The 144,179-nt window shown below is 47.8% G+C and overlaps 1 protein-coding gene and 1 non-coding gene across 5 annotated transcripts; both read left to right on the plus strand.

Moving 5' to 3' along the window:
- The first annotated feature begins 7,700 nt into the window (after positions 1-7,700).
- LOC143817536 (piwi-like protein 1) lies at positions 7,701-110,675 on the plus strand. Of its 4 annotated transcripts, none has more exons than XM_077299029.1 (22): positions 7,701-7,933; positions 15,462-15,626; positions 16,278-16,364; positions 16,559-16,973; positions 29,011-29,136; positions 41,225-41,436; positions 41,655-41,776; positions 45,644-45,724; positions 46,230-46,427; positions 52,984-53,095; positions 69,655-69,775; positions 70,656-70,773; positions 71,461-71,575; positions 72,307-72,494; positions 72,578-72,650; positions 72,731-72,931; positions 99,133-99,236; positions 99,538-99,608; positions 99,816-99,972; positions 108,053-108,178; positions 110,123-110,270; positions 110,349-110,675. In XM_077299029.1, the coding sequence occupies exons 3-22, from the start codon at positions 16,287-16,289 to the stop codon at positions 110,463-110,465; spliced, it is 2,883 nt and encodes a 960-aa protein (XP_077155144.1). In that variant the 5' UTR covers positions 7,701-7,933; positions 15,462-15,626; positions 16,278-16,286; the 3' UTR covers positions 110,466-110,675. The 4 variants fall into 4 exon arrangements, with proteins under 4 accessions (XP_077155144.1, XP_077155143.1, XP_077155145.1 ...); XM_077299031.1 differs by lacking the exon at positions 7,701-7,933 and adding an exon at positions 8,129-8,239; XM_077299028.1 differs by lacking the exon at positions 15,462-15,626.
- LOC143764018 (U6 spliceosomal RNA) lies at positions 8,951-9,057 on the plus strand. Its single transcript, XR_013213006.1, has one exon. It is a non-coding gene; the product is annotated as a U6 spliceosomal RNA (small nuclear RNA).
- Positions 110,676-144,179: the final 33,504 nt, after the last annotated feature.

The raw sequence follows: 144,179 nt of genomic DNA on the forward strand, positions 1-144,179 counted from the left end.
CACAGCGCAGGCGTCACTGATCGGACCCCCACCTATTGTTCCCTGGCCCAAAATCGGGGTCCGGAGGAGCGGCTGAAGTCAAAGTCTACTGCGCTCACTTGTGGTCTCAGCTGCGTCCTTAGCGCCAAAATAAAAAACTGGGGTCACAGATTCCGGCATGGACCAACCAGTGATCAGGGGTCCGGAAGACCCCAGTAAGTTTCCTTTTATAAAGAGTAGAAAGATAAAAAAGAAAGAGCCAAGACCGAAACCCCTGAAGCCCCCGGAGCCGCTGCAGCCGCCGCCCGTTACCTGGTCCTGCTGCTCCAGGAGCTTCTGCGGGAAGAGCAGCTGCAGGATCTCGTGTCTCCGGCCCCCCGAGGACCCCGCGATACAGAGACCTGCAGGACAGAGCATCAGTAAGGCAGAGACCGACGGACCCCCGCACTGTGCGGCATAAAGGGGGCTCCGAACTGCAACCAAGGCGGACGGAAATCTACAGAACAGGACGGAGCTACTGACTGCGGTAGACAAGGCACTACAAGTCTCAGCAGGCCCAGGGGCAGTGTTGTGCTAGCAGCATGGGAGTTGTGGTTTACCAGTCATGTATATACAGCTCTGGCAAAAATTAAGAGACCACTGCACAATGTTCAGTTTGTCTGATTGTTCTCTTTATATTTTTCAGTAAAATGTAAATTGTTCTTTTATTCTATAAACTTCTGACAACATGTCTCCGAAATTCCCAGCAATAAATTTTGTATTTTCTTCCTGAAAAGGAGAAATGGTCAAAATGTAAAACCCCAGTGATTTCAGACCTCAAATAATGCAAAGAAAACAAGTTCCTAATCATTTAGAAACAACAATACTAATGTTTTACCTCCGGAAGAGATCAGAAATCAATATTTGGTGGAATAACCATGATTTGTAATCCCAGCTTTCCTGCGTCTCGGCAGCTTTCCTCCAGTCTATCACTCTGCTCCTGGTAGAATAATGTCAGCCGTTCTTCTGTGTTTGATGGCTGTGACCATCCATCATCCTCCTGATTACATTCCAGAGGTTTTCAGTGGGGTTCAGGTCTGGAGATTGGGCGGCCATGACAGGTGACAGGGATTTGATGTGGTGGTCTCTTAATTTTTTCCAGAGCTGTACACAGCCCACAGGTAACAGGCGAGACCCCCGGTACAGGAGGTGACAGGATGTACCCACCGGTGTCCCCCGACCAATCCACGACTCTCGTCACCTCCTGCAGCTCAAATATCCCGATATCTGAGGACAACAGAGAACAATCACTGCGGCCTGATAATGTACGGACCCCCATAATAGCTTCACCCACAAACCCCCCATAACAGTGCGTCCTCCACAGACCCTCATAACAGTGCATAACCCACAGACCCCCCATAACAGTGCATCCTCCACAGATCCCCATAACAGTGCATCCTCCACAGACCCCCATAACAGTGTCCTCCGCAGACCCCCCATAACAGTGTCCTCCACAGACCCCCATAACAGTGCGTCCTCCACAGACCCCCATAACAGTGTCCTCCGCAGACCCCCCATAAGAGTGTCCTCCACAGATCCCCCCCATAACAGTGCGTCCTCCGCAGACCCCCCATAACAGTGTCCTCCACAGACCCCCCATGACAGTGCGCCCTCCACAGACCCCCATAACAGCGTCCTCCGCAGATCCCCCATAACAGTGTCCTCTGCAGACCCCCCATAACAGTGTCCTCCGCAGATCCCCTATAACAGTGCATACTCCGCAGACCTCCATAACAGTGTCCTCCACAGATCCCCCATAACAGTGCGTCCTCCGCAGATCCCCCATAAGTGTCCTCCGCAGACCCCCCATAACAGTGCGTCCTCCGCAGATCCCCCATAAGTGTCCTCCGCAGACCCCCCATAACAGTGCGTCATCCACAGACCCCCATAACAGTGCGTCCTCTGCAGACCCCCATAACAGCGTCCTCCGCAGATCCCCCATAACAGTGTCCTCCACAGACCCCCATAACAATGTCCTCCACAGATCCCCCATAACAGTGTCCTCCACAGATCCCCCATAACAGTGCGTCCTCCGCAGATCCCCCATAACAGTGTCCTCCGCAGATCCCCCATAACAGTGTCCTCCGCAGATCCCCCATAACAGTGTCCTCCGCAGATCCCCCATAACAGTGTCCTCCGCAGACCCCCCATAACAGTGTCCTCCACAGACCCCCATAACAATGTCCTCCACAGATCCCCCATAACAGTGTCCTCCACAGATCCCCCATAACAGTGCGTCCTCCGCAGACCCCCCATAACAGTGCGTCCTCCGCAGATCCCCCATAAGTGTCCTCCGCAGACCCCCCATAACAGTGCGTCATCCACAGACCCCCATAACAGTGCGTCCTCTGCAGACCCCCATAACAGCGTCCTCCGCAGATCCCCCATAACAGTGTCCTCCACAGACCCCCATAACAATGTCCTCCACAGATCCCCCATAACAGTGTCCTCCACAGATCCCCCATAACAGTGCGTCCTCCGCAGATCCCCCATAACAGTGTCCTCCGCAGATCCCCCATAACAGTGTCCTCCGCAGACCCCCCATAACAGCGTCCTCCGCAGATCCCCCATAACAGTGCATACTCCGCAGACCTCCATAACAGTGTCCTCCACAGATCCCCCATAACAGTGCGTCCTCCGCAGATCCCCCATAACAGTGCGTCGTCCACAGACCCCCATAACAGTGCGTCCTCTGCAGACCCCCATAACAGCGTCCTCCGCAGATCCCCCATAACAGTGTCCTCCACAGACCCCCATAACAGTGTCCTCCACAGACCCCCATAACAGTGTCCTCCACAGATCCCCCATAACAGTGTCCTCCACAGATCCCCCATAACAGTGTCCTCCACAGATCCCCCATAACAGTGTCCTCCGCAGACTAGAATCTGCCAGCGCCTCACTGCTCAGTGTCCATGTTGTTTATGGGCAGATAACCTGTAAAAGTAACAAAATGAACGTTCTTTCCCTTCTGTGAATCGGTCCCATGATTAGATATTTGGAGAGAAGATCGATATATTTTATTGCGATGACATTTTCAGTCCCAAATGTCCCGACTCAAACATGGCCGCTCTGCAGCCTCCGTCACGTTCAGCGCATGTGCGTTAAGCGAAAAGCCAATTTAGTGTTGCGTCACGGTGGTTCGGCGCGGACTCTGCGGAGCGGTTGGCGCATGCGCACACAGTAGTTTGTGTGGTTTGTGGACGCTGAGGAGCTCATGGTGGCGTCTGTGGTTATCCCTCGTGGTCTATGTCGGCAGCGCTGTAGAACTACAAGTCTCAGGATCTCATAGTACTACTGTTCAGTATTTAGTGCCTGTAAAGTGTTTATGTCAGGCTGAGCTCCGTTTGGTGTCACGTGGTGCTGGCGGCTGCCGGTGCTGGTAACCGTCTAGACCGGACTCTTCCTCCGCACTGTTAACCGTTTAGTGACCCTGCCGGTGTTGTTTCATCTGGTTTTTCCTGTGTTTCATCTCTGTGGCGCCGTGTTTCGTCTCTGTGGCGCCGTGTTTCGTCTCTGTGGCGCTGTGTTTCGTCTCTGTGGCGCCGTGTTTCTTCTTTGCGCCATGTTTCGTCTCTGTGGCGCCGTGTTTCGTCTCTGTGGCGCCGTGTTTCGTCTCTGTGGCGCCGTGTTTCGTCTCTGTGGCGCCGTGTTTCGTCTCTGTGGCGCCGTGTTTCGTCTCTGTGGCGCCGTGTTTCGTCTCTGTGGCGCCGTGTTTCGTCTCTGTGGCGCTGTGTTTCGTCTCTGTGGCGCCGTGTTTCTTCTTTGCGCCATGTTTCGTCTCTGTGGCGCCGTGTTTCGTCTCTGTGGCGCCGTGTTTCGTCTCTGTGGCGCCGTGTTTCGTCTCTGTGGCGCCGTGTTTCGTCTCTGTGGCGCCGTGTTTCGTCTCTGTGGCGCCGTGTTTCGTCCCTGTAATAATGTAAAGAGATAAAAGGTAGGCCTCATAACCGGGAATCACCACATAAATAAGAATAGCATGATAGAACACAGCTTTATTTCACAAAATACACAGAAGGCAAAGCACACACATTAAAACCATATAAAAAAAGGGGAGATACAAAGAAACCCCGTACACACAACGGCCCCTAATAAGGCAGAAAAGCCCGCACATAACTGAGGGGTACAAAGTGAACATGCCCACCGATGACAATAGCTATATAGACAGCATGACCATCAAGTCTGTAACATGAGCGCGGCTCGCCCGAGTGCCTGCGCAAATGACAAACCAATAAGCAGATGCCAAGTGACATAACAGCACACATCAGCTAAGATGAAGCCAGGAGGAAATAACGGAGGGTTAAATGACGAAAAATACACTATAAAAGGAACATCCAGATGTAACTCCTAAGCAGATAGGGCCAGTACTGCCACCAAGAAGGACATGTAATACTGTCCACTACACACCCAACAGTGAACCTGGCGACTGGAGAGAATGAGGTGCATAAGCGGCAAACCTGCCTTAAATAATAACCCTTCCGTGGCCAGCCATGGGCAGAATCATGTGAGCATGAGGACCCTAATAAGTGAAAGTGCGGGCTGCGGAGACCCAACGCGTGTCGCCAGACTTGTGGCTTCGTCCGGGGTAGTAACCGCATTGCCAGCCTAATGTTTAAATAGGAAATAATCAGTTTACATTACCATGAACAGCTGTGCCTGAGCCAGATTCCCCCATGGAGTATGTGCAATCCTCATTGTACACGCCGAGCCCGGCGTGCGTCCTACTGCGCATGCGCCGGCGTCTCAGAGCGGACATACGTCATCCGCTCAGGGCTGCCTGACAGCGTGCACGCTGTGCATAGTGCGCACGCGCTGGAGTACAATGAAATGGTCACAGGAGTAAGTAAATAAGTGCTGAGTTATACCGCTCTGTGCTACTGACTATGGCCGGCGTCACACTAGCGAGTTTTACGGACGTATGAGCATAAACTACGTCCGTAAAATACGCATTGCACACGGCCCAATGAATCTCTATGGCCCAGCTCCTATCTGCCGTATATTACGCATCCGTAATATACGGTATGTTACGGGCGTAGAAAATCACAGCATGCTGCGTTTGTCACCGTATTGCGCCAATGAAAGTCTATGGGGGCGAGAAAAATACGGATTCCACACGGACCAGCAGTGTGACCTGTGAGAAATACGCAGCGGTGTTAGGGTGCGTGTCCACGTTCAGGAAACGCTGCGTGTTTGATGCTGCGTGGGGCCGCAGCGTCAAACACGCAGCGTCCAGATGTTCCAGCATAGTGGAGGGGATTTTTTAAAATCCCGTGTCCACTATGCGTGAAAACACGCACACGGCGGCCCTGCGACTCCAGACATGCTGCGCGTCTTTTAAGATCGCAGCATGTCCGTGTTCCTTGCGGCGACGCTGCGCCACCGCAAGGAATAACACAGGGCGCTATGCGAGGGGTGCGATGATCCCGGATGTGTGCAATGAACACATCCGGCATCATCGCGTCCCAGAAGGGGGCGGGGCTTAGCGCCGAGCGGGTTTGCTGCTCCGACGATACCGCCGGCCATCCTGATCGTGGACACGTACCCTTAGAGGAAAGCCCGTAATTCAATTGCCGGCTTTTCATTTCTCCTTCCCAAACCCGACAGGATATGAGACATGATTACATACAGTAAACCATCTCATGTCTTTTTTTTGCATATTCCACACTACTAATGTTACTAGTGTGTATGTGCAAAATTTGGGTGCTGTAGCTTGTAAAATAAAGGGTTAAATGGCGGAAAAAATTGGCGTGGGCTACCGCGCAATTTTCACCGCCAGAGTGGTAAAGTGACACCATTCTAAAAACTGCACCCCTCAAGATGCTTAAAACCACATTCAAGACGTTTATTAACCCTTCAGGTGTCTCACAGCAGCAGAAGCAACATGGAAGGAAAAAATGAACATTTAACTTTTTAGTCACAAAAATGATCTTTTAGCAACAATTTTTTTTATTTTCCCAAGGGTAAAAGGAGAAACTGGACCACGAAAGTTATTGTACAATTTCTCCTGAGTACGCTGATACCTCACATGTGGGGGTAAACCACTGTTTGGGCGCACGGCAGGGCTCGGAAGGGAAGGAGCGCCATTTGACTTTTTGAATGTAAAATTAGCTCCAATCATTAGCGGACACCATGTCGCGTTTGGAGAGCCCCTGTGTGCCTAAACATTGGAGCTCCCGCACAAGTGACCCCATTTTGGAAACTAGACCTCCCAAGGAACTAATCTAGATGCATAGTGAGCACTTTAAACCCCCAAGTGCTTCACAGAAGTTTATAACGCAGAGCCAGGAAAATAAAAAATAATTTTTATTTTCTCAAAAATGATTATTTAGCCAGCATTTTTTTATTTTCCCAAGGGTAACAGGAGAAATTTGACCCCAAGAGTTGTTGTCCAGTTTCTCCTGAGTACGCTGATACCCTATATGTGGGGGGAACCACTGTTTGGGCACATGTCGGGGCTCGGAAGGGAGAGAGCACCATTTGACTTTTTCAATGCAAGATTGGCTGGAATTAATGGTGGCGCCATGTCGCATTTGGAGACCCCCTGATGTGCCTATACAGTGGAAACCCCTCAATTCTAACTCAAACACTAACCCCAACACGCCCCTAACCACAACCCTAACCCCAACACACCCCTAACCCTAGTCTTAACCCTTACTCCAACCCTAAGGCTATGTGCCCACGTTGCGGATTTGTGTGCGGATTTTTCGCACCGTTTTTGAAAAATCGGCAGGTAAAAGGCACTGCGTTTTACATGCGGATTTACCGCGGATTTCCAGTGTTTTTTGTGCGGATTTCACCTGCGGATTCCTATTATGGAGCAGGTGTAAAACGCTGCGGAATCCGCACAAAGAATTGACATGCTGTGGAAAATACAACGCAGTGTTTCTGCGCTGTATTTTCCGCACCATGGGCACAGCGGATTTGGTTTTCCATAGGTTTACGTGGTACTGTAAACCTGATGGAAAACTGATACGAATCCGCAGCCAAATCCGCACCGTGTGCACATAGCCTAATTCTAACCCTAATTCCAACCCTAGCCCTAATTCTAACCCTAATTGTAACCCTAGCCCTAAGTGCAACCCTAACCCTAAGTGCAACCCTAGCCCTAAGTGCAAACCTAACCCTAATTCCAACCCTAGCCCTAATTCTAGCCCTAAGTGCAACCCTAGCCCTAATTCCAACCCTAGCCCTAATTCTAACCCTAATTGTAACCCTAGCCCTAAGTGCAACCCTAACCCTAAGTGCAACCCTAGCCCTAAGTGCAAACCTAACCCTAATTCCAACCCTAGCCCTAATTCTAGCCCTAATTCCAACCCTAGCCCTAATTCTAGCCCTAAGTGCAACCCTAGCCCTAATTCCAACCCTAGCCCTAATTCTAACCCTAATTGTAACCCTAGCCCTAAGTGCAACCCTAGCCCTAAGTGCAACCCTAAGTGCTGAGGACAGGACGGAGGGGTAGGGAACACTGACGGCGGCTGCAGATCGCCGCCGTCAGTCGGTGGGGGGCAGATCGGGGTCTCCAGCTATTGCAGTATCGGCCATGGCTGGATTGTAATATTTCACCAATTTTCATAGGTGAAATATTACAGATTGCTGATTGGCTGTTGCACTTTCAACAGCCAATCAGAGCGATCGTAGCCACGAAGGGGGGGGGGGGGCCTGTAGCACCCCTCCCCCTCCCCCTGTCGTTAACCCTTTCCCCGGCCTGCAGGGACGCGATCATTCTGTGACACAGCACAGGCGTCACAGGGCGGATTGACTTTCATGACGCCTACGCTGTGTCACAGGTCGGGAAGGGGTTAAAGGGGTGGTGGACCGAGGCTGATCCCTTTATCCGTGCACGTCCAAGAGCAGCAGCGGCATCAGGAGGACACGTACCCGCCGCATATCGCTGGCACCTGCCCCCCGGCAGCTTCTCCGGGTAAGTTCCGGGGCTGGAGGGCTCTGGGCAGGCGGTCTGGGGCGGCGCTGGATAGAGGGGGCTTTTCCTGATGGTGGTGGCGCTGCCTGGCCATTCTGGTACCGGCGCCGATAAATTTAGTCCCCAGCTTCGGTTCTCTGCTAGGCCGCATTCTGTAACTCCGCCCCCGCTGTGACGTGTCCCAGCGGCTCCGCCCACCTTTCTGGCGCTTCTCGTACAGGACGAGAAGCGCCTCTTGTAATCTCGGCGGCCATCTTCCCTTCTCCCGCGGCCCCTCTGGGCACACACTGGCAGTTGGTCTCTGAGGTAATTTGTCTGGTCTCTGAGTGAGGTAATTTGTCTGGTCTCTGAGGTAATTTGTCGGGAGCAGCTCCCGCAGGCGTCGGCACTGTCTGGGGAGGCTCACAGCTACAGTGGGGACACAGGGTCTGGGTGAGGGGGCTTCTCTGGACCACCCTCCTCCTCCTGCTGTAACCCTCTCACTGCAGAAGTGTCCTACAGGGGACACACAGAAGGGTACAATGTCCCGACCTAAAGCATCTATACAGGCTCACTAGGCTATTGCAGCCCTTCACTTCATGTACCTCCTTGCCAGTCTGTGTTTCCTTAGGCTCAGACTTCTGCAAGGCCTGTGACCCCCCAAATTACCTCAGGAGCCTCCGCCACCACCAAGCCCAGTGTACCGAGCCCCCCTGAGTGGGCTACGACACTGTCACAATCCATGGCTTCTCTGGCCAAAGTGATTGAGTCCCTCCACGATCCCTCCAGGGGTCGGAGTATGCGCAGGTCTGACATAAATGGATCCTCTCCCTATGGGAGCAGTCGATCAGTAGGTGTCAGCCCTCTAGAAACCTACCGGTGTCTAGGAAAAGGATCAGCAGCACGTCCCCAGAGCGTTCACGTGCATTCTTGTTGGCGAGTTACGCTTCTCGCTCTCCCTCCCCAGGGGTCAGTAACTACCGCGATTCTGAGTACGAATCGGACGGCCCCTTGGACTTGGATTCACAAGACTTCCAGGTGCTCGCATAGGCAGCACATATACTAAAATTGGAACGATACAGAGAAGATTATCATGGCCCCTGCGCAAGGTTGACACGCAAATTCGTGAAGCGTTCCATAAAAATGGTGGATTCGCTGATGGAGGAGGTCAATCTGACACATTGAAGAGAAATCTGATTCCGTTCCGGATCAAGCTGCATCCTTTAAGAGGACTAAACACCCCCATAAGACTTTTGCAGTCCACCCTGAGTTTACGGCCATACGCAATCGTTACAGGGAGCGACCGGACAAACGCTTCACAGGACAAAAGTCTCTCGAAGCGAAATATCCTTTTTCGGCTGTGCCGGGGAAGGATTGAGCTGAATCCCCTGTTGTAGACCCTCCAGTTTCTCGCCTGGCATCCAAGACCCTTTTATCCGTAACGGATGGGTCATCCTTTAAAAATCCCACAGACCATCAGATGGAACACCAGGCTCGCTCTGTTTTTTGAGGCCTCAGGCTCGGCCCTCTGCCCTTCAGTCGCTGCAGAATGGGTTTCTAAGGCGATAGTCTTCTGGGCAGATACCCTGGCCAAATCCATTCAGAGCGGTAATTATCTCCTCTGAAGCAGTCAAATTTTGTGGCCTGGACATTACCTGGTACACGCATTTTGGTTGCAGCTGGCTGTTCTGCTCTATTGGCAGCGAACGCAGTCACGATCAGCAGAGCATTATGCTCAGAGAGTGGAAAGTGGACTCTGCATAAAAAAAAAAAGTCCTTGATATCTCTGCCTTTCCAGAGTGGTCGCCTATTTGGTAAGAACATGGATCAGCTTATTTCTGATGCCACGGGAGGAAAGAGTAAATTTCTTCCCCAGCAGAGGCTTAGGTGTCTTTTTCGGAGACATCAACAATTTCGTTTCCGATCCCTTTGCTCCAACCCGGGCTGGTCCACCGTCGCTACCTTCCCCGGGTCAGGGCACTCCCCCACACAGGGACATAGGTTCTCAAGTCTCCTACAGACCTAGTCGACACTGGTCTTGCCCTAAACAGTTGAGATCTAAGGGATCTAGGTCTCAGAGATTTTCCGCCGCTGACTCCTGGCATCGTCTGGTCGACACCGGCAGGGTGGGCGGCCGCCTACTTCTATTCAGTCAGGCCTGGCTGTCCGTATTTTACAAGACCTCAAACTTCTAAACAAGTTTGTCAAGGTTTGTCATTTTCGCATGGAATCTCTGCATTCAGTCTTCGCTTCTATGGAAGAGGGAATGTTTTTTTGGCATCCATCGACATCCAAGATGCTTACCTACATATCCCGATCTTTCATCCGCCACTAGAGATTCCTGCGCTTCGCCATTCACGACCAGCATTTCCCATTTTGAGTCACTCCGCAAGACTGGGTCATTACCCCGGTTCCGGGAAATGAGAAGTTCAAGGGTTTCTAGTCGAATCTATTTGTGGTCCCAAAAGAGGATGGTACAGCCAGGGCCATCCTGGACCTAAAGCTTCTGAACAATTCTGTCAGAGTACGGCATTTGAGGATGGAGTCTCCCTCTCTCCAAGGGTTCCTGCACTTCGCCATCCGCGAAGAACATTTTCAGTTTAGCCTTGCCCTTCGGCCTTGCTACCGCCCCCAGGGTATGCTCAAAGGTCATGGCGGCAGTCATGTCCAGTCTACATTCTCAGGGCCTGGTCGTCTTGCTAGCCCTTCAGCAAGTGGCCTGAGCACTTTGTCAACCATCTGTTCGTTCCATCCGCCTTGGCATGAGGGACAACATGCGCTTTGGACGCATGTGACAGGAGCCTCTTCTCCCTCGTCAACATACTGCCCAGGGTAAATGGTCTCCTCAGAGGAGTGTTCTCTTCCCATCTACTGTATGTGCTGGAGATCCGAGCGATCTGGCTGTTCCTGCGGCGGTTCCATCGTCTCCTGACAGGCTGTCCCATCCGAATTCAATCAGACAATGCCATGGCCATGGCTTACAGAGGGGTCATCTGCAGCAAAGCGCGAGGTGGAACACATCCTTCACTAGGCCAATAGAAACCACTCCGTTATCTCGGCTGTTAACTCCTGAGCATGGAAAACTGGGCTGCGGACTTCCTCAGCTGTCAAGGCCTGCCCTCGGGAGAGTGGTCTCTTAATCCGGAAATTTTCCAGCAGACCTATCTTCACTAGAGGACACCAGACGTGGATCTGAATGCCAAGATGCTTGAGTTTGTAGCTCGATTACGGGACCTGAGAGCCATCGGGTGGACGCGCTCGTCCTTCCGTGGAGTCAGTTTAGTCTTCCCTACATGTTTTCCCCCATTGCTTTTGATTCCGAAGGCCTTCAGGAAGATCAAAGCAGAGGGAGTACCGGTGATCCCAGTTGCTCCTGACTGGCCACGCCGAGCGTGGTACGCAGAATTAGTGCAGCTTGTCAGACATCCCTTTGCAATCACCAGATCGACCAGACCTGCCTTTCCAGGGCCCGTTTGACACCAGAACTCAGGGCCCTGAGTTTGTGGGCTTGGCCGTTGACTCCTGGGTCCTAACCGTAGCTGGTTTCTCCCATGAGGTAGTTTCCACCATGATTAATGCTCTGAAGCCGGTGTCAGTACGCATCAGAAGCTGGTGTTAGTACGCATCTATCATCGGACCTGGAAAGCCTTTTTTGAATTCCTTCAGTCCGGTCTGTACTCGGGCCTAGCGCCGAGCTCCCTCAAAGGGTGGGTCTGCCTTGTCCTTATTGTTTCAGAATAAAGTCTCTTCCAAACCGCAGGTGAGAACTTTCTTTCTGGGAGTCTCTTGTGTGGTACCTCTACATAGCGCCCTTAGACGCCTGGGACCTTAACTTGGTCCTAGGTGTCCTATAGGAATCTCCCTTCGAACCGTTACAGGTTGTCTCTCCTACCTCTCATGGAAGGTCGCCTTCCTAGTCACGGTAACATCAATCAGAAGGATCTCGGAGCTAGTTGCTCTCTCCTGCCAAGCGCCTTTTCTGACTTCAGACACAAGGTAGTCCTCAGGTTGTCCCTGCCCTTCCTTCCAAAAGTGGTGTAGCTGTTTCACCTTATCAAGGATATTGTCCTACCCTCGTTTTGCCCAGCACCGGTGCATCGTGTGGAGAAAGCTTTCCACTCTTCGGATCTTGTGAGGGCTCTCAGAAGGTACGTGTCTAAGACGGTGCCTTTTTGCCAGACGGACGCCCTGTTCGTGCTCTCGAAGGGGCACCGGAAGGGATCGACCGCTTCTAAGTCAGGAATAGCCACATGGATTCGGTCGGCTATTCGAGAAGCTTAATGCGGGGATCAAGGCACACTCCACTCGGTCGGTAGGTGCTTCATGGGCCATTCGGCATCAAGAGTCTGCGGAGCAGGTTTGTAAAGTGGCGACCTGGTCTAGCCTGCACACTTTCTCAAAGCATTATGATGTCCATAGATGCTGGGAGTTTACTCTGTTATTTCCCACCCAGGGACTGCTTTGGAACTTCCGACGGCCCTGTGTCCTCCAATGTGGCGAAGGAGAAACGGGGATTTTTATGTACTCCTCGTAAAAAACCTTTTCTCCGAGCCACTCATTGGGGGACACAGCACCCACGGTGTTGGACTGAAGGCTGCTATTGTTTTTCTGATTTAACATGATGTACCTATTCTTGATGATAATAATCCTACTGCTTGGTCACTAAACTGGTTTGGGCTGGAGCCAGTGGGTGGTGTATATTGTAGAGGAGGAGCTAGCTTTTTTTGTATTCACTTAGTGTCAGCCTCCTAGTGGTAGCAGCATAACACCCACGGTCCTGTGTCGCCCAATGAGTGGCTCGGAAAAAAGGATTTTACGGTGAGTACACAAAAATCCCTGTTTTGATCATGTGATGGGGTCTATCACAGTGATCAAAATGAAACAATAGGAGAAATCTTTTTTCCTGGAAGAAGATGATGAGGGGCGGGTGCCGGAGCCCGAGGTACCAGGGGCGGATCCCATTTCTCTCTCCTCTGATGTGTTAGATCATAGAGGAGAGAGAAATAAATGGAAAATCTGCCTTTTTTTTTTTGCCATTAATCGGAGAATAAACCGACCCTAATCATGTTCTCCGGAGTATCAGCTACCCCCGGTAGCAGAGACCCTAGAGATTTTCCAAAACTGGGAAGCGCTATAACCTTATTTCTCAGCGCTGTTCAAAAGGCGTATAGACGGTCGTTAAGGGGTTAAGCAACTGTGCACACCTCGCTTGTAAAAGTCAACAGGTTGCTCCAAAAGACACGTTGTGACTTCGGAAATCAGAGTCTCATTATCTGGATAACTTAATTGTTGGAAAGAGGTGGAAGTCTGGTGAATAAAGGGATGTCGTAGAATTTTAGGCCACAGGATCGCGTGTTGTGAACTGGTGCATTGTCTTGCAAAAAGCTGACATCTTCGGTGAGCATTCCACGGCTCTTGGTTTTGATGGCCTCCTGCAATTTCCGCAGCAGTGAAGCACAGTATTCCCCAGTGATCATGGTACCCTTTGCTAGAGAATCCATCAATACTACTCTGTGCTGGTCCCAAATACTGTGAGCATGACCTTGCCTGCCAAGGGTTGGGCACGTGCCTTCTTTGGAGGTGAGTCATGATGCTTCCATTACATCTACTGGACTTTAGTCTCAGGATCCTAGTGATGGATCCAGCTTTCATCCTGTGTAATCAATCTGTTGATAAAATCCTCCTGGCCTCCACGGCACATTGTCAATAAAGCCTGAGAGCGTTAGACTCGTTCCTGCTTCTGGAAAGGTGTGAACAGCCGGGGAACCCAGCGAGCAGATACCTTATGTATGTGAAGATGGTCTTGGATGATTTTTTCCATGGACACCACACTAATCTTGACATTTTGGGCTAGGTGGCGAATGGTTATGCGGCGATTTTCCAAAAGGGCGCCCTCCACTTGCTGGATGATGTGTTCATCAATAGCAAAGTGGGGTCGCCCTGGAATTGGAGCTGTTTGCACCGAAGCCCGACCACATCTGAATTGACGATGCCAGTTCTTGACTACGTGTAACATATTATCCCTTTTAAAAAGATTTTTAAATTTTTATTAATGATATATTAAAAATACCACTTCCCAGTGAAAACGAAAAAAAAAAAAATTGATAATATACAGATCTACTGGGTGCACCTGCCCTCAACCAATGACACTACGCTCCCCTACTATCCCTACCTAACAGTGGAGGTTGGCACCCTGATAGATAATTTGGCGCCCCCACTCCGCGACGGCTGATAACCTACTGGCCCTATTAAGGACCTAGCCGGCTAAAGGAGGGAAAACATGGAGCAATTGGCAGAAATGAAGAAAGCGTAGGAGAGCTAAACTGAGGTGCACACCAGTATTATAAACTTTCTTTATCAAAGCCCAGAATTTGGGACAATGACACTACCATGGACATATACTTAAAACATGTAAGACATTACACACATGAATAAATATTGTTTTTATCTTTAGATAAATATGTCAGTTCTATTGCACAGCCTAAACAAATAAACAGCTATGTGCATAGAGGGTAGAAAATCAGCAGGAAAGACATAAATGCCAAATGACCTGGTTCGGTCCAAATTTAAGCCTGTGCATAACAGCACTCCCCTGTCAGCATTGGGTTAAATCAGATCATGTCTCAACACTGTGGTACACCTGAGACCATTTTCCATTACCCGTATATACAAAAATAGCCAGGGGTAAGTATCTATGTTTACACCCATTGGGGCGTATCGTGGACAGCTAAGTGTTTTTGTGTGGGGGACAATACCCCTTGTTACTGGCTGCCTCTAAAATCATTTATTGGTCCACTGCATTGTGTGTAAACATAGATACTTACCCCTGGCTATTTTTGTATATACGGGTAATGGAAAATGGTCTCAGGTGTACCACAGTGTTGAGACATGATCTGATTTAACCCAATGCTGACAGGGGAGTGCTGTTATGCACAGGCTTAAATTTGGACCGAACCAGGTCATTTGGCATTTATGTCTTTCCTGCTGATTTTCTACCCTCTATGCACATAGCTGTTTATTTGTTTAGGCTGTGCAATAGAACTGACATATTTATCTAAAGATAAAAACAATATTTATTCATGTGTGTAATGTCTTACATGTTTTAAGTATATGTCCATGGTAGTGTCATTGTCCCAAATTCTGGGCTTTGATAAGGAAAGTTTATAATACTGGTGTGCACCTCAGTTTAGCTCTCCTACGCTTTCTTCATTTCTGCCAATTGCTCCATGTTTTCCCTCCTTTAGCCGGCTAGGTCCTTAATAGGGCCAGTAGGTTACCAGCCGTCGCGGAGTGGGGGCGCCAAATTATCTATCGGGGTGCCAACCTCCACTGTTAGGTAGGGATAGTAGGGGAGCGTAGTGTCATTGGTTGAGGGCAGGTGCACCCAGTAGATCTGTATATTATCAATTTTTTTTTTTTCGTTTTCACTGGGAAGTGGTATTTTTAATATATCATTAATAAAAATTTAAAAATCTTTTTAAAAGGGATAATATGTTACACGAGTTTTGAATTTCCTTTCAACAATTCTGTTTTCATGTGTTTATTGCAGTTCTTGACTACGTAATATGATGGGAATCATCACCTTTCATCTCATCGAACGTCTCTTTGGTGTGCGGCCTTTCAATAAAGGAACTTGATGACGGCTCGGAATCCACTGGGTCCATTATCAAACTTCACACCACTCCAGCACCTGTAACATCAACACCGTTATCAGGTCTGAGTGGCAAATTGGCACAAAATCTACAGAGACTTGTATCATTACACATGTGCAGTGTCATCGTCCTGTGATAAATAGAAGTGGGTCAGGGAAAATCTTTAATGAACGCCCCTCGTATCTGTGAATCCAGATTTGGGGTAAGATTAAACAATTACAAGACAGGATCTTCAGCCTAAAAGATGTAATAGAGCTGTGTAGCTGGAAATCCAGCTCTGTGGTGAGTTGAAGCAGTTACTAGACAGCAAGATGGAGGTCATTGTACAGAGCCATATACCTGGAAATCCAGCTATTAGGTGAGATTAAACACTAGAAAGCAGCAGCATGGAGTAAATTATAGAGCAATACTGAGCAATATAGCTGTGAGTCCAACTAGGGTGAGACTAAACACTTACTAGAAGACGGGCCTCTCGCTGATCTCCGCATAGCCTTCAATAGGCAGCTATCCTGTAATCCCTCAGTGAGCCGGCACTCAGTCTTGTAATGAGTAGGATGATGCACCTTTTTTTCACAGTCACAGATGCACAGTTTTTCAGGGTGAAAAATATATGTGTGTGTATGTATATATATATATATATATATATATATAGATAGATAGATAGATTTTTTTTTTTTTTTCCATTTATATATTGAAATCTGTTTCCTTTGCAGAAGTAAAAGATGAGCGGACGAGCCAGATCCCGGGCCCGCGGCCGAGCTCGTGGGCAGGAGCAGGCCCCACAAAGACCACCTGGACAGGTTTTGTACCCCACTCATTAACCCTTTTAGTAATTCCTGCTGCTTTTTCATAATGGAGGCGCTTCAAGCGGTTTCTTTTTTTCCCACAATGCATTGCATTGTTCTCTAATCCTGCAGAGGCAGCAGAATTATGGGAATCTGGGTCCAATTTTTTTTTTCCTTACTATATTATTGAATAACTCTCGAATTTACAGGTACAGCAGACCCAAGGACCCCAGCCAACAGTCAGACCACCGCAGCCCCAAGGACCCCAGCCAGCAGTCAGACCACCGCAGCCCCAAGGACCCCAGCCAGCAGTCAGACCACCGCAGCCCCAAGGACCCCAGCCAGCAGTCAGACCACCGCAGCCCCAAGGCGCCTGGGCAGCAGTCAGACCACCGCAGCCCCAAGGCGCCTGGGCAGCAGTCAGACCACCGCAGCCCCAAGGCCCCCGGCCAGCAGTGAGAGCACAGCAGCCTCAATCCTGGCCGGCACTCGGACCACAGCAGCCCCAAGACCCCCGGCCAGCAGCAGTCAGACCTCAGCAGCCAGCACCTGAGCCTTTGTTGGTCGGAAGAGGGCGCCAGAGAGGCCCGCCGGCAGCGGCAGCAGAGAGACCAGCGCCCGAGGGTAAGTGTCCTTAATGTTCCAGGGTTAAGTGCGAAATCTGACTGAGAGGCTTGTCCGTGTGTCATGAATCGGAGGTGTTTGGTTGCCCCCAGTTCTTCATCAGGGATTTATTTATATCCCAGTTCCGGTTTGGAACTTGCAGCTCTTTGCCCCCCCCTTACCCTCAGGTTAGTCAGGGAACTACACCTAGGATAATTAGTCACCAGAAAGGCTGCCTGCTCGTGTACTGACTATCGGGCACGCTGCAGTGAGGGCGTTATACCTATTCCCAGTCACAGGCAGGAAATCAACTTATAAGACCCTTTCCGTCACTGCCCGCTTTGCTCAACAAGCTCAAAACGCTTCGCTGCCACCAGCTCCTATTACTATGATTAATAGTGGGTTGGCTTCTGACCTGATCAGTAGCAATGGCTTAGGTTGGAGGACTAGGGGTACGTTTAGAGCAAGGAGAACAACACAAGTAAATATTATATCTTTTACTCCAAGAAAGATTAGGCAGTGTTTACAAAGAGTATAAAAACGATATTACAAGATGAGGCAATTATAGTATGTACAGAACGATTACAAAATAAAAAGGATTAAGGATGAAAAGCACTTACAGTTCACGCATATCATGGCTGCCATGGGGCGAAGGAAGTGACATCCCAATGCATCAGGCTGGTTGCTGAGCCTCCTGTAGCAGGCTTCCTAGGCAAAAGACCACCTCTCAACTCAGCTGGTCAATGTTATGCCCTGTGCTTCATGACCACACTGATTGGGCGAAGCTATGACATGCACTCCCTTCTGGAAGTTATGAAAAACGTTACATCGGCCATAACTCAGGGTGGGAACCTCGTAGAAGGGCGCCAAAACAGTCATTCTCCCAAGCATGAGATTGCCGTTCATTTAAGTCCAAACATGACTTGGCTATGTGACTTGAGTAAGCAGTAATGCATTTCTCAGGTTCTGCTAGGCACTGAGCTTTGAAAACTCATGGGAGGGTAGCTCTACTGATGCACATTCCAAAAATGTAAGATTCCCCCTACCCCACTTAATCAATGCCATTATATTTGGTCTTAAAATGAACACTGTACTAGATAAAGAGATGGCCATGAGGCTGTAGGCTGCTTTCAACCAGTTCAGCGCCATAAAAGTAACCAGCGAGACTGCTAGCACACTGGTTTCACACATTACAGCTGAACAGCAGGGGAGAGGGAGAAGTGGACTTACATACGCAGCTGTGAAGGGGGGATCAGGGCTGGAGCCTGCTAGTACAAAGCCAAAGAGATGTAGCAGAGCTGTGTAGGCGTACATATTCATGACACCGTGATTTTAGGAATGTGCAAGGGCAAAATATTACAAAACCTCAAAATCCCGCAAAACATAAGTGGAATAGATGATGTGCATCATTTACGGGACCGATGCAGCCAATCACTGGCCACAGCAGTTACGTGGTGTACATGTAAGCTTCACTACTGAGGCCAGTGATTGTCTGCAGTCATCACATGGATGGTGGCTGAGATTTAGCTGCAGGATGACGGGGAATATCACCACTGAGTTGTGCGGGCTTTTCTTTGTTTATTTTTATATCTTTTTTTTTTCCTGTCACGATTCACACCGTGACTGTCAAGATCCCTTAGCCGCTGCCTACAATATGTCACGGATTGGGGTGACTTTAGACCAGCAGACGGCTATCACATGTGCAGGGGGGCTTATCCTAGTTATCCCTCCACTGCCACAATGTGATGAAAAAAAAACACACACAAGGCTATTGACCTCTTGTTTACAGCAGGGGCTTATTTTAGGTATCCCACTGCTCTTCAATATACCATGAACTGCAGGGATTTGTGTATCCCGCTTACAGTTCCACTTAAACCTTGCAGCTCTCTGGCGCCCCCCTTTTGTCAGGTCAGATTAGGTACTGCACCTAGGGTGATTATTCGCCAGAAAGGCTGCCTGCTATGTACTGGCTATTGGGCGCACTGCAGCAACGCGATAACTACTCCCACTCAGGCAGGAACAATAATTATCAAGCCGCAGTCGCTACAGTGACCCCCAAAAGCCTGCACACGGTCGCTGCCACCAGCTCCGATTGAACGGGTCTGGAGCTAACCCAAACAGTAGCGTAATTCCCTTCAGAGACAGGGTACGGTTTAGAGCATGGAGAAATAACTGGCATGAAATAATATACCCATAAAGTTTATGCAGTGTTTATCAAAATATTTTACAAAGATGTTACAAATGAGACAATTGCAAATATGTACAAGGTAATTATAAAAATAAAAGGATTAAATGAAGAAAAGGTAACACTCACATATTCTCAGATCATTGCATTTGCAGGCAACAGGCTAGGAGAGCTTTCCATCTATCCCAGTGCATTGGCACTCGCAGTCTGGTCGCTTCAGGTAAAAACTCACAACTCCCCCCCTGGAAGCCTGCCATCAACTTTATAACCTACAGCCTGTGACCTCACAGAAAGGGCTGTGTTGAGATCGCCCGCCTCTTTCTTCAGTGTAACTAAATGTCCCCTAAAGATATCTAATGCTGGTATCTTCGCTACAGGACATGTCAGAATCATATCATACCCAGCATTCATCTCAGATTACCGTGGGCTTTCTAATGAGATCAAATATGTCCTGTTATGTACAGAGCAATCACTACTTCTTCCCCCGATGGAGTTAGACGACTGTGTTTAGAGTGATGGGTAGATGTTTCGATGGAGATCAAGAATATGTATTTATCATTCTACTATCCCAAATAGTTTGTCTAATATCTCACAATAACAGAACAAAGGACCGCATGGTTCTAGAAGTTTCTCTAACAGTTCCTGCTAGTACCAATTTCCCTTGCAGCTATGCCAGTCGTAAATACCTTTCTTCAATAAAACTCCCCTCTCACATACATTGGCAAGGCAGCTCTTGGCTGAATGAAAGGGAAGGGGGTTTTTTAACCCACAGCATGCTAGCAACAGAACTAAACTTATATGATATTTCATACCATATCGTGACACCTCCCCCTTTTTGCGTGCGCTACGGCGGCAGAACCTCTCGGTATACCTCCATGCGCACCTCCGTGGGTTCACCCTGGCGGGACAGTCCATCTGCATTCCCATGCTCCCTGCCCGCTTTGTGTTCAATGGTGAAGTCAAATTGCTGAAGGGCAAGGCTCCAGCGTAGCAACCTGCCGTTGGTTCCACACATGGTGCTTAGCCAGCGCAGAGGGTTGTGGTCGGTCACCACCGTGAAGGTGCGACCGTACAAGTAGGGCTGCAAGCGCTGCAGGGCCCAGACTATGGCCAGGCACTCCTTCTCGATGGTGGAGTAGGCCACTTCCCTCGGCAAAAGTTTCCGGCTCAGGTACAACACGGGGTGCTCTTGGTCCTCCGAGTCAACCTGGCTGAGCACAGCACCAAGGCCAAACTCGCTGGCGTCGGTCTGTACCAAGAACGGTCGACTGCTGTCGACTGCTTTCAACACAGGGGCGTTGCACAGTGCTGTTTTCAACGCCTGGAAGGCCCCCTCACAGCCATCTGTCCAGTTGACGATGTGGGGTAGCTTCTTCCTGGTGAGGTCCGTCAAAGGTTTTGCCAGGCTACTATAGTGCTGCACGAAGCGCCTATAGTACCCTGCAGTGCCCAGGAAGGACATCACATGTTTCTTGGTCCTGGGAGTGGGCCAGTTCACGATCACGCCCACTTTGTCAGGCTCTGGTTTTAGGGTGTTTCCGCCTACCCGGTGCCCCAGGTAGTGAACCTCCCTCATGCCCATCTGGCACTTTCCCGGCTTGATAGTCAGTCCTGCTCGGTGAATTCGCCCGAGCACCTCCTCGAGATGCTGCAGGTGTTCATCCCAGGAGGGACTGAAGATGGCAATGTCATCTAAGTACGCCACAGCATGGTTTCTCCAGTCCCTGAAGCAGGAGATTGACCATCCGCTGGAAAGTGGCAGGGGCATTCTTCATGCCGAAGGGCATGACCGTGGACTCGTACAGTCCAAAGGGTGTGATAAAGGCGGACTTCTCCTGCGCCTCGGGGCTCAGGGGAATCTGCCAGTATCCGCGACTCAGATCCATTATTGTCAGGTATTTTGCGCCAGCTAACTTCTCAAGCAGCTCCTCGATGCGCGGCATTGGGTGCGCGTCAGAGGCTGTAATGGCGTTGAGCCCCCTGTAGTCCACGCAGAACCGGGTGGTCCGGTCCTTCTTTGGCACGAGAACTACCGGTGAGGCCCACGCGCTCTTTGACCGTCGAATCACCCCCAGCTGTAACATCTCATCGATCTCCTGGCGCATAATCTGCTGCACCTGGTCAGAGATTCGATAGGGTGTTCGCCGTAGTGGGGCGTGATTCCCGGTGTCCACCTCGTGGACCGCTAACTCAGTCCTTCCAGGCCGGTTGGAGAACACGACCCGGAAGGGTTCCAGTGTGGTTTGCAACTGCAACCGCTGTGGTTCATCTAGCGAGGCGCTTACCTCCACGTCCTCAATGGACCCACGGGCCTTGGCTTGGGCCAGCATGTCCAGGAGGGTGTCTTCCTCCCCGTCTTCGGGTGCGCTGCAGACCGGTAGGACGAAAGGTTCACGTTCGTGATGAGCCTTCATCATGTTGACGTGAAAGGCCTTTCGCCTACCCCGAGTGTGGTCAAGCGTGACCACGTAGGTGACCGGGTTGAGCTGTTGGTGGACGACGTACGGGCCCTCCCAGGCTGCCTGAAGCTTATCCGTTGGTACAGGAACCAGCACCCACACCTTTTGACCCACGTGGTAGGTCCGCTCCCGGGCGTTCTGGTCGTACCAGTGCTTCTGATCAGCCTGAGCCTGCGTCATGTTGTCATGCACCAACTGCGTCAAGGTCTGCATCTTGTCACGGAAGCGCATGACATACTCCACTATGGACACTTCAGAAGGGTTCGGCTCCTCTTCCCAGGATTCTCTTACCAACCCAAGGGGTCCCCGGACTCGCCTGCCGTACAGGAGCTCGAAGGGGGAGAACCCCGTCGAGGCCTGCGGAACCTCTCGGTAAGCGAATAGCAGGTGTGGGAGGTACCGCTCCAGGCGCGCCCTTGTGTCTCAACCAGCATGCGTAGCATCTGTTTGAGGGTACCATTGAAGTGTTCACACAAGCCATTGGTCTGTGGGTGATACGCACTCGATACCAGGTGCTTCACCTGCATTTTCTTACAGAGAGCCTCCATTAGGTGAGACATAAATTGGGTCCCTCGATCAGTAAGCATTTCCCTGGGAAATCCTACACGTGAAAAGATGGCCAACAGGGCATCCGCCACCTTATCTGCCCTAGTTGATGACAGAGCTACTGCCTCTGGGTACCGGGTAGCGTAGTCTACCACAGTAAGAATAAATCGCTTTCCAGAGCTGCTGGAGACGGCCAGCGGGCCCACAATGTCCACCGCAATCCTCTGGAAAGGCTCCTCTATCACTGGCAAAGGGATCAGGGGAGCCTTAAGAGCAGGCCCCGCCTTCCCCACTCTTTGACAGGTGACACAGGAGCGGCAGTAGTTTGACACATCTGTCCCCATCTTAGGCCAATAGAAGTGTTGAGACAGCCGGGCCTTAGTTTTGCTGATCCCCAAGTGTCCAGCTAGCGGGATCTCATGGGCAATCCGCAACAACTCACCCCGGAATTGCTGTGGGACGACCAGCTGTCTTTCCCTCAACCACTCCTTTTGTGATTCTCCGGGTACTGTCTCCCGGTACAACCTTCCTCCTTCCCAGAACACCTTCTCCTTATCAGTTTCGGAGAATGACGTCCCGGCGAGTTGTCTCAAACTCTCTAGGCTCGCATCTGCGTGCAGAGCGGCCTGAAACTCCTGGCTAGGGGAAGCCAGAAGTGACGTCAGGGTCCCTTCCCCACGGGAGCCCTCTGGGACCTGCTCTGGGTCCACCTCTGGTTCAGTCACACTGATGACTGAGGAGGGTCCGGAAGGCAGACAGTTATCTGCGTTTCGGGCACTCTGACTGCGGGTGACAGCAGCTACGTAGGCTGTCTCCCCGGGGGTTTCTACAGACCCATCAGCCGACGCTGCTACGGGTTCTACCTCCCCGTCCACCCCCATTACCTCAGGAGCATTGCTACTTATGGGCCAGTTACCTTCCTCGGTGGCACTGGTCAATTGCATGGCATCACCTTCCTCACGGTTCCCATGTATCTCCCCATTTCTCGTAGCACCGACACTTGCCCCTGCTAGGGGTTCCTCAGCCGTCTCACTCCGCAGAGCGACGGGGCTGAGCACTCCTGTACCTATGGACACATCAACTTTCATAGAAACATCATTATCAGATACAGTTGGCACAGGTACAACATTTCCACTATCAATCCTAGGGAAAAAATGGTTATCAGATGCAATATTACAAGATAAAGCATGGTCAGGTAACACATGCGACTTCCCATCATCATCATCATCATCACCAGGGTTAACTTTACCCTCATTAGTAGATTGGGGAGGAGGGTCATCCACGAAGTATGCAACCAACCTCCCCAAATCAGTCCCCAACAAAACATCAGTGGGCAAATTATCAGACAGCCCCACTTCCTTCACCCCGCTCCCAGCACCCCAATCAATAAAAACCCGGGCCATCGGTAAGGGACAGCTGATGCCCCCAATCCCAGTGACAGTTAGGGTTTTCCCCGGAATGATTTCTTCAGGGGCCGCCAGTTCGGGTCGGATGAGGGTTTGTTCAGCCCCGGTGTCCTTGAGGCCTGTAGCAACACGACCTCCCACAGTGACGGGCTGTACGTTGTCACACACCCTCCCAGCCACACCACCCACCAAAAGAACTGCTGCATTAGGCCCTGGGGCCTGGGATGAGGGGTTCTTCTGCTTGGCTGGACATCGGTGACTGAGGTGTCCAGTCTACCGGCAGTGGTAACACTGGCGAAGTTCGGTGGTAGGTCTGGTGCTGTTGGCCACGGGGACAGGACCTCTGGTATGTTGGCTGGCAGGGGTACTGGCGTTGGATGCAGGCTTACCCCCTCTCCAGCTGGAGGTGACTGGCTTCCGCACTTCCGATCTACGGTTGGCCTCATAGGCATCGGCAATCTGCGCTGCTTTCGTCACGTCTTTGGGTTCTTGGTCCATCACGAACTGTCGCACCTCAGTTGGGCAAAGATGGAAGAACTGGTCTTTGATCATCAGGTCTCGCAGCTGGGCAAAAGTGGTTACTGCCAGTCCTTGGGTCCACTGGTCAAAGTGGGTCCCCAGTCCATGCACCACATCACTGTAACTGTCGTGTGGGCCACGTTGGAGGGTCCTAAACTTTTTACGGTACACCTCGGGTGTAAGCTGGTACTTGGCTATCAGAGCCTGCTTGATGGCCTCATAGTCACCATCTTGTTCTTGAGGGAGGGCAGCAAACGCCTCCAGAGCTTTTCCTCTCAGCCCTGGTGTAAGGTACCGTGCCCATTCTTGTGTAGGCAGCTGGTACTGTCTGCAGGCTTTCTCAAAGGCCCGCAGAAACGTGTCCAAGTCCCCATCCTTTTCCATAACAGGAAAGTGGTCAGGCCGGGGCTTCGGTATCTGAGCGCTGCTGGGCTCACGACTGGACTGGGACGACCCCCCTGCATTTGTAGTTGGGCCATCTGCAGCTGGTACTCCCTCTCCGCTTGGGCCTCTCGCTCGGCTCGCTGGGCCTCTCGCTCGGCTCGCTGGGCCTGGGCCTCTCGCTCAGCTCTCTTGGTATTGCTGGATCAGCTGCAGATGTCGGTCCAGGTCATCTGCGGAGCATTGTTGCAGAGCCAGCTGCAGGAGGAGGTCTGCGCCCCCTTGGTTGCCAGTAGGGCCCGTATTCAGTGGTTGGACCTCTGCTGCAGCACCATGTTCGCTTGTGCTGGCATCTGCGGCTTCTGGGCTCTGTTAGTGGTCTAGAGCGGCTTCCCATTGCATCAGGGCTGCGACCAGTTCGCTTTTGTTTTTGCTTGCATAGTCAATGTGCTGTGACCTGCATAAGGCAACAAGGGTGTCTCTGGTCTGCTGCTCATAAAAGGCTTCTCCCAGCCCAACCATGGTTGCCAAATAAAAGATAGGATAGAAAAACGTAGAAAAAGGGAGGGGATAATTACCAGTACACACAATTGTCTCAAGACTAATAAACACTGAGTTCTTTCTCCAAACTTATTTGCGCAGAGTTCTCGCAAGAACTTTCTGCAAGTTTTTAGTGAGAGGAATGATTGCTCAAACCAAATCACTAATGCTCTAATATCCCACCGCCTTGCCACCAATATGTCACGATTCACACCGTGACTGTCAAGATCCCTTAGCCGCTGCCTACAATATGTCACGGATTGGGGTGACTTTAGACCAGCAGACGGCTATCACATGTGCAGGGGGCTTATCCAAGTTATCCCTCCACTGCCACAATGTGATGAAAAAAAAACACACACGAGGCTATTGACCTCTTGTTTACAGCAGGGGCTTATTTTAGGTATCCCACTGCTCTTCAATATACCATGAACTGCAGGGATTTGTGTATCCCGCTTACAGTTCCACTTAAACCTTGCAGCTCTCTGGCGCCCCCCTTTTGTCAGGTCAGATTAGGTACTGCACCTAGGGTGATTATTCGCCAGAAAGGCTGCCTGCTATGTACTGGCTATTGGGCGCACTGCAGCAACGCGATAACTACTCCCACTCAGGCAGGAACAATAATTATCAAGCCGCAGTCGCTACAGTGACCCCCAAAAGCCTGCACACGGTCGCTGCCACCAGCTCCAATTGAACGGGTCTGGAGCTAACCCAAACAGTAGCGTAATTCCCTTCAGAGACAGGGTACGGTTTAGAGCATGGAGAAATAACTGGCATGAAATAATATACCCATAAAGTTTATGCAGTGTTTATCAAAATATTTTACAAAGATGTTACAAATGAGACAATTGCAAATATGTACAAGGTAATTATAAAAATAAAAGGATTAAATGAAGAAAAGGTAACACTCACATATTCTCAGATCATTGCATTTGCAGGCAACAGGCTAGGAGAGCTTTCCATCTATCCCAGTGCATTGGCACTCGCAGTCTGGTCGCTTCAGGTAAAAACTCACAACTCCCCCCCTGGAAGCCTGCCATCAACTTTATAACCTACAGCCTGTGACCTCACAGAAAGGGCTGTGTTGAGATCGCCCGCCTCTTTCTTCAGTGTAACTAAATGTCCCCTAAAGATATCTAATGCTGGTATCTTCGCTACAGGACATGTCAGAATCATATCATACCCAGCATTCATCTCAGATTACCGTGGGCTTTCTAATGAGATCAAATATGTCCTGTTATGTACAGAGCAATCACTACTTCTTCCCCCGATGGAGTTAGACGACTGTGTTTAGAGTGATGGGTAGATGCTTCGATGGAGATCAAGAATATGTATTTATCATTCTACTATCCCAAATAGTTTGTCTAATATCTCACAATAACAGAACAAAGGACCGCATGGTTCTAGAAGTTTCTCTAACAGTTCCTGCTAGTACCAATTTCCCTTGCAGCTATGCCAGTCGTAAATACCTTTCTTCAATAAAACTCCCCTCTCACATACATTGGCAAGGCAGCTCTTGGCTGAATGAAAGGGAAGGGGGTTTTTTAACCCACAGCATGCTAGCAACAGAACTAAACTTATATGATATTTCATACCATATCGTGACATTTCCCGTTCCCCCTTTAACACTATCCTGACCTAGGAAGTGCTGATAGTCCTCATATGGGATGCAGGTGTGCGGACCGGTGTTGCATAGCTGGCACCAGCCTCTAACAGCCGAGATCGGAGACAGCTCTGATCACTGCTGTGTGAACAGTTTTTAGATGCTGCTGTAATTCATTGCTGCATTTATACAGGTGCAATCCCTGTGGTGCTGGGAGCAGATTGTCCTCATCCCAAAAATATAGATATACATATGTATATGTGTAAGCTTTTCTGGTGTCTCTGCAATATATCAGCGTCTTTTGGTCATCTCCCACTTGGGGAAGAAAAAAAACGAATCCGGATGTTGTACGTACCCCTAAATGGTACCAATAAAAACAGAAGTTCGCCCCACAATAAGGAAGACCTCGCACAGCTCCAGCTACAGATCTCAGGAATAGGGCAATACCATTATTTTATTTATCGTATTATAAAAATGAAGTTTTTTAGAAATATTTGTGGTTTGAACATTTTCGGAAAAAAAATCTTTTTTTTATTGAAAATTTCCCAAACCACAAATATGATACAATATATTTATAATTATTATGTGTATAGTATGTGCATATATATATTATTTTTGTGGCTTTAAATAATTTGTAAAAAGATATATGGTATGTACAATGCTCAAAAAAAATAAGGGGACACTAAAGCACCATATCCCAGATATCACTGAATGAAATATTCCAGTTACAAATCTTTTTCATTACATGGTGAAATGCATTGAAAACAATAAAACCTAAAAATTACCATCGTAAATCACAACTAATATCCCATGGAGGTCTGGATTTAGAATGAAGCTCAAAATCAAAGTGGAAAATCAAATTACAGGTTGATCCAACTTCAGTGGAAATGCCTCATGACAATGAAGTGATGCTCAGTAGTGTGTGTGACCTCCACGTGCCTGTATGACCTTCTTATAATGCCTGGGCATGCTGCTGATGATGTGGCAGATGTTCTCCTGAGGGATCTCCTCCCAGACCTGGATTAAATCATCTGTCAACTCCTGGACAGTCTGTGATGTAACATGGTGTTGGTGGACTGAACAAGACATGATGTCCCAGATGTGCTCGATTCGATTCTGGTCAGGGGAATGGGCAGGCCAGTCCATAGCTTCAATGCCTTCATCTTGCAGGAACTGCTGACACACTCCAGCCACATGAGGTCTGGCATTGTTCTGCATCTGAAGGAACCCAGGGCCCAGCACACCTCCACATGGTCTCACAATGGGTCTGAGGATCTCCTCCCGGTACCTAATAGCAGTCAGGGTATCTCTGGCGAGCACATGGAGGGCTGTGCGGCCCTCCAAAGAAATGCCTTCTTACACCGTTACAGTCATCCTGGAGGATGTTGCAGGCAGCAGAACGTTCTCCACGGTGCCTCTTGACTCTGTCACGTGCTCAATGTGAACCTGCTCTCGTCCGTGAAGAGCACAGGGCACCAATGTCTCATCTGCTAATCTTGGTGTTCTCTGGCAAATGTCAATAGCCCTGCATGGTGTTGGGCTGTAAGCACAACACCCACTTCTGGATTCACCGGGCCCCTATACCACCACTCTCATGGAGTCTGTATATGACAGTTTGAGCAGACAAATGGATGTTAGTGGCCTGCTGGAGGTCATTTTGCAGGGCTCTAGCACTGTTCCCCTTGCTCCTCGTTGCCCAAAGGAGGAGGTAGCGGTCCTGCTGGTGGGTTGATGCCCTCCACATCTCCTGGTGTACTGGCCTGTCTCCTGGTATCTGCTCCATGCTCTGGACACTGCTCAGACCCAGCTACCCTTCTTGCTACAGCTCTCATTGCTGTGCCATCCTGGATGAGTTGCGCTACCTGAGACACTTCTGTGGGTTGTTGACACCGCCTCATGCTACTGTACAGTACCTCAAAGGGTGAGAGCAATGACAAAATGCAAAAGTGTCCAAAGCTGCCAAAAAGGATGAGAACAGAGAAATGGTCTGTGGTCAGCCCTGCAGAACCACACCTTTATAGGGGCTGTCTTGCTAATTGCCTATTTGCCTGTTGCTCCATTTGCACATCAGCAGGAGACATTGATTCACAGTCGGTGCTGCTTCATAACTGGACAGGCTGAATATTTCAACCACAAATAATAATTGTATGGTTATAATCCCAGACAATCCTATAAAAGGTTATTCCAAATATGGGAAGTGATCACCTATTCACAGGATAAGTAAGAACTTGCTGGATGCTGGGGTCCGGCTGTGGGGCCCCTACTGATTGCTAGGATGAGAGGCCTCCTGGTGTAGTCTCACAGGATGCTTCCTGCCGCCACTGTGCAGTATTGGGGGCCCCTTTTCTGTCCTGTGACCCCCTGTATGTGTAAGGGAGACCTGTGTAGCTAATAGTTTAACAAACCTTTTTCTTTCGCTTAGTTCTGCAGGTGTCAGCCGGACTTGCAGAAGTGTCTATCGGGGAACGGGGCGGCCGTAGGCGCGACTTCCATGACGTCGGGGTGAACACCCGGCAGACTATCGAGCACGTCCAAAAATCGAAAGCAGGTAATCGCGTCCTCGAATCTTTTTCCACTTATCTTGTTGTTTCTTGCTGTTCTGTGGAAAGCTGGATGACAAACATGTTTCCACCTCTACAACTCCTGGGTTTGTCATCTAGTTATCACCAAGTCAAAAAGCTGCACATGAAGGGTTAAAACATGCATGTCTCTGGTCCCCAAATCTCGCTGGGCGATTGGAGTCTTTTTATGCCAAATATTTGGAAATGAGAAATCAATAGAGGTGACGGGGGTTTTTACACTACTGGAAAAGGGGCCCCAAAAGATAGAAAGGAAAAGGCAAGCAGTACTCATCTTACCCCGGTCCTCCGCCTGTTCTCTGCCGCTGCTCCTATTTGCTTTTCTGCTGTAGCAGTGACACCACATCAAAAGCGCACATCACTGCTGCAGCCAATCACTGGGCACGGCAGCTCCTGCCATCTACATGATTGACTGCAGCGGTGATGTGCGCTATTGAAGTGGTGTCGCCACTGCAATCAGATTAGAGCAGCGGTGAGGAACAGGCTTCACATGATGACATTTGTGCGAACAGCCAGATTAGGTGTCTTAAGAAAGCAACTGAATGGACTGAGAAATGCAAAAATATTTTCTTTCTATAGCCCCAACATATTCCACAGCACTTTACATTTTACAGGGGAAATTGTACAGATAATAAACATTACAACCTAACAGTCACATAAACAACAGACACCAAGAGGAGAGAGGGCCCTGCTGCTCGCAAGCTACAGTCTGAGGAAATAGGGGAGACAGGAGAGGTGAATGGTGACAATTGCTTTCATTGTTCGGACCAGCCATAGTGTAAGAAATCGGGTGTTCTTGTTAAGCTGCATGAACCGGTTATCAGCCAGAATATGTAACCGTACAGACACAGAGGCTATTAAATGCATAAAGCGTGTGAGGAACCTGGTTATGAAGAAAATGTTGAATGGGCAACACAGTGATAGTTAAAAAATGAGTTGAGGCGGTAGGCCAGTCTGAAGAAATGCACTTTTATGGCACGCTTCAGGCTATGTTCACACGTTCAGGATTTCCATCCTTTTTTTTTTCCTGACTGAAACTGCAGGTCTCTGCAGAAAACGCAGGTGCGTTTTTGGTGCGTTTTTGGTGCGTTTTTTAGTGCGTTTTTTAGTGCGTTTTTTGATGCAGTTTTGTCTGCAGATTGTCTGTGTTTGACAGAAATAAAGTTTACTGCAGTGGGGGGGGAAAAAAAAAAAAGAAATGATGTCATTTCCTTGTCCAACCCTTTTCTTCTTCCATCCTCCATTTTGGGACTAAACACCAAAATGAGTGGACGTGTTTTGAATGACAGCGCTCCGCGTTTTGCGCCGCATGCGTCACTGCAGCGCACGCATCCGGGCGCAGAGGACGCAGCAAGTTGCATTTTTGCTGCGTCCAAAATCAATCGAAAAAAGGACGCATGCGGCGCAAAACGCAGCGTTGTGCATGCGTTTTGCTGCGTTTTACTTTGCGTTGTGTGTTGCGGCGCCGACGCTGCGGCGCACAACGCAAATGTGAACATAGCCTAAGTGCCACGTATCACGTATTTCAGTGCCACGTGATACGTGGCACGTATTTAAGTGCCACGTGCCACGTATTTAAGTGCCACGTGCCACGTATTTAAGTGCCACGTGCCACGTATTTAAGTGCCACGTGCCACGTATTTAAGTGCCACGTATTTAAGTGCCACGTGCCACCTATTTAAGTGCCACGTGCCACCTATTTAAGTGCCACGTGCCACGTATTTCAGTGCCACGTATTTCAGTGCCACGTGCCACGTATTTCAGTGCCACGTGCCACGTATTTCAGTGCCACGTGCCACGTATTTCAGTGCCACGTATTTCAGTGCCACGTATTTCAGTGCCACGTATTTCAGTGCCACGTATTTCAGTGCCACGTATTTCAGTGCCACGTATCACGTATTTAAGTGCCACGTGCCACGTATTTCAGTGCCACGTATTTCAGTGCCACGTATTTCAGTGCCACGTGCCACGTATTTCAGTGCCACGTGCCACGTATTTCAGTGCCACGTGCCACGTATTTCAGTGACACGTATCACGTATAAGTGACACGTGTCACGTATTTAAGTGACACGTATCACGTATAAGTGACACGTGTCACGTATTTAAGTGACACGTATCACGTATAAGTGACACGTGTCACGTATTTAAGTGCCACGTATTTAAGTGCCACGTATCCCACGAAGATTTTCCATGGAGAACAGACACATCCAGAGATATGTCTGCTCTCCACGGATGCAGCAACACACTGACAGGAGCCATAGTTCCTGTCGGTGTGTCACTGCGCATGCGCGAGTTTACCGGCGGTCATTGACCCCGGCTCTCTCGCTTAACGGCAGTGCTGCGTGGGAAAGTTCAACGCAGCTGTACTGCTGTTAACCGAGACGCCGGAGTCATTGAGCTCCGGGACAGCACCCGATACACTGCTAGGAGCTTCGCTCCTGGCAGTGTATCGCCGGAGAGCAGCCGATCGGCGTGGGACACTCGTTTTATGGATTCTGCGGACAGGGAGTATGGATTTGGTTTATTATTTTGTGATTTTTTCCTGGAGGATCGAGGGCTTCGCCTACAAGTGTGCTGTTGGTGAGTATATACTCTGTTATGTGTTGTATGTACTGTACTGTGTGTCATGTATGTGTATTGTGTGTAGGTGTTTTGTGTAACTTTACTATTGTGCTAAGTCGCCGGACACAGGGACAACTCTCCCATCCTAATACCGGATGGGAGTAGTAGTCCATACGGCGACTTAGCACAATGGAGGCACTATCGTCGCATGGGGACACGCGCGCACACACACACACACACACACACACACACACACACACACACACACACACACACCAAATCAATCAAACGGCCGACACGATCCCCATGCGACGGTATGCCTCCATGTCTCTCCGCCCACGCACTTCCGGCCCCGCACTTCCGCCGGCTTCCCCGCACTTCCTGCTGCAGCGGTTCTGCACCACAAACCGCAGTAAAACCCGCAGATATATTTTTGATCTGCGTGTTTTACTGCGATTTTGACCTCACAATGGAGGTCTATGGGTGCAGAACCGCTGCGGTTCAGGAAGAAGAATTGACATGCTCCTTCTTTTTTCCGGGAGCTATTCAGCACGGCTTTTTTTTTAAATTTCCGGACCATGTGCACAGTGTGTCCTGTTTTCCATAGGGTACAGTGTACTGTACCCTGCATGGAAAACAGCTGCGGAACCGCAGCGGCAAAACCGCCGCGGTTCCGCGGTAAAAAACGCACTGTGTGAACATGGCCTAAAACTGTGGGTATTGGGGATTAATCGTATTATCCTGGGTAGTGAGAAGACTTGGAGACGGGAGTGGGAGGTTCTGATTATTGAGGATGTTGGCCTCAGGTCATTAGCAGAACGGAGGGCACGGGTAGGGTGGTGGACTGAGACCAGGGAGGAGATGTAGGGTGGTGCTGAGCCATGGAGCGCTTTGTGGGTGCGAGTGATAAGTTATATTGAGCTCTGTAGCGGATGGGTAACCAGTGCAACGACTGGCACAAGGTAGAGGCATCGGTGTAACGGCTGGTGAGGAATATGATCCTGGCTGCTACATTCAAGACAGATTGGAGAGGGGAGAGTTTAGTAAGAGGGAGGCCGATTAGTAGAGCGTTACAATAGTCCAGACGAGAATGAATACGAGTTGAAAGTAAAAGGTCGAATTCTAGAAATGTTTTTGTGTAGATGACAAGAGCGAGCCAGTGATGTGGGGGGTGAATGAAAGATATGAATCAATTATGACCCCAAGACAGCGGGCATGTTGCTGGGGAGTGTAATGGTGGAACTGTCGGGGTCGTAAAACGACAATATACCCTTCCTTCACCAGTCATTCCAAATTAATATGTGTGCAGGGCATCTGGTACCGGATAAGAATAAATCAGACAGGTAGCTGGTTCAAACTTAGTTAATGCCCCGTGCATCCACACATGTCTGCAGGTCACACCAACTGGCTTTATTCTAAGATACACAATACTATATTGAGTGTTAGGGGAAGGCGTGCATTAGGCGGGGTTTAAGCTAGCATTCAGTCTTTCTGATTTGTTCTGACGTCTTCTGGTGGATCCTCCTTTTCTTCTCATTCCTTAACTTTCCTTTCTGAAGAAATGAAAGTTAACTCTTCGGACGCTGGACTAAAATGAAGAATGAACACTAGCGGCCATCTTTAATACAATTACATTTGCATTAGCTAGCAGATAGGAAAAACTTATTGTTTCACAGTATATGATATAAAAGTACAAAAAGAATATAAATATATATATAAAAATACAAAGGTATATAAGAAAATACATTTTCACCTTGACAATCCCCCCTAAACACTAAGTTTTTCCCTTAAAGAAAGATCCTTTGAGACTGTCCATGTGATGGGAAAAGGGGAGATGGATTTCTTCATCCAGACACCTCAGAAACTCTCCCCTAGCGAGAGGCCTCCAGGCAGCTGAACCCTTCACTAACCTCACATGGAGTTCTCCCACTGTCCCTAAACTAAATCTCTTAGCATCATCTGAGAATGGGGGGTTCTGTCTACTCTCTTGAGGGGGACATACTTAGGGATCTCCCTTGGATCAGTACCATCGTACTCTGGTGGGTCTACTTCTTGATTGAGGAAGGTGCCAGTCGGAGTTGCTTTCACTAACTACCTAGGCCTGCCCAGGTGCACTTATACATCCATCATATTGTCATTATTTGTTTGTAAAATGAGAAAGGTTGGTTCTCAGGGTCAGCCAATTGTTTTTGCATAGCTAGCTAGTCAGAGGGCCTCCAGGGATAATACTCCTGTATCTGTCTTACCCTACCTGATGTGGTTGGTTCTCTGGTGGTGGGGGCGACATGACATGCTGGTCTACAGCTCCTTCCCAAAAGGATTACTGTCTGCCTACTCCTAAAAGTTAATGTCCCCACTATCCGCCAACCACAATCCTGTGTCAGCTTCTTATGTCACTACATGTGATCTTGTCTGGACAGGATTCAGTGTAATACTCTTAGGTCGGGTTGCAGCACGGGTCATACAAGTGTTAGGGCCCAAATCCTCAACTATACCCTTAAAGGCATCACAGCTATAATTGACAAATCTTTGTTCACTGTAATATATATATATATTTGATCCATTCAACATTTTTATTAATCTGCACCTGTGGGATTATAGAAGCAATGCCGGCATAAATCTGGTTCTGGGCTTTAAACTGGTCAGGCACCCCCCTTTGGCACTCCAATGGCATTAATATATATCAGTGGATCTTCTTCACAACTCATGTGGAGCTGATCGAGACTTCTCCTCTTTCTGGTAGGTTCATCAGGTATCTTTGGTGTACATATATTGTGTATGTTTAATTAGCAAATCAGTATCTAGAGAACTGTTCTCTTTGCAGAAACCTGTCTCGAAGATCCCTACTGGTGTACCTGTGGTGTCGTGGGAATTATAGCAGGTGTAATTGTCAGCTAATACGGTTACTTCTCCTGGGACCTTAAGTTTGGGTTTCTCATGAATTAGTAGGACATAATCTGGGCAATCAGTGGGCTTCAAACCTTTCAACAGATTCATGACACAGGCAGTGGTGTTGTCATCAGGGAAAAGCAATGCATGTGTGTATAGGTGTATATTCGCAGCAGCACAAGCAATACATCCTACAGAGATATTCTGAACTTTTACATTGTATCTCACCCATTCTAACCATAGGTTTTTCCTTGGGGCGGTTTGTGTTTATATGGAGAAAACCTCTTGCCAACTGAGACTTGGAATGGGTATCACTTCATTAACTACACTTTGCAAACGCTCACTTGGGCCTGTTTTAGGTATACTGGTAACAGGGGCCTTGGTTGGTCTGAAACTAATATCCTGGAGCTGTATATGGCCTAAATTCCCATAGTATCCACTACTAAATACATAATTATAATGCCTTCCTAGTACAAACGTCTGCAGATCAGCAGATTGGGGGTTTTCAAGATTCAGGAGGAGGGGGTGACAACTTTTACCCCATTTACAGCCTCTAGGTGGTTGCAGAAGGGCTGTTAGATGCATTCTCTCACGAAGACTCCTACCCGCTCTATCCTTAGGGAACATGGCTTCGCTAGGTTTATATCCCCAATCATCCCCTGTATTCCAGGCAGCATCTGTCCAATAATAACAATTATCATTGTCATTTCTGGTAACACACATATAAAACTGGATAATTCCCTCTACCATCAGTCTTGGAGCACTTGACTACATCACAGAAATCAAATCGCCAGATATTCACCGGGGCTGTCAGGTTTACCCAGAGAATAGTGGGGCCAGGATTCTTATTTTTGCAATAGGGGCCGAAGAGGTAGGGGCGAGGATAGCCCTCAGTTCCAGGATCAAAAACAACAGCAACATTTCCCTTCAGTCACTTCTGTGATTAAACACTGGTTCGGTCTCTTTTGCAGTGTGAGGCGTGGATCCAGGTGCTCTTTCCTTCAAGTTTTACTGCAGTGGGGGGTGACCAGGATCACCGTGTGAGGTCCTTCAAATCTCGGCTGGAGACAATCTCTGCGCACAAACTTTTTCACATACACCAGGTCTCCTGGCACAAAGGGATGGTGTCCAGGAACCTTGTCTGGGTCTGGAAAAGAACTGAAAACGGTTAAATGCACTTTGGCAAGGTGTCCATGTAAGGCCTGCACATAGCTAGTCAAGTCCTGGTACTTGAGCTGCAACTGTTGTGGAAAGAAACATTCAAGATTGGGGCCCCTGCCAAACAGAATCTCATACGGTGACAGTCCTGTCTTCCTGTTTGGGGTATATCTTACTGAAAACAAAGCTAGAGGAAGGCATTCTGTCCATGGTTTACCAGTCTCTGCCATTGTCTTCTGGATTTTAAGCTTAAGAGTTCCATTTAGTCTTTCCACTCTTCCACTACTCTGCGGATGGTATGGAGTATGCAATGCTTGACTTACCCCCAGTGCTGCCATTACCTCTGACATGATCTCTCCAGTAAAATGGGTACCCCGATCGCTTTCAATGACTTCAGGAACTCCATACCTGCATATGATCTCAGCCATCAGTTTCTTCGCTGTTGTCTTAGCCGTAGCTTTGGCAACTGGGTAGGCTTCTGGCCAACCTGAAAATAAATCAATGCAGACCAACACATACTCATACGTCCTTACCCTAGGCAACTGAATATAATCAATCTGCAGTCTCTGGATTTGGTAAAGGGCCGGGGAGTGTGTTTGGATGGGGTTTTCACTGTCCTACCCTGATTATGTGTGGCACATATCATGCAGCTCTGTACCTGCCTTTCTGCGCAGGTGGAAAACCCGGTGGGCAATCCATTGTTTCTGTAGGGTGTCACACATGGCCGTCTTCGAGTGGTGCACATTCTCGTGCAGAACCTGTGCCATCATTGGGTACAGTACCTGTGGTAGGCAGACCTTTTCACCCCTCCCCCATAGTCCAGTGACGGTATCAGAGCAAGCCCCTATCTTTTGCCACCTATCTTTCTCCTCCTTACTTGCCTGTTCTTGTAACCGGGCTAAGATGTCTTTCAACACAAGTGGAGATGGTGGGGTGTCTAGGTGATGTACTTGAGAGGCCACAGGAGTGCTTGCTGCTTTCTTCGCAACCTGGTCTGCCAGTGCATTACCCTTTGTCCGTCCACCAGTGCCTTTGTATGTGCCTTTACCTTTATGATGCCTGCTTGGGTGGGAAGCTGTAGTGCATTCATAAGTTGCTGGACTGCCTCAGCACGTTTAAAGGGGTGGCCATTTGCTGTCAGGAAGGCCCTGGCTCTCCAGATAGGCCCGTAACCGTGTGTAATGCCAAAAGCATACCTGGAATCAGTGTAGATATTTACAGTCTTACCTTCTGCTAGTTTGCTCTGCTTCTGTAAGCGCCTTGAGCTCTGCTTCTTGTGCAGACATATGAGCTCGCATTGACTCTGCCTTGATTACCTCATGTTCTGAGACCACAGCATATCTGGTACAGAAGCGTCCTTGGTCATCTTGGTGACGGGATCCATCTACAAAAAGCTCAAAATCAGCATTAGAATAGGCACACTAGAGACCAGCCGTTTCCTGAGACATCAATTCTAGACAATCATGTAATTTGGAAACCTAATCTTGTTCCTCTGGATCCATTCTAGAAAGAAAAAGAGTGTCCTTTTTTCATGTCACCTATATGTCACCTACTCCTCCCCCCTTTGGATCCAGGGGAACCAGGAGAAAAGTAGCGGGGTTCAGGACAGTGCACCTTTTCAAAGTCACATTAGTAGGCATGAGAATAGCACACCGAAGTCGCAGCTGTCCAGCCATGGACATGTGGCCAGGTTGTACTTGGTTAAGGATACTATATACATCGTGTGGGGTGGCCATAGTCTCTCCTGGTTGCAAGGGGCCATAAGTGGCAAGGTAGGCCTGACACTCTTGGGCTATGACTGGCCCCCCTTTGGCATAACTGTCCACGTCAATTGTCATCCCTGATAAATGAATGTAAACAGAACTGGCAATCTGGGTGTAATGGAATGCTGAAGAAGACATTGGCAAGATCGATAACTATGAACCAAGCAGCATCCTGAGATATCTGGGACAAAAGAGTATGTGGCTTAGGCACCACCGGAGTTTCTGGAACAGTAACTGCATTAACTGTCTGTAGATCTTGTACCAGCCGGTACACAGGGGGTTGGCCGGGTGGGGTCTTTTTTTTTTTTTTCTCAACAGGAAACAAGGGCGTGTTACATGGGGAAACACAGGGTATCAGGGCACCATTATCGAATAACATTTGTATTTACCCCTTGAGATACTGCTCCTGATCATATTTCAAAGGGTATTGATGGACTTTAGAAAAAGGGGCACCAGGTTTGAGAAACACTTTTACTGGTTCTACAGGCATTATTGGGGGAGAATCTGGGTCTATCAGGACCATCATCTTGGAATTATATCCTGGAGCAGAACTGTAATAATAAATCTGCCCCCAGTAAATTTACCGAACATATAGAAAAGATTACGAACTGAACAGTAACTTCAGGGAAAGGTCCCACAGGGATAGGTTTTATAAAAGTATATTTATTGGGTCTGTCATCTACTCTAATTAAAACAAGCTCTTGATCTGAGAATTGACATGATGAAGCTTGGAGGGAGTTAGATTCCTATACAGGGTTAAAGGCGTATTGGAGTGTGAAGCTGGACTTGCATGTACAATAGGAGGCAGAAACTGAGATCTATTACATAGAGATAAGAAACACTGACCTCGCAACTGCAAAGGTGGGGGCTAGTGAGCGAGCAAGAATGATTACAGCTAGTGATTTAACCCTTGTCTTTACTAAACCAAGGACAGAGAAAACTTTGGAATGCAATACATGGCCTGCACCCCCCCCCCCATCCCTCTAGCCCGCAGCGCCGAGGGGAAAAATTGCAAACGGGTCGCGCAGCGGCTCACACAGCCCCTCCCATCTAGTACACTACGCAACACTGATACAAAGCTCCGTATCTTCTACAGTCACAAACTGCAGCAGTTTCCAGACTTAATTTCAACAATACTTTCCTATAATCCTCCGTGGTCTGGGCGGAGCCCCAAGGATGGCACATACGCACACACAAGGCAGGTCTCCACCCAGGTTGGATTCTGCACAACACAAACAGGACACACCTACGCTTCTGGAGATCTCTTTCCGCCGCCATTACAGGGCGCTGACTGGGACTGCATTTTCATCATCAGTGGCACGGCGGCCATTTTACAATCTGTAAGATCACAGTTCAAAGGCATTTTATAACCAAATACGGGTTCTATATTATCTGATCCTTCCTCTCCATCAACCTATTTTCATCCTTTGTTCTTTAAGCCTCGCTGCAACTCGCAGATAAGCTTCTTGACTGTCTCTTGCCCTCCCGTGACCATTGTCTTGACTTCCACGACATCCTCATCTAACTTGTGGGGTACGGACTTCTACTTTAAGATACGCAGCTTGGCTCCCAGGATACTATGATTTTCTGCAGTAAAACCACTGGCAGCGATCTTCAACACTGTGTTCCACAGTACGGAGCCTCACGTTCGACGTACTAGGAAAAGAGCCTCGCGCTCAATGTTTCCTGTCCCTAACCTGAACACAGTGATTAACAGACTATCCTGCCACGATATCCCAAACAGTCGGGAGGCAGCCTCCTAATGAGACCCCTCCACAAAAATATAGGTGGTCCCCTCACGGAACGTCTTAGGTTACCTAACTAGACAGGTGGTCCCCTCACGGAACGCCTTATTTACCTGCCTGCACAATATCACAGAGGCTGCGTCTCCTGTCCCTTTCTCTAAGCCGCCCCACACTCTACAAGTAGCTCAATCTTTCACTCCACTTCACTACTAGACAATAGTCACGGGCAGGGTGGTTGAACGGAGTACAATGACTGGTGGAGAAGGTGTGGTGTACAGAGATCGCACAGGATGCGACGTCTCTCAGTTGCTGGTTCAGAGCGTGGCACAGGATCGCATTCGATCTCACCACTCGATCGGTCACTCCCCAGACCCAAGGAGACCACAGACAAACCAATAACGGCTGAGACACTAGCAAGTGTGACACATACAGTGTATATGATCGCCACTTACCGTGTGAAGAGGGTGATCAGTCCTCGAGGTCAGCCACTACGGGTATCATCCACAGACATCCAGGCATGGGTCCAGGGGGTCTCGGATCGCTGGCCACGCCCCACGTTGATCGCGCCAAAATTGTCGGGGTCGTAAAACGACAATATACCCTTCCTTCACCAGTCATTCCAAATTAATATGTGTGCAGGGCATCTGGTACCGGATAAGAATAAATCAGACAGGTAGCTGGTTCAAACTTAGTTAATGCCCCGTGCATCCACACATGTCTGCAGGTCACACCAACTGGCTTTATTCTAAGATACACAATACTATATTGAGTGTTAGGGGAAGGCGTGCATTAGGCGGGGTTTAAGCTAGCATTCAGTCTTTCTGATTTGTTCTGACGTCTTCTGGTGGATCCTCCTTTTCTTCTCATTCCTTAACTTTCGTTTCTGAAGAAATTAAAGTTAACTCTTCGGACGCTGGACTAAAATGAAGAATGAACACTAGCGGCCATCTTTAATACAATTACATTTGCATTAGCTAGCAGATAGGAAAAACTTATTGTTTCACAGTATATGATATAAAAGTACAAAAAGAGTATAAATATATATATAAAAATACAAAGGTATATAAGAAAATACATTTTCACCTTGACAGAACCACACACGGAAATGGCAATGTCGGGCATAGGTAGGTTCGCAGATGGAGGAAACGCAAGGGGTTCTGTTTTTGACAGGTTTAGTTTCAGATAGAGGGAGGACATGATGTTGGAGATAGTGAAAGACAATCACTGGTGTTATGTAATAATGCAGGCGTGATTGTCCAATAGGGGTGGTGTACAATGAGAACTAGCCTAGGACTGATCCTTGAGGAACCCCAACAGTAAGGGGAAGATGAAAGGAGGAGGAGAAGGAGCCAGCAAAAGATAGTGACGGAGCGGTCAGAGATGGGAGGAGAACCAGGAGAGAACGGTGTCCTTGAGCCCGATAGAGCGGAGCATAGTGAGGAGGAGCTGATGATCCACAGTCACATGCTGCAGAGAGATCCAGGAGATCGGCAGGGAGCAGAGACCATTAGATTTAGCTGTTAGTAGATCATTAGAGACTTTTCAGTAGAGTGTATAGAGAGGAAGCCGCATTGTAGAGGGTCCAGAAGAGTGATCTGAGAGATAGCGGATTGCACGGGAGTGGACCAGGCGTTCCAGGAGTTTAGAGATGAAGGGAGATTAGGGACAGGTCTATAGTTGGTAGCACAGTTTGTCAATGGATGTTTTTTTTAGGTAATGGAAGTATACTGGCGTGTGTAAATGAGGAGGGAAAGATACCGGGAGAGAGGGAGGGTTGAATATTTTTGTTAGGTGAGTGGTGACAGCCAGGGAAAGGGACTGGAGGAGATGAGGGAATAGGGTCACTGTTGCAAGTAGTAGGGCGAGAAGAGCCTGATCACGTCGTCTTCCGTGACTGGTTCAAATGGGTAAAATATAACCATCTCCCCTAATATCGGCAGGCTCCTCTGGAACCCTCATTTCTCTTGTGACCAACCACATCAAGCTGGTGTCCCGACCACAGTGGGCCCTGTACCAGTATCACGTTGACTTCAACCCCGCCATGGAGTCCAAGCGTTTGCGGTATGCCCTCCTGTACCAGCACGAAGAAACCATCGGGAAGGCCCGGGCGTTTGATGGAACTGTGTTGTTTTTACCAAAAAGACTGAATAAGGTAAAGTTGTTCCAAGGACAGCGGGTCATCGATGGAGGGCAGTGATGGAGGTGCCGCGTGTAACCAGACAAGGCCTCGTGGGTCACTTGGGACCATGTTTGATCTGACATTGATGACCTTTCTGATCACCAATATCTGTCCTTTCACTCCTCTCTGGTAGTTGACGTAACGGTGATTGCATTTGATGGTTTTGGATTTTTTTTTGTTTGTTTTTGAAGGTCACCGAGGTGTTCAGCCAAACTCGAAATGGAGAGAACGTGCGGATAACAATCACCCTGACCAACGAGCTTCCACCGACCTCGCCCACCTGCTTCCATTTCTACAACATCATTTTCCGAAGGTCAGAGTGATGTAGGACTGTAAAATTATCGGCTTTAAAGGGTTAATCCCAAAATTTTAGGTTACTCCCCCTTTCCCCGACCATTGGGACCTCACACCATCCCAAATTTGGACGCTGCAGAACCCGTTTTGAATGGAGCCGAGGTGTTCATGCTGGACCTCCTCTCCAGCAGTCAGACGAGGGGGTAACATGATAATTTGGGAGTGTTCCTTTTACAGTAATGGTGTGAACCGATCAGCAAACTGTCCTGTATCTGGAGGCTCTCCTGCAAGACTGAAACTTTAGGCTCCTTGGCCCCAATGGAAAATCTTAAACCAGGCCCCCACCTTTCACGCTCCATTTATAATACTGTTAAAGGGTTGTCCAGGGTTAGAAAAACATGTCTGCTTTATTTCAGGAACAGCGCCACTCCTGACCATGGGTCGTATTGCACGCCAACTCCATTGAAGTGACTGGAGCTGCGTTACCACGCACACTTCATGTTTGGGGATGAAAGAAAGCAGCCATGTTCTTCTAATCCTCGACAACCCCTTTTAAAGGGGTCTTCCCATCTCCAAGATTTTATCCCAATATGTAGTAGGTGTAATAATAAAATTAGCAAATATCTCCAATTACAAATGTAGTACAGTTCTTCTAATTTGCTGTGTTGCTTACCCCATGTGCAGTGCTTGGCAGTAAGCTTAGGTTTCCATGGTTATGACCACTTATATAGTGACAGTTGTTAGTGGTTGAAACCATGGATACCTAAGCTTAATGCCCTGCACATGAGCAACACGGTGAATCAGAAGAACTACACTACATATCTAATTGGAGGTATTCGCTGTTAACCCCTTCATGACTTTGGGGTTTTCCGTTTTTCCGTGCTCGTTTTTCGCTCCCCTCCTTCTCAGAGCCATAACTTTTTTTATTTTTTAATTTTTCCATCAATATGGACATATGAGGGCTTATTTTTTGCGGGATAAGTTGTACTTTTGAATGATACCATTGGTTTTACCATGACGTGTACTAGAATATGGGAAAAAAAATTCCAACTGCGGTGAAATTGCAAATAACTGCAAATATTTAGCTTCACTAAATGCTAAAACTGCCCTGCCATTATGATTCTCCAGGTCATTATGAGTTCATAGACACCAAACGTGTCTGGGTGAAAAAAAAATTCCACACTTTGCTAAAAAAAAAAAAAAAACCCAAAAATTGCACCATTTTCCGATATCTGTAGCATCTCCATTTTTCATGATCTGGGGTCGGGTGAGGGCTTATTTTTTGCGCACCGAGCTGACGTTTTTAGTGATGCCATTTTGGTGCAGACACGTTCTTTTGATCGCCTGTTATTGCATTTTAATGCAATATTGCTGCGACCAAAAGAAAGTAATTTTGGCGTTTCAAATTTTTTTTCTTGCTACGCCGTTTAGCGATCAGGTTAATGCTTTTTTTTATTGATTTATTGATCGGGCGATTCTAAACGCGGAGATACCAAATATGTGTAGGTTTGATTTTATTTTTGTTTTATTTTGAATGGGGCGAAAGGGGGTGATTTAGGCTACGTTCACATTTGCGTCGGCGCCGCAATGCACAACGCAAACAAAAACGCATGCACAACGCTGCGTTTTGCGCCGCATGCGTCCTTTTTTTCATTGATTTTGGACGCAGCAAAAATGCAACTTGCTGCGTCCTCTGAGCCCGGACGCGTGCGCCGCAGTGACGCATGCGGCGCAAAACGCAAGTGCGACGCATGTCCATGCGCCCCCATGTTAAATATAGGGGCGCATGATGCATGCGGCGACGCTGCGGCGCCCGACGCTGCGGCGCACAACGCAAATGTGAACGTAGCCTTAAACTTTAATATATTATTTATTTTTTTTATTATTATTATTTCATTTTTTTTTAAAACTTTTTTTTTTTTTTACTTTTGCCATGCTTCAATAGTCTCCATGGGAGGCTAGAAGCAGGCACAACACGATCGGCTCTGCTATATATCAGCGATCATCAGATCGCTCCTATGTAGCTGAATTCCAGGCTTGCTATGAGCGCCGACCACAGGGGGGCGCTCACAGCAAGCCAGCATCAGTTACCATAGAGGTCTCAAGGAGACCTCTGGTTGCTATGCCGACGCATCGCTGACCCCCGATCATGTGACGGGGTCGGCGATGAGCGCATTTCTGGACGCGCAGCTGGAAGCGGTAGTTAAATGCCGCTTTCAGCGTTTGACAGCGGCATTTAACTAGTTAATAGTGGCGGGTGAATTGTTATTCCACTCGCCGCTATTGCGCGCACATGTCAGCTGTTCAAAACAGCTGACATGTCGCGGCTTTGAGGTGGGCTCAGCGCCGGAGCCCTGCATCAAAGCCGGGGATCTGACCTCAGACGTACTATCCTGTCCGAGGTCAGAAAAGGGTTAATAATAATTTTTTCTTCTGCTCCATATTGGTGTAGGATCTTGGAGATGGGAATACCCCTTTAACCCCTTCCCGACGTGCCCCGTACTAGTACGGCGCATGTCTGGTCCCCTGCTTTGATGTGGGCTCTGGCGCTGAGCCCGCATCAAAGCCGGGACATGTCAGCTGTTTTGTACAGCTGACATGTGCGCGCAATAGCGGCGGGTGAAATCGCGATTCACCCGCCGCTATTAACCTGTTAAATGCCGCTGTGACAGCGGCATTTAACTACCGCTTCCGGCCGCGCGGCCGGAAATGCGCTCATCGCCGTCCCCGTCACATGATCGGGGGTCAGCGATGCTTCTGCATAGTAACCATAGAGATCTTGGAGACCTCTATGGTTACTGATGCCGGCCTGCTGTGAGTGCCCCCCTGTGGTCAGCGCTCATAGCAAGCCTGGAATTCAGCTACATAGGAGAGATCTGATGATCGCTGCTATGTAGCAGAGGTGATCGAGTGGTGCCAGCTTCTAGGCTATTGAAGCATGGCAAAAGTAAAAAAAAAAAAAAATGTTTTTAAAAATAATAAAAGTTTAAATCACCCCCCTTTCGCCCCATCCAAAATAAAACAATAAAAAAAAAAAATCAAACCTACACATATTTGGTACCCCCCTTTCGCCCCATCCAAAATAAAACAATAAAAAAAAAAAATCAAACCTACACATATTTGGTATCGCCGCGTTCATAATCGACCAATCTATGAATAAAAATAAAAAGCATTAACCTGATCGCTAAACGGCGTAGCGAGGAAAAAAATTTGAAACGCCAGAATTACATTTTTTTGGTCGCCGTGACATTGCATTAAAATGCAAAAACGGGCGATCAAAAGAACATATCTGCACAAAAGTGGTATCATTAAAAACGTTCTGCTCTGATCGCTGTTTAACACCGTACATGCTGCAGACAATCGCTGACCTGCATTTGAGCTGCACATTCCTGACTGGGGGGCCTCCAGGTGCAGAGCGGCCCCTCCGTGACACGGCTGCAGGGTGGCACTAGACGCCGTGTCCGCACCTCTGGGCTTTATAGGAGGCCGTGACGTTTGCTCTATACGGCAATACTGACAAGTTCTGGTCTCGGATGAAGAATATTAAACACAAAGCCACAATAGAAATCTACATATAAAAAACATAAAATCTCTAATCTTCTGATCTGACCGCCTTTCCCATCATTAATGATGAACACTAAAAAAATCCTATTTGTTATCGCCACATCCAGGAAAGTCTGATCTGTGAAAATCTAAAGTGATTCATTTCCTGCGTTACACTTTGTAAAGCAAAAAGAAGAAAAACCCTGAATTATTTGTTGTCTGTTCCCCAAAATGATAAAACCTCAGTCACATCTTCCAGTGGATCCCACATCCCCTCGCCCACTGCTGGGATCACACACGTCCTCCACCTGCAGAGCTGACAGCGCCTGTTCTCTCCCCCCAGACTCCTGAAGATCATGGACCTGAAGCAGATAGGACGCAACTACTACAACCCGAGCGACGCCACCGAAGTCCGAGCCCACCGGTAACCAGCAGAGCAGGGTTTACATGGGACTGACCATGCTGTACTCATGGGAGCATGTAATGTATGTACACAGGGACTGCACCAGCAGAATAGTGAGTGCAGCTCTGGAGTATAATACAGGATGTAACTCTGGATCAGTAATGTAATGTATGTACACAGTGACTGCACCAGCAGAATAGTGAGTGCAGCTCTGGAGTATAATACAGGATGTAACTCAGGATCAGTAATGTAATGTATGTACACAGTGACTGCACCAGCAGAATAGTGAGTGCAGCTCTGGAATATAATACAGGATGTAACTCAGGATCAGTAATGTAATGTATGTACACGGTGACTGCACCAGCAGAATAGAGAGTGCAGCTCTGGAGGATAAGTAATGTATGTAGGCACAGAATCCTTCTGCTGTTTGCTGGCTCCCTGCTGTTGCCTGTAGGTGTCTGTACACACTGATGCTGTTACTTTTCTCCTCCATCTTCACCCTCCGTCCTGTCTTCTCTCCCATCAGACTCTCCATCTGGCCGGGGTTTTCCACCTCCATCCTCCAGTATGAGTCCAGCATCATGTTGAGCATTGATGTCAGCCATAAAGTCCTCAGGAACGAGACTGTGCACGACATCATGAGCAGCCTGTACTCATCGTGTGGCCCTCAGAGGTTCCAGGACGCCTGCTGCAAGGAGCTGATCGGACAGATCGTCCTCACCAAGTAAGGCCTCTTTCACACTTCCGTCTTTTCTCTCCTGTTGAAATCCGTTGATTTTTGAAAAAAAAACAGGATCCAGCTAATTTTTCTACTGGATCCTGTTTTTTCCCATAGACTTGTATTAGTGACAAATTGTAATGGATGGCCATCCGTTTCATCCGTCGTGCACTGGATCCGTCGGAAAATCGCTGTCCGTCGAGCGGAGAAAACATTCAGAGGAACGTTTTTTCTGCACGTCGGAATATCGCTCAGTGACAGGTCCTGCACTGTCCGGCGTTGGCTATAATGAAAGCCTATGGGTGCAGGATCCGTCACTGACTGTGAAAAGCAGGAATCCAGCGACTGTGCCGTCTTTTGAAAACTGAGCATGCGTGGAAGAATTTCCAGTCAGGGAAATTCTCTTTCTCGCTCTCTCTCTCTTTTTACTATTGATGCTGCCTATGTAGAGGTCATTGCACGCAAGGCATTATTGGGAACGCCAGCTGCCGGGAGCATCACGAGCATCCGTAACGCTGCGCGGGATGCCGGAAGGTAAAGAGTATTGCGATTTTTTTTTTTTTATTATTTTATTTATTTTTTTTTTTTATTATTATTATTATTATTACTTTTAATAATTTTTAACCTAGGTTTTGTGTATGCGTTTTTTGCAGCGGAAAACCGCTGCGAAGACTCATACACAACAAGTGCACATAGCTTCGACGGGTCAGTCAGGAAAAACAGGCCCAGTGCACCCGTTATATACAATCTGCACAGGATCCGTCATTTCAACATTTTGACGGATCCTGTTCAGATTGTAAAAACGGAAGTGTGAAAGAAGCCTAAGAGCCGCCATGTGCCTCGTACTCGGCCGCTCTGTGGGCACCGGCGCCTCTAGAAGGAAACGGATCACCTGGGTACATTCTGTTCCTTCACTTTTGGAACCAAATTTATGTAATTGACGCTTAATGATGAGCAGTTTTCATTTGTGTTTAATTTTTCCTCTCCTTCAAAGATCTTCTCGCTCTCCCTCCCCTGAGGGTCGCAGCGTACGGGACTCGGTATATGAGTCGGAGGAATCTTTAACCCAAGACTCCTCTGTTAGTCAGGAGACCCTTGACTCCCTTATTGAGGCAGTCAACAAAACGTTAATGGTGGACGACGAATCTGCTTCCTCTCAGGAACACGTCGTATCTTTTAAAAGGACTAAACGCGTCCAAAAGATATTTGCTAATCACCCTGAGTTTCAGAACCTTATCCAAAAACACAGGGAGCACCCTGAGAAGCGCTTCACGGCTCAGAAAGCCACGGAAGCTAAATATCCTTTCTCTAAGGATCTGGTCAAGGAGTTGCTTTTCTCTCCTTCTGTGGATCCGGCCGTACCGCGACTCGCATCCAAAACGGTCTTATCCCTGTCAGATGGTTCATCAGTCAAAAATCCCTCTGACCGTCAAATTGATTATTTGGCTCGCTCAGTCTTTGAAGTCTCAGGAGCAGCTCTTCTTCCATCCTTTGTAGCTACCTGGGTAGCTAAGGCTATGGTGGCCTGGGCAGATGTGTTAACCTCTTCCGTCCACGGCAGTACTCTTCCCCCAGAGGCGGCCAGACTAGCTAGCCAGATAGCTCAGGCCGGAGATTTCGTGGTTAACGCTTCCATAGATGCGGCGAATTGCGCAGCGCAAGCAGCGGCAAACGCCAATTCCATCAGGAGGGCCTTATGGCTCCGCGATTGGCGAGCAGATTTTGCTTCTAAGAAGTCGCTGACTTCTCTACCTTACCAAGCGGGTCATTTATTCGGGGAGAAACTAGACCAAATAATTTCTGACGCTACCGGAGGGAAGAGTAAATTTCTTCCCCAGCAAAAACCGGCCCGGCCTTTTAGGAATCAACAGCAGTTTCGATTCCGGTCCTTTCGTAACAACTCCGGTTGGTCCTCCTCTTCCCCTGGTTCGGGACGACGGGACAACAGAACATCCCAGGTCTCATACAGACCAAACCGTTCCTGGAAACCGAGACCGTCTGCCCCTAAGCCGTCCACATCCCTTAAACCTTCCACACAATGACTCGTTGGCGTGTCCGACGGACACAGACAGAGTAGGCGGACGCCTTCTTTTGTTCCGTCAGAATTGGCTCTCGGTCGTTCACGACCAGTGGGTCAGAGAGCTCGTGTCCTCCGGATACAAAATCGAGTTTTCTTCCATCCCCCCTCCGCGTTTCTTTCAGTCTTCTCCCCCCAAATCAAAGGCGTCACATCTCTTTCAGGCCATACAGGCGCTTCAAAGGGATGGGGTCATCGCTCCGGTCCCTCGAGACCAAAGGTTCAAGGGGTTTTACTCCAACCTTTTCATGGTCCCAAAGAAGGACGGGACTCTACGGCCCATACTGGACCTCAAACTGCTGAACAAGTTCGTACGGGTCCTACACTTCAGGATGGACTCGCTCCGTTCTGTTGTCGCGTCCCTGGAAAAAGGAGAGTTCCTTGCATCTATAGATATCAAGGATGCTTATCTACACATTCCAATTTTTCCTCCTCATCAGCAGTTCCTGTGCTTCGCAGTCCAAGGAGAACACTTCCAGTTTGTGGCCTTGCCCTTCGGACTTGCCACCGCCCCCAGAGTCTTCACAAAGGTCATGGCGGCTGTCATGGCCATTCTTCACGCTCGGGGAGTGGTAGTCCTACCCTATCTAGACGACCTATTAATCAAAGGTCCGTCCCAGTCCGCCTGCGAGGAGTCTGTCAGCATCACCGTGGATTCTCTTTCTCACCTGGGTTGGAAAATCAACTTCGAGAAATCATCTCCAGTGCCGGCTCAGCAAATCTGCTTCCTCGGCATGATTCTGGACTCTTCCCGCGGGTTGGTCATTCTCCCTCCAGAGAAGGTTTTATCCTTACAACAGGGAGCGCGCAAGCTCTCCCGCCCAGTCCCTCACTCCATTCGCTTCACTATGCGCATCCTGGGAAAAATGGTTGCGGCAATGGAAGCCGTTCCATCTCCGCCCTTTGCAACAGGCGCTCCTGTTAGCCTGGGACAGGAGCCCGAATTCCCTCGACCGTTGTTTTCGCCTGCCCCCGCTAGTCAGGCAGACCCTCAGGTGGTAGACGTTACAGTCCTCCCTGAACCAAGGGAAGTCCTTTCTTCCTGTGCTTTGGTTAGTGGTAACCACCGATGCCAGCCTCTTGGGTTGGGGCGCAGTTTTCAATCACCACACGGCACAGGGTCGTTGGTCCACAAGGGAGTCGTGTCTCCCAATCAATATCTTGGAAATTCGAGCAATCACTCTTGCCTTACGCAACTTTCACCACCTTCTCGCAGGCCATCCCATCAGAATACAATCCGACAACGCCACGGCTGTGGCGTACATCAACCGACAAGGGGGAACCCGCAGCAGGGCAGCCATGCTCGAAGTCTCCCACATCCTGCGCTGGGCCGAGACCAATCACTCGCTCATTTCGGCAATCCACATACCGGGCGTGGAGAATTGGGAAGCGGACTTCCTCAGTCGCCAAGGTCTTGCCTCGGGCGAGTGGTCCCTCCATCCGGAAGTCTTCCAGCAGATTTGCCTTCGCTGGGGGACGCGGGATGTGGATCTCATGGCCTCGAAGTTCAACAACCAGGTTCCCCAGTTCATTGCTCGTTCCCGCGATCCTTGCGCCGACGGGGCAGATGCCCTGGTCCTGTCGTGGCATCGGTTCCAGCTGCCATACATATTTCTGCCTCTTCCTCTGCTTCCGAGAGTCATCAAGAAGATCAGAGCAGAGGGGAGACCGGTGATTCTCGTCGCGCCCGACTGGTCGCGCCGAGCATGGTACGCGGAACTCGTCCAAATGGTCAACGACACCCCCTGGCGCCTTCCAGATCGCACGGACCACCTTTCACAGGGCCCGTTTTACCACCAGAACTCCGGGGCCCTGTCTTTGACGGCGTGGCCGTTTGAATCCTGGATTTTAGCCCAAGCCGGATTCTCTCCAGGGGTTTCTTCTACCATGATTCGCGCTATGAAACCCGTATCCATGCGCATTTATCATCGTACCTGGCGCATCTTCTTTTCATGGTGCCATACCCATGGACGTTCTCCCTTGGTCTTTTCCATTCCGTCCATTCTGGCGTTTCTCCAATCCGGTCTAGACTCAGGCCTTGCCCTAAGCTCGCTGTCCGCGTTGTCCGTCCTTTTCCAACGGAAGATCGCTTCCAAACTGTCCGTTAAGACGTTCATCCAAGGAGTCTCCCGAGTGGTTTCTCCCTATAGAATGCCTTTGGCGTCATGGGATCTTAACTTGGTTCTCGGAGTTCTTCAGGAGGCCCCTTTCGAACCATTGCAGGACATTTCTCTCACCCTCCTTTCATGGAAGGTGGTCTTTCTCGTGGCGATTACGTCAATCAGGAGGGTTTCTGAGTTGGCGGCTCTCTTGCCGACCCCCTTCTTGATTTTTCACTCAGACAAGGTAGTTCTGAGAAACTCTCCTTCCTTCCTACCGAAGGTCGTCTCCTTTCATGTAAATGAGGATATTGTCTTGCCGTCATTCTGTCCGGCACCAACCCATTGTATTGAGAAGGCTCTCCATACTCTGGATGTGGTTAGAGCCCTTCGGCGGTACATCTCTCGCACGGCTCCCTTCCGTAAGTCGGATGTCCTGTTCGTGCTTCAGGAAGGACACAGGAAAGGTCTACCTGCCTCGAAAGTCACTCTTGCCAAATGGATTCGTTCCACCATTCAGGAATCTTATCGCGTCAGGAACACCCCTGTCCCAGCAGGGATTACGGCGCATTTGACTCAGTCGGTCGGCGCTTCTTGGGCCATTCGGCACCAGGCGTCTGCACAATAGCTTTGTAAAGCTGCGACTTGGTCCAGTCTGCATACCTTCACGAAGCACTATCACATCCATACCCAGGCTTCGGCAGACGCTGCCCTCGGCAGGCGTATTCTGCAGACAGCGGTACCTCAGTAAGCCAGTGGTACATGGGGTTTTTTAGCAGTGCAATTGCTCCCCACCCAGGGACTGCTTTAGGACGTCCCATGGTCCTGTGTCCCCCAATGAGGCGTAGGAGAAAAGGAGATTTTTTTTTGTGTACTCACCGTAAAATCTTTTTCTCCGAGCCAATCATTGGGGGACACGGCACCCGCCCTGTTAGCCTTTTGGCTGGTTGTTGTTGGTATTTTGTTCCTTAGTTTTGGACATAGTTTACATGTCTTGGTTTTACTCCTACTGCTTTACTACCGAACTGAGTCGTTTCTGGCCAGTCAAGGGGTGTATACTGCAGAGGAGGAGTTAACTCTTTGTGTTTACTTAGTGTCCTCCTAGTGGCAAGCAGCATAACACCCATGGTCCTGTGTCCCCCAATGATTGGCTCGGAGAAAAAGATTTTACGGTGAGTACACAAAAAATCTCCTTTTTTGTGTGGCGAGCTGTAGTTTTTGTCAATGCCACTTTGAGGTACATACAATGGTTTCTTCACATATTGTATTTTTAGGAACCTTGGATCTACTAAAAATCAGCAGTTCTGCCATTATTTTCTTTTACTTTACAGCGTTAAAGGGCCACTGTCACCCCCCTCCAGCCGTTATAAACTAAAAGAGCCACCTTGTGCAGCATTAATGCTGCATTCTAACAAGGTGGCTCTTTTAGTTTTAGGTTCAAGTATACCCCAAATAAAGCGTTTTTATACTTAGCCACAATTCCTGTCTCTAGCCAGGTAGGCGGGTCCTCACTCCCCAGCTTGACCAGCTCCTCTGCCGTCACTCCAATCTTCCTGCGCTTTCGGCGCCACCCCCTCAGCACTGTTATCGGTTCAAAACCGGCGCCTGCCCAGTGTACTGCTGTGCTGCGCAGACGCAGTAAGCTCTGGCCGTCTGACGTTCCAGCCAGACTTGCACACTGCGCCTGCGCGGGCATTGCGGCCAGCCACCTTTGGAATCCCAGCCCCGCACTGTGTTATGCATTATTCACAGTGCGGGGCGGGGATTCCAAAGGTGGCTGGCCGCAATGCCCGCGCAGGCACAGTGTGCAAGCCTGGCTGGACCGTCAGACGGCCAGAGCTTACTGCGTCTGCGCAGCACAGCAGTACACTGGGCAGGCACCGGTTTTGAACCAATAACAGCGCTGAGGGGGTGGCGCCAAAAGCGCAGGAAGATTGGAGTGACAGCAGAGGAGCTGGTCAAGCTGGGGAGTGAGGACCCGCCTACCTGGCTAGAGACAGGAATTGTGGCTAAGTATAAAAACGCTTTATTTGGGGTATACTTGAACCTAAAACTAAAAGAGCCACCTTGTTAAAACGCAGCATTACTGCTGCACAAGGTGGCTCTTTTAGTTTATAACGGCTGGAGGGGGGTGACAGTGGCCCTTTAAATCATTTTTTTTTTTTTTTTTGATCTTATTTTATTTTTTTTAAATTCTGTATTTTTGACCTAGGAAAACGTGATCATATTAGAATTTTTTTTTTTTTTTTTTTAGAATATTTTTAATATTTTATATACAATTTTTTTTTTTTTTTTTTCTCCTAAAGAGCGTGAAATTGCGATTTGTTTGATCACTTACTCTGTACTGAATTTTTAATTTCACTGATCAACGCTGCTTTTTGTGCAGGTACAACAATAAAACCTACCGTATAGATGAGATCGCCTGGAACATGACTCCTGCGTCCACCTTCAAGAAGGCAGACGGAAGCGAGATCAGCTTTGTGGACTACTATAAGAACGTAAGACCTGCTGGAAATAATGAGAACTGGGAGCCTTGAGTGCGAAACCTCAGGAAACCTGTTTTGTTTTTCTTTTTTAATTTCGTTGTTAAATACAATTGAGAAAAAAATTCTGTAAAAAAAAAAAACCTTGGATTGTCCACAACTCGTATTGCTGATTTATCCTTGGAGTTGGTGGACACCTGACACCAACAACGATTTGCTGTTTTCAGCTCCCGTAGCGACTGTGTACAAAGAAAGATTTTGGATACTTGCCGTAAAATCTGTTTCTCGGAACCTTCTTTTGGGGACACAGGAAACCATGAGTGTAAGCTGCTGACACTATGCAGAATCAAGCTTACTCCTCCCCAGCAGTATATAGCCACCAGCTGGGAGAGAACCAACCAGTATGGGAGAAAACTGTGGGAAAGGGGTTAAAGTAGATTACCCTAAATTGAACCTACAATGGCTCAAACAGGGAGCGGGTGTCGTGTCCCCCAATGAAGGCTCAGAGAAAAAGATTTTACGGAAGGTACCCAAAATCTTCTTTTCTCCATCGCTTCATTGGGGGACACCGTAAACCATAGGACATCATAAAGCAGTCCTTAGTGTGGGGAAGAGACAGGTACTCAAAAATGTAAGGTTGGTCCACTGCTGCAGGAGGGACGTCCCTAATCCAGATTTGTGAACGCTAAAGAATAGACGAGAACCGTGTAGCACTAGGAGAAGGTGTGGACTGAAGACGAGGAAGTGACCCAACAGCCCATGAAACTCCCACTGTTGTGATCCTAAGTGGAATAGGTCTTTACCTCACTCGGTTCCTGGCAAGATCCTGATTGAAAATAGACGATGGGAGGAAAAAAGTATGAAATGCCTAGAGAAGGAAGGGAGGTAACGGCTTTACAAGGAAGGAGTGCAACCAGGCTCAGGACCCTTTGCAACCAGACATATAATAATAATAATCTTTATTTTTATATAGCGCTAACATATTCCGCAGCGCTTTACAGTTTGCACACATCATCGCTGTCCCCGATGGGGCTCACAATCTAAATTCCCTATCAGTATGTCTTTGGAATGTGAGAGGAACCCGGAGGTACCCACGCAAACCCGGAGAGAACATACAAACTCCTTGCAGATGTTGTCCTTGGTGGAATTGAATCCAGAACCCCAGCGCTGCAAGGCTGCAGTGCTGTCCACTGACCCACCGTGCTGCCCTGGTGGGAAAACAGTGGACACCTTGCTATGATTTAGTTAAACACCCTGGTTGGAGAGACCCAGCGGCCTTATAGTCTGCTGCCTCTGTGTCCTGACGCAAACTAAGGGGCTGAGAAATCTGGAGGATGAAGAAGGGCCCATGAGATGAGCAGGACTGAGAAAAGGAACATTGAGTTCAGTTCAAAGAACACCAGATTGTCTTGTTCAGTGTTCCGCTCTGGATATAAGTCACGGCTCGTGCAGATAAGGTGGACCCTGAACTTCGAAGGGTTGGTCGAAGGGAAGATTCTTGGTCTTTAAAAGTGTCCCTGGGCTGTAAGCTCCTTGTATACAGCTCTGCTAGCTGAGTAAAAGTATCCATGGACACAGCCTACCACCGATAGGCAAAGGTATTGGCTCCTCCCGGTCAGATTTGCTTCGCCCAAGGGGGGAGAAACTAGGGTACGATCTGGGGACGGACCATCGTGTTCCTTGCAATGAAAGGCAAGAGTTGTTTCAATGTCAACTGAATTTGGTGAACACGCTGAAGAAGAGGGGAAGAGGCAGGGAGATGGACACCGAAGAGACAATATCACTAGAAGGACCGAAGACTCTTCGCCAAGGTCTTTCCATGGTAAAATTCCACACACAGGTGAAATAGGCGTGATAACATCTACAAGGGAGTAGTAACAACCGCTCGTCTGAAGGGAAGGCTCTGAAGAGAAGATCCTTCCCTGTCTCTGGAGATGGAAACTACTGGTCACGTTGTAAGCAGAAAAGAACCAGCTTAAGGACGGGCTCTCACGTCCTGATAGGCAAAGTTCTCTCGGCGAATGAGATTCATCAAGAGACACAGCCTTAATGAGGTCCTTGCCTAGTATGGTGGGCCCAGGCTGCGGCATCAGATGCTTCATCTTGAGGCATATGGAAACAGTCGGTCCGTCACAGTACGAGATAGGTGACGGCCCTGGAAGGATGGAAAAAGGCGAATACCTGAATGCAGGAATGTGAAACCAGTGATACAGTTGTGCTCAGAAGTTTGCACACCAGCAGAATTTTTTATTTTCTCTTCGCCACGACAGCACCCACTGAGAGAGGGGAATCCGCCCCTAGGAACAGGAAACCCTACGGAGAGATAAAAGGGGCGGTCCCCCTCGCTCCCACAGTTTGGTTTCCTGTTCCTATGGGAATCCATGGAGAAGAGGATGCCTAGCCTGGATGCCGCTTGCGCAGTTTACCTGTGAGGACGGCAAGGGCTCCAGAGCTGGATGCAGCGTCGGGGGTCCTCTTCTCAGCTTCCCCCCTCTGCTGGCAGACACCATGAGGCCAGAACTGCAGGGGTTCCTGGCTCATGGAAATCCACCCGGACAGTCTGCAGGACCAAGCGCCGGGGTGAGGTAAGCGCTGCGCTTTGGTGAGCGCTCATGCAGCGTGGAGCTCCACTATTTCCCCGGGAGTCCAGAAGTAAACTCCGGGGTGAGGGAGGAGGTGGTGCATACAGTATGGCCGCGACCCGGAAGTGATTAGCACTTCCGGGTTCAACCGGAAGAAGATGGCGGCCCCCATGTAAAAGGACGCCGGCACAAGCACCCGGTGTCCACAATGGATTCATCGCAGAACCCTGCGATGCTTTCTGTAGAAGACACCGCATCTACCCCACGTACACGGGGCAGCAGCAGTCGCTCTAAACAGAGCGGATCCTCCAGGAAAAAAGCCGGTTCTCCACCTAAATCTCCTCGTCAATCGGTACCGTAAAAGCTTCACTGGGGTGAGTGTGCATCTACCCTCATAGGCTGACTGGTGTTCCCTTTCCTTCTATGACCTAGGGAAAGAAAACTGAAAAAACGAAGCACAAACAGTGTGCGTTATGTCTCCAGCCCCTCCCGGATAGTTACAAAAAGAGACTTTGTAAATCATGTATTGCGTCTACCTTGCGGGAGGAAGCCTCAATTAAATCAGAGGACATCAGACTCATGATTAGACAAGAGTTACAAGCCTTACAGGGTTCTGATAAAGAACCGCGTGCCAAAAGTAAAAGAGGATATGAATCCCCTATATCTGACCCATCTTCGGATAGGGAGAAAGCGGACTCTGACCTGTCCCACGAATATGTCTCCTCAGATGAGGAACAGGATACGTGCTTTCCCACTGATAGTATTGACAACTTTGTCAGGTCCGCTTGTAATACCATGGGCATTGAGGATTCTAAAGTCCCTAAGACACAGCAGGATATTATGTTTGCCGGTCTATCAGAAAAGAAAAGGCCCTCTTTTCCGGTGATAGCAGCGATAAAATCTTTAGTCAAAAAAGAGTGGGAAAGCCAGGGCCAAAGAGGATTGCCTCCATCCTCAAAAAGACGGTATCCCTTCAATGATGAAGAGTTTTCGACATGGACAAAAGCGCCAAAAGTGGACGCTGCGGTAGCATCCACATCCAAAAAATCTTTGCTGCCTGTGGAGGATTCAGGCTCATTACAGGACCCGTTAGACCGTAAAGCCGACTCACTATTAAAAAGAGCCTGGGAGTCGTGTACGGGAGCCTTTAGGCCATCTATCTCTGCTACATGCACCGCTAGGTCCATGTTGGTCTGGCTGAGTGACTTAGAGGAAGGACTTAAAAGTGGTCTTTCTAGAGACAAACTGTTGTCCTCTATACCCTTAATTAGAGGGGCTACAGCTTTTCTGGCAGATTCATCTGCCGACTCTATACGTTTGGCGGCCAAATCGGCAGGTCTCACAAATGCGGCACGTAGAGCCCTATGGCTTAAGGGCTGGAAAGGCGATCCCCAGACGAAGTCCAAATTATGTGGCCTCCCATGTCAGGGTGAGTACCTGTTTGGTACCAAACTGGACGAAATCTTAACTAAAGCGGGAGAAAGAAAGAAGGGCTTCCCTAATAATAATTACCTTCCATTCTATAGGAAAGCGTTCCGGAAGCCCATATTTAGTAAAAGAAAAGATTTTAAAAACCAAGATCGCTGGACCCCTAGAGACACCAAACAAAGGGGTGCATTCTTTGGGAAGCGCCCTTTTAAAACTGAAGACAAGCCCCGTTAGAGCAGATCTACCTGTGGGAGGTAGATTATCCTCCTTCTCAAACCAATGGAGAAGAATAACATCGAACGTTTGGGCGAATAGTCTCGTCACCTCTGGCTTAAAGTTAAAATTTCCCCGAGTCCCTTCGGACTCATTTCTATTGACTTCTTTAAAGTCACAGTCCCAACAGGAGGCATTACAGCAAGAAGTAATGAATCTTCTATCCAAAGGAGTTTTGGTGGAGGTTCCATTTCTTCAGGAGGGGAAAGGGTTCTATTCCCCGCTATTTTTGATTACAAAACCTGATGGATCATTCAGAACCATCATAAATCTTAAAAAACTGAACACCTTCTTAGAAAATCAGATCTTTAAAATGGAATCTATTCGATCCACCGTAAAACTCCTGTTTCCCCATTGCTTTATGGCGGTTCTGGACTTGAAAGATGCGTATTACCATCTACCAATCTTTAAAGAACATCAGCAGTTTCTCCGCGTAGCGGTTGTATTGAATGGATGTATACGGCACTTTCAGTATACGGCAATGCCCTTCGGACTATCAATTGCTCCAAGGGTATTCACTAAACTAATGTCAGAGGTCATGTCTTATCTAAGATTAAAAGACACCCTCATAATCCCATACTTAGACGACCTTCTAGTAGTGGGAAGATCCCCCTCACAATGTCAGCAAAGATTGTCATATGATTTCATCCTTGCAGAACTTAGGATGGTTAATAAATTGGGAAAAATCTAGGCTGATCCCGACAACTCGGCAGGTATTTTTGGGAATTATATTAGATTCCGTAAGTCAAAAATGTTTTCTCCCGGAATCTAAACAAATAACAGTTAGGAATAAAGTCCAGTCTATACTAGATAAACCTATAATCTCCCTCCGGGAAGGCATGTCCTTACTTGGCTCCTTCACGTCATGTATCCCAGCGGTTCCATGGGCCCAGTTCCACTCAAGGTGCTTACAGTATACAATTTTACATGAGGAGATAAAATTACAAAGGCGATTAGATGGTAAAATTTCCCTTTCTAATGACGTAATCCAATCCCTAACCTGGTGGCTACAACCAGATCATCTAGTTAGCGGGGTTCCCTGGGAGGTTAATGTTGTGATTTTGCTTTTTGCTCCCTCTAGTGGTTACTAGTTTTTTGACTCTGGTTTTTCTGTCATTCCTTTTATCCGCACCTGAGGTCGTTAGTTTAGGGTGTAGCTATATAAGCTCCCTGGACCTTCAGTTCTGTGCCTGGCAACGTAGTTATCAGAGCTAGTCTGCTGTGCTCTTGTCTACTGATCCTGGTTCCAGAATATATCAGCTAAGTCTACTTTTTGCTTTTGCTATTTGTTTTGGTTTTTGCATTTTTGTCCAGCTTGTTCCTGGTCTGCATCCTGACCTTTGCTGGAAGCTCTAGGGGGGCTGGTGTTCTCCCCCCGGACCGTTAGACGGTTCGGGGGTTCTTGAATTTCCAGTGTGGATTTTAATAGGGTTTTCGTTGACCATATAAGTTCCCTTTCCTTTTTTTGCTATTAGTTAGCGGGCCTCTCTGTGCTAAATCTGATTCATTTCTGTGTTTGTCTTTTCCTCTTACCTCACCGTTATTATTTGTGGGGGGCTTCTATCCAGCTTTGGGGTCCATTTCTCTGGAGGCAAGAAAGGTCTTTGTTTTCCTCTACTAGGGGTAGCTAGATTCTCCGGCTGGAGCGTGTCATCTAGAATCATCGTAGGAATGATCCCCGGCTACTTCTAGGGTTGGCGTTAGGAGTAGATATATGGTCAATCCAGTTACCACTGCCCTATGAGCTGGTTTTTTGTATTCCTCAGACTTCCACATTCCTCTGAGACCCTCGCCATTGGGGTCATAACAGGTTAAACCCTCAAACATAATATTTACAGATGCCAGCCCTCATGGTTGGGGGGCACACTTGGGGGACCAGGTTGTCCAGGGGCTGTGGTCGGTTACGGAATTGGACGACTCGTCTAATCAAAAAGAACTAAAAGCCATCTATCATGCCCTATGTGAATTCCTCCCACAGTTGCACGGAACACATACCAGGGTACTCTCAGACAACATGACATCAGTGGCTTACGTCAACCATCAAGGCGGAACGAGATCAGGCACTCTCATGTCTATAACCGAAAACATCTTGACTTTAGCCGAAAATCATCTTCTGTCCTTATCAGCACTACATGTCCGAGGGATAGACAATGCAAAAGCAGACTTCCTCAGTCATACCCTCCATCAGGGGGAGTGGGTGTTAAATCATTGGATATTCAAAATGATAACTGTAAAATGGGGAATACCCGACATAGATCTCTTTGCTACAAGAGACAACAGGCAAGTAAAAACATTCGCCTCAATGTTCCGAACCGACAACCCCGATGTCCTCGACGCACTCCAGATTCCGTGGACGTTTCGGAAAGCATATGCCTTTCCCCCGATGATTCTTCTTCCAACAGTAATCAGGAAGATAAGCGAGGACAGAGCGAATATAATCTTAATTGCCCCGTTCTGGCCAAAGAGACCATGGTTTTCCCTGCTCAGAGCCATGTCCATCTCGGATCCATGGATTCTCCCAGAGAATCAAGATCTGCTTTTCCAGGGGCCCTTCAACCACCCTCATGTGAAGGGTCTACGGTTGACAGCCTGGGATTTGAGAGGCAGCTGTTAAAACTAAGGGGCTTCTCTGATAAAGTAATTGATACCCTATTGCTGAGTAGGAAAAGATCCACTACATCGATCTATGTAAAAGTATGGAAAAAATTTTTAAGCCTCTATCCCTCAGCCCTGTCAAAGGAAATTCCAGTCTCTTATTCTTGAATTTCTCCAAAGAGGACGTGATTTAGGCCTTTCAGTTAACACCTTAAGAGTGCAAGTTTCTGCGCTAGGGGCTTTGTATAGTCACAACGTTGCGGGAGATAGGTGGGTATCCAGATTCATTTCAGCCTGCCAGAGAACGGAACCAGTCCATATTCCCCACTCACCTCCTTGGGATGTTAATCTGGTCCTTGAAGCCTTAACAGATCACCCATTTGAGCCTCTACATTCTGCTCACATTAAACATGTCTCCCTCAAAACTGCTCTTCTTGTCGCCTTAGTATCGGCAAGAAGGGTCAGTGACATACAAGCACTATCAGTAGATCCTCCATTTATGTCAATATTGCCAGATAGGATTGTCCTAAAGACGGACCCTTCCTACTTGCCTAAAATGTGTACTAAATTCCATAGATCTCAAGAAATTCTGCTTCCTACCTTCTATAATAACCCTACAAATCAGGAAGAAGAGAAGTACCATACTTTAGATGTGAGAAGGGCTGTGATAACCTATCTAGACAGGACTAGTCCCTGGAGGAAGAGCAGGGCTCTTTGTTTCCTTCCAGGGTCAAAGGAAAGGAGCTGGTGTTACGAAAGGCACATTATCCCGATGGATTCGGGAGGCGATATACCTGGCCTATTCGTCTAAAGGGGAAGATCCACCTGAGACTGTAAAGGCACACTCCACCCGGGCGGTAGCATCATCTTGGGCTGAACGAGCAGAGGTTCCAATAGAACTCATATGTAAGGCCGCAACCTGGTCGTCTCCTACTACCTTCTATAGTCACTATAGACTAGATTTATCTGCCTCCACTGACCTGTGTTTCGGTAGATCAGTTCTTAACACGATAATCCCCCCCAAATAACTATCTCTGAAAGTCTCTCAGTGGGTGCTGTCGTGGCGAAGAGAAAACACCGGATTACGTACCGGTAATGCTCTTTTATAGAGCCACGACAGCACCCCTTCACTTCCCTCCCTTATATATTAGTTTGCATATGAGCACGGATAAGGGTGATTGGTTCTTGTAAATATTAGTAGTTAAGATAAAATGATAATATAGAATTGCCTACTAATACTGGTGGGCGGTTCATCGCAATCTCTGTAACCCAAACTGTGGGAGCGAGGGGGACTGCCCCTTTTATCTCTCCGTAGGGTTTCCTGTTCCTGGGGGCGGATCCCCTCTCTCAGTGGGTGCTGTCGTGGCTCTATAAAAGAGCATTACCGGTACGTAATCCGGTGTTTCTTGGCCTTTTTTCAGAGAATATGAATGATGACACCAAAACTTTTCCTCCACTCATGGTCAGTGGTTGGGTGAAGCCATTTACTGTGAGACTGTGGTTTCTCTTTTTAAATCATGATGACAACACAAAACATCCAAATGACCCTGACCAAAAGTTCACATACCCCATTTCTTATTACTGTGTGTTGCCCCCTCTAACATCAATGATAGCTTGAAGTCTTTTGTGGTAGTTGTGGATGAGGTTCTTTATTTTCTCAGATGGTAAAGCTGCCCACTCTTATTGGCAAAAAGCCTCCAGTTCCTGTAAATGGATGATGATGGAGCAGAGGGGATCCAGACGTGGAGCTGGATTGTGCTCGCTTCCTGGGCCTATGTGAGGTCTGTCATGACTGCATGCTTCTGAAACTTGTAGGGAAATGATCAGAGCTGCAGGGACGGAGGATTAATCAGTCAGATGTGTGGAGACCTCTGCCAACGACTAAGATACCTTGGTCAGGTCTCTACTACGAGAGATCGGGAGGAAACCTACTTGGAGGAGGGGGGTACGCTGTTATCCCTGGCGGTGGGGGGTTCCTGAGAGACTTTCATGTTTGGGTTCCTGCAGTCAATGCAAGGACCAATTCCATAAAGACACTAATAGTCTTAGTGTGAGGGGAGACATAAACTTAACCCATAAACTCCCTGGGGAGACATGTCCTGTAGTCTCTATGGTATGGGAATGATATGTCCATAAACTCTACGGTGTTGGAAACAGATGTTCTGTGGCCATTGTCGTGAGCCCGCACTGGAGAGACAGTAAAAACTTCCGTGATTAGCTGGGAAAAAAAAAAAAAAAGAAACGAGGAAGTTTCCGCCACTCTGGCTAACTTGCGTGGCCTAATCGGAGAATGGAACTAGGCTGAAGCTGGGGCCTAAATGTGGAAATTGCTTTGTCGGACAAAAATAAACGGGTGTCTATCTTGAAAAAAAAAAGAAGAAAAAAAAGGCCAAGAAGGGACGGGAATAAACTGGGGCGCTATCCAGCAGTAGGGCGCCTGTGCCACATCTTTTATCAACATTTTCCTTTTGGTCCTGTGGAGCCCTCGCCGCCATGAAGTGACTGGAAGGGAGAGGTAACTGGTTCCAGATGTGGTCCCGACTCCTACTTCATTGTTTTGAAGACTGCATCAGGAATTCCTGGGTGAGGGGGTCGCTGGAATGGGTACGTCTTCCCTCCCACACAGTCATGGTCCCAGAAGGTGCCAACCATGGATGATGGGAGGGAGGCTAGGGGGGGACACTGGGGCCGAAAGGCAGGACACTCCACCACGAGCCGCCCCGAGACACTTGTGAAGTGTTAGGGGGAATAGGGTCTCGCCTCTCAGACTAGAGAGGGGACGATGTGGATGCCGCCACACTGTTCTATCTGTCCCCTAGTTGGGAAACTGTGAGAATTTACACACTGTTACAAGGTGTATCTGAAAGAAAAAGGGAAACTGTTAGTAAAACAAAAGATGGTAGAGACTGGTCTGAACATGGACCCGTGTCTGACTTCCTTGGACACTAACCAAAACTGGTTAGTTCTCTGGGTGGGTGTAGCCTGATGGGGAGGAGTTGGCCTTTTTTTCTGCCTAGTGTCAGCCACCCAGTGGCAGCAGCATACAGCCATGCTTTCCTGTGTCTCCCAATAAAGGAGTCACGACCCAACATTTTATCTTAATTAACCAGACCTTTATTTCTCCTTCACCTCATTGGGGGACACAGACCGTGGGTGTTATGCTGCTGCCACTAGGAGGACACTAAGTTGAAACAGAGTTCTCTCCTCCCCTGCAGTATACACCCTCCTGCTGGCTCCCAGAGAACCAGTTCTTGCTTAGTGTCTGTAGGAGGCACTTGGGTCTGGTTCAGACCCCAACGTTCTTATTTAATTTTTACTTTTCTGTAAACTTTTATTTTTTAATTAACGGAGTGAAGGGGGTGACTGTTCCTTTCAAGGCTCCGATCTCCCCCGAATCAACAGGCGAGAACGCGGAGAGTTCCTCCCCGTACCTTCTCCTGCGACGTGGGGTGCCTGAGCTCACTTCAGGGGCGACGGTTCCTTCACGGTCCCGATCTCCCCACACCAGCAAAAGGCTAGCACATAGTGTCGCCTCTATGTATCCTCTCCTGGAGCCAGGCCTAATGCCGGACATTCTGCCCTGTTCCATGGACAACAGAGGGCCCACTATGGCATCCGTGCAGCCCCCACTGCATCACCACTGACTGAAAGCGGATGGTGGAAGGAGGCAGAAAGTCCCTCTCCACCCCCCTGACTATGGGGGTGGGGGGGGAGAATCCAAAGACCAGCCACAATGCAACAGATCTGCACCAGCTCTGCTACATCACCTCAAAATGTGAGAATGACTGCGGCTGGCACCATCTGGTCGCATAGACGGGGTCCTGGTCCCTGGGGGAGCGGTGTCACGGCGTCCAGCGGAGTTTTACACCGCTTTATTCATCTATCTGTTTGCGCTGTGGGCGGCGTTCATTTCTGGCAGGCTTCACAAATTTAGTCCCCAGCTTCTAGCCGGCCCAGGCCGTGTTTTTCATGGCTCCGCCCACCGCAGCCGGCGCTACCTACACTTCTGACGCTTCTCGTCCTAAACGAGAGGCGCCCCTCCTGCTCTTGGCGGCCATCTTTCTACACCTCAGGAACGGAGCCGGCCTCCTGACAGCGGTGACAGTAACAGCATCGCTGACAGAAGCGCTGCGAGCCGTGAGGACACCGACACCTTCTCTGGGGACACAAGAGCAGGACCTGGGTAAGCTGAATCCTCCGGAACTGACAGCTTAACACCTGAGGTAACGCGCTGGTCGCAAAAATGTAGTCCCCGGCTTCGTCCGAGGTGTAAGTCCCTCTCTACCTCCCTATTAAAAGGATGGCGGATTGAGGGTGACCCCTTTCTCCCTGTACCATGGTCCTAGACCAGCAGTGGCACTGGACAGGCGGTCTGCGGCGACGCTGGCAGGGGGGCTTACTCTGGCAGCGAGGACGCATTTCTGGGGCCAACTCACAGGGGCGACAGTTTAAAACGACTCTGCATGCAGTTTCCTTAAAGGCGCCATGACGTCACGGTCCAAGCTCCCAAAGGGTCCAGTAAGACTATTAGTTTTATCCAACTTGCAAAACCTCAAATGCGTTCAGGAGCCCTCCATCGCCCCAATGCCAGTGTACCTAGTTCCCCTGAGGGGCTTCGTCAATGAAGCAATCCGTGGCTTGTCTGGCCAAAAGAGATTTAATTCCTCTGTGGATCGGAGCGTTTAGCAGGTCTGATATAACTGGATCCTCTCCTACACTGGAGTCATAGGCTAGCAGGGGCCCCAAGCATTCTAGAACCGTACAAGCGTCTAGAAATTGGATCCGTGGTACAGTTACCCAAGCAATCTCGGGCCTTGGCGTCCGTGAGCTCTGTTTCTCGCTCTCCCTCACCAGTGATTTGCAGAACGAGACTAAGTTTGAATTGTTTCCCGGATCTGCACTCACCAGAGTTCCAGAAAATGAGGGACTCTCTTATTGAGCCCATCAATCAGACTCTAAAGGTTGACGAGGATTGCGGCTCTGTCCCAGAACACACAGTGCCCTTCAAGAGGACTAATCGCTCTCATAACAGCGTTTACCATTCACCCGGAGGTCTGGGTTATACTTAACCAGCGCTGAGAGCAACCTGTTAAACGTCTGAAGGGTCAGCACCCTCTTGAGGCGTGGTACGCCCCTGTTTTGATCTGTGGAAAGATTGAGCTGAATCTCCTGCGGTGAACCCACCAGTATTCGTTTCGGTGTTCAGAATCCTATCCTGGCCGGATGGATCATCACCCACAGACTGTCAGAGACTGACTCGCTCCGTCTTTGAGACCTCTGGTTCAGCACTATCCATCGTATGCCGCGGCAGGGGTAGCTAAAGCCATGGTATCCTGGTCGCCTTTTTGGAGGCGGCTAGCTGCGCTGCACTATCCGCGGCGGATGCCATCACGTTCAGAAGGTGTTTCTTTTTTTTTATGGCTCATTGAATAGATAACGGACTCTGTGTGCAAAAAAAAAATAAAAAATCCTTTTTCGGACACCATAGATTTACGAGGGGCTCAAGGTGTTCTACTCTAATCTGTTTGACGTTCGCTCAGTACTTTGGCTGTATGGGGTCCTCGGATCAAAATCCCACCTTAGTTTATCAGACCTGCAGCACCATTGGGCAACAGCCCTGGGTAAGTGCTCTAACCCTGAGGCACGGTTGTTTATTCCTGCAAAGGATTCATGAGATTAACAGGTCATGGGGTATTCTGTCTTGCAGCCTCATTTTACTGAGGCTGGAATCTAGACTACACTATACTTCCCCCCTCCCCCAGTGTGGTCTTTGTCGCTGACGCAGACCATGGCATCACTGACCACAGCGATACAATCCCTTCATTATCCTTCCTCTATCAGTCAGGGTCTTCACCAGCCTGACTGGGATAATTCATCCATCTCTAATGCAGCACGTTGTTTCAGTGGTTAGTACTACAGTCTTGCAATCTGAAGTCTTGGCATCAGATCCTACCAAAGGATCATGGTCACTCGTCGATAAGAGGGACGCGTCTAACATCCATCGACAACGGGATGTTTTTTCCTACATGTTCGAATTTCCCCTCTCTAAACAATCCTGTGCTTCGCCATTCCCAAACAGCATTTTCAGTTCACATCGTGCTCTCGAGAGTGCAAGATGGACATGACAGCCGTCATGACCTTCGAGGCATGATCTTTCTGCCCTACTCAGACGACCTTCTCATCAGGGGTCTTTGCATCTCTGGCGATACTCTTCCTCCCCTGAGCTCGTGGATAAATGTATACAGGCTCCCCTCGTTCCAGCCCAGTGGATATCCTTTTAAGGAATGACCCTGGATGCCTCCGAGGGTTAGTGATTCCCCCTCAACACAAAGTCAGAGCCTTTTCTAACACAGAGCCCACGCACTTAACTACTCACTCCATCATTCTATCTGGTTTGCTGTGACGCCACTGGGGCAAAATGGTGACAGCAATGGAAATGGTCTTTTTCGTTCAGCTGACTCTCCGTCCCCTGCAGCATGAACCTGTTTTCTTCCTTGATCACCGATGCTGCATGCTCCAGCGGATCAGGCAGCCTCTCGGGTGATGGACATTGAGGCCTTCTCTCTTCCAGAGGAAATATTTTCTCCCGGTTTAATGGCTAGTGGTGTCTACCGATGTCAGTCTCCTTGACTGGGGAGTAGTCTTAGGCACCTCATGGCTCAGGGGCGCTGATCAACTCGGGAGTCGAGCCTTCCGATTAATGTCTGGGAAATCCTAGCAATCAGGATAGCCCTGCAACAGTTCCAATATCTCCTGCCGAGTCACCCCATCCGAATTCTATCCGATAAAGCCACAGCTGTTGCATGTATCAGTCATTAAAGGGGTTACCCACAGCAGGGTGGCCATGCATGAGGTAGCCCATATTGCCCAATGGGCAGATAGGAACCGCTCAGTAATTTCAGCAGTCCATATCCCAGGCGGCAGTTTTTTCGTAGCTTTCAAGGTCTCGCCTTGGGACAATGGAAGGCCTTTCGACAGAAATGTATTCATTTAAGGACTCCGGGCGTGGATCGGATGGCTTCAAGATTGCGCGCCAAGGTATTCCACTTCAGAGCTCGGTCTTGGGATCTATAGACCATCAAGGAGCATACACGAGTCTCTCCGCGGCTTCATCTTCAGCACGTGCTTTTTTTTCCCGCTTTAATTTACTTCCGAGAGTCTTAAGGATTACTGGAATCCCCTCTGCTCAGGTCTACCTGATCGCCCAGGTTAGGACACACTTGGCGTGATATGCAGATTGAGTGCAGATAGTCGTCGATGTCCTATGGCGACGGCCGGATCATCTAAATCTGCTCTGCCAGCGGCCGTTTTTTGTCAGGACGTCCTCATGTCTTCTCTGTTCCCTCCAATTTGGGAAATTCTCCAGACTGGTCTGGAATCAGATTTGGCGCTCAGCTTTTTTTTTTTCTCTCTCTTTCCCTCCCTCTCTCAAAGGCCAGATCTTGTCCTTATCTGTTTTATTCCAGCGCAGAATTACTTCCAATCTGTAAGGCTAGTTTCACATTTGCGTTTAAAAACGCAAACGCAGGTGGTGAAAAAAACGCATGTAAACGCGTGCAAATGCTGCGTTTTTTAGACGCATGCGTTTTCTCATGCGGTAAAAAAAACCGCGGCGTTTTGACGCGTTTACATGCGTTTTTTCCTGCGTTTGCGTTTTTGAAACGCATACTGAGAAGTGTGACAGCGGCCTCCCGGGATCGGGTCGGCGATCTTCACTCCAAAGTCGGGTTTCGTGTGTGTGTGTGTATATATATATATATATATATATATATATATATATATATATATATATATATATATATAATATTTTACTTCAGCGCGATATAGCAGAAAAGCTATAATCATCTGTGCCTTTACAGCCTTTTACTAGGCACTGCTCCTAATAGCCCGATTCCTACTCCACACTGATGAGGGGCAAACACCCCGAAACAGCTGTCTGTGGATGGATACCATGCTTGGCATAGGTGGTTTTCCTGTATTGGATGTTTTCCTTTATTGGATGCTGCCCTTCCCGTGGTTGTTCCTTCCCGGGGAAAGGTCTGGCTATTCACTGCTTGCGTTGATAAACACGTGATGGTGTCTCCGCAGCTATCCTACATGCATCCCATGGTCTGTGTCCCCCAATGAGGCGTAGGGGAAATAGGGATTTTTGTGTACTAACCGTAAAATCTTTCTCCGAGCCAATCATTGGGGGACACAGCACCCACCCTGTTAATCTTTTGGATTGCGCTTGGTTTTTCTTTAATCTGATATGAAGTTTATGACCTCCTACTGCTTTTGCACCGAACTGGTTCTCTGGGAGCCAGCAGGAGGGTGTGTATTGCAGAGGAGGAGCTAACTTTTTGTTTCAACTTGGTGTCCTCCTAGTGGCAGCAGCATAACACCCATGGTCTGTGTACCCCAATGATTGGCTCGGAGAAAAGGATTTTACGGTGAGTACACAAAAATCCCTATTTTCAGTTAGCCAGGAGTCACTGACTGTTATCTACATGTTGACTTTTGAATTTTTCTTTCTGGTTCGTCAAGAAAACAGACTTTTGGTAACATTATCCTGTAATACTGACTTGTAAGTTGAAACTTGATGTAACGTATTGTGCTGTTATCCTGGGCAACTATAGGCGCATAATAATTGAACAATAATGTTTGCTGAAATGTTGATTACACATTGTCCAGGCCAGCTGGCTTGTTGACTTGCAAAACAGGAGGAAAAACTGTGCAAATAGATGAAATAATTAAACAATGCGAGTTGACCATGTCACCATTCTTCCCCTTTACCTCTGGATGTTTGAAGGACAGTTGTTAACTATAAAGAGGACATAAGCGCCTCTATAAGATATATCTTCGTAAACAGATATACATCCAGACAGCCAAGAGATCCGAAGAACCAGAAACTCTCTACAGGACAGCAGCCAGGACATCATGGCTCCATCACGAGGGACACAGATTTGACATTCTTCTGGATGTCAGCTTAGAGGACCCCGGCCCCCGCTGAAAGAATGCAGATCTGCTCCATTCACTATCGCTGAACCATGGATACGTTTGGGTTAGTCAGGATTTGGACCCACCGGTCACCTGAGCTCCATGGATACGTTTATGAAAGCAAGTAATGGGACCCACCAGTCACCTGGCTCAATGGAGATTTTCGGAGAAGCCAGGTTGTGACCCTCTGGTCAACTGGCCTTCTGCCTCAATGGACTGTCATCTTCCTAAGCTTGTCAATACCTCCTTTCTGTGCGTGCCACAGGTGGGGGTAGTCTGTCCTGGAAGCTGGAAGTCCCAGCTGCTTTAATCTTGATCCCGGTGAATCGGCAGAAAGGTGAGACTCTGTAATTTGCACCATCTTGGGTATTCATGTGTTTTGGCTAGTGGATCAGGGCACCTGCTGACCTCCCATCCCCACCCCTCCTCCCCGTTTCTCCACAGAAGGCTCAGAGAAAAATATTTTACGGTAAGCACCCAAAATCATCTTCTCTTCGATTCGGCTCAAATATCCCCACTACATCTTGCATGGAGCTGTGCTGTCCTGGCTGGGTGCACAGTTGCAATAGGAGCTGAAAATGAAGCGATAGAGCGAGTTTTTAAACTTCTTTTTTTTAAAAGAATTTTGCTTATGGGTGATCTTTTATTATTTGCTGGTGACTTGGACAAAGCTCTGATAACTGAGTCGTCCTGCTGTTTATTTTGCATCGCCCTCAGCAATACAATGAACAAGTGGAGGACATGAGCCAGCCGCTAATCGTGAACATCCCCCGGAGGCCCAAGCCGGGAGCCGAAAACGGAGCCATCGTACTGGTGCCAGAGTTATGTAACCTAACAGGTGAGCGCAGTCCCTGGCAGGTTACTAGCAGAGCTTGCTGACTACGCCACAGTTACCTCTGTGATTGTAAATGGTGGCTAAATAGCTATAAGGCTGGATCTGTGTCCAACATTGGTCCAAGTGCTGACTGCTCTGTCCGTACTGGCTGCGGACCTCCGGTCTTGGCCTCAGCTGACCGTAGACATATATAAGGTCTGGATATCGCAGGGTGTTCACCGACCAATAATGTCATAGGTGTGAGAACAGCCTAAAGTAAAGCTCAAGAAGGTGGTGGGAACGGTCGCAAATGCAATATTAATGCCTTCCCACAAATGGATGTCCTGGGAAGGGTCTTCACATGAGGAGGGGAATGAGGAGCTGTGCTAGATCATATAGCCAGCACCTGTCTCTGACAGTCGTGGCCGTCCTGTTTGAGTTCCTGTTGCTGCTGTTAACCATTTAAATGCCGCTGTCAATCTCCGATAGCAGCATTAAACGGTGCGCATGCTCGTCCTCGATCCCTGTAGCTTCCTGCCGTGGAATTATCACAATATGCTGCAGTACTGTGGTGTAGCACAAATGATTGGAGGTTGAAGTCCCCGAATAAACTTCAAAATAACGTAGAAAATTAAAGGAAGACGTTTTTATACATACATTAAATATTTAAAAAAAGAAGAAAAAAAATTCTTATTCCCCCCCCCCCCCCCCCCGCACATTTTACCCTGTTTAAGAAAAACAAACCCTGATTTGGTCTGCCCTGTCCGCTGTATGGCTGGTATCTTGCAGATCGCTAGGGATCCCCTCCTGAAATGCGCCGGTCCCAGTAATGCCCCCCATGGCTCCTCACCAGGAGGCAGCTGCTTGTATTCTCATCTCTTGCCACTTCATCTTTATAACACAGGTCTGACCGACAGAATGAGAAACGACTTCAACGTCATGAAAGACCTGGCCGTTCACACTCGCTTACCACCAGACCAGAGGGAGCGGCAGGTTGGGAAGTTCCTGAATTACATACACAAGTAAGTAGCCACAGTGGCTGGTAAGGGCCGTCTGCCTCTGACCTGGGCCTTTTATTGGGCAAGGTGAGTTTGGTTAGAAGCCATGTCTTGGGTTTGCTGTAGTTTCAAAATTGGTTCCCCATCGAGGCTGTGAGTGACTCAGTACGGAGGCTCCTGATAGCGGCCTCAGCTCTCAGTATGATTGGCACATGACTGAACAGCTCATATAAGCTGGAATTTCTGAGATGTTGACCCTTCAGCCTGATTACAGCAGTAGATCGGAGACATTCCTCTATTGCTTTGCTCGCTACTTGACTACAAACACGAGGGATACCTTGCGTAATGAGAGAAAAATAAGACCGCATAACAAGAGATGTGTGACCACAGTTTGATGCTTACGTAACCCAATACATGTTTCGCCGTTGCTTCCTCCGGGGAACCACACCTCCAGAAGAAGAAACGGCGAAACACATTCTGAGATGGTAAAGCCATATACTGGGGAAAGGCAGCTCTTGTGGTCCCTAAAGCTGCTGGATAGTCTCATCTGGATCCAATAGACGTAATGGCCACTTCTCCATTCCTGACGGTGGGGTCCTGTTCTAAAGATAGATACAGTGCCAATAGAGCACCAGCACTTAAGACATTGGGCTCCTTCCTTTCCCCACCCAGTAGTGATGAGTCCGGGGATTATTTTTCTCCTGTCTTTAGGGACGAGAGCGTTCAGAAAGAGCTACGTGACTGGGGGCTGAATTTCGATACCGAACTCCTACAGTTCGAAGGGAGAATCGCACCTCCGGAAAAAATCCTGCAAAGAGACAGATCTGTGAGTATTTAGGTAGAGTGAACGCACCACAACACCTTCCCATTCCCTCTCCACTACTTACTTATTTATTTATTTATATTTTTTTTATATTATTTTCATCTTCATCGCCATAGGAGGGCTTGTATTTTGCAGGATGAGATGTAGTTTTGTAGGATAAAAATTAAATTGCACTGAACGTGACTACAAGGAAAAAGGGTATAATTTCTACAGTGTCCGCAGTGTTATACAATGGCCTGGAAACAATTCTGCAGGGAAAATATAACACTTTTTTTTTTTTTAGACTTTTTCACCTTTTCTATTTTATGTTTTACATTGATCCGAGTGATGACTTGATTTTTTTTTTTCCCCAATTAGCTGTGATATAAAATGCACGTTACATTTCAGGAGGCGTTTGTATAAAAAAATTTTGAGTAGGTTTTTTTTTGTTTTTTTGTTTGGATAATATTCCAGGACCCAATAGTGCTTTGTGGGGTCTTCTTGAGCTGCAGCCTGGATTCTTTCCTTCTTTTGACTCATGTTTCACCTTTTTCAGAGGCTGTTTGGGAGTCCGACACAGACTGCCCTTGGCCAAGCCTTCCCCACCAGCTTTCTTGTCTCTAAGCCAGGTTGACACTTGGTTGCCCACTACTTTGCACAGACCTGTTGTGTAACTCAGGCTGCTGAGAATCTGGGTGACGACCTCCGGAGATCCTGCACTGAGGTGTAATTTTGTGATTTCGGATTATTTGCAGGCAGAATATAATCCACAGTTTGCTGACTGGTCGCGAGAGTTGAGGGGTGCCGTCCTGATCAGCCCCCGAGATCTGAATAATTGGCTGCTCTTTTACACCCGGAGAAATTACGACGCGGCGAACGCTCTCCTGCAGAACTTGTTCAAGATCACACAGCAAATGCGCATCAAGATGAACCAGGCGGTGCTGTGAGGCTCGGGGGGGGGCTCAGCCGAGGGGCTCGCACAGTGTGGGTCTTACACCATACGTTTTCTTTTTATCTTTTCTAAAGGGTTGAAGTCGAGGACACTGTGGGAGGATATTTACAGGCCTTCCAGCAGAACATTACAGACCACACCGAGATGGTGGGTAGATATTGGACTGGGTGGAGACGTGACCAGCAAGAATGTCCGAAATGTCCCTATGATCTGTCTCTGCACTCCAGGTCGTCTGTATCCTGTCCAGCATTAATAAGATGAAGTACGACGCCATCAAGAAGCACCTGTGCGTGGACTTCCCCATCCCCAGCCAGTGCGTCGTCGCCAGGACCTTGAGCAAACCCCAGACTGTCCTCTCCGTCTGCACCAAAATCGCCTTACAGATGAACTGCAAGTTAGGAGGAGAGCTGTGGACAGTGGAGATGCCGGTACGTGTGTCCTTACACCTATACATGGTCTCCTCTCCCCCCATGTGGCGAGGAGCAGGGAACCTTGACCCCTCTATGTGGCAGTACCAATAATGCATGCACAGTAAAATCCAGTTGTCACGGATCTCTTCTCCGTGGTGTTGTTGAGGGAGGATCTGGAGTGACCCTTCATGGTTGACTCAGTGATTTTCAAATTGATCCACAGGGCGTTGCCAGCAACTGAGAATAACAAGACGGAGACATGTCTCTGTTTGGGGGGATCAACGTCAAATCCCTAATCCCGTTTATTGTGTTGCACTTTTCATAATTTTAGCAAGTTCTACTTCAACCAATCAACATAAGAACACGCTCACAGTTTTCTTAACCTATAAGAATGCAGGAACAGCCTGTACGTCAAGGTCTCGTAGAACAATACACCTTCACTCTCGTGCTCTTGTTCAAACTAGAACAATCAAGCTCTCATAACAACGATGAACTTTAGCCTAGTAACAGAATTTATCTCAAAACAGCAAAATGGAGTCGAAAAGCACAAAATAAAGCCTGCTTTAATTTTGATCTTGGTTTAACCCTTCACATTCCTCCCTAGATACATTTTGTTAACTAATATGTAGCATCAGAGGTAATATCCCGAGCTATAAGCTCGATGGGTAAGGTCTTCACATGACTGGTGCCATGTTACCAGCCATGGCTGTTGCGGCGCACCCGTCCCCCCTGTATGCTACAATTTACGGATAACAATTTTTGATGACGGTGGAGGAGGTCTTTTGAAGGTAGCCATACGCTTGGCTTCAGCATCTTCATCAGGTAACTTTGTGAAATTGTTGTAGAGAAGAGCAGGGGTGGCAACGCTTTTGGTATCATCATTAGTTGTTCTAGTGCAGAATTTCCTAATACATACAGAAATACACCAAAGAACAAGTTTTAGTATTACATACATGACAAGGATAAAGGCAGCGATGTGTAACAAACTTTGCAAGATTCCAGCTATCCAGCCCCCAAGTCCCTTAAACCAATTGGCTGGATTAAGAAAGGAGAAGGTGTCTGCCCACCAACTGTCCATATTACGGTCATTGTCTTTATCATATTGATCTCTGAGTCTTTGAATGTCTTCTAACGTTAACTTCATAGTGCTATTGGGATCTGTATGATGACCGCAAGCGGGTCCAATAACCAGACACATACCACCCTGTGCTGCTGTTAAGTAATCCAGTACTACAGTATGTTGATTAGTGACTATGATGAGTTGGTTTTGGACAGCAACAGTAGTATTAAGTATTATGCCCCATTATCTGCCACTAGTCTGTTTAACCAGCTTGCAGTGCGATGCGTGAATCCACGTCGGTCTCCCTTCCAGCTTTACTGACATAGGAGTAATGAGGAGGACTTGATAAGGACCGTCATACAAGGGTTCCCGTCCGTGTTTTCTGACATGCCTTTTCACGACCACAAAATCACCAGGCTTCAAGTTGTAACAAATATCGGTTTCTGCTGAATCTGGAAGGGAAGAAGAAACTAGAGCATCGGTGTTAGCAAGGGTTTTACTAAGCTGAATAACATATTGAACAGCACGGTCAGTTTCTTCTGATAACTACTGAGGCCGGAAATTTGCAACTGGGGACCTAGCACCAAACAATATCTCATATGGGGACAGGCCATGTTTTGCCTTAGGGGTAGTACGAATGTGGTACAGTACAATGGGTAGGAGCTCTGGCCATGGAGCCGTCTCCTGCATCATTTTGGTCAATTGTCCCTTCAGTGTGCCATTCAGCCTCTCAACTTTCCCACTGGATTGTGGATGGTACGGAGTATGGAGGGCTACAGTGGATCCAAGCATTGTCAGAACCTCCTGATACACATGAGAAGAAAAGGCCGGGCCTTGGTCACTTTCAACGAGTTCTGGAACACCATATCTGCATATGACTTCTATCACCAGTTTCTTTGCTGTAGTTTTTGCAGTCATGTTGGTAACGGGGAATGCTTCCGGCCAACTGGAGAACATGTCGACAACCACCAGACAATATTCATACCTTCCAGACTTGGGCTACGTGATGTGGTTCACCTGGAGCCTTTGGAAAAGATAGTCGGGCTTAGCAAGATGCTTCGGGGGTACACGTTGAAGTTGACCGGGATTGCAGGTCTGACAGATATTACATGCACGGTTGAGTGCTGTCAGGAAATACCTGGAGCCCAGTAGAATTTTTGTACCAGGTCTGGTGTGGGTCCATGTGCCCACGTGGCAATAGCAGGGTACCTCCGCTTAGGGAGACACACAAGTTGGTCCTTTTCTCTATAGCCTCTCATTGGGGGACACAGGAACCGTGGGTGTATGCTGCTGCCACTAGGAGGCTGACACTATGCACAAAAAACGTTAGCTCCTCCTCTGCAGTGTACACCCCACCGACTGGCATTATACACTTCAGTTTAGCTTAGTGTCAGTAGGAGGTGGACACGGGTCTTTCATTAGACCCTTATCTACCTCCATGTGCGTCGTTTTCTTTCAGGTTTTCCGGAGGGATACAGGGTGAACAGTCACACCTGTAGTCCCACAATACGGACTATGAGTACGGCGTGTACTGCCACCCCGTATCCTCATAGATCCCTAGATCCCTCAGCAGGACCATGATCCTAGCACACAAGCGTGCTCAGAAGACCGGTCCTGCCTCCGTCCCCCACCCACTCGCTCACCAGAGCCTGTCGGTTGCGGAGACGAGGACGTCCATCAGCTCCCTGGACGTCTCATTCCTCTTCAGGTTAGTATTGGCGTGGGATGTTTGAGGTGAGTATTTCCCCATCCCAGATCTTTCAAGGCGGGGGGGGGGTTTCTAGGGCTCCCAGCATACCTGGTCGTCGCTTGCACCCAGATTGCAGCAGCACGACCCGGAATTGCAGGCAGCCACATTTCTTTCTTCCCATGCGGCAGCTGCGGCCTCTCTGCCTTCTATTCCAGCGCGGGGCCTTTACAGGCTGCCGCGCCGCTTCCTACGGCGGCCACTCCACCTTCTCCAGTGGGACAGCCCTGACAGGCTGTCGTGCCGCTTCTTCCTGTTGCGCACTGCTCCGGTGCCGCGGTATTTATGGGACCACACTACCTTCTCCAGCGCGACAGCCCTGACAGGCTGCTGCGCCGCTTCTCCCTGCGGCGCACTGCTCCGGCGCCGCGGGTTTCACGGCGGCTGCTCTATCCTCTCCAGCGTGACAGCCTTGGCAAGCTGCCACGCCACTTTTCTAACTGCGGCGCCGCGGCTCTTTCTTCCGGCGGTCACCAGCCTCTAATTTAGGCCCCGGCTTCTGCCCGGGCCTACTTCCAGTGGCGCGCTCTGACCACTTCCGCCTTCATCGGGCGGGCTTTGTCCCGCCCTACAATCTGTCCTGCGCTCTCCGCCCACCGGCGCCATCTTGGTGCTCCTGGGTGCACGGCTGTCTCCGCCCCCCCTCTACGCCACTGCTTGGTGCCACACATCGCGCTATGTCCCTTCCAGAGCGCACATTCCTGCGCCCTTTCAGCGGTCACCATCTGCGGTTCAGATTGCAGCAGGAGCTCAACGTTTCTCCGGAGGTGCACCCGCAAGCCGGGCAGCTTCCTCCACCTGTAATCCGTTTTTTCGTCTGCCGTGAGTAGCTCTGCACTGCAGACTGACACTCCCCTCTGCCCCCCTGTCCCCTAACCCTCTGGCATTTTCTTCAGGGACCTTTCAAAATGTCTACCTCTGAGGGAGGCCGCTCTCGTCCTCCTACCTCTTCCTCCGCTTCTTCTGCCTTAGTCAGATACTTTGCATGTTCGTCCTGTAACTGCAAACTTCCCTCAGGTCAGTCCTCCCCACTCTCAGACCTGCAGCAACCCGATTGTTCCCACCGCCCAGGATCCCCCGGCTGCTCCGCTTGAGTGATACCCCCACCCCTAGCTGGGCCTCCTCTCTGTCACAATCGTTAGCGGATCTAACTCGGGTGTCCCAAACTCTGATGTCCATGCTGGATCGATTACCCCTGCAGACCCCCGCAGTAGCCAGCGGGTCGCAGGAACCTCCGTCGGAGCCCTCCATTATAAGCCGCAAAAGGTCCAGACAGGAACGCCGGTCTGAGTCCTCTTGCTCCATCTCGCCAAACGGTCCTTCTCTGCCGTTGACTTTCCCCCCCCCAGTCGTCCTCCTCCCCTGAGTAGGCGAGGCGTTCGGAGGATGTTTCAGAGCTGGATTCGAACCAAATCGCTACCATGAGGGATATGGTTCAAAATCTCATTGGAGCGATAAATCAAACCTGTGGCATCAAGGAGTCCTCTATGGAACCCGCAGATCAGGCGGTTTCGTTTAGACGGGCTAAACCACCTTCCAAGTTTTTCACTCCTCACCCGGAATTCGAGGAGATTATGACCAGAGAAAGAGAGAACCCGACCAGACGCTTTCAGAGAGGAAAGCGACTTGGCGTTTTATATCCCTTTTCTCCGGAGCTCACCGCTAATTGGACTGCTTCTCCTTCGGTGGATCCCCCAGTTTCCAGACTGTCCACCAACACGGTCCTTCCACTGTCTGGCGGAGCATCTCTGAAGGATTCTAACGATAGGGTCATAGAATCTTTCGCGAAGTCAGCCTTTGAAGCGGCCTCAGCTAGTCTTTGCCCGGCCTTTGCTTCCACTTGGGTTTCAAAATCCATATCCAAATGGACCAAACAACTCCGTTGGGGCATTCTGAAGAGGGCGCCGCCCGGACAGCTGGCGGAACTTGCCAACCAGATTTCTCACGCAGGTGAATATCTGGTCTCAGCCTCCCTGGATGCCGCGTCTTGTGTGGCTCAGGCATCCAGCAATGCGGTTGCCATCCGCCGGACCGTTTGGCTTAAGGCCTGGCAGGCGGATTTGTCTTCCAAAAAGTCCCTTACCAGCCTGCCTTTTCAGGGGTCACGTCTCTTTGGTTCTAAGCTGGACCAAATCGTTAAGGACGCCACCCGGGGCACAAGTTCTCTTCTTCCCCAGGCTAAACCTCATCATCCTCCTCCCAGACATCAATTTCGGTCTTTTCTGCCTTTTCGTCGCTTCGCGGCGTCAAACTCCTTTCCCCAGCAGCAACAGAGGCCACAGGCACGTCAGGAGAAGAAGACAGTATCCTTTAGGCCCACTCCTTCCTGGCATCCTCGCTACTCCCAGGGTAGATCCTCCCGGTCCAGGACTGGAAGATCCACCTCGGCATGACTCTCGGCAAGACCCCAGCACACCTCCCAGGCTGGGCGGTCGTCTCCTCTTCTTCAGGGACGTCTGGATCTCATCAGTAGAGGACGCATGGGTCAGGGAAGTTGTATCCTCGGGATACAGAATAGAGTTCGTTTCACGACCCCGGGATCATTTCTTCGAATCCCGACCTCCAAGAGACCCCGCTCTAGTTCCGGGTTTCTTCGCAGCCATCGCTTCTCTCCTCAAAGCCGGGGTAATCTTTCCCGTTCCAGAAAAAGAACGGTTCACAGGTTTCTATTCAAACCTTTTTGTGGTACCGAACAAAGAGTGCAAGGTTTGTCCCATTCTGGATCTCAAATTACTGAACAAGAGAGTTCGTCTGAAGCACTTCAGGATGGAATCCCTTCGTTCGGTAATTGCTTTCATGGAGGCTCAGGAATTTCCGTGTTCCATAGATATTCAGGACGCCTACCTCCATGTCCCGATTATTCCCGGGACATCACCGATTCCTGCGCTTTGCGGTGCTCCAGGAACATTTTCAGTTCGTCGCCCTACCGTTCGGTCTTGCAACCGCCCCAAGAGTTTTCACGAAGATTATGGCGGCGCTGATGGCCATCTTGAGGGTCAGAGGCCTGGTTCTGTTTCCATACCTCGACGACATCCTCATCAAGTCTCCGTCCTTCTCTCAGGCTCACGAAAGCCTGTCCATCGTTCTCGACACCCTAGCCCGTTTCGGGTGGCTGGTCAACCGGAAGAAGTCCTGCCTTATTCCTTCTCAGCGCATCATCTTTCTGGGCATGCTCTTCGACACTTGTCAGACCAAAGTCTGTCTTCCCGAAGACAAGAGATCCATCCTTCGTCGGGACATACGCTTGCTCCAGGGTCCTCGGCCTCCCTCCTTCCAATCGGACTTGAAGGTTCTGGGGAGGATGGTGGCAACATTGGAAGTGATTCCCTTTGCCCAATTTCATTCGCAACCCTTTCAGCAAGCCATTCTGTATCAGTGGGACAGGTCTGTCTTCTCCCTGGATCGTCCGATCCGACTCTCTCCCTGGGTCAAACGGTCTCTCGACTGGTGGCTGACATCACCTCTCATGTCCCAGGGCAGGTCCTTCCTTCCAGTTCACTGGCAAGTGGTGACAACGGACGCCAGCCTGCTCGGCTGGGGTGCTGTGTTTCACCACCTGACTGTTCAGGGTCGTTGTTCGGCGCAGGAGTCAACTCTGCCCATCAATGTCCTCGAGATTCGGGCCATCTTTCTGTCCCTTCGTCACTGGGAAAGGATGCTCAGTGGTCTACCAATCCGAATCCAGACGGACAATGCCACGGCGGTGGCATATGTCAACCATCGGGGGGACTCGGAGCTCCTTGGCCTTGGCCGAGGTATCCAAGATCCTCCTCTGGCAGAGGCAACGGTTCCGGTGATATCCACGGTGCATATCCCCGGTGTGGACAGTTGGGCTGCCGACTTCCTGTCTCGCGGCAGGGGAACGGTCCTTGCATCCGGAGGTTTTCCATCAGATTTGTCTTTGATGGGGGACTCCGGACGTGGACCTCACTGCGTCCTGAATGAACAAGAAGCTTCCTCGGTTCGTCTCCAGGTCTCGCGACCCCCTCGCGGTGGGCTTCGAAGCTCTGGCCATTCCTTGGTCGCAGTTCGTGCTGCCCTATCTGTTCCCACCCCTGCCCTTCCCAAGCTGTTGAAAAAGATCAAAGCGGAAGGGGTGCCGTGCATTCTGATCGCCCCGGATTGGCCCAGGAGAACTTGGTTCGCGGACATCATCAATCTTCTCGCGGACGCCCCTTGGCGCCTTCCAGACAGGTCCGATCTGGCACCCGAATTCTCGGTCTCTCAGTTCTAAGAGCGTCCGGCCTCTCGGACCGAGTGATTCACACCATGATCCAGGCTAGAAAGCCTTCTTCTTCCAGGATTTACTACCGTACCTGGAAGGCTTATTTCCGTTGGTGCGAGTCCAACTCCGTTTCACCTATGTCCTTTTCCCTGCCCTCCGTTTTGGCCTTCCTTCAGGCAGGATTGGATTCGGGCCTTGCTCTTAGTTCCCTGAAGGGCCAGGTTTCTGCGCTCTCCATCCTTTGTCAGAAAACTTTATCTTCTCGGCCACAGGTTAAGACCTTCCTTCAAGGAGTGGCCCATGCTGTCCCTCCGTACAGGGCCCCTGTGGATTCATGGGATTTAAATCTGGTACTGGACGTTCTGAGGGTTTTCCAGCCTAGGCATAAGGATTTTGCAGGCGGCAGTGGCGAGTCCTCTGACCTGATGGAAGTCTGTTTTTCCCACCCCAGGGGCTGCTTTTGGACGTCCCATGGTTCCTGTGTCCCCCAATGAGAGGCTATAGAGAAAACAGGATTTTTGGTTGCTTACCGTAAAATCTGTTTCTTGGAGCTTCCATTGGGGGACACAGCACCCTCCCATGTTATTCAGCTTCTCTTGTTCTATGGTCTATGACTGTTCTCACTTTTTCAGTTCTCATGTTTGTGGTTATGGTTTTCAACCTTGTTATTTATCTCCTACTGCTTTCTCACTAACTGAAGTGTATGCCAGTCGGTGGGGTGTACACTGCAGAGGAGGAGCTAACTTTTTTTTGTGCATAGTGGCAGCAGCATACACCCATGGTTCCTGTGTCACCTCAATGGAGGCTCCGAGAAACAGATTTTACGGTAAGCAACCAAAAATCCTGTTTTTCCAGAGACCATTGTCCGTACATGCTCCATCAGCCTTCCACTGCTTCACTTCTTCCTATGGGGACATTCTCTGCATCATCATTAAGCGGTCTTGTGGGGTCCGACAGAAAACCTCCATCTGTCATGGATCATCAGGTTCCTGTAGAGTCAGTGTTTCTTGTAACTGTTTACGCTGAGCGTGTGGTCACCATAGTTGGTATGGTCGGTTCAACGGGTAGGAGAGCAGCAGCTTTTGCTTGCATATCCGCAAAGGCGTTGCCGACAGTCTGTGGACTGTTCCTAGGACCGTGCGCCTTAACTTTGATAATGGCCACCTGGGTAGGTAATTTGAATGAGTCCATGAGGGTTTTAACAGTTTCAGAATTCTTCACTGGAGTCCCGGCGGTAGTAATAAACCCTCGATTGGCCCATAGAGCTCCGAAATCATGAGCAATACCAAATGTATACTGTGAGTCCGTGTATATATTAGCCCTCCTGTCTTTGGCCAGAACACATGCAGTAGACAGAGCCTGAAGTTCTGCTTCTTGTGCTGACTGTGAGGGAGGGAGTGCAGCTCCGTGCGCTACAGTATCTTCCGTAGTAACAGCGTATCCGTTGTGGAATCTGCCAAACTCATCAGCATATCTTGAACCATCCGTGTATAACACCAGATCAGGATTTGGAAGTGGATTTTGGAAGCTATCTCTTCAGTCAGGAGTTGGGAACAGTCATGTTGGAGGTAATACTCATCACTGCCATCCTTCTTGGGGACAGGCAGTAAAGTAGCGGGGTTGAATTTAGTCAGGCAAAAGGAGTGAACACTGCAGCCGCAAGTGTCGTCGTACAGTCAAATGTTTTGGCTGTTGGAGTGTCAGTATTGCCGCAATATCATGTGGGGCAAAAATGTGCGTCTCATGTCCAAGAATTATGTCTGCAGTCTTGTCAAGCAACGAGTGAGTGGCGTGAACTGCCCTTATGCAACTTGGTGATGCCCGGGCCACGGGGTCGAGGCGGGCTGAATAATAGCCCACAGGCCGTTGTCTATTGCCATGCGACTGTGTGAGTACCCCTGCTGCGTGTCCTTCATTCTCAGGCACATACAAATGGAACGGTCGAGTATAGTCCAGGATGCCCAAGGCAGGGGCGGAAGCAATAAGCCGCTTTAATTCAGAGAAGGCACGATAAAGGCTTTCCATACAAACCGTTGATCTTTCCTTATAGTTCATATACCGTCTTTCAGGGCATTGTAGAGGGGTTGCATTATGCGGGATGCGTCCGGTATCCACTGACTACAATAAGTACATAGTCCAAGAAAATGCTGGAGTTCAGTCTCATCTTTTGGAAAAGGAAGGGAGCTGACGGCTATTTTTCTTTCTTTTGTGAGGTGTCTTGACACCCTGAAGGAGACAGTTACCCAAAAATATCAATTGACCAAGGCAGAACTGAAGTTTCGAGGCCGAAACCCGACAGTTCAGATCTGCCAGATACTTGAGGAGGGGAACAGTGGCAGCAATGGCTTCCTGCTCTGTTCGTGCACACAACAAAACCTCATCCACATACTGGAGCAGCGTGACATAGCGATGATCTAACTGCCAGGGAAAAAGACACTCGCCCATATTTTTTGCAAACTGATTGGGACTGTTTTGGGCCCCATGTGGCATAACTGTCCACGTCAATTGTCGTCCCTGATAAGTGAATGCAAACAAACTGGCAATCTGGGTGTAATGGAATGCTGAAGAAGGCATTGGCAAGGTCGATGACTGTGAACCAAGCAGCATTCTGAGGTATCTGGGACACAAGAATATGGATTAGGCACCACAGGTGTTTACAGAACAGTAGCTGCATTAACTGCCCGTAGATCTTGTACCAGCCGGTACACAGGGGGTTGGCCGGGTGGGGTCTTTTTCTTAACGGGAAACAAGGGAGTGTTACATGGGGAAACACAAGGTACCAGGGCACCATTATCGAGTAACGTTTGTATTTGGCCCTTGAGGCCCCGCTCCTGATCATGTTTCAAAGGGTATTGATGGACTTTCAGAAAAGGGGCACCAGGTTTGAGAAACCCTTTTACTGGTTCTACAGACATTATTGGGGGTGATCTGGGCCTATCAGGGCCATCATTACCATGGGAAGGGCATGTAGGATACAGATCTCATTGTGTTCATCTGCTTAAGGGTTATGTAACGTAAGAACCATCTGACCATCATCTTGGAATTGTATTCTGGAGCGGAACTGTGATAATAAATCTGCCCCCAGTAAATTTACCAGACATGTGGGAGAGATTATGAACTGGGCCGTGACCTCAGGGAAAGGTCCCACAGGGATGGGTTTTGTAATAGTATGTTTATTGGGTCTGCCATCTCTTCAGTATGGGCGATTATCAGGATTTTGAGGCTATCTGAAACCAGAGTATCCCCCAGAGTTCCCAGTATTCAGGTTACGGGTGGAAGGGGGAACCTGAAGGTAGCAACTGTCAGCATGGGTATGACAATCTCTCTGAAAGTGACCAGGCCGGCCTCAGCGCCAGCACTTCAAGCGAGAATTGGCACGGCAGGGCTGGGGAGTGAGCTTCCCAGACATAGGGTTAAAAGGGATATTGGAGTAGGGAACTGAATTTGTGTAGGGGAGGAGGGCAGGAGCTGGAGTCTGTTGTGTGGGCCACTGATAAGGAACAGCTGCGTCCTTGTAGCTGGGGTGGGGGCTGAGGTTGGAGCAGGAATCGCTGTGGCTACTGGTATAACCTTTGATTTCCATGCTGATGCAGAGCGGGCTAAATTCTTCTGAAAACTTTTTACTATTTTCAATGCATCATCCGGAGTGGAAGTCTCGATATCAGGTCTGACTGACATTATTGTCTCTTTCAATTCAGATTTGAGGCCGGACATTAAAGCTGCCACAAAAAGATGTGAATGGGCTTTATTATACAGTGAGAATCCCAAATCTTTAAACACTACCTTAAGACGCCCATAAAACTTCTCGGCAGTCTGCTCCTTGTCCTGTGTGACATCTGTGAGGGAGGTAGCTTGGTCCGCTAATCTATCTTGTGCCCAAACTTTTAAAGCATTGCAGATATCAACACCACTCATATGTTCCCCGTCCAAATTCACATTATAGGTTATGCCACCCTCAATAATTGGAAGATACCCCTCCTCAGCCTTCACTTGGAGCAAGTGTAACAGATCTCTTCGGGAAGTGGAATAAATCTCTCGATTCGCTGCCATTTGCCTATAAAAGGCCATGGGGAGGTTTCTGGATTGGGTAACTGGATGCAAAGGGTGTTTATTTGGGATGGGGAAAAGGGAGTTTACTTTGGCCTGTCAGGAGTAGCTTTCACATCATCTTCTTCAAAGATATTACTGACTCGGGGGCAGGAGGAGGTGGCGGTAGTACGGGCACAAGAGGCATCTGCTGCAGAAGCGGGGCAGGAGGCTCTGTTACAATTACAGATTGTATTGCCTGATGGGCCGTTATGTGGCTGTCGAGGACAAATCGGACCTCCTCCAATTTTATGGGGTTTTCCTGTATACACCGCTCTATTGCTGATACTATGACCATGGCGGCATCCTTCCTGGGATATTGAAAGATACCGGCAGAGATTAATAGTATGGCCATTGTACGTTGAGGCATCGTACTGGGGGAAGGGACAGAGGAGGCATACAGGATTGCGTTCTGGACAGCCTCAGTAAGTAATTGTTGGGACCTAGGAATGTCGGTAGATTATATTGTGGTCCCACTGCATGTATTACATATTGACACGGCATTTGTCCTGCTCTGGTTGCTGCGACCTGTCTTGTTTCTACCTGGCCATAAGTTTGTATATATGAATTAGATTCTTCCTGTATCATGGGTCTGCCTTTCTGTGAAATTATTGCAGCCAGTCCTCCAGCATGGCGGAGTTGGTTGTCTGCGGCATTCACTATAGCCCCAACATGTTGTTAAGATCCCCTGTCCCTATTCTAAAGAGCACATCATGACGGTGGGGTCCAGGAATAACATTGGAATACATTTCCTGGAAATCTTCTATCTCCTCCTGTGTATCCTGTCTCTGAGCGGGTGACTAAAGTAGGAGGGGGTGGATACTTCTAACCGCTAGCAATACTAGGCATAGCAGGGACTGGCGGTGGCTGATAAGTGCCGTCAGCGTTTAGCAAGGGAAAGGTGGGGCTACAACTCCGGGTCTTCTTGCTCCACAATTGTAACAGACCTCTCTCCACTGAGGATTAGTAACTCCGCATACATCACAAATCCACCCGGCAGGATCATAGGGTGGGGGCGCACTGGATTTTGGCAACCCAGGATATATTGGTGCTTTGGGATTGAGGGGCACGGCGCTTAGTCGGGAGGAGAGGCTTGATTTCCTGGGGAGGGGCCATATCATCTAACAGGGAGCCCCCCTGTCCCAAATCATCATTTTTAATTGTTTGTCTCTCTGGCACGTTAATCTCAGTCACTTTCTCAGTTCCTTCTTGCACCACAAAACATCCAGTCTTTGTCATAGTAGTAGACGGCTTTCCTTTTTCAACGTAACAATAACAGAAACAATCAGAACTCACTTCCTCTGTTGATCCTCAATTTGCTATATATCAATCACTCAACTTGAAGCAGGTGAATCACTTACAAGTTTCCTTCTAAAACTACGCACCATATTTTACTTCCAACTTCAACTTACAATATGTCTTTCTACTTCAATACAGTACTGTTGCTTTAAACAAAACACAGATCTACCAGCGCGTACTACACCAAGGACAGAAGAATATACAGAGAATCTTGAGTGCAGTTACATGCCCCCTCCCATCCGAGATTTTATCGGGAGATAAGAACTCACAGAATTCCTCAACACAGAACGGAGAAACTCAGAAGCAATCACGCAGCTGTTAGACTGCCCCTCCCATCAGACTTTTAGAAATTTTCTGTCTTTCACACAGAAACAGAATGCAGCAGTTCTCAGACTTTAATTAATTTCTACAAAACCTTCATCACACAAATCCAAACTGTTCTTTTTCTTCCATGGAAACATGATTCTCCTTTAGATCTAAATATCCTTACATCAGTTGTGCACGGTACTGGAGCTGCCGTTCAGTCTGTTCAACCGGGTCTATCTGTACCCCACAAAATTCAACGCTGTACTCAGTGAAAGGAGGAGGGTGTCTCAGACTAGCCCTCCGGACACCTCTGGAGATAGATATCTCTATCTATCTATCTATCTATCTATCTATCTATCTATCTATCTATCTATCTAATATATAAAGCTGAATGTGTGTATGTATGTGTGTATGTATGTGTGTATGTCTGGGATTGGCATCTGCCCCATCGCAGCTACAGCCACAAAATTTTCCATAGTCACACGTCTGGACCCTGAGAGCGTCATAGGCTATGTTGTGAGGCGAAACCTTAACCCCGCACGTTCCAATTCGCCAAACAATTTTGCCCCTATCTACATAATGGGGGAAAAAGTGAAAGGAAAAGTGTTGGAGGCAAATTGACAGCTGCCAGATGTGAACAAGGGGGACTTAAAGAGTGAGAGCGATGGCGCCAAAGAGTATGTACCGTACAGTTGCTAAGGTGGGGCCCCGACATGGAATACTCACCACACACGGGGATATGAACACACACAGAAAATGCGCCACACACTACCACGTACTTGAACACATATCACCCTCAGCACACATTTCACCACACATACACCAACCTCGCCACATAAAAGTCGAAACACAAAAGTCGCCGCTCAAAACTCGCCACGCGCAATACTCGCCACATGCAAAACTAGGCTCACGCAAAACTCGCCACACGTGCAAAACTCACCTCATGGAAAACTCGCCACACACAAAACTTGCACACGCGGAAAAATTGCCACATGCACAAAAGTTGCAACACACAAAACTTGCACATACTCAAAACGCACCACACATAAAAGTTGCCACGCGCAAAACTCGCCATGCGCAAAACTTGCTGCACACAACTTGCTACACTAACCTGTCACATGCAACTCGACACACAAAAAGTTGCTACACGCATGTCGCCACACAAAACTCATCTCACAAAAGTTGCTACATGCATGTCGCCACACGCAACTCAACACACACAACTTGACACATGAAACTCGCCCTAAAACACACACAAGTCTGGTAGTATCCTTCAAAAATAAAAATCTGATTAATAAGCAGACAAACTACAAGAGCAACAACTGTACCATATAGGAAATACGGCAGCTGTCAGTCACATGACCTGTCTATTATGTGTATGTGTGAGCTAATATATACTGCCAGGGGGGAGGGCTTCCTGTTGGCTGGGGATTTTATCAGGCTGCCAATTTAGCTTACAAATACTGAGGTAAAAATACTGAGCAAATAACGTGTGAACGAGGTCTAATACAGGAGGAGATGACACAGATATATACGATATACAGGAGGAGATGACACACAGGTATATACTATATACAGGGGAGATTACACACAGGTATAAACTATATACAGGAGGAGCTGACACAGGTATATACTATATACAGGAGGAGATGACACACAGGTATATACTATATACAGGAGAGATAACACACAGGTATATACTATATGCAAGAGGAGATGACACAGGTATATACTATATACAGGAGAGATGACACACAGGTATATACTATATACAGGAGGAGATGACACACAGGTATATACTATATACAGGAGGAGATGACACACAGGTATATACTATATAGAGGAGGAGATGACCTACAGGTACATACTACATACAGGAGGAGATGACATACAGGTACATACTACATACAGGAGGAGATGACATACAGGTATATACTATATACAGGAGGAGATGACACACAGGTATATACTATATACAGGAGCAGATTACCTACAGGTATATAGTATAAACAGGAGGAGATGACATACAGGTATATGCTATGTATAGGAGGAGATGACATACAGGTATATACTATATACAGGAGGAGATGACACACAGATATATACTATATATAGGTGAGATGACACACAGGTATATACTATATACAGGAGGAGATTACATACAGGTATATACTATATATAGGAGGAGATGACATACAGGTATATACTATATACAGGGGAGATGACACACAGCAGGTATATGCTATATACAGGGGAGATGACATACAGGTATATACTATATACAGGAGAAGACATACAGGTGTATACTATATATAAGGGAGATGACAAACATGTATATACTGAGGTGAAAATGAGAGGTGTGAGGTGAAAATGAAAAGGAGTGAGGGAAAATAGTGGAGTGATCGGAAAATGACAGATGTGAGGTCGAAATGACAAGTGTTAGGGGGGAATGAGAGGAGTGAGGGGGAAAATGAGGGGTGTAAGGGAGAAAATGAGAGGCGTGATGGGAAAATAAGAGAAGTGAGGTGCTATAACTAACCACAGATATTTACTATGCGCTCTTCAGCTGAAAAATATATATGTATATATATATATATGTATATGTGTGTATATATATGTATATATATATATATATATATATATATATATATATATATATATATATATATACTCGAGTATAAGCCGACCCCCCTAATTTTGCCACAAAAAACTGGGAAAACTTATTGACTCGAGTATAAGCCTAGGGGGGAAAATGCAGCAGCTACCGGTAAATGTCAAAAGTAAGAATAGATACCAATAAAAGTAAAATTAATTGAGACATCAGTAGGTTAAAGGGAACCTGTCACCTGAATTTGGCGGGACCAGTTTTGGGTCATATGGGCGGGGTTTTCGGGTGTTTGATTCACCCTTTCCTTACCCGCTGGCTGCATGCTGGCCGCAATATTGGATTGAAGTTCATTCTCTGTCCTCTGGAGTACACGCCTGCGCAAGGCAATATTGGCTTGCGCTGGCGTGTACTCCGGAGGACAGAGAATGAACTTCAATCCAATATTGCGGCCAGCATGCAGCCAGCGGGTAAGGAAAGGGTGAATCAAACACCCGAAAACCCCGCCCATATGACCCAAAACTGGTCCCGCCAAATTCAGGTGACAGGTTCCCTTTAAGTGTCTTTGAATATCCATATTGAATCAGGAGCCCCATATAATGCTCCATACTGTTCATTATGGCCCCATAAGATGCTCCATATTAAAATATGCCCCATATAATCCTGCATAAAGGTTAATAATGGCCCCATAAGATGCTCTACAGACACATTTGCCCAATATAATGCTGCACAAATGCTGATTATGGCCCCATAAGATGCTCTATAAAGATATTTGCCCCTTATAGTGCTGCACAAATGTTATGGCCCTATAAGATGCTCCATACAGACACTTGCCCCATATGCCGTAGTGCCCTACAAACGTTATTTATGGCCCCATACAGACACTTGCCCCATATAGTGCTGCACAAACATTATGCCCCTATATAGTGCTGCAGAAACGTTATGGCCCCATATAGTGCTGCAGGAATGTTATGGCCCCATATAGTGCTGCAGGAACGTTATGGCCCCCATATAGTGCTGCAGGAATGTTATGGCCCCATATAGTGCTGCAGGAACGTTATGGTCCCCATATAGTGCTGCAGGAATGTTAGGGCCCCCATATAGTGCTGCAGGAATGTTATGGCCCCATATAGTGCTGCAGGAATGTTAGGGCCCCCATATAGTGCTGCAGGAATGTTAGGGCCCCATATAGTGCTGCAGGAATGTTATGGCCCCATATAGTGCTGCAGGAATGTTATGGCCCCATATAGTGCTGCAGGAATGTTAGGGCCCCATATAGTGCTGCAGGAATGTTATGGCCCCATATAGTGCTGCAGGAATGTTATGGCCCCATATAGTGCTCCAGGAATGTTATGGCCCCATATAGTGCTGCAGGAATGTTATGGCCCCATATAGTGCTGCAGGAATGTTATGGCCCCATATAGTGCTGCAGGAATGTTATGGCCCCATATAGTGCTCCAGGAATGTTATGGCCCCATATAGTGCTCCAGGAATGTTATGGCCCCATATAGTGCTCCAGGAATGTTATGGCCCCATATAGTGCTCCAGGAATGTTATGGCCCCATATAGTGCTCCAGGAATGTTATGGCCCCATATAGTGCTCCAGGAATGTTATGGCCCCATATAGTGCTGCAGGAATGTTATGGCCCCATATAGTGCTGCAGGTACGTTATGGCCCCATATAGTGCTGCAGGTACGTTATGGCCCCATATAGTGCTGCAGGAACGTTATGGCCCCATAGATGCTCCATACAGACACTTGCCCCATTTGCTGCGATAAAATAATAAATCACATACTCACCTCTCCGTCGCTCAGGCCCCCGGCACTTTCAATAGTCACCTGCTCCTCGTTCCGGGCGCCGATCTGTCTCCAGCACTGACGTTCAGCAGAGGGCGCGCACTGACCGCGTCACCGCGCCCTCTGACCTCAGCGTCACTGCTGGAGACAGATCGGCGCCCGGAACGAGGAGCAGGTGACTATCGCGCAGCGCTCCCCTCCCCGTATACTCACCTGGTCCTGCCGCTGTGTAGATCCCGCTTCCCCGACGCTGCAGCGCTTCATCCTGTACTCAGCGGTCACATGGTCCCGCTGATTACAGTAATGACTATGCGGCTCCACCCCTATGGGAGGTGGAGCCGAATATTCATTTACTGTAATGAGCGGGACCATGTGACCGCTCAGTGCAGGAAGACGCTGAAGCTGCTGCTGCCGGCGCTGGGGAAGACAGGGACCTGCAGGGACCACGCCTGGACTAGGTGAGTATTTTTAGACAGCCCCCGCTCCCCCTCCCCTGCCGACCCCCGGGTATGACTCGAGTATAAGCCGAGAGGGGCAATTTCAGCCCAAAAAAGTGGGCTGAAAATCTCAGCTTATACTCGAGTATATACGGTATATATTATATTGTAGAATTATTAGGCAAGTTGTATTTTAGAGGATTATTTTTATTATTGATCAACACCTATGTTCTCAATCAGCCCAAAAGACTCGTAAATATCAAAGCTTAATATTTTTGGAAGTTGGAGTGGGGCTTTTAGGCTATGTTCACACGTTCAGGATTTCCATCCTTTTTTTTTCCTGACTGAAACTGCAGGTCTCTGCAGAAAACGCAGGTGCGTTTTTTGGTGCGTTTTTGGTGCGTTTTTTGGTGCGTTTTTTAGTGCGTTTTTTAGTGCGTTTTTTGATGCAGTTTTGTCTGCAGATTGTCTGTGTTTGACAGAAATAAAGTTTACTGCAGTGGGGGGGGGGGGGGGGAAATGATGTCATTTCCTTGTCCAACCCTTTTCTTCTTCCATCCTCCATTTTGGGACTAAACACCAAAATGAGTGGACGTGTTTTGAATGACAGCGCTCCGCGTTTTGCGCCGCATGCGTCACTGCAGCGCACGCATCCGGGCGCAGAGGACGCAGCAAGTTGCATTTTTGCTGCGTCCAAAATCAATCGAAAAAAGGACGCATGCGGCGCAAAACGCAGCGTTGTGCATGCGTTTTGCTGCGTTTTACTTTGCGTTGTGTGTTGCGGCGCCGACGCTGCGGCGCACAACGCAAATGTGAACATAGCCTAAGTGCCACGTATCACGTATTTCAGTGCCACGTGATACGTGCCACGTATTTAAGTGCCACGTGCCACGTATTTAAGTGCCACGTGCCACGTATTTAAGTGCCACGTGCCACGTATTTAAGTGCCACGTATTTAAGTGCCACGTATTTCAGTGCCACGTGCCACGTATTTCAGTGCCACGTGCCACGTATTTCAGTGCCACGTATTTCAGTGCCACGTGCCACGTATTTCAGTGCCACGTGCCACGTATTTCAGTGCCACGTGCCACGTATTTCAGTGCCACGTATTTCAGTGCCACGTATTTCAGTGCCACGTATTTCAGTGCCACGTATTTCAGTGCCACGTATCACGTATTTAAGTGCCACGTATTTAAGTGCCACGTATCACGTATTTCAGTGCCACGTATTTAAGTGCCACGTGCCACGTATTTCAGTGCCACGTGCCACGTATTTCAGTGCCACGTGCCACGTATTTAAGTGACACGTATCACGTATAAGTGACACGTGTCACGTATTTAAGTGCCACGTATTTAAGTGCCACGTATCCCACGAAGATTTTCCATGGAGAACAGACACATCCAGAGATATGTCTGCTCTCCACGGATGCAGCAACACACTGACAGGAGCCATAGTTCCTGTCGGTGTGTCACTGCGCATGCGCGAGTTTACCGGCGGTCATTGACCCCGGCTCTCTCGCTTAACGGCAGTGCTGCGTGGGAAAGTTCAACGCAGCTGTACTGCTGTTAACCGAGACGCCGGAGTCATTGAGCTCCGGGACAGTACGCGATACACTGCTAGGAGCTTCGCTCCTGGCAGTATATTGCCGGAGAGCAGCCGATCGGCGTGGGACACTCGTTTTATGGATTCTGCGGACAGGGAGTATGGATTTGGTTTATTATTTTGTGATTTTTTTCCTGGAGGATCGAGGGCTTCGCCTACAAGTGTGCTGTTGGTGAGTATATACTCTATGTTATGTGTTGTATGTACTGTACTGTGTGTCATGTATGTGTATTGTGTGTAGGTGTTTTGTGTAACTTTACTATTGTGCTAAGTCGCCGGACACAGGGACAACTCTCCCATCCTAATACCGGATGGGAGTAGTAGTCCATACGGCGACTTAGCACAATGGAGGCACTATCGTCGCATGGGGACACGCGCGCGCGCGCGCGCGCGCGCACACACACACACACACACACACACACACACACACACACACACACACACACACACACACACACATACACACACATACACACACACACACACACACACACACACATATACCAAATCAATCAAACGGCCGACACGATCCCCATGCGACGGTATGCCTCCATGTCTCTCCGCCCACGCACTTCCGGCCCCGCACTTCCGCCCGCTCCCCCGCACTTCCTGCAGCAGCGGTTCTGCACATCAAACCGCAGTAAAACACGCAGATATATTTTTGATCTGCGTGTTTTACTGCGATTTTGACCTCACAATGGAGGTCTATGGGTGCAGAACCGCTGCGGTTCAGGAAGAAGAATTGACATGCTCCTTCTTTTTTCCGGGAGCTATTCAGCACGGCTTTTTTTTTAAATTTCCGGACCATGTGCACAGTGTGTCCTGTTTTCCATAGGGTACAGTGTACTGTACCCTGCATGGAAAACAGCTGCGGAACCGCAGCGGCAAAACCGCCGCGGTTCCGCGGTAAAAAACGCACTGTGTGAACATGGCCTTATAGTTTTAGCTATCTTAGGAGGATATCTGTTTGTGCAGATAACTATTACTGTGCAGAATTATTAGGCAACTTAATAAAAACCAAATATATCCCCATCTCACTTGTTTATTTTCACCAGAAAAAACAATATCACTGCACAAAATTTAGAAATAAACATTTCTGACATGCAAAAACAAAACCTCTAAAAATGAGTGACTAATATAGCCCCCTTTCTTTATGATGACACTCAGCAGCCTTCCATCCATAGATTCTGTCAGTTGCTTGATCTGTTTACGACCAACATTGCGTGCAGCAGCCACCACAGCCTCCAGACACTGCTCCGAGAGGTGCACTGTTTTACCTCCCTGTAGATCTCACATTTTATGAGGGACCACAGGTTCCCTATGGGGTTCAGATCAGGTGAACAAGGGGGCCATGTCATTATTTTTTCTTCTTTGAGACCTTTACTGGCCAGCCACGCTGTGGAGTAGATGGAGGCATGTGATGGAGCATTGTCCTGCATGAAAATCATGTTTTTCTTGAACGATACCGACTTCTTCCTGTACCACTGCTTGAAGAAGTTGTCTTCCAGAAACTGGCAGTAGGTCTGGGAGTTGAGCTTCACTCCATCCTCAACCTGAAAAGGTCCCACAAGTTCATCTTTGATGATACCAGCCCATACCAGTACCCCACCTCCACCTTGCTGGCGTCTGAGTCGGAGTGGAGCTCTCTGCCCTTTACTGATCCAGCCTCTGGCCCATCCATCTGGTCCATCAAGAGTCACTCTCATTTCATCAGTCCATAAAACCTTTGAAAAGTCATAGTATCATAGTTATTAAGGTTGAAGGAAGACTTTAAGTCCATCTAGTTCAACCCATAGCCTAACCTAACATGCCCTAACATGTTGATCTTATGGCCCCATCGGTCTTAAGATATTTCTTGGCCCAGTCTTGACATTTCTTTTTTCTTGTTCACAGGTGGTCGTTTTCAGCCTTCCTTACCTTGGCCATGTCCCTGAGTATCGCACACCTTGTACTTTTTGTTACTCCAGTAACGTTGCAGCTCTGAAATATGGCAAAACTGGTGGCAAATGGCATCTTGGCAGCTTCAAGCTTGATTTTTCTCAATTCATGGGCAGTTATTTTGCGCCTTTTTTGCCCAACACGCTTATTGCGATGCTGTTGGCTATTTGCCATGAAACGCTTGATTGTTCGGTGATCACGCTTCAAAAGTTTGGCAATTTCAAGACCGCTGCATACCTCTGCAAGACATCTCACAATTTCGGACTTTTCAGAGCCCGTCAAATCTCTCTTCTGATCCATTTTGCCAAAGGAAAGGAAGTTGCCTAATAATTAAGCACACCTAATATAGGGCGTTGATGTAATTAGACAACACCCCTCCTCATTACAGAGATGCACATCACCTGATTTACTTAATTTGTAGTTGGCTCTCAAGCCTGAACAGCTTGGAGTAGGACAACATGTATAAAAAGTATCATGTGATCAAAATATAACTTGCCTAATAGTTCTGCACGCAATGTATATATTCCTGAGGTACGTATCCTACCCAATCTTCCATCACCTCACCATGCCTGATTCTAACAGTGATCAAGATTTCAGGATATTTTGACTAAAAAGAGCGTTACAATCACTGGTCAATCCGGAGTGTCCGTCCCTTATGAGGTACGGTTCGAACACTGGGCCCCCAACGGAACTACACCTCTATATGATTCCACCAAAGAATCACCCCACCATCGGGGACAACCTCACATCCTCTTTGCAGCAACAAACACAGGAAAACCACACCAGTCAGTCTGAACAGTATAACTGCCAACTCACCGTGGTTGTTGTGGGGGATGATCAGTCCCAATTTTCCAGTGCCTGTGTCTGGTCCGAGGGTCCTTTGTCTTGTTGTCCTCCGGGGGGCAGAGGCGTCCCTGTTTGGGGACCCCACTTTTGGGCGCCAAGCTGTTGAGGGAGGATCTGGAGTGACCCTTCATGGTTGAGTCAGTGATTTTCAAATTGTCAAGGTCTCATAACAACAATGAACTTTAGCCTAGTAACAGAATTTATCTCAAAACAGCAAAATGGAGTCGAAAAGCACAAAATGAAGCCTTTAATTTTTCTTAGTTTAACCCTTCACAGTGTAACTAATTCGTCACGTGCCCGCTCTCAGCACGTGACTTGGGCTGTGCCTGCAAGGGTTAATCTGTCTCCCCACTCTCAGTCCAGCATTCAACCTCTGTCCTATGCTCTAATGGGAGCATAAATCACACACAGACCCAGGACACACACCCGCTCATACATGCTGCCACCACTCATCGAACACACGGGCGATGAGTCTCGGAAATATTAATACTACCACTCATAAGGCTCACACACCTTAGGCTATGGATTCTTTTAGAACATTCAAGGTTCAACTTGTTAAAGTTTTATACTTTAATACAAAAAAGGTTCAGTGCTTACAGTAAGAAAAGGTATAAAAATATGATAATAAAGACAACTTATGCTAAACAGTATAAAAATAAACAGGAGAAAACTTACAGAAATCATCTAACTGGTAGTTTGCTTTGTGCTCCCTGAGGAAAGGGGGGTGAATGGAGTTGGTGGAACACATGAGCGTCTCAGGCTGCCCTCACATGTGAACACGTTTTTTAGGTATACAGGTCTAATTTATAGCTTTGGTCTGGAGGTCAGGTTTCTAGACCAGCCCCTCAGGTTAATATCATAATTGCTTGTATGTTGATTGGTCCACGGCCGCGCCCCCCCAATCAATATATTCTTTTCTCTTGAGATCCTTTGTGTAACAGCTGTCACAGAGATACTATCAGGCCGTAGTTAACATCTCTTTCAAGAGCTAGGAGATATCAAATGTTACCTTTCTTCTTGGCCTCCAGCAGGACCCCCTGGTGAGGTTAGAGACAGAAGTCTACTTGTCTCAGGAAAATACACATTAACACCTGGGTGCGACCTGCAACTTTTCAAGACAGTTACATTAAATAATGTTACATTATTGCCATTATATAATGTATCTAGATTATATATATATATATATATATATATATATATATATATATATATATATATATATATAATATATATATATACACAGTACAGACCAAAAGTTTGGACACACCTCATTTAAAGATTTTTCTGTATTTTCATGTCTATGAAAATTGTACATTCACACTGAAGGCATCAAAACTATGAATTAACACATGTGGAATTATATACTTAACAAAAAAGCGTGAAACAACTGAAATTATGTCTTATATTCTAGGTTCTTCAAAGTAGCCACCTTTTGCTTTGATGACTGCTTTGCACACTCTTGGCATTCTCTTGATGAGCTTCAAGAGGTAGTCACCGGGAATGGTCTTCCAACAATCTTGAAGGAGTTCCCAGAGATGCTTAGCACTTGTTGGCCCTTTTGCCTTCACTCTGCGGTCCAGCTCACCCCAAACCATCTCGATTGGATTCCGGTCTGGTGACTGTGGAGGCCAGGTCATCTGGCGTAGCACCCCATCACTCTCCTTCTTGGACAAATAGCCCTTACACAGCCTGGAGGTGTGTTTGGGGTCATTGTCTTGTTTAAAAATAAATGATGGTCCAACTAAACGCAAACCGGATGGAATAGCATGCCGCTGCAAGATGCTGTGGTAGCCATGCTGGTTCAGTATGCCTTCAATTTTGAATAAATCCCCAACAGTGTCACCAGCAAAGCCCCCCCACACCATCACACCTCCTCCTCCATGCTTCACAGTGGGAACCAGGCATGTAGAGTCCATCCGTTCACCTTTTCTGCGTCGCACAAAGACACGGTGGTTGGAACCAAAGATCTCAAATTTGGACTCATCAGACCAAAGCACAGATTTCCACTGGTCTAATGTCCATTCCTTGTGTTCTTTAGCCCAAACAAGTCTCTTCTGCTTGTTGCCTGTCCTTAGCAGTGGTTTCCTAGCAGCTATTTTACCACGAAGGCCTGCTGCACAAAGTCTCCTCTTAACAGTTGTTGTAGAGATGTGTCTGCTGCTAGAACTCTGTGTGGCATTGACCTGGTCTCTAATCTGAACTGCTTTTAACCTGCGATTTCTGAGGCTGGTGACTCGGATAAACTTATCCTCAGAAGCAGAGGTGACTCTTGGTCTTCCTTTCCTGGGGCGGTCCTCATATGAGACAGTTTCTTTGTAGCGCTTGATGGTTTTTGCCACTGCACTTGGGGACACTTTCAAAGTTTTCCCAATTTTTCAGACTGACTGACCTTCATTTCTTAAAGTAATGATGGCCACTTGTTTTTCTTTACTTAGCTGCTTTTTTCTTGCCATAATACAAATTCTAACAGTCTATTCAGTAGGACTATCAGCTGTGTATCCACCAGACTTCTGCGCAACACAACTGATGGTCCCAACCCCATTTATAAGGCAAGAAATCCCACTTATTAAACCTGACAGGGCACACCTGTGAAGTGAAAACCATTCCCAGTGACTACCTCTTGAAGCTCATCAAGAGAATGCCAAGAGTGTGCAAAGCAGTCATCAAAGCAAAAGGTGGCTACTTTGAAGAACCTAGAATATAAGACATAATTTCAGTTATTTCACACTTTTTTTGTTAAGTAAATAATTCCACATGTGTTAATTCATAGTTTTGATGCCTTCGGTGTGAATTTACAATTTTCATAGTCATGAAAATACAGAAAAATCTTTAAATGAGAAGGTGTGTCCAAACTTTTGGCCTGTACTGTGTATATATGTATGTGTGTGTATGTGTGTGTGTGTGTATGTATATATATATATATATATATGTATATATATATATATATATATATATATATATATATATATACATATATATATATATATTACACAGCAGTACATGAGTCATGCACATGTGCGGCTGTGTTTTTTTTATCTATATGATGCAGTTTGCAACTTTGCACGTGTTCACATTAGGAGTGCTGGTTGGCTTTTTTTCTCTCTCTCTCTCTCTCTCTCTCTCTCTCTCTCTCTGTCTTTAGATATATAGAGATATATACACATTAGATGGTGGCCCGATTCAAACGCATCGGGTATTCTAGAATATGTATGTAGTTTATTTATGAAGTTTTCAGAATAATGCAATTTATACACAGGATTCGGCCGGGCGCGACCAATTAGCGAAGCGTGGTACAAATTCCGCCCCAATTCGCGGGCGGCCGGACGTGACCAATCAGTGAAGCCAGGGCCGGCTCCAGGTTTTTGAGAGCCCCGGGCGAAAGAGTCTCAGTGGGCCCTCCTCTTTAACACATACCACGATTCGTGATGCACAATTACAGCAGAGAAATATACCACAGCCAAGTAGCATATAGCAATGTGGGCACCATATCCCTGTTTAAAAAAAAAAAAAAAAAAAAAGAACTAAAATAAAAAATAGTTATATACTCACCTTCCGGCGGCCCCCGGATCCAGGCCAGGCGTTTAGCGATGCTAAAGAAAAATAAGGGGAGAAGCCAGCACTGCTTATGGTCCGAACGCAATACAAATGATGCACATGCACCTACTGAATTCTAATTTAGTGATGCTCCTCGCGACCCTCAGGTCCCAAGAATGCATTGTGGTCTCGTGAGATGATGACGTAGCGGTCTCATAAGACCGCTACGTCATCATCTCGCGAGAGCGCAGTGCATGGCCCGGAGCGTCGTGAGGAGCGGCAAAGGCACCAGAAGGTGAGTATATAATTTATTTTTTTTTTTTAACATTAGATCTTTTTACTATTGATGCCCCATAGGCACACAGGGTTAATAGCAGTGTTAATGGACTGCGTTACACAGCGGCATAACACGGTGTAATGCAGCCATTGTGTGAGCACTGACTGGAGGGGAGTATGGAGGGGCGAATTCGCGGCCGGACTGTGCCCGTCGCTGACCAATCAGCTGGTCGCTGACCAATATATTTTCAAAATAAAAGTTCAATTCCTTCAATGAAAATGTGGAACGTTTTATCAACCCACTGTTCTGGGCGACGTTTCGTCTCCACCTGAGCCTTTCTCAAGATATATATATATATATATATATATATATATATATATATATATATATATATATATATATATATATATATATATATATATATTTACATAATACACATATTTTTTTTTTTTTTCCTCAGCTGGATAAAGCAATAATTATTGGGATTGATTGCTACCACGACACCCTGCAGGGGAGGAGATCTATTGCTGGCTTTGTCGCGAGCACGAACAAGCAAATGACTCGGTAATGTATCCGCCACGTCCGGGTTCCTCATACATTGCTGGCTCCTCACTCCGGCTAATGCAGAGAACTGGAGCAAGGACCCTGAGCGCCCCCTCCGGATACAGCCACCATTGTACGCAGCCCCCAGAATAAACTAATTGCCCCCACGGTCTACAGCCTCCGTGCCCCTCAGCCCCGCACCCCAGAGTGGGCCGGCACTGATGCCATTGTGCCCCTGATGTCTTGTAGGCCCATAGCAGCCTATGAGATGGCGGCCTTATTCTGAGTGAGCCCTAAGTAACCTCTGACCTTTCTATTTTAGCTGGTTTTCCCGATGCGTCGTCCAGGATCAGAGACAAGAGATTGTCGATGGCCTAAAAGTTTGTATGCAAGGTAAAAAATATAATAAAAAGTTCCAAATGTGCAGAACAAACACGTATACGGCGCTGCACACATCTGATGCAGGGGTGTCTGATCCCCACCGATCCGATGTCTGTGGCCTATAGCAGAATTTCAGTGCGCCTGTGGGCTGCCTTATTTACTGGTATCACGATGCCATTATGATTTTTTTCTGTCTTTATGTCCTTTCTTTCTCTTTAGCGGCGCTGCACGCATGGACCAAGACTAACGAAGGAAACCTGCCGCAGCGCATCATCATCTACAGAGACGGAGTAGGCGACGGGCAGCTCAAGACCTTAGTGAACTACGAGATCCCACAGTTCATTGATTGCATCAAGTCTGCTAAACAGAATTACAGGTGCGGCAGAGGTGGCCCCTAACCCTTATGGTTCCTGACACAATTTTAATTTTTGTACTTTTAGTATTAAAAAAACAACAAAACCCTTTTTTTAATTTCTCCATCAATATATCCGTACGAGGACTTGTTCATTGCAGGATGAGTTGTAGTGTTGAATGACACCATTCATTTTACCATAAAATGTACTGATGAATCGGAAAGTAATTCCTAGTGGGGGGAAAATGGTGGGGAAAAAAAAATTCTGCCATAATTTTGTAGTTTTCTTTTTGTTTGTTTGTTTTACAACGTACCGTGTGCAGTGAAATGACCTGACAATAAGATTCTCCGGACGATTACAGCGGCACCAAACTTCTCTACTGTTTTTTTTTTAAAAAGGAAGGAAAGCCTTGTTCCATCATCCTTCTATAGTCTAAATAATCAGAAGGAAGAGAAACTTCAAACTCCAGATGTTAAAAGATGTGTAGTTAGAAGATATCTAAAGAAAAAACAGAGGAAAAAAAACCCAATCAAAAAGTCCAGAGTAGTTAATATAAAATCATGAAAATGTTATTAAGTAATAATACATCAGATTTATAACATGAATAGAGCAAATGCAATAGAAAATAATATTTAAAATGTATAAAGGGCGCACCAAACCATTAGAAATTCTATATTTAGTAGTTGCCACATATAACGTGCAAAAGACGTGGTAAAAAATAGTAAAAAAAAAATATAAATGCATAAAAAATGTGATAACCACTAATGGGCACCGCTGACACAGTGATCTCATGCGGAAAATGCTAGTGTGCAAACAGTGTGCAAGCCAAAGTACATATGCAAGAGAGTTGAAATAGTAATTAGGCTGAACTGTACAAAAATACCACTAGGTGTCGCTGTTGATAACAGCAAGTGTTGGCACACGGGAAAAGAGATTGATAGTAATAAGAAAACATAATGCGGTCATGATAGACATGTACTTACTATGCTCTTAAGATCCCAATTTCCTGGATGGCGCCTGACGAAGGCAGCATGCCGAAACGCGCGTTGGGGAGGGCACCATCCAGGAAACCGGGATCTTAAGAGCATAGTAAGTACATGTCTATCATGACCGCATTATGTTTTCTTATTACTATCAATCTCTTTTCCCGTGTGCCAACACTTTCTGTTATCAACAGCGACACCTAGTGGTATTTTTGTACAGTTCAGCCTAATTACTATTTCAACTCTCTTGCATATGTACTTTGGCTTGCACACTGTTTGCACACTAGCATTTTCTGCATGAGATCACTGTCAGCGGTGCCCATTAGTGGTTATTAAATTATTTTTTTATACATTTATATTTTTTTTACTATTTTTTACTACGTCTTTTGCACGTTATATGTGGCAACTGCTAAATATAGAATTTCTAATGGTTAGGTGCGCCCTTTATACATTTTAAATATTATTTTCTATTGCATTTGCTCTATTCATGTTATAAATCTGATGTATTATTACTTAATAAAATCTTCATGATTTTATATTAACTACTCTGGTTTTTTTATTTCTGTTTTTTTCTTTGGCTAATTTTCCCGATTAATAGTGAAGGACAGTCTTGCTCCCTTAACAGATACTATCACACTACATAGCGGTACTACTAGTATTATTATTATTATCATCACCACTATTACTATCATATTCCACGCTATGTAGCCATATTTGTTAGTTCTATATGAAAAATTATTTTCTCGATCTAGGGTGGCACCCTCGTTCTGGTATTTTTTAGAAGATAACTGTCTGTTACAGAGGCCTGGAGGAAAGACCGTTCCTTGTGTCCTTACAGGGACCCAGGAAGGGGCTTAAAGTGCCGCTGGTGATGGAATCCGTCTTGTGGTTGTTGTGGAATCTTCATTTTCAGTTTTGAGTGAATGATCTGCTCGTGCCCAGGGGTGGGGGGCTTCATCTGGTGGTCTGATTAGGTATTCATAATGCAGACTGCTGACAGATCACTGATCCCTCAAAAAAAAATCCATTTTAAAATGGCACCTGCGCAGTAGCATCTATTTGTGTCTATAGAGGAGATCCGATAGCTGCCACTGCACATGCACAGATGGCGCCATCTTGGAGGAGGATTTTTTTTTTTCTCGGGCTAGCAGGGGCAGCACACAATCTAGAAATGTACAAGCGTCTAGGAAATTGATCCGCAGTACGTCCCACGTACACTCACGTGCCATGGCGTCTCTGAGCTCCATTTCTCGTTCTCCCTCAACAAATGTTGGTAGTGAACTCTATTCTGAGTATGAATCGGACGTCTCCTTAGATCCCGTTTCGCCAGACTTTCAGAGGACTGTTGATTCTCTGAGGCCGTCAACCAAAATCTGGAGGTTGATTAAGACTCCAGCTCTGTGCCGGATCACGCTGTGTGCTTCAAAAAAGCTAAGCGTCCTCATAGAACATTAACCATTCACCCGGAGTTTCGGGATATAGCTAATCTACACAGGGAGCGACCGGATAAGTGCTTTACAAGACAAAAACCGCTTGAGGCGAAGTACCCTTTCTCAGCAGATCTCAGAAAGGATTGGGCCAAGTCCCCTGCAGTAGACCCGCCAGTCTCTCACCTGGCATCCAAAACCCTTCTATCCCTGCCGGACAGATCATCTATTAAAAATCCCACAGACTACCAGATAGAAAATTTGGCTCGATCTGTCTTCGATGTCTCAGGTGCGGCTCTATATCCTTCCTTCGCTGCCGTGTGGGTAGGTAAAGCAATGGTTTCTTTGTCGGAGACCTTGGCTAATTCTATTCAGAGCAGTAATCTTCCTCCAGGAGCAGCGCAGCTGGCTAGCCATATTTCTCAGGCAGGAGATTACCTGGTACACGCTTCTTTGGATGTGGCCAACTGTGCGACTCTATCGGCGGCAAATGCCATCACGATCAGAAGATCTTTATGGCTCAGAGAATGGAAGGCAGATTCTGCATCAAAAAAGTCTGACATCTCTTCCTTACTAGTGTGGGTGTTTGTTTGGAAAGAAACTGGATCAGCTTATCTCGGACGGTACGGGAGGAAAGAGCAAATTTCTTCCCCAGCAGAGGCTTAGGTGTCCTTTTCGGCGTCAACAACAAATCCGTTTCCGATCCTTTCTCGCCAATCCGGATTGGTCCAATCCCACTACCTCTTCAGGATCAGGACGCTCTCCTCGCGCGAACAGAGGACCCCAGGCATCCTTTAGGTCCAATCAGTAATGGAAGGGCCAGACCAAACAGTCTGGATTTAAGGGAACTAGGTCCCACAGATTTTCCTCCCAATGACTCATGGGGTTATCCAGTCGACACCAGCAGGGTAAGCGGTCACCTACTTCTGTTTCACCAGGTCTGGCTCTCAGTCGTTCACGACGAATGGGTCACAGACCTGGTGTGTTCCGGATACAAAATCGATTTTTCTTCGAATCCCCCGACTCGTTTCTTTCCTTCCCAACTTCCAGCATCAAGGGCAAAGACTCTTTCCCGAGCCATAGACTCTTTGCGCCGCAATGGCGTCATTGTTCCGGTGCCGGGAAACAAAAGGTTTGAGGGATTCTACTCCAACCTATTACCGTATATACTCGAGTATAAGCCGACCCGAGTATAAGCCGACCCCCCCCTAATTTTGCCACAAAAAACTGGGAAAACTTATGGACTCGAGTATAAGCCTAGGGTGGAAAATACAGCAGCTACCGGTGAATTTCAAAAATAAAAACAGATGCTCCATACCGTTCATTATTGCCCCAAAGGAGGTTCCATATAAAGCTGTGCCATATATAATGCTCCATACCGTTGATTATTGCCCCATAGATGCTCCACATAAAGCTGTGCCACATATAATGCTCTGCACCGTTCATTATGGCCCCATAGATGCTCCATATAAATCTGTGCCCCATATACAATGCTCTGCACCGTTCATTATGGCCCCATAGATGCTCCTTATAAAGCTGTGCCATATATGCTCTGCACTGTTCATTATTGCCCCATAGATGCTCCTTATAAAGCTGTGCCATATATGCTCTGCACTGTTCATTGTTGCCCCATAGATGTGCCATATAAATCTGTGCCATATATAACGCTGCTGCTGCAATAAAAAAAAAAAAAAAAACACATACTCACCTCTCTTGCTTGCAGCTCCTCAGCGTCCCGGCGTCTCTCTGCACTGACTGTTCAGGCAGAGGGTGGCGCGCACACTATATGCGTCATCGCGCCCTCTGACCTGAACAGTCAGAGCCAGAGGACGGGAAGACAGAGCGGCGCCCGGCGGTTGGAACGTGGACAGGTGAATATAAAATACTCACCTAGTCCCGGCGCTCCTGACGCTGTCCCTGCCTGTCACACTGTCTTCGGGTGCCGCAGCCTCTTCCTCTGTCAGCGGTCACTGGCACCGCTGATTAGAGAAATGAATATGCGGCTCCACCCCTATGGGAGTGGAGTCCATATTCATAACTTTAATGAGCGGTCCCACGTGACTGCTGAACAGGGGAAGAGCTGCGGCACCCGACGACAGTGTGACAGGCAGGGACAGCGTCAGGAGCGCCGGGACTAGGTGAGTATGCGACAATCCTCTCTCCCCCTCACCCGCTGACCGTGACTCGAGTATAAGCCGAGAGGGGCACTTTCACCCCAAAAATTTGGGCTGAAAATCTCGGCTTACACTCGAGTATATACGGTAGTTGTCCCAAGAAAGGACAGAAAAGTGAGACCCATACTAGACCTCAAACTTCTAAACAAGTTTGTCAAGGTCCGTCATTTCCACATGGAGTCTCTTCGTTCGGTCATAACCTCAAGTGAAAAAGGGGAGTTTCTAGCATCCATCAATTATTCGATATGCTTACCTGGACATCCCGATTCCCCCACCCCCAAAAGTTCCTGCGTTTCACCATTCGCGAACAGCATTTTCAATTCACAGCCTTGCCCTTCGGCCTCGCTACTACTCCCAGGGTTTTCACAGGGCGGCTGTCATGTCCATTCTGCACTCTCGGGGCCTGGTCGTCCTGCCCTGTCTGGACGAACTCTTGGTCAAGGGTCCGTCTTTCCACGACTGCACGGAGTCCGTTCGTATCACTTGAGATACTCTTTCTCGTCTAGGTTGGCTGATAAACTTAGCCAAGTCTTCCCCCGTTCCAGCTCAGCAGATATCCCCTTTTGAGGCATGACCCTGGACACCTCGCGAGGGTTGGTGATTCTCCCTCAAGACAAGGTCCTAGCCCTTCAGCAAGGAGCCCCCCACACTTTTTCAGTTATCCCCTCATTCCATCCCCTTTGCGATGAGGGTACTCTAGAAAATGGTGACAGCATTGGAAGCGGTTCCTTTAGCACAGATGCACCTCCGGCCCCTACAGCATGCTCTTCTAGCCGCTTGGGACAGGAACCCTTTCTTCCTCGACTGCCGGTGCCGCCTATCCCCGCGGGTCAGGCAAACTCTCAGAGGGTGGACATTGAGTTCTTCCCTCAACCAGGGAAAATCCTTTTTGCCGGTCCAATGGCTAGTGGTGACTACAGATGCCAGTCTTCTGGGCTGGGGAGCAGTTTTTTGTCACCACACCGCTCAGGGCTGCTGGTCATCTCAGTAATCGAAACTGCCAATCAATGTCTTGGAAATCCGAGCGATATGGCTAGCGCTACTGCAGTTTCATTATCTCCTAGCTGGTCACCCAATCCGAATTCGATCGGACAACACCACGGCTGTGGCATACATCAAGCATCAAGGGGATACCCGCAGCAGGGAGGCCATGTGTGTAGTAACTCGCATTCTCAGCAGTGCACATACCAGGCTTGGAAAACTGGGCGGCAGACTTCCTCAGCCGCCAGGGTCTCGCCTCGGGGGAGTGGGAACTTCCAACATATCTGTCTTTTTTGGGGGACCCCGGATGTGGATCTGATGGCGTCCAGACTGAACGTCAAAGTCTCCAGGTTTTTAGCTCTGTCTTGAGTTCCAAGAGCCATAGGAGCGGGTGCTCTGGTTCTTTTGTGGCGCCAGTTCCGTTTTCTGTACGTTTTTCCCCCGCTGCCGCTTCTTCCGAGAGTCATCTGGAAGTTCAAGGCGGAAGGGGTTCCAGTGATCCTGGTCGCTTCGGATTGGCCATGCCGGTTGTGTTTCGCAGAGTTGGTGTGCCTCGTCGCCGATGTACCCTGGCAACTGCTGGTTCGTTCAGATCTGCTCTCCCAGGGACTGATTCACCACCAGAACACGGCGGCCCTGTGTTTAACGACTTGGCCGATGAATCCTGGATTCTGGCCCAGGCTGGTTTTTTACAACGGGTCACGTCCACAATGATCAGTGCTTGTAAGCCTGCGTCGGTACACATTTATCACCGTACCTGGAAGACATGTTTTGCTTGGTTCAAGGCTCGTGGAAGTCTTCCCCCTCCTCTTCTCTATTCCCACCATTTTGGAGCTCCTACAGAACGGCCTGGTCTCAGGCCTGGCGCTCGGCTCGGTCAAGGGCCAGATATCCGCCTTATCGGTCTTATTCCAACGAAGGATTGCAACAATACCTCAGGTGAAGACATTCATTTAGAGGGTTACACATGTGCTTCCCCCCCCCCTATCGCATGCCTTTAGACCTATGGGACCTTAACTTTGTCCTTTTAGTCTTACAGGAAGCTCCTTTTGAACCGCTTCAGGACATTTTGCTCACCTTGCTATCCTGGAAGTTGTTTTTCTTGTTTCAATCACATCAGTAAGGCGGGTTTCGGAGCTAGCTGCTCTGTCCTGTCGGGCGCCTTTCCTTATTTTCCATCTGGACAAGGTTGTCCTCAGGCCGTCCCTATCCTTTTTGCCCAAGGTTGTCTCATCCTTTCAACTTAATGAGGACGCTGTTCTTCTTTCATTTTGTCCGACTCCAGTCCACATGATGGAAAAGGCTTTCCATACTCTGGATGTAGTCAGAGCTCTGAGAAGGTATATCTCGAGGATGGTGTCCTTCCAAAGGTCGGATTTCTTGTTCGTGTTCCTGAGGGTCACAGGAAGGGTCTAGCCGTTTCGAAGGCAATGATGGCTACATGGATTCGTTCCATCATTCAGGAGTCCTACAGCATCAGAGGTAAGCCTATCCCAACGGGCATCAGAGCACACTCCACTCGGTCAGTGGGTGCTTCTTGGGCCATTCGGCATTGGTGGAGCAGGTCTGTAAAGCCGCAACTTGATCCAGCCTACATACTTTCTCGAAGCACTATAATGGGTCATACTCAAACTTTGGCTGATTTGCTTTAATTATTGTCTTGTTAATGTTGTTACTTATGACTGTTGTGTTTGAAACTGTTAAGCTGTAAAGCGCTGCAGAATATGTTGGCGCTATATAAAGATTATTAGTAGTATGCGGGGAAAAATTCTGCAGGCTGTGGTGGCACACATCTAGACAGTTGTTACGTGAAGCCTGATGTTTTCGGTTGTTGTTTCCTACCCAGTGACTGCTTTGGGACGTTCCATGGTCCTGTATCCCCCAACTAGGCTAAGGAGAAACAGAGCTTTTTGTGTACTCACCATAAAATCCTTTTCCCCGAGCCACTCATTGGGGGACACAGCACCCAACCTGTTAGCCTAATGGCTTGTGCTTGTTTCTTTTTTTGACATGTTGTTGTACTCTTATGTATTATTAATGTTCTCCTACTGCTTTTGCACTGAACTGGTTCTCTGGGAGCCAGCACGAGGGTGTATACTGCAGGGGAGAAGCTAACTTTCTTTGTATTAACTTGGTGTCAGCCTCCTAGTGGCAGAAGCATACACCCATGGTCTGTGTCCCCCAATGATTGGCTCGGAGAAAAGGATTTTACGGTGAGTACACAAAAATACCCAGTTTTTAACCACTAAAGTATACATAAAAAACCTTACAAGTTTGCTATCACCATAATTGTACTGACCTGAAGAATCATGTTGAACAGCAACAAAACAAAATCCAATTATGGAATTCCTCTTTAAGAAGCCGGTTTGTAGTTGCCATCGTTCCCATTAGATCAGTTTTAGGAGAACGTCCATGATCACATTGGCAAGTTAATGTGAGCCGCTCTGCTCACTTCTGCTGTGTTTTTGGTTTTTGTAGATGCTTCTCATCAATCAAAGAAATTTTTTTTTGTTTTGTTTTTTTGTTTTGTTTTTTTAGCCCAAGACTAACCGTGGTGGTGGTGAAGAAAAGAATAAATGCCAGATTCTTTGCCAATATGGGCGGCCGGCTCCAGAATCCACCACCGGGAACAATCGTTGATAGTGAAGTCACCAGACCTGAATGGTTAGTACATATGTGCCCAGAATAAGTATGGAGGGAGGACTAGTAATGTCTGAAGTGTGACTCCTGGGAGACCCCCACCTTACTTCAGACCCCACACTGGGAGATGTCTGGCAGTCAAGTAAATGAGGATGAGCTGCAATACCAGACACTGCCACATAAAGAGTAGTGCTGGTTTCTGATTTCAGACACCCCCTTTAATCCAGATCAAGGGAAAGTGGACACTAGGAGGTATTTTACTGTAAACTCCCCGACGTTTTAAATATTTCCATAGATCTCTGTTCCTATGGACTCCTTGGTCGGGAGGCTCAAACATAGTGTGCTCAGTATCTTAAAGGGGTTGTCTATTACATGTAAAAATAAAAATTAGCCAATGGGGGGGGTCTTAAATGAAAAAAAGCCCCCTACCGGACCCCTGACATTCCTCTGTGATACAGATCAATCCTCTTCCTGCTGAGACAGAATGTGATCGCTGAAGGGCATCAGTCATCACTAACTGGCTGCAGCGGTCACTTTGTGTTCCTTGCTGGAAGAAGTGTGGAGACTCTCAGGGATGGGAGGACACAGGCAGCGTTACAAAGAAGTGGTGGGGCTCTTGTATCTTTTTGACCTATAAGACACCTTTGGGCCCAATCTTAATATAACATATACTGGACATCCCCTTTAATAAAGTGGCCAGCAGCGATCTGACCGATGCTCTCAGCAATTAATCCATACTTCTTCTGTAAAGTCTCCGGAACAGAACTTGCTCAGAGGAGGCATGGACTTTAGGGCAACCACAAAAAGCTTAGCCAAATCCATTGTTCACGGACTTTCCTGAGTTTCCATAGTTGTCAGGTTAAACTGAAAGAAATGGAGTACAAGTCAGTATGTATGGAAACTAGGAGCATGTTCACACGGGCCATCAATACAGAACAAAGACAATATCTTGCTGTAAGTAGAAGCATTCGTGCATATGGATAACACTGGGTATTTAATAAACACTGATTTTATAAAAGAAAAGTGAAAGCCATCCCAGCAACGTCAAGGTGTGCTCAAGTTCAGGATGGTGTTGACGAAGCACCCGATGTTCTCTATATCCACTACGCCTTTTATTTACAGCAGGTATTTATTGTGTTTGTTTTGGGTCTTAGGGTACTGTCACACAGTACCATTTTGATCGCTACGACGGCACGATCCGTGACGTCGCAGCGATTGTATGATTATCGCTCCAGCGTCGTAGACTGCGGTCACACGTTGCAATCACGGCGCTGGAGCGATGCCGAAGTCCCCGGGTAACCAGGGTAAACATCGGGTAACTAAGCGCAGGGCCGCGCTTAGTAACCCGATGTTTACCGTGGTTACCAGCGTAAACGTAAAAAAAACAAACAGTACATACTTACATTCCGGTGTCTGTCCTCTGGCGTCTCAGCTTCTCTGCACTGTGTAAGCGCCATAGCCGGAAAGCACAGCTGTGCTCGCTTTCTGGCTGGCCGACGCTCACAGTGCAGAGAAGCTGAGACGCCAGAGGACAGACACCGGAATGTAAGTATGTACTGTTTGTTTTTTTAACGTTTACGCTGGTAACCACGGTAAACATCGGGTTACTAAGCGCGGCCCTGCGCTTAGTTACCCGATGTTTACCCTGGTTACAAGCGAACACATCGCTGGATCGCTGTCACACACAACGATCCAGCGATGTCAGCGGGTGATCAAGTGACGAAAGAAAGTTCCATACGATCTGCTACGACGTACGATTCTCAGCAGGATCCCTGATCGCTGCTGCGTGTCAGACACTGCGATATCGTAATGATATCGCTAGAACGTCACGAATCGTACCGTCGTAGCGATCAAAATGGTACTGTGTGACAGTACCCTTAGAGTTGCCAGGTTGCTCTCGATAGATTAGCGATGGCTGACACCATCGTCTATAAACCATTAACGCCCGTGTTGTCTGCTTCCGCCCAGGTATGACTTCTTCATCATCAGCCAGTCTGTGAGACAAGGGACCGTCTCCCCCACACATTACAACGTTGTGTACGACACCGGAGGCCTGAAGCCCGACCACATGCAGCGCCTGACCTACAAGCTCTGCCACCAGTACTATAACTGGCCTGTACGTAGTTACTGGGAGATTACTGGAGAAGGGACTTCAAGAGTCCTGCCTGTTCACTGTTGTTTTTTTTCCTCTTAGGGTGTCATCAGAGTTCCAGCACCGTGTCAGTACGCCCACAAGCTGGCCTTCCTGGTCGGGCAAAGCATCCACAGAGAACCCCACAATTCTCTGTCCAGTCTCCTGTACTACCTGTAGAAATTGTGCAGGGCTGAGGATTGTTCAAGTGTCTGGTTTGAATTGAAGTTTTTGAAAAAATTGGCAGAGTTGGAAAAGCCAAAAGTAGCAGCTACCAAATTGTAGCTGTCGTATATATTTATTTTCTTTACTTTTATTTTATTAATTAGAAATTATATTGGTTAATGTTGACAAAAGGTTTAATAAAATAGTTATGTTCTGGCTTCTCAATCATCCGATGTTTATTAGACTTGAGATTTTTCTGCTAATTTTGCAGAGGAGCTAGGTTGTTCCAATAAAATCTTCCATCTTTCAGCCAAAGAGAAATCCTCCATCCTTCGGTATCGGAAGAGCCAGGGTGCACAATACTTGCCTTTTTGTAAGAGCAAAGTGGCTTCTTTAGAGCTGATCCAACATTTCTAGGCATCCATTCAAAATCAGACTTTCTCCTTCGCCTCATTGGGGGACACAGACCGTGGGTGTATGCTGCTGCCAGTAGGAGGCTGACACTAAGTGATACAAAGAAAGTTTGCTCCTCCCTTGCAGTATACACCCTCCTGCTGGCTCTCAGCTCCTCCCCTGCAGTGTACACCCTCCTGCTGGCTCTCAGCTCCTCCCCTGCAGTATACACCCTCCTGCTGGCTCTCAGCTCCTCCCCTACAGTATACACCCTCCTGCTGGCTCTCAGCTCCTCCCCTGCAGTATACACCCTCCTGCTGGCTCTCAGCTCCTCCCCTGCAGTATACACCCTCCTGCTGGCTCTCAGCTCCTCCCCTGCAGTATACACCCTCCTGCTGGCTCTCAGCTCCTCCCCTGCAGTATACACCCTCCTGCTGGCTCTCAGCTCCTCCCCTACAGTATACACCCTCCTGCTGGCTCTCAGCTCCTCCCCTGCAGTATACACCCTCCTGCTGGCTCTCAGCTCCTCCCCTACAGTATACACCCTCCTGCTGGCTCTCAGCTCCTCCCCTGCAGTATACACCCTCCTGCTGGCTCTCAGCTCCTCCCCTGCAGTATACACCCTCCTGCTGGCTCTCAGCTCCTCCCCTGCAGTGTACACCCTCCTGCTGGCTCTCAGCTCCTCCCCTGCAGTATACACCCTCCTGCTGGCTCTCAGCTCCTCCCCTGCAGTATACACCCTCCTGCTGGCTCTCAGCTCCTCCCCTGCAGTATACACCCTCCTGCTGGCTCTCAGCTCCTCCCCTGCAGTATACACCCTCCTGCTGGCTCTCAGCTCCTCCCCTGCAGTATACACCCTCCTGCTGGCTCTCAGCTCCTCCCCTGCAGTATACACCCTCCTGCTGGCTCTCAGCTCCTCCCCTGCAGTATACACCCTCCTGCTGGCTCTCAGCTCCTCCCCTGCAGTATACACCCTTCTGCTGGCTCTCAGCTCCTCCCCTGCAGTATACACCCTCCTGCTGGCTCTCAGCTCCTCCCCTGCAGTATACACCCTCCTGCTGGCTCCCAGCTAACCAGTTCTTGCTTAGTGTCCGTAGGAGGCACATGGGTCTGGTTCAGACCCTAACGTTTTTATTTTATTTTTTACTTTTCTGTACATTTTTATTTTTTAAAGGGCCACTGTCACCCCCCTCCAGCCGTTATAAACTAAAAGAGCCACCTTGTGCAGCAGTAATGTTGCAGTCTAACAAGGTGGCTCTTTTAGTTTTTGATTCAGTTATTCCCTCAATAAAGCGTTTTAAAGTTTGTACAAAATAACCTGTCCTCAGACCTGGAGGCGGTCCGAAGCTTCCTCGGTGAATCTCCCAACGGCCGTCACTCTTCTCTTCTGGGGATGTGGTCGCCGCCCCCTTCGCTCTGTTTCTTCTTAAATCTGGCGCCTGCGCTATGCGTGCCTGCCTGGGGCAGGCGCAGTCTTCATTGTCCGTCATAGGTCAGATCCAGGGTGCCTGACTGCGGCTGTGCGGGCAGTGCGGCCACCCTGTTGCTGAATCCCTGCCCCGCAGTGTTATTCATTATGCACAGTGCGGGGCTGGGGATCCTGGGCTTGCGCACTGCGCTGTTCAGACGCTCCCCCAGCTCAGACGCTCCCCCAGCTCCCCCGCCTTCCAGCGTTGTTATTTGTGGCTGCTTCATTCCAAACGCTGGCAAGGAAACCTGTATATTACGGCACCGCTGGAAGGCGGGGGACCAGGGGAGCGTCTGATCAGCGCAGTGCGCATACCCGGGAACCCCAGCCCCGCACTGTGCATAATGAATAACACAGTGCGGGGCGGGGATTCAGCAACAGGGTGGCCGCACTGCCCGCACAGGCGCAGTCAGGCACCCTGCATCTGAGCGATGAAGGACAATGAAGACTGCGCCTGCCCCAGGCAGGCACGCACAGCGCAGGCACCGGATTTAAGAAGAAACAGCGCTCGGGGCGGCGACCACATCCCCAGAAAAGAAGAGTGACGGCCGTTGGGAGATTCACCGAGGAAGCTTCGGACCGCCTCCAGGTCTAAGGACAGGTTATTTTGTACAAACTTTAAAACGCTTTATTGAGGAAATAACTGAATCAAAAACTAAAAGAGCCACCTTGTTAGACTGCAGCATTACTGCTGCACAAGGTGGCTCTTTTAGTTTATAACGGCTGGAGGGGGGTGACAGTGGCCCTTTAAGTAACAGAGTGAAGGGGGCGACGGATCCTTTCAAGGTTCTGATCTCCCCCAAATCATCAGGTGAGCTCGGCGAGTATACCTACCCGTACCCTCTCCTGTGACGTGGAGAGCCATGCCTGAGCTCACTTCAGGGGCGACGGTTCCTTCACAGTCCCGATCTCCCGACACCAGCAGCAGTCGACCACATGGAGTGTCGCCTCCATGTATCCTCTCCTGGAGCCAGGCCTATAACCGGACAACTGGCCCTGTCCACCCGGGGACTGAACTCTGTGGATGTACAGAGGCCCCCCTCTATGGCGTCCGAGCAGCCACCACTGTTAAAGCAGATGGTACAAGGAGGCGGACAGTTCCTCTCCACCTCCCTAACAAAGGGATGATGGATTAAAGTTTACCCCTCTATCCCTGCACCGTCCACGCTGCAATACCCGACCTGCAGTCATCTGCGGCGGCTCCATGCCGGGATCCTGTGGATCCTGTCAGCGGTGGGCCTCTGCAGCGGGATATTCACATGCTCACAGGCAGTCTCAGGTTTCCCTGTGGCCCACCTCCCTGAGGCAACGTTCCAGCCGGCTGCAAAAATTTAACCCCCCGGCTTCGGCCGTTGTGTAGGCCGCACCCCGGAAGCGCACTATGGTGCCCCAAGGTGGCTCTGCCCGCTTTTCTGGCATTTCTCGCCTGACACAGAAGCGCTCAGTTTTCTCGGCCACTACAACGTCCGTCACTTCAACCGCTGGTTTCGCTCCCGCCGGCTGCAGAAATTTAGGCCCCGGCTTGGGCCCTATTCATGAAAGTCTCGAGGCTCCGCCCTCGTGCCTGTGGCTCCGCCCCCGAATCGGTGCTTCTCGCTCTCTGCGAGATTTTATCACCTCTGCAACTCCCGGTGGCCATCTTAGTCCACCCGGCCGGCTCACACAGGGGCGACGACTTTGCATTAAAGGGGCACAATGACTGCAACATGGTATGACCAGTGTTCCCTGGTCTTAAAGGCACAAGACCAGTGTTCCCTGGTCTTAAAGGCACATGACCAGTATTACCTGGTCCTAAAAGCGCATGTCCAGTATTCCCTGGTCTTAGAGGCACAAGACCAGTGTTCCCTGGTCTTAAAGGCACATGACCAGTGTTCCCTGGTCTTAAAGACACATGGCCAGTATTCCCTGGTCTTAAAGGCGCATGACCAATCCGAAGCTGGTCACCCTAAATGAGCTCAGGAGCCCTCCGTAGCTGATCCCAGTTTATCCCAGAGTACCTAGTTCCCTCAGTGGACTTTGTCACTGCCGCAACCCATTGCTTCTCTGACCAACAGATTGAATCCCTCCTTGATCCCTCTGTGGCTCGGAGTGATCGCAGGACTGATATACATGGTCCCTCCTACATGGGAGCCGTCGGCTAGCAGGGGCCGCAAGTATTCTGGGAAACGGAAGTTTTCATTTCATGATCTCACTCCCCAAGGATTTGCTCAGAACAAGACTCTGAATATGGATCGGATATTGCCTTGGACCTGGACTTGCCAGAGCTTCAATAAAGGATGAACTCGCCTGTTACATGTTACGGAACCTGTTGTGAATTCCGCTCTTGGGCTCCCTCCGGTGGTTATAAGTAGCATTTTTGTGAGTTCTGCTCTTGGGCTCCCTCCTGTGGTTTTGAGTGGTATGGCTGCTTCTTGGATTTAGCATCAGCAGCTGTTTTCACTGATCGTCCTTCTGGCTCTGCTATATTAGTCTGGCCTTTTCCCTAATTCAATGCCAGTTGTCAATTGTTGAGCTTGGAGTCATGGCTCTCTGAGGATTCCCCTGTCACTGACCATTTCAGCAAAGCTAAGTCCTTGCTTGTCTTTTTGCAGTTCACTTGTTGTGGACTTTGTTGTTTAGCACTTTCTATGTTTTGCTCATTTGTCCAGCTTATCAGTATGTATCTAGTCAGCTAAGCTGGAAGCTCTGGGCAGCAGAGTTTGCCCTCCACACCTTTAGTCAGGTGTGGAGATTTTTGCATTTCTCTGCAGTGGACTTTTTCTAGTTTTTATTACTGACCGCACAGTGTTCTGTCCTGTACTAATTCTTTCTAGCTAGTAGTGGCCTCCTTTGCTAAATCTTGTTTCATACTACGTATGTCATTTCCTTCTCCACTCACAGTCATTATTTGTGGGGGGCTGTTTATCCTTTGGGGATTCTCTCTGAGGCAAGATAGCTTTCCTGCTTCTACCTTTAGGGGTAGCTAGTTCTCCGGCTGTGACGAGGTGTCCAGGGAGTGACAGGAACATCCCACGGCTACTGCTAGTGTCTGTTAAGATCAGGAACTGCGGTCGGTATAGTTACCACCTGCTCAGAGCTAGTCGCATGTCGCTCCTTAATCACCAGACCATAACAGTACAACTGGCCAAAAATGAGCTGAATGCATCTCAAAAGAAGGAAAAGAAAAAGATTTCTGAGCCATTTTTTTTTCTTTAGTCTGTTTTGTCTTTTTCCTTCATCTTAATCTCTGGGTGATTCAGGATTTGGATGCGGGCATGGATATTCAGGGGTTGTTTTCTCGTGTGGATCAGCTTGCTGCAAGAGTACAGAGTATTCAAGATTATGTTGTTCAGACTCCGGCCTTAGAGCCTAGAATTCCTACTCCAGATTTGTTTTACGGGGATAGATCTAAGTTTTTGAACTTTAAAAATAACCGCAAATTGTTTTTTGCTCTGAAACCCCGTTCCTCTGGTGACCCCACTCAGCAAGTTAAAATAGTTATTTCTCTGCTATGTGGTGACCCTCAGGACTGGGCATTCTCCCTTGAGTCAGGGGATCCGGCATTGCTTAATGTAGATGCATTTTTTCAATCGCTTGGATTATTGTATGACGAACCTAACTCTGTAGAGCATGCTGAGAAAACACTGTTGGCCCTGTGTCAGGGTCAGGAAGCGGCAGAATTATACTGCCAGAAATTTAGAAAATGGTCTGTGCTCACTAAATGGAATGAGGACGCTCTGGCAGCAATTTTCAGAAAGGGTCTTTCTGAAGCCCTTAAAGATGTTATGGTGGGGTTCCCCACGCCTGTTGGTCTGAGCGAATCTATCTCTCTAGCCATTCAGATCGATCGGCGCCTGCGTGAGCGCAAAGTGGTGCACCATATGGCAGCATCCTCTGAACAGAGTCCTGAGCCTATGCAATGTGATAGGATTCTGACTAGAGCGGAACAGAGGGGATACAGACGTCAGAATGGGCTGTGTTTTTACTGTGGGGATTCTGCTCATGCTATCTCTGATTGCCCTAAGCGTATTAAGAGGGTCGCTAGATCTGTTACCATTAGTACTGTACAGCCTAAGTTTCTCCTGTCTGTGACCCTGATTTGCTCATTGTCATCTTTTTCTGTCATGGCATTTGTGGATTCAGGCGCTGCCCTGAACTTAATGGACTTAGAATTCGCTAGGCGCTGTGGTTTTCTTTGCAGCCTTTGCAGAGTCCCATACCCTTAAGGGGTATTGATGCTACACCGTTGGCCAAGAATAAACCTCAGTATTGGACTCAGCTGACTATGTGCATGGCTCCAGCACATCAGGAAGATTGCCGTTTTCTGGTGTTGCATAATTTACATGATGTTGTTGTACTGGGTTTTCCATGGTTACAAGTACACAATCCAGTGCTGGATTGGAAATCGATGTCTGTGACTAGTTGGGGTTGTCAAGGGGTACATAGTGACGTTCCTTTAATGTCAATTTCCTCTTCCCCCTCTTCTGATGTTCCTGAATTTTTGTCAGATTTCCAGGATGTATTTGATGAGCCCAAGTCCAGGTCCCTTCCTCCACATAGGGACTGTGATTGTGCTATTGACTTGATTCCTGGCTGTAAGTTCCCTAAGGGCCGACTTTTCAACCTGTCTGTGCCTGAACATACCGCCATGCGGAGCTATGTAAAGGAGTCTTTAGAGAAGGGGCATATTCGGCCGTCTTCGTCACCATTGGGAGCGGGATTCTTTTTTGTTGCCAAGAAGGATGGCTCCTTGAGACCCTGTATTGATTATCGCCTTCTTAATAAGATCACGGTCAAATTCCAATACCCTTTACCTTTGCTCTCTGATTTGTTTGCTTGGATTAAGGGGGCTAGTTGGTTTACCAAGATTGACCTAAGAGGGGCATATAATCTTGTTCGTATTAAACAGGGTGACGAATGGAAAACGCATTTAATACGCCCGAAGGCCATTTTGAATACCTGGTGATGCCTTTCGGGCTTTCTAATGCTCCTTCTGTATTTCAGTCCTTTATGCATGATATTTTCCGCAATTATCTTGACAAATTCTTGATTGTGTATATGGATGATATTTTGATTTTTTCCAATGATTGGGAGTCTCGTGTGAAGCAGGTCAGGATGGTATTCCAGATCCTTAGAGCATTATCACGATTTGTGAAGGGGTCTAAGTGCCTATTTGGAGTTCAGAAGGTCTCTTTTTGGGGGTTTATTTTTTCTCCTTCGTCTATAGAAATGGATCCTGTTAAGGTCCAAGCCATTCATGACTGGATTCAACCCACATCTGTGAAGAGCCTTCAGAAATTTTTGGGCTTTGCTAATTTTTATCGCCATTTCATTGCCAACTTCTCTAGTGTGGTTAAACCCCTGACCGATTTGACGAAGAAAGGTGCTGATGTGACTAATTGGTCCTCTGAGGCTGTTGAGGCCTTTCAGGAGCTTAAACGCCGATTTACTTCTGCCCCTGTCTTGCGTCAGCCGGATGTTTCTCTTCCTTTTCAGGTTGAGGTTGACGCTTCTGAGATTGGGGCAGGGGCCGTTTTGTCACAGAGGAATTCTGATGGTTCCTTGATGAAGCCATGTGCCTTCTTTTCCCGAAAGTTTTCGCCTGCGGAACGCAATCATGATGTCGGCAATCGGGAGTTGTTGGCTATGAAGTGGTCATTTGAGGAGTGGCGATATTGGCTTGAGGGAGCCAAGCACCGCATTGTGGTCTTGACCGATCATAAGAATCTGATTTACCTCGAGTCGGCCAAGCGGCTGAACCCTAGACAGGCTCGGTGGTCCCTGTTTTCTCCCGTTTTGATTTTGTGGTCTCATATCTTCCAGGATCTAAGAATGTTAAAGCGGATGCCCTCTCTAGGAGTTTTTTGCCTGATTCTCCTGGAGTCCTTGAGCCGGTTGGCATTCTTAGGGAAGGGGTGATTCTGTCTGCCATCTCCCCTGATTTGCGGCGGGCGCTTCAGGAATTTCAGGCTGATAAACCTGACCGCTGTCCTGTGGGGAAGCTGTTTGTTCCTGATAGATGGACAAGTAAGGTAATTTCTGAGGTCCATTGTTCTGTGTTGGCCGGTCATCCTGGGATTTTTGGTACCAGAGATTTGGTTGCTAGGTCCTTTTGGTGGCCTTCCTTGTCGCGGGATGTGCGTTCTTTTGTGCAGTCCTGTGGGACTTGTGCCCGGGCTAAGCCTTGCTGTTCCCGCGCTAGTGGGTTGCTTTTGCCTTTGCCTGTCCCGGAGAGGCCTTGGACGCATATTTCCATGGATTTTATTTCGGATCTACCTGTGTCCCAGAGGATGTCTGTTATCTGGGTGGTTTGTGACCGGTTCTCTAAAATGGTCCATTTGGTACCTTTGCCTAAATTGCCTTCCTCCTCTGATTTGGTTCCATTATTTTTTCAGCATGTGGTTCGTTTGCATGGCATTCCAGAGAATATTGTGTCTGACAGAGGTTCCCAGTTTGTTTCCAGGTTTTGGCGGGCCTTTTGTGCTAAGATGGGCATTAATTTGTCTTTTTCTTCGGCGTTCCATTGTCAAGGTGAAAATATATTTTCTTATATACCTTTTGTACTTTTATATATCTTATACTGTGAAACAATAAGTTTTCCCTTGCTAATGCAAATGTAACTGTATTAAAGATGGCTGCCAGTGTTCATTCTTCACTTCAGTTTAGAATCTGAAGGGTTAAGTTTCATTTCTCCTGAAAAGATAACTCAGGAATGTGAAGAAAGAAGTAACCACCGGGAGACGTTCTGACGAATCGGAGAAAGGGATTGAACACTAGACGTATACTGCTTAAACCCCACCTATTGCATTCCTTTTTAGTACTGTGTATTTGGAAAATAAAGTTCAGTTGCTGTACTGCTCCTCGCCGAGGTGGATGCAGGACATCAGCTAAAATTGAATCAGCTGCGTGCCTGAGTCATTTTAATTGGTACCAGATGTTCTGCGCTCACACTATAATTTGGAATGACTGGTGAATGAGGATTTATTGTCGTTACGACCCCGACACCATCCTCAGACAAATGGCCAAACTGAGCGAACTAACCAAACCTTGGAAACCTATTTGAGATGCTTTGTGTCTGCTGATCAGGATGATTGGGTGGCTTTCTTGCCGTTGGCCGAGTTTGCCCTTAATAATCGGGCCAGTTCGGCTACTTTGGTTTCGCCTTTCTTTTGTAATTTTGGTTTCCATCCTCGTTTTTCTTCAGGGCAGGTTGAGCCTTCTGATTGTCCTGGTGTGCATTCTGTGATGGACAGGTTGCAGCAGATTTGGACTCATGTGGTAGACAATTTGACGTTGTCTCAGGAAAAGGCTCAGCGTTTTGCTAACCGCCGTCGGTGTGTTGGTCCCCGGCTTCGGGTGGGGGATTTAGTCTGGTTATCTTCTCGTCATGTTCCTATGAAGGTTTCCTCCCCTAAGTTCAAGCCTCGGTTTATTGGTCCTTATAAGATTTCTGAGATTATCAATCCGGTGTCTTTTCGTTTAGCCCTTCCAGCCTCTTTTGCCATCCACAATGTTTTCCATAGATCTTTGTTGCGGAGATATGTGGTGCCCGTTGTTCCCTCGGTTGATCCTCCTGCTCCGGTGTTGGTTGAGGGGGAGTTGGAATATGTGCTTGAGAAAATTTTGGATTCTCGTTTTTCGAGGCGGAGGCTTCAGTATCTTGTCAAGTGGAAGGGTTATGGCCAGGAGGATAATTCTTTGGTTGTTGCCTCCGATGTCCATGCCGCCGATTTGGTTCGTGCTTTTCACTTGGCTCGTCCTGATCGGCCCGGGGGCTCTGGTGTGGGTTCGGTGTCCCCTCCTCAAGGGGGGGGTACTGTTGTGAATTCCGCTCTTGGGCTCCCTCCGGTGGTTGTAAGTAGCACTTTTGTGAATTCTGCTCTTGGGCTCCCTCCGGTGGTTTTAAGTGGTACTGCTGCTCCTTGGATTTAGCAGTCAGCAGCTGCTTCCACTGATTGTTTTTCTGGCTCGGCTATTTAACCTGGTTCTATCCTTCAGCCTGTGCCACTTGTCAATGGTTCCTGCTTGGATTCACATCTCTGCTTGGATTTCCCTGATATTCTGACCTGTTCAGCAAAGATAAGTTCTTGCTTTGTTCTTTTGCAGTTCACTTGTTGTGGACTTAATCGTTCTGCACTTTCTATGTTTTTTCTTGTCCAGCTTGTCAGTATGGATTTATTCAAGTAAGCTGGAAGCTCTGGGAAGCAGATTTACCCTCCACACCTTTAGTCAGGTGTGGAGATTTTTGTAAACTCTGTGGTGGATTTTTCTAGTTTTTAATACTGACCGCACAGTATTCCGTCCTGTTCTATCTATCTAGCTAGACTGGCCTCCTTTGCTACATCCTGGTTTCATTCTGCGTATGTCATTTCCCTTTCCACTCACAGTCAATATTTGTGGGGGGCTGCTTATCCTTTGGGAATTTTCTCTGAGGCAAGATAGCTTTCCTGTTTCTGTCTCTAGGGGTAGTTAGTCCTCCGGCTGTGACGAGGTGTCTAGGGAGTGACAGGAACATCCCACGGCTACTTCTAGTGTTGTGTTAAGCTCAGGAACTGCGGTCAGTACAGGTACCACCTCCTCCAGAGCACGTCCCATGTTGCTCCTAAACCACCAGTTCATAACAGGCTTCTAATACTGGACCACGCTGGTATCTGAGCTCTGCACTACCGGCCGCTCTGTCACATGGTAGCAAGAGCATCTGAACCTGAGGTACTGAACTGCTGTGAATCAGACATGAAGAGATTTTTTCTTTGCAATTCAGGTCCTTCCACAACAACTGTAAAGGAACAAGTTTTTGTTCTCATTTTTTCCCGTATAGACGTGTTCTTCAGATTATTGTCTTGCTCCTCAATAACACTTCATGTTCACTTATGGCCAGAAGACTAGATGTTTTCCCGAACACTGTTCATGGTTCCTCCGATACCAGCTATCCATCCATGTGGTGAGACAGCAGAGCCCCCTTTCATGTCTGACTGTTGTATGAGGGTCTCACAGGACGCCGTGCATCATCATCATTGCCTGATGATAATTGGCTTATCCTAGGGCAGCACGATCTGTAAAAACTGCCCTGCCACCATTGCCATAAACTTCAGAAATGACATTCTGTACCGAAGCTAAATACCAGTACCATAAAACCTACTGTCCTACGCTTAATACTACCATAGTGTAAGGTGCCCGGGGCGAGCTGCTGCTTCTTCACACCTTGGCACCTCACAAATAAACAGTGTCCCAGTCCATCGATGTTGTGCAGTGCACTCACTTTCCAGCTGGAGGCCTCCACTGCATCCATGTCCTTAGGTCCAGGATCACCTGCACACATCAGAGGACACCTGGGTCATTATAAATTCAACTTTATTGGACAGGTCAGATACAAAGTCTTTATCATGCAGTATCGGGCACAGCAACCTCAGATTACCCATCCGGCCCCACAGCCATCAAGAGATCCACTACGCTTCCCTCATGTGGTTCTCCGACTGGCTCCCTCCTTATGGAAGGGATGAAGGCACACTCCTCAGTGCCTAGGTCAGGCTGTAAAAAAAAAGAATATAGCTGTCTAGATGGAGTGCTGATGACAGAGGCCACCGGAGCACAGATTTATGGGTTTAAAATATTTAATCACTGATAAAAGATTTTAAACCGCTAAATCTGTGCTCCGGTGGCCTCTGTCATCAGCGCTCCATCTAGACCGCTATATTCTTTTTATTTGCATTGCTGCTTCCTCCTTGAGGGACCGCGGTGGGAGCTGCAGTTGACAAGCCAAATCACCCTTCACTGCTCCAGGACCTTCCACCACGTGACCGGAAGGTCATTGATCATGTGGGACGCAGTACTCGGAGTCTCCTTCTCACCGGCACATCTCCGGACTTCAATCGTCCATCATTGCCCTGCGTCTTCCGTGTTGAGGTCTGGGAGCTGCCGTTCATCTGTCGTACAGGACTAGGAATCCTTCTGAGCCATTCCACATTGTTATGCTTGTCCAGCATAACTGTCTTCGGTGAGTAGGTCTATGTCCTTTCTGCATTCTTTTCCCGGCTGATACCATTCATGTGCGCTCCCCTCTCTCTTTGTTTCTAGGTCAGGCTGTAAACCCAGGATGTTACAGGAAGATCCATAGGAAAATAGGAAATTTCGTGCGACCTCATGCTGCTAGAATGACATGTACTTCACGTGGCTCCAGCCCACTGCAGCTTGAACCTGGACTTCACACAAACCTCTCACTTAGGTCACATTCACACATTCAGTATTTGGTCAGTATTTTATATCAGCTTTTGTAAGCCAAAATCAGGAGTGGAATAATCAGAGAAAAAGTATAATAGAAACATGTCACAACTGTGCCATACACAATGACTGTGAAAGTGTTTATATACATAGAGACGGGGATGGGTACCTCATACTCAGTGATGGGAAGAGTGTTCCCATATGCAGTAATTATAATAGAGTAACCCTTTAAACCAGTGTTCCCCAACTCCGGTCCTCAAAAGTCACCAACAGGTCATGTTTTCAGGATTTTCTTTATTTTACACAGGTGATACTTGCATCAGCTGAACGACCAAGAATCACATCACCTGTGTAATATAAAGAAAATCCTGAAAACATGACCTGTTGGTGGCTCTCGAGAGCCGGAGTTGGGGAACACTGCTTTGAACAGTGCCTACGAAAGAGCACACCTAATCAAATTATGTCCCCATACACACAGTGCCTGAGAGAGTGAATATAATCAAAGACTATCCTCATTCGCAGCAGCATGCCCGCTGTCATGGGGGCATATTCGACACTGAACTTTCCTTTACTCCCTATATCCGATCACTCACTCGCTCTTGCCACCTGCATCTTAAAAACATCTCCAGAATCCGACCTTTTCTCACATTTGAAACTGCTAAGACTCTTAGGCCGGGGTCACACATGCGAGTTTTACGGACGTAAGAGCGCAGAAACTACGTCCGTAAAACTCGCATAACATACGGCACAATTATTCTCAATGGGGCTGCTCCTATTAGCCGTATATTACGGTTCAGTATTATACGGCTTTCTACGGCCGTACAAAATCGCAGCATGCTGCGTTTGTCAGCATATTGCGCAAAAAAATCGCCAATGAAAGTCTATGGGGGCGAGAAAAATACGGATTCCACACGGACCAGCAGTGTGACTTGCGAGAAATACGCAGCGGTGTTAGTGAAAAGTCGGTAATTCAATTGCCGGCTTTTCATTTCTCCTGCACAAACCCGACAGGATATGAGACATGGTTTTCATACAGTAAACCATCTCATATCCCCTTTTTTTTTTGCAGATTCCACACTACTAATGTTAGTAGTGTGTATGTGCAAAATTTCAGCGCTGTAGCTGCTGAAATAAAGGGTTAAATGGCGGAAAAAATTGGCGTGGGCTCCCGCGCAATTTTCTCCGCTAGAATGGTAAAGCCAGTGACTGAGGGCAGATATTAATAGCCAGGAGAGGGTCCATGGTTATTGCCCCCCCCCCCCCGTGGCTAAAAACATCTGCCCCAGCCAGCCCAGAAAAGGCACATCTGGAAGATGCGCCTATTCTGGCACTTGGCCACTCTCTTCCCACTCCCTGTAGCGGTGGGATATGGGGTAATGAAGGGTTAATGTCACCTTGCTATTGTAAGGTGACATTAAGCCAGGTTAATAATGGAGAGGCGTCAATTATGACACCTATCCATTATTAATCCAATTGTAGGAAAGGGTTAAAAAACACACACACACACGATTAAAAAGGATTTTAATGAAATAAACACAGCGGTTGTTGTAATAATTTATTGTTCTCTCAATCCATTTCCAGGCCCTCGCTTGGCAAAATAATAAATGCACAAGATACATACCTTCTGATGTCCGATCACTTCCCACGATGTAATCCATCTGAAGGGGTTAACTAATATTACAGGCACGAGCTGCGATAAACCACTCGCTGGTGCCTGTAATTCCCCGGCGAATGAATGAAATGTAGGTCATTGACCTACATTTCCTTCAGTCGCGGTGATGCGCCCCCTGGTGGATGTCCTCATATGACCTGGAGCGTGGGAAAAAGTTCCCAGGCTGCAGTTCATGAGAACATCCACCAGAGGGCGCCTCACCGCGACTCAATGTAAGTACAGATCCTGCTTTCCTTTCAGCACCCGGGGATTACAGGCACGAGCGAGTGGTTTATCGCAGCTCGTGCCTGTAATATTAGTTAACCCCTTCAGATGGATTACCTCGTGGGACGTGACGTTTCAGCAGAAGGTATGTATCTTGTGCGTTTATTATTTTGCCAAGCGAGGGCCTGGAAATGGATTGAGAGAGCAATAAATTATTACAACAACCGCTGTGTTTATTTCATTAAAATACTTTTAAATCATGTGTGTGTGTGTGTGTTTTTTTAACCCTTTCAAACAATTGGATTAATAATGGATAGGTGTCATAATTGACGCCTCTCCATTATTAATCTGGCTTAATGTCACCTTACAATAGCAAGGTGGCATTAACCCTTCATTACCCCATATCCCACCGCTACACGGGAGTGGGAAGAGAGAGGCCAAGTGCCAGAATAGGCGCATCTTCTAGATGTGCCTTTTCTGGGGTGGCTGGGGGCAGATGTTTGTAGCCACGGGGGGGGCCAATAACCATGAACCCTCACCTGGCTATTAATATCTGCCCTCAGTCAGTGGCTTTACCATTCTGGCGGAGAAAATTGCGCGGGAGCCCACGCCAATTTTTTCCACCATTTAACCCTTTATTTTAGCAGCTACAGCGCTGAAATTTTGCACATACACACTACTAACAATATGCAAAAAAAAAGGGGATATGAGATGGTTTACTGTATGTAATCATGTCTCATATCCTGTCGGGTTTGTGCAGGAGAAATGAAAAGCCGGCAATTGAATTACCGGCTGTTCACAGATATCGCGCTGAATGAAATCTAAATACAGACTATATATATATGTGTCTCAATGACATATATATACAGTGGGGCAAAAAAGTATTTAGTCATTCAGCAATAGTGCAAGTTCCACCACTTAAAAAGATGAGAGGCGTCTGTAATTTACATCATAGGTAGACCTCAACTATGGGAGACAAACTGAGAAATAAAAATCCAGAAAATCACATCGTCTGTTTTTTTATCATTTTATTTGCATATTATGGTGGAAAATAAGTATTTGGTCAGAAACAAACAATCAAGATTTCTGGCTCTCACAGACCTGTAACTTCTTCTTTAAGAGTCTCCTCTTTCCTCCACTCATTACCTGTAGTAATGGCACCTGTTTAAACTTGTTATCAGTATACAAAGACACCTGTGCACACCCTCAAACAGTCTGACTCCAAACTCCACTATGGTGAAGACCAAAGAGCTGTCAAAGGACACCAGAAACAAAATTGTAGCCCTGCACCAGGCTGGGAAGACTGAATCTGCAATAGCCAACCAGCTTGGAGTGAAGAAATCAACAGTGGGAGCAATAATTAGAAAATAGAAGACATTCAAGACCACTGATAATCTCCCTCGATCTGGGGTTCCACGCAAAATCCCACCCCGTGGGGTCAGAATGATCACAAGAACGGTGAGCAAAAATCTCAGAACCACGCGGGGGGACCTAGTGAATGAATTGCAGAGAGCTGGGACCAATGTAACAAGGCCTACCATAAGTAACACACTACGCCACCATGGACTCAGATCCTGCAGTGCCAGACGTGTCCCACTGCTTAAGCCAGTACATGTCCGGGCCCGTCTGAAGTTTGCTAGAGAGCATTTGGATGATCCAGAGGAGTTTTGGGAGAATGTCCTATGGTCTGATGAAACCAAACTGGAACTGTTTGGAAGAAACACAACTTGTCGTGTTTGGAGGAAAAAGAATACTGAGTTGCATCCATCAAACACCATACCTACTGTAAAGCATGGTGGTGGAAACATCATGCTTTGGGGCTGTTTCTCTGCAAAGGGGCCAGGACGACTGATCCGGGTACATGAAAGAATGAATGGGGCCATGTATCGTGAGATTTTGAGTGCAAACCTCCTTCCATCAGCAAGGGCATTGAAGATGAAACGTGGCTGGGTCTTTCAACATGACAATGATCCAAAGCACACCGCCAGGGCAACGAAGGAGTGGCTTCGTAAGAAGCATTTCAAGGTCCTGGAGTGGCCTAGCCAGTCTCCAGATCTCAACCCTATAGAAAACCTTTGGAGGGAGTTGAAAGTCCGTGTTGCCAAGCGAATAGCCAAAAACATCACTGCTCTAGAGGAGATCTGCATGGAGGAATGGGCCAACATACCAACAACAGTGTGTGGCAACCTTGTGAAGACTTACAGAAAACGTTTGACCTCTGTCATTGCCAACAAAGGATATATTACAAAGTATTGAGATGAAATTTTGTTTCTGACCAAATACTTATTTTCCACCATAATATGCAAATAAAATGATAAAAAAACAGACAATGTGATTTTTTGGATTTTTGTTTCTCAGTTTGTCTCCCATAGTTGAGGTCTACCTATGATGTAAATTACAGACGCCTCTCATCTTTTTAAGTGGTGGAACTTGCACTATTGCTGAATGACTAAATACTTTTTTGCCCCACTGTATATATATATATATATATATATATATATATACTCTGTATATATGTTTTCCCGAACATTTGAGCACATAAATCCATTAGATGTCGGTTTTGCAAGCCTGCGCGAAAATCTCGCAGTACGGATGCCATACGGATTACATACGGAGGATGCCATGCGCAAAATACGCTGAAACACCCTGACTACGGATCAATATTTTGGGAACATTTTTCCGTATTACGGCCGTAGTACGGACGTATAATACGTGGCGTATTGTCTTACGCCAAGTGTGACTCCAGCCTTACTGTCGCTCTTATTCATTCTCGTCTGGACTACTGCAACTCTCTTCTGATCGGTCTCCCTCTTACCAAACTTTCTCCTCTCCAATCCATCTTGAATGCTGCAGCCAGGGTCATATTTCTGTCCAACCGCTTCACCGATGCCTCTATCTTGTGCCAGTCATTACACTGGCTACCAATTCGCTACAGGGTCCACTGCAAACTCATTTCTCTCACCCACAAAGCTCTCCACAGTTCTGCACCGCCTTATATCTGCTCTCTCATCTCTGTCTATCGCCCTACACGTGCCCTCCGTTCTACAAATGACCTAAGATTAACATCCCCTGTAATCCGAACCCCGCACCTCCGTCTCCAAGACTTCTCTCGTGCTGCGCCAGCTCTCTGGAATGCACTTCCCCAGAGGATCAGACTGATACCTAGCCCTGACCTATTCAAGCGCGCTTTGAAAACCCATCTCTTCAAACAAGCCTACCACATCAACTACTCGGTAAACTAACTTTGCCCTGTTCCCTCCTTCCAAATATTATTCTGAATCCGCACCCTACTATTCATCTGTCTCCACACCCTCCATGCACATGATAACTGCACTTGATACTTGACTATTGCACTTAAGCACGCGGGCTGATGACCGGATCATGCAGCTTTATATGAAAATCGCTATTTATTATAATTGCCAGAAATAACAAGCACTTTTCACCTATTGTGTCCCCCCATTTCCTTGTAGATTGTAAGCTTGCGGGCAGGACCTCCCTCCTTATGTCACTGTTTAAATTGTCTTAACTTGTACCGAATTTATTGTTTGTACATGTCCCTGCTTAATTGTAAAGTGCTGCGGAATATGTTGGTGCTATATAAATAAAAATTATTATTATTATTATTCGCAGTGCCTGAGAAAGAGCATATCCAAACAGAGGCTATCCTCATACACAGTGCCTGAGAGAGAGCATATCCAAGCAGAGACTATCCTCATACACAGTGCCTGAGAGAGAGTGCATCCAATCAGAGGCTATCCTCACAACAGTGCCTGAGAGAGAGCACATCCAATCAGAGGCTATCCTAATACACAGTGCAGGATTGAGCGCATCTAATCAGAGGCTATCCTCATTCACAGTGCCTGAGAGCGTATCAAATCAGAGGCTATCCTTATTCACAGTGCCTGAGAAAGCACACCCAATCAGAGGCTATCCTCATACACAGTGCCTGAGAGTGAGCGCACCCAATCAGAGGCTATCCTCATCATAATCTATGAGAGTGAGTGCATCTAATCAGTAGCTATCCTCATTCACAGTGCCTGAGAGAGTGAGTGACCACATCCAATCAGAGGCTACCCCTATACACAGTGCCTGAGAGTGAACATATCTAATCAGAAGCTATCATCATACACAGTGCCTGAGAGCAAGCGCACCCAATCAGGGGCTATCCTCATACACAATGCCTGAAGAGAGTGCATCCAATCAGAGGCTATCCTCATACACAGTGCCTGAGAGTTAGCGTATCCAATCAGAGGCTATCCTCATAGACAGTGATGAGAGAGAGCGCATCCAATCAGAGGCTATCCTCATACACACTGCCTGAGAGTTAGCGTATCCAATCAGAGGCTACCCTCATAGACAGTGAGGAGAGAGAGCGCATCCAATCAGAGGCTATCCTCATACACAGTGCCTGAGAGAGAGCGCACTCAATCAGAGGCTATCCTCATACACGGTTCCTGTAAAATAGTGCCTGACACACAAAACCCACATACACAATGCTATAGTCAAAAAAAAAAAAACCCACACAGATATGTTAGTGCACATCAAGTTTTTGCTCACAGTTACCTCAATTTCCGGTGTTAAATATTATCGATAAAGATCAGGGCTGGGAAGATGTTATGTTTGGCAGAAATTACACTGATGTAGTCATGTACGTGCCATTCTAAGGTACTTAAAAATCCCCCTCATTTCCTGAGCATCATGAAAGGAAAAAATGGGTACGGCAAGAATTAAGAAATTACGACTGGTGGTCCATGACTCGACTGTCCTCCATTCAGTAGAGTCTCAACTTTCATAAGTGTTTGGAAGAGTAGGACAGAAGATTTGGGAACTGTGTTTCCTCTTCCTTCTTACCTAACGTCTAAATCCCATAGCTTGAAAGAAAAATTATCAACTTGAGCCCAACATTAGCAGTAGAGTCTTCTTCTATAGCAGGGTAGGACTTGCCTAAAACCTGGCTTTCAAGATCATTTTTATATTTTTAGGTCATGATAGAAAGGACTTTTCTCCGATTTTCCTCTAGACTTCAGGTTTCACAGTGATGCTGAATTGAACATATGATGTGATGCCTGAGACGCTCAGCTCGGACATTGTGTACTTGACTTGACTTGACCTTAGTAATTCTGCTTCTAGTCTCGTTTATAATTTTTTTCTGCTTCATGGTCATCATGTTGAGCGTGTATTTCACCACCTCCCAAAGTCACCAGGAGCCCCGTTATATCCTTTTTGCCCACATGCTGATCAGTGACACCATCCACATCGTCATGGGACTCTTTGTCAGCACAACATATCTAGTCTTCTTCTTCTTTCGTCCTTGGAACATTACACTGGTCAACGCAATTTTTCTGGCAAAATGTTTTAAAACATATTTTAAGTCAATTTTGGCTGCTGATTACGAATATGAACTCCGTTCATGGCTGTCACATCAGGATTTCGAGATTTTAAATTTTTGATGAAAATTTCTCCCATCTAATGTTTTATGATAAAAACACATGATTTTCGATACTACATTGTATATTTTTAATCAAGGAATAACAAAGATTACAAAGTCTATGTACAGCAAGTCAAATATACTTACAAAATTAAACTGCAAAATATAAGAACACATATATATGGCACACAGATGAATGACAAATGGCAGTTATTTGAACTTTCTTTTCTTGGCTGATCTGTGATGTGCAGCGTCTGGGTTGTCTCTCATCAAGCTCCAGCTATAGTCAGCCATCATATGTGAGTCCCACCGGCTTTGATACCGTTCTTCCATTGTTTTAATGTCCTGATGAAAATGCTCCCCTTGTTCCTCGCTCACATCCCCAAGGTTTTCTGGAAAAAAGTCCAATTGGCTGTGTAAATAGTGAATCTTGATACTCATTCTACATCCAACATTTCGCAGACTCATTAGTAGCTCTTCCACAATCTCTTCATAGTTGTCTGCTTTCTTATTCCCTAGAAAATTCTGCACCACATTACAAAATGCATTCCAAGCTCTTTCTTCTGTCTCATTCATTGATGTGATAACATTTCGGTCTCTCATAAGTAGGGTTGAGCGAAACGGATCGGTCAATTTCATAAATCGCCGACTTTCGGTAAAGTCGGGTTTCGTGAAACCCGAGCCAATCCCAGTGTGGGATCGGCCATGCGGTCGGCGATCTTTGCGCCAAAGTCGCGTTTCATATGACGCTTTCAGTGCCATTTCTCAGCCAATGAAGGTGGACGCAGAGTGTGGGCAGCGTGATGACATAGGTCTCGGTCCCCACCATCTTAGAGAAGGGCATGGCAGTGATTGGCTTGCTTTCTGCGGCGTCACAGGGTCTATAAAGGGGCATGCACGCCGACCATCATATTACTGCTGCCGATCTGAGCATAGGGAGAGGTTGCTGTAGCTTCGTCTGAAGCAGGGATATTGTTAGGGAGGAAAGATTAACCCCCAAACCGCTTGTGCTGTAGCGATTTCCACTGTCCAACACCACCTTTTCTTTGCAGGGACATTTTTTTTTTGGTGCATTCTAAGGCTCCCTGATAGCTGCATTGCTGTTTGTACGCCGCTGTGCAAACCAACTGCTTTTTTCAAAGCAAAAATCCTGTTGCTTCTTTCTGCACAGTTCTCTTGTTTCTTTGTCCACACTCTTGTGTGCAGCAGTCCTTTTTATTGCTGCCATACTTGTCCTTTGATCATTGTAGAGAGATTGAAATTCTACTACAGCCCTTGTATTTTTTTATATATCTGCCAGCCACTTTCTGCCAATCAAACTGTGTAGTGTAATACAGTGGGCCTGATTTTTTCCTGCATTCTCTCACACATAAAAAGGGAGTTTTATATTGCCACTGAGTGCATCTGCGTCAGTCCTTTCATGGCATATCTGTCAGCCACTTTCTGCCACTGAAACTGTAGTGTAATACAGTGGGCCTGATTTTTCTGCTGTCTCCCACACATAAAAAAGGGAGTTTTATATTGCCACTGAGTGCATCTGCATCAGTCCTGTTTGTGGCATATCTGCCAGCCACTTTCTGACACTGAAACTGTGTAGTGTAATACAGTGGGCCTGATTTTTCTGCATTCTCCCACACATAAAAAAGAGAGTTTTATATTGCCACTGAGTACATCTGCGTCAGTCCTGTTTGTGGTATATCTGCCAGCCACTTTCTGCCACTCAAACTGTGTAGTGTAATACAGTGGGCCTGATTTTTTCCTGCATTCTCCCACACATAAAAAAGGGAGATTTATATTGCCACTGAGTGCATCTTTGTCAGTCCTGTTTGTGGCATATCTGTCAGCCACTTTCTGCCACTGAAACTGTGTAGTGTAATACAGTGGGCCTGATTTTTCTGCTGTCTCCCACACATAAAAAAGGGAGTTTTATATTGCCACTGAGTGCATCTGTGTCAGTCCTGTTTGTGGTATATCTGCCAGCCACTTTCTGCCACTCAAACAGTGTAGTGTAATACAGTGGGCCTGATTTTTCTGCATTCTCCCACACATAAAAAAGGGAGATTTATATTGCCACTGAGTGCATCTGCGTCAGTCCTGTTTGTGGCATATCTGCCAGCCACTTTCTGCCACTGAAACTGTGTAGTGTAATACAGTGGGCCTGATTTTTTCCTGCATTCTCCCACACATAAAAAAGGTAGATTTATATTGCCACTGAGTGCATCTGCGTCAGTCCTGTTTGTGGCCTATCTGCCAGCCACTTTCTGACACTGAAACTGTGTAGTGTAATACAGTGGGCCTGATTTTCCTGCATTCTCCAACACATAAAAAAGGGAGTTTTATATTGCCACTGAGTGCATCTGCGTCAGTCCTGTTTGTGGCCTATCTGCCAGCCACTTTCTGCCACTGAAACTGTGTAGTGTAATACAGTGGGCCTGATTTTTTCCGGCATTCTCCCACACATAAAAAAGGAGATTTATATTGCCACTAAGTGCATCTGTGTCAGTCCTGTTAGTGGCATATCTGTCAGCCACTTTCTGACACTGAAACTGTGTAGTGTAATACAGTGGGCCTGATTTTCCCAGCAGTCTCCCACACCTATTAAGGGAAATTTAAATTCACAACAAGTTTATGTACACCTTCTACCTGGTTTTACAGTACCACATAACGGTTGTTAGTTTGGTTACATTTTTCCAAGAATGAGGAAGTCAGGTGGAAGAGGTTGTGGCCGTGGGCGGTCATTGCCAGCTGGTAATGATGGTAGTGGTGGTGGTCGTGGGAAAAGCAATATAGCACCTAAGTCTCGAGTTGTTGAGCCAGCATCTTCGTCTGGCTACACAAGACCTCGAACACTCCCTTTTCTGGGAGTAGGAAAACCACTTTTAAAGCCGGAGCAGCAGGAAAAAGTTTCGGCTTTCCTTGCTGACTCTGCCTCTAGCTATTTCGACTCCTCTTCGGAAAGTGCAAAATTTAAAAGCAGCGCGTCGTCAGTTGATGCTCCCGGTCAGGAGCAAGTCGCTTCCTTGTGTCCTTCACCCAGAACAACAGTGAAGGATGCGTCAGGCGACACAACAGGTTACTCCATGGAGCTCTTTACACATACCGTGCCTGGGTTAGAAAGGGAATTTGTTAACAGGCCATGCCCATTACAGGATGAATCGGACATGGAGTGCACAGATGCACAGCCACAGCTAGATTATTATGCTGTTCCATTGACTCAGATCACAACATTGCCCTTGCAGTGTACTGAGCCAGAATCTGACCCTGATGAGACTATGGTGCCCCATCCCGAACGCTATAGCACCGGCTTACACGGTGACCGAGAGGAAGGTGCACAGGACATAGAAGAAGATGTGATAGATGACCCAGTTGTTGACCCCGATTGGCAGCCATTGGGGGAACAGGGTGCCGCTGGCAGTAGCTCTGAAGCGGAGGAGGAGGAGCCGCAGCAGGTATCAACATCGCAACAGCGTTCATCTGGCAGGCCCGTATCTGGCCAAAAACGTGTGTCAAAACCAAAAACAGTTGTAGGACAGCGTGGCCATCCGGTTAAAGTAGTACAGTGTGCAATGCCTGGAAAGGTATTCGATAGTAGGAAGAGTGCAATCTGGCAATTTTTTAACCAAGATCCGAATGATCAGTGCAAAGTGATCTGTAAGAAATGCTCAAGGACCTTTAGCAGAGGTCAGAATGTCAAAAATTTAAATACAACTTGCATGCGTAGACATTTAACCACCATGCACTTGCAAGCCTGGACTAACTACCAAACGTCCCGTAACGTTTTTGCACCCGCTCACAATGAAGCTAGTCAGCAACGCTACATTCCTTCCCTCACTGTAAGCCCACCATTTATGACACCACCTGCAGCAAATGTGGAGGTATCGTTGCAAGGCCAAAGCAGTCAGGGAATCACCAGGTTCTTGGTAGGAAACACTGTATGTAGGCCAACAGCAAGAATACCATCACCAACCCTCTCTCAGTCTGCCGTGTCCACCACCACCATTCCCGCTAGTTCCACCAAATGCAGCTCTCCAGTCCAGCTCACCCTACAAGAGACTCTCGTTAGGAAAAGAAAGTACTCATCCTCTCATCTGTGTACACAGGGTTTGAATGCCCACATTGCTAGACTAATCTCGTTAGAGATGATGCCCTACCGGTTGGTTGAAAGCGAAGCTTTCAAAGCCCTGATGGCCTACGCAGTACCACGCTATGACCTACTCAGTCGACACTTCTTTGCGAGAAAAGCCATCCCAGCCCTCCACCAGCATGTCAAAGACCGTATTGTCCATGCACTCAGGCAATCTGTCAGTAGAAAAGTGCACCTCACAACAGATGCATAGACCAGTAGGCATGGCCAGAGACGTTACGTGTCCATCACGGCACACTGGGTTAATGTGGTGGATGCAGGGTCCACAGGAGACAGCCATATTGGGACAGTTCTGCCTAGCCCACGGTCTAGGAAACAGTTGGCTGTAGGCGTTCGCCACCCCTCCTCCTCCTCATCCTCCAGCAGAAGCAAGAGCTCGTCCACAGACCGCAGTCGCACGACCACTCCATCCGCAGCTGCCAGTGTTGCACACGAGGTGTCCCATTATGGAACAGCTAGTGGTGTTGTGAATTTGGATTCTGGGCTCCCCCGGTGGCTACTGGTGGAATTGAACTTGTGTCATCATCTTCCCTGTTCACCTGTTCTCATCAGATCTGGGTGTCGCTATATAACCTGGCTTCTTTGTTAGTTGCTTGCCGGTCAACAATGTTATCAGAAGCCTCTCTGTGCTTGTTCCTGCTCCCAGACATCTACTAGATAAGTTGGACTTTTGTCCTTGTTTGTTTTTGTATTTTGGTTCCAGTTCACAGCTGCAGTTTCGTTACTGTGTCTGGAAAGCTCTTGTTGATCAGGAATTGCCACTCTGGTATTATGAGTTAATGCCAGAGTCCTAAAGTAATTTCTGGATGGTGTTTTGTTAGGGTTTTCTACTGACCATGAAAGTGTGCTTTCTGTCTTCTGCTATCTAGAAAGCGGACCTCAAATTTGCTAAAACTATTTTCCTGCTGGGTTTGTTATTTCATCTTAAATCACCGCCAATATATGTGGGGGGCCTCTGTCTCCTTTTTGGGCATTTCTCTAGAGGTGAGTCAGGTCTTATATTTCCCTCTGCTAGCATTATTTAGTTCTCCGGCCGGCGCTGGGCATATAGGGATAAAAAGTAGGACATGCTACCTGGCTACTTCTAGTTGTGCGGTAGGTTTAGTTCATGGTCAGTACAGTTACCATCTTCCAAGAGCTTGTTCCTATATAGGCTTGCTAAGTTCTCTGGCCATGGAGATCATGACAGTTTGACCGGCCCACTAAAGGGTTAAAATCCTTGGCTGAGAAAGGAGAGGAATAAGAAGTCTGCTGAGAGTTTTTTTTTTTTTTGTGTGCTCTTAATTGGATCACTTGCCAGTCTGTCTATGCTGCAGTCTTTCTTTTTTTTCTCTCTCCTTCTAATCTTTGAATGGCTCTGTGTTCACCTGTTTATAATGGATCTTCAGAGTGTAACTGCAGGTTTGAATAATCTCGCCACGAAAGTACAAAGTTTGCAAGATTTTGTTGTTCATGCTCCGGTATCGGAGCCGAGAATTCCTTTGCCGGAATTTTTCTCGGGGAATAGATCTGGCTTTCAGAATTTTAGAAATAATTGCAAGTTATTTTTGTCCCTGAGATCTCGTTCTGCTGGAGACCCTGCACAGCAGGTTGGGATTGTGATTTCCTTGCTCCGCGGCGACCCTCAAGACTGGGCTTTTTCATTGGCACCAGGGGATCCTGCGTTGCGCAATGTGGATGCGTTTTTTCTGGCCTTGGGGTTGCTTTATGAGGAACCTCATTTGGAACTTCAGGCAGAAAAAACTTTGATGTCCCTATCGCAGGGGCAAGATGAAGCTGAAATTTACTGCCAAAGATTCCGTAAATGGTCTGTGCTTACTCAGTGGAATGAGTGTGCCGTGGCGGCTACTTTCAGAGAGGGTCTCTCTGATGCCATTAAGGATGTTATGGTGGGGTTCCCTGTGCCTGCGGGTCTGAATGAGTCCATGACAATGGCCATTCAGATCGATAGGCGTCTGCGGGAGCGCAAACCAGTGCACCATCTGGCGGTGTCCACTGAGAAGACGCCAGAAAGTATGCAGTGTGATAGAATTCTGTCCAGAAGCGAGCGGCAGAATTTTAGACGGAAAAATGGGTTGTGTTTCTATTGTGGGGATTCTACTCATGTTATATCAGCATGCTCTAAGCGTACTAAAAAGCTTGATAAATCCGTTTCCATTGGCACTTTACAGTCTAAATTTATTTTGTCTGTGACCCTGATTTGCTCTTTGTCATCTATTACCACGGACGCCTATATCGACTCTGGCGCCGCTTTGAGTCTTATGGATTGGTCCTTTGCCAATCGTTGTGGGTATGATTTAGAGCCTTTGGAGACTCTTATTCCTCTGAAGGGGATTGACTCCACCCCATTGGCTAATAATAAACCACAATACTGGACACAAGTAACTATGCGTATTAATCCGGATCACCAGGAGATTATTCGTTTTCTGGTGCGGTATAATCTACATGATGATTTGGTGCTAGGATTGCCATGGCTGCAGTCTCACAACCCAGTCCTTGACTGGAGAGCTATGTCTGTGTTGAGCTGGGGATGTAGGGGGACTCATGGGGACGTACCTTTGGTCTCCATTTCATCATCTATTCCCTCTGAAATCCCTGAGTTCCTGTCTGATTATCGTGACGTCTTTGAAGAACCCAAGCTGGGTTCACTACCTCCGCACCGTGAGTGCGATTGTGCTATAGATTTAATTCCGGGTAGTAAATACCCAAAGGGTCGTTTATTTAATCTGTCTGTGCCTGAACATGCTGCTATGCGAGAATATATAAAGGAGTCCTTGGAAAAGGGACATATTCGTCCATCGTCATCTCCCTTAGGAGCCGGTTTTTTCTTTGTGTCAAAAAAAGACGGCTCTTTGAGACCATGTATTGATTATCGGCTTTTGAATAAAATCACGGTTAAATATCAATACCCATTGCCGTTGCTGACTGATTTGTTTGCTCGCATAAAGGGGGCCAAGTGGTTCTCTAAGATTGATCTCCGTGGGGCGTATAATTTGGTGCGGATCAGGCAGGGGGATGAGTGGAAAACCGCATTTAATACGCCCGAGGGCCACTTTGAGTATTTGGTGATGCCTTTTGGTCTTTCTAATGCCCCTTCAGTCTTCCAGTCCTTTATGCATGATATTTTCCGCGATTTTTTGGATAAATTCATGATAGTGTATCTGGATGATATTCTGATTTTTTCGGATGACTGGGACTCTCATGTCCAGCAAGTCAAGAGGGTTTTTCAGGTTTTGCGGTCTAATTCTCTGTGTGTCAAGGGTTCTAAGTGCGTTTTTGGGGTTCAGAGAATTTCCTTTTTGGGATATATTTTTTCTCCCTCTTCCATTGAGATGGATCCTGTCAAGGTTCAAGCTATTTGTGATTGGACGCAGCCCTCTTCTCTTAAAAGTCTTCAGAAATTTTTGGGCTTTGCCAACTTTTATCGTCGATTTATTTCTGGTTTTTCGGATGTCGTTAAGCCATTGACCGATTTGACTAGACAGGGTGCTGATGTTGCTAATTGGTCCCCTGATGCTGTGGAGGCCTTTCAGGAGCTTAAGCGCCGTTTTTCTTCTGCCCCTGTGTTGCGTCAGCCTGATGTGGCTCTTCCTTTTCAGGTTGAGGTCGACGCTTCTGAGATCGGAGCTGGGGCAGTGTTGTCGCAGAAAAGTTCTGACTGCTCCGTGATGAGGCCTTGTGCCTTCTTTTCCCGTAAATTTTCGCCCGCTGAGCGGAATTATGATGTTGGGAATCGGGAGCTTTTGGCCATGAAGTGGGCGTTTGAGGAGTGGCGCCATTGGCTTGAGGGGGCCAGACATCAGGTGGTGGTATTGACTGACCACAAAAATTTGATTTATCTTGACCGCCAGGCGCCTGAATCCTAGACAGGCGCGCTGGTCATTATTTTTTTCTCGGTTTGATTTTGTGGTGTCGTACCTGCCGGGTTCTAAGAATGTTAAGGCGGATGCCCTTTCTAGGAGTTTTGAGCCTGATTCACCCGGCAACTCTGAGCCCACAGGTATCCTTAAGGATGGAGTTATTTTGTCAGCCGTTTCTCCAGACCTGCGGCTGGCCTTGCAGGAGTTTCAGGCGGATAGACCGGATCGTTGTCCGCCTGATAGGCTGTTTGTTCCTGATGATTGGACCAGTAGAGTCATCTCTGAGGTGCATTCTTCTGCATTGGCAGGTCATCCTGGAATTTTTGGTACCAGGGATTTGGTGGCAAGATCCTTCTGGTGGCCTTCCCTGTCACGAGATGTGCGAGGCTTTGTGCAGTCTTGTGACGTTTGTGCTCGGGCCAAGCCTTGTTGTTCTCGGGCTAGTGGATTATTGTTGCCCTTGCCTATTCCTAAGAGGCCTTGGACGCACATCTCGATGGATTTTATTTCAGATCTGCCTGTTTCCCAGAAGATGTCTGTCATCTGGGTCGTGTGTGACCGTTTTTCTAAGATGGTCCATTTGGTTCCCCTGCCCAAATTGCCTTCTTCTTCCGAGTTGGTTCCCCTGTTTTTTCAAAATGTTGTTCGTTTGCATGGTATTCCTGAGAATATCGTTTCTGACAGAGGAACCCAATTTGTGTCTAGATTTTGGCGGGCATTCTGTGCTAGGATGGGCATAGATTTGTCTTTTTCGTCTGCTTTTCACCCTCAGACTAATGGCCAGACCGAGCGGACTAATCAGACCCTGGAGACATATCTGAGGTGTTTTGTGTCTGCTGACCAGGATGATTGGGTTGCTTTTTTGCCATTGGCGGAGTTTGCCCTCAATAATCGGGCCAGCTCTGCCACCTTGGTGTCCCCGTTTTTCTGTAATTCGGGGTTCCATCCTCGATTTTCCTCCGGTCAGGTGGAATCTTCGGATTGTCCTGGAGTGGATGCGGTGGTGGAGAGATTGCATCATATCTGGGGGCAGGTGATGGACAATTTGAAGTTGTCCCAGGAGAAGACTCAGCTTTTTGCCAACCGTCACCGTCGTGTTGGTCCTCGGCTTCGTGTTGGAGATTTGGTGTGGTTGTCTTCTCGTTTTGTCCCTATGAGGGTCTCTTCTCCTAAGTTTAAGCCTCGGTTCATCGGTCCGTATAAAATATTGGAGATTCTTAACCCTGTTTCCTTCCGTTTAGACCTCCCTGCATCCTTTTCTATTCATAACGTTTTTCATCGGTCGTTATTGCGCAGGTATGAGGCACCGGTTGTGCCTTCCGTTGAGCCTCCTGCTCCGGTGTTGGTTGAGGGTGAGTTGGAGTACGTTGTGGAGAAAATCCTAGACTCCCGTGTTTCCAGACGGAGACTCCAGTATCTGGTCAAGTGGAAGGGATACGGCCAGGAGGATAATTTTTGGGTCACTGCATCTGATGTTCATGCCTCCGATCTGGTTCGTGCCTTTCATAGGGCCCATCCTGATCGCCCTGGTGGTTCTGGTGAGGGTTCGGTGCCCCCTCCTTGAGGGGGGGGTACTGTTGTGAATTTGGATTCTGGGCTCCCCCGGTGGCTACTGGTGGAATTGAACTTGTGTCATCATCTTCCCTGTTCACCTGTTCTCATCAGATCTGGGTGTCGCTATATAACCTGGCTTCTTTGTTAGTTGCTTGCCGGTCAACAATGTTATCAGAAGCCTCTCTGTGCTTGTTCCTGCTCCCAGACATCTACTAGATAAGTTGGACTTTTGTCCTTGTTTGTTTTTGTATTTTGGTTCCAGTTCACAGCTGCAGTTTCGTTACTGTGTCTGGAAAGCTCTTGTTGATCAGGAATTGCCACTCTGGTATTATGAGTTAATGCCAGAGTCCTAAAGTAATTTCTGGATGGTGTTTTGTTAGGGTTTTCTACTGACCATGAAAGTGTGCTTTCTGTCTTCTGCTATCTAGAAAGCGGACCTCAAATTTGCTAAAACTATTTTCCTGCTGCGTTTGTTATTTCATCTTAAATCACCGCCAATATATGTGGGGGGCCTCTGTCTCCTTTTTGGGCATTTCTCTAGAGGTGAGTCAGGTCTTATATTTCCCTCTGCTAGCATTATTTAGTTCTCCGGCCGGCGCTGGGCATATAGGGATAAAAAGTAGGACATGCTACCTGGCTACTTCTAGTTGTGCGGTAGGTTTAGTTCATGGTCAGTACAGTTACCATCTTCCAAGAGCTTGTTCCTATATAGGCTTGCTAAGTTCTCTGGCCATGGAGATCATGACATAGTGGTAAGCGTCAGCAGGCTGTGTTGGAAATGCAGTGTTTGGGCAACAACAGACACACCGCGGAAGTTCTGTCCGAGTTCTTGCAGCAAGAAACTCAGTCATGGCTGGGCAGTGTACATCTTGAGGCAGGCAAGGTAGTCAGTGATAACGGAAGGAATTTTATGGCTGCCATAGCCCTTTCACAACTGAAACACATTCCTTGCCTGGCTCACACCTTGAACCTGGTGGTGCAGTGCTTCCTGAAAAGTTATCCAGGGTTACCCGCCCTGCTCCTGAAGGTGCGAAGACTTTGCTCGCACATCCGCCGTTCGCCCGTACACTCCAGCCGTATGCAGAACCATCAGCGATCTTTGAAGCTTCCCCAGCACCGCCTAATAATCGATGTTGCAACAAGGTGGAACTCCACACTGCACATGCTTCAGAGGCTGTGCGAACAGAGGCGTGCTGTTATGTATTTGTTGGAGGATACACATACACGGGCAGGCAGTTGGATGGCAGACATGGAGTTGTCAGGTGTGCAGTGGTCGAAGCTACAAGACCTGTGTCAAGTCCTTCAGTGTTTTGAGGAATGCACACGCCTGGTTAGTGCAGACGACGCCATCATAAGCATGAGCATCCCCCTAATGCGTCTGCTGATGCAAAGTTTGATGCACATAAAGGAGCAGGCGTCTGCAGCCGAGGAAGAGGGAAGCCTTGATGACAGTCAGCCATTGTCTACTCAGAGAAGTCTCCTGGACGAGGTGGCGGACGAAGAGGAGGAGGACAAGGAGGATGATGGGGATGAATATTTATGGGAGGAGGAAGCTTCTCAGGGGGCAATAGAAACTGATGGCATTGCAAGGTCAGGTACAGGGTTTTTGAGGGAGACAAGTGATGTTGATTTGCCAGAAAGTGCTCCTCAACCCAGCACAAGCAGTGAATTGACACCTGGAACATTGGGCCACATGGCGGATTGTGCCTTGCGTATCCTAAAAAGGGACCCCCGCATTATCAAAATGATGACCGATGACGATTACTGGTTGGCCTGCCTCCTGGATCCATGCTATAAAGGGAAATTGCAAAATATCATGCCACATGAGAACCTTGAGCAAATATTGGCTACCAAACAAGCAACTCTTGTAGACCGCTTGTTTCAGGCATTCCCAGCACACAGCGGAAGTGATGGTTCTCACACGAGCTGCAGGGGGCAACATGGCAGAGGTGTTAGAGGTGCACAAATCAGAAGTGGCGTTGGACAGAGGGGTTTTATGACCAGGTTGTGGAGTGATTTTGCAATGACCGCAGACACGACAGGTACTGCAGCATCAATTCAAAGTGACAGGAGACAACATTTGTCCAGTATGGTTACTAACTATTTTTCCTCCCTTATCGATGTTCTCCCTCTCACGTCATTCCCATTTGAATACTGGGCATCTAAAATAGACACCTGGCCTGAATTGGCAGAATATGCATTACAGGAGCTTGCTTGCCCAGCTGCTAGTGTGCTATCAGAATGAGTATTCAGTGCTGCTGGTTCAATACTGACCGAAAAAAGGACTCGTCTGGCTACCCAAAATGTTGATGATCTAACCTTCATTAAAATGAACCAATCATGGATTTCTAATTATTTCGCCCCACCATTCCCTGCTGATACCTAGCTTTCCTGTAAAAAGGTCTTGCTTTTGGACTCGTCTTACTGACTGCTCCAATTTCTCCATTTGCAGCTGCTGTATGTCCACCATAGGCCATTTTTACACCTCCCTAAATGGGCTGACTCCCCCCACGGGGTCGTGGTCACCACTTGGCGCAAGCACCCGTGCGAGTGCCGTTTGGCTGAACAGGTGGGTGTGCCCACTTTTGGGCGACGGCACTGGCACAGGGTCCCTCATAGTACAATGAAGTGTCTCTGGCGGTGGTGGTGCACACCCAACGTCAGACACACCGTCGTAACATGAGGGGCCCTGGGCCAGTACCGCCACCCACGAGAGAGTGTTCCCCCCAGCACAAACAGTGCTCTACCACTTGCAAAATTACCTCTCACTACTCCACCACTGTTTAGTCTGTGCTGTTAAATCCTTCAATGGCACTGCCAATACCAATTTGTTGACATGATTGATGCTAGTAAAAATATTCTGGGGCCCTGTCCTCCATTTACACCAGTTAATACTTTGCGCCAACTACCACTGTCTGCAAGTCAGCAGAGGAGCCCACCCCTGTACCTAGGTATGCCACCTGTTTATTTGTGAAATTTTTTTTTGGCCAGACATTAACCTCACTTTATTATTTTGGCCTACTAACAGTGTCAGACACTCCTTACAGTTGTCCTCCACTGAACAAAGCTAGGCTGCCTGCGTACTCCTGTAACCTATTTTTAACTGCATTTTGCCTATTACTTTTTTGGCCCTACTAACTGTGTCACTGTCTGCCCCTCGGTGCAATCGTCCTCCGCTGACCACACCAATGCTGCCTGTGTACCCCTGTAACCTATGTAAACCTGCATAGAGCCTACTTTTTTATTTTAGGCCTAGTAAGTTTGTCTGCGGTCCCTCCTTGCAATCGTCCTCTGCTGACCACACCAATGCTGCCTGTGTACCCCTGTAACCTATGTAAACCTGCATAGAGCCTACTTTTTTACTTTAGGCCTAGTAAGTCTGTCTGCGGTCCCTCCTTGCAATCCTCCTCCGCTGACCACACCAATGCTGCCTGTGTACCCCTGTAACCTATGTAAACCTGCATAGAGCCTACTTTTTTATTTTAGGCCTAGTAAGTCTGTCTGCGGTCCCTCCTTGCAATCCTCCTCCGCTGACCACACCAATGCTGCCTGTGTACCCCTGTAACCTATTTAAACCTGCATAGAGCCTACTTTTTTATTTTAGGCCTAGTAAGTCTGTCTGCGGTCCCTCCTTGCAATCGTCCTCCGCTGACCACACCAATGCTGCCTGTGTACCCCTGTAACCTATTTAAACCTGCATAGAGCCTACTTTTTTTTTCATTTTAGGCCTAGTAAGTCTGTCTGCGGTCCCTCCTTGCAATCGTCCTCCGCTGACCACACCAATGCTGCCTGTGTACCCCTGTAACCTATTTAAACCTGCATAGGGCCTACTTTTTTATTTTAGGCCTATTTTAGGCCTTATTTTAGGCCTAGTAAGTCTGTCTGGTTACCCCTGTAACCTATTTAAACCTGCATAGAGCCTACTTTTTTACTTTAGGCCTAGTAAGTCTGTCTGCGGTCCCTCCTTGCAATCGTCCTCCGCTGACCACACCAATGCTGTCTGTGTACCCCTGTAACCTATTTAAACCTGCATAGAGCCTACTTTTTTATTTTAGGCCTAGTAAGTCTGTCTGCGGTCCCTCCTTGCAATCGTCCTCTGCTGACCACACCAATGCTGCCTGTGTACCCCTGTAACCTATTTAAACCTGCATAGAGCCTACTTTTTTATTTTAGGCCTAGTAAGTCTGTCTGCGGTCCCTCCTTGCAATCATCCTCCCCTGACCACACCAATGCTGACTGTGTACCCCTGTAACCTATTTAAACCTGCATATAGCCTACTTTTTTATTTTAGGCCTAGTAAGTCTGCTCCACTCCTTCCAATTGTCCTCCGCTGACCACACCAATGCTGCCTGTGTACCCCTGCCACATAATGGAAGCTGCATAGAGCCTATTTTATTATTTTGGGCCTAGGAAGTCTGTCTGCGGTCCCTCCTTGTAATCGTCCTCCGCTGACCACACCAATGCTGACTGTGTACCCCTGTAACCTATTTAAACCTGCATAGAGCCTATTTTTTTTAACTTTAGGCCTAGTAAGTCTGCGCCACTCCTTCCAATTGTCCTCCGCTGACCACACCAATGCTGCCTGTGTACCCCTGTAACCTTTTTTAAACTGCGGAGAGCCAACATTTTTGTTTAAGGCCTACTACCTGTGTCTGTCTGCGCCACTCAATACAGCTGTCCTCCTCTGAAAAAAGCTGAGCTTCAATTGTCAGGTTTTCAGCCTATAGGAATTTGAAAACTGCACTGGGGCTACTAGTTTGGTTGGGCCTACTAACGGTGTCTGCCGCTCCTTGGTGTTCTCCAGGTTTT

Source organism: Ranitomeya variabilis, chromosome 3 (assembly GCF_051348905.1).
Source record: "Ranitomeya variabilis isolate aRanVar5 chromosome 3, aRanVar5.hap1, whole genome shotgun sequence".
NCBI classification, from domain to species: domain Eukaryota; kingdom Metazoa; phylum Chordata; class Amphibia; order Anura; family Dendrobatidae; genus Ranitomeya; species Ranitomeya variabilis.

What these genes read in the sequence shown, in the direction of transcription:
- LOC143817536 (XM_077299029.1), top strand. Translation starts at nt 16,287, where the DNA reads ATGAGCGGACGAGCCAGATCCCGGGCCCGCGGCCGAGCTCGTGGGCAG. An exon ending in TTGTGGACTACTATAAGAAC is followed by an intron (nt 53,096 to 69,654) that starts GTAAGACCTGCT and finishes CATCGCCCTCAG; the next exon opens with CAATACAATGAACAAGTGGA. An exon ending in ACGAACAAGCAAATGACTCG is followed by an intron (nt 99,237 to 99,537) that starts GTAATGTATCCG and finishes TTTCTATTTTAG; the next exon opens with CTGGTTTTCCCGATGCGTCG.